The sequence below is a fragment of the Mauremys mutica genome, chromosome 4 (assembly GCF_020497125.1).
Source record: "Mauremys mutica isolate MM-2020 ecotype Southern chromosome 4, ASM2049712v1, whole genome shotgun sequence".
NCBI lineage: Eukaryota > Metazoa > Chordata > Testudines > Geoemydidae > Mauremys > Mauremys mutica.
Genome location: NC_059075.1, coordinates 84053365 through 84175260, shown reverse-complemented (window position 1 = coordinate 84175260; position 121896 = coordinate 84053365). Strand labels below are relative to the sequence as shown.

General features: G+C 42.7%; 1 protein-coding gene and 1 pseudogene across 2 annotated transcripts; both read left to right on the top strand.

Moving 5' to 3' along the window:
• The first annotated feature begins 476 nt into the window (after positions 1-476).
• TPCN2 (two pore segment channel 2) lies at positions 477-58031 on the top strand. 2 transcript variants are annotated; one of them, XM_045015285.1, is made up of 25 exons: positions 477-692; positions 6755-6819; positions 7463-7539; positions 8157-8334; positions 15034-15150; positions 18745-18851; positions 22475-22547; positions 25109-25208; positions 25622-25687; positions 26804-26868; positions 31659-31756; positions 32186-32267; positions 37130-37216; positions 38649-38768; positions 39194-39253; positions 39337-39465; positions 41142-41191; positions 44285-44384; positions 47661-47732; positions 49705-49778; positions 50260-50350; positions 50456-50538; positions 51539-51620; positions 54309-54394; positions 55085-58031. In XM_045015285.1, the coding sequence occupies exons 1-25, from the start codon at positions 560-562 to the stop codon at positions 55161-55163; spliced, it is 2274 nt and encodes a 757-aa protein (XP_044871220.1). In that variant the 5' UTR covers positions 477-559; the 3' UTR covers positions 55164-58031. The 2 variants fall into 2 exon arrangements, with proteins under 2 accessions (XP_044871220.1, XP_044871221.1); XM_045015286.1 differs by lacking the exons at positions 477-692; positions 6755-6819 and having other exon boundaries at positions 7498-7539; positions 8234-8334.
• On the top strand, positions 1102-1201 carry LOC123370563 (annotated as a pseudogene).
• Positions 58032-121896: the final 63865 nt, after the last annotated feature.

Sequence of the window (121896 nt, the reverse complement as noted above, 5' to 3'; positions counted from 1 at the left end):
GCTGTCTTGTGCAGCTGTGACAATAGCGCTTTACCGACAACAATCATGATGCTGTGTTAGCAATGTAGGCTCCAGCCCTTCAGGAGATTTATAGTTCTGCTCAGTGTGAACCAAGGCAGCAGGAGTGACTGTGGGATACTCTCCCGTGGAGAAATGAAAGTGTTTATCACCTATGTCCTGACTCGCTCCCCTGCATACAGCTGAAGGAGCGAGCCTGGTACAGCAGCGATCATGCTGATATAGCTGTGAGTCACCCAGCCAGGAAGAGGGGCAGCCAGCCCGTCGCATATTGAAGCCCCTGGCTCCCCCTGATCCTAGTCCCTGCGAGTCCCCCTCGAGCGCCCGCCGGCAGCACCGCAGTCCCGCAAGGGGCGGCCGGGCCGGGCTCAGGCGGCTCCTCCTCCTCCCGCTGGCTGCCGGGTCACGTGTAGCGGGCGGAGCCGGCTCTCCCGGGGCAGAGCCCCCGGCGGAGTGCGCGCTGCTGCCTTCCTTCTCCCGGGGAGCCGGGCGGCCGCGGCTGGGAACCGCTGCAGGGGAGCGCCTGGCGCCGCCGCTGTCCATGGAGGAGGAAGCCGGCACCGAGAAGGAGCCCCTGCTGCCTGCCCGGACAGCGGGCCCCGGCTACCCGCCCCGGGGAACCTTCGGGGCCGGCGACTGCCCCGAGCCCGCGGCCTCCTGCACCGTCCAGGACGGTGAGTGGGGCCGGGGGAGCCTCGGGCGCGGTGCCACGGGCTGGTGCCTCGCAGAGGGGTCCCGCTGGGGCACGGAGATCCTGGGGCGCTCCGCGGCCTGCCCAGGGACGGGGCTCTGTAAAGTGGCACCTACATAAGCGCCTGCCCCTCTGGGGGAGCTCATAGTAGGTAGGTTTTGTCCCGTAGAGCATAGGCGCTGCAGCCCGTGGGGGGGGGGGGGGGCAGAGCCTCTAGAGCTTAAAAGGCCCCTTGGATCAGCGATCTCAGTGCCCGGGGGTATTGCCTAGACAAGCCCATAGAACAGGGACTTCAGCGCCTGCTGGGCGGTGCCTGTAGCACATGGACTGGTGCCTGCAGAACCTAGGCCTTGGTGACTCTAGGGTGGGTGGCAGCTGCAGAACATATGCAAGTGCTTGCTTCGGCAGCACATATACTAAAATTGGAACGATACAGAGAAGATTAGCATGGCCCCTGCGCAAGGATGACACGCAGCTGCAGAACAGAGATTCAGGGCCAATGGAATGATGCCCCTAATCATTCTAGACCGAGGGCTTGTCTGTAGGGGGAAACTGATGAAGTATTTGATGGTGGAATAAAGTGCACTGGTGTAGCTCCACATCTGGACACTCTGTACTGGAATAAAGGTGATTTTATTCTGGAACAGTTTGCTCTGCCTTGGAAGTGCACTGTTTATTCCAGACTAAAGTGATTGTTTATTCCTAAATAGGATTTCCACACAGGGAGCTACTCCAAATTAGCTGTCCTGGAATAAGATAGTTCTGTCAATTTCCCAGTGTAGACAAGCCCTGGTGTATCAGGTTTAATGCCCATAGACTGATAGTGTATATGCATAGCTGGCATGTGGATTTCAGTTTGATTTGTCACATTGCATTACTTACTGTCACTATGCCACTGATTTATTTACTTACTTGTTTTGGATGAGCCAGCTGACTAGGGATAATGAGTGAAGAAAAACAAGAAGACTTGAGGTTTAACCTTTTATCAACCCTCCACTCCTGCATCATGCTGTTTTCTTTCAGATTTTTTTTATGTTAAGAGCTAAATGCTTTTTTCCCTCTCTCTTACAAGAGATGTAGACGTCTTAAGTGGGTGCTTAAGATGTCTTTATGTTGAAGGGAAGGTCTTGTGGAAAATTGTATAAACTAAACTTCACACTGTCTTTAGGCTGGGATTTTCAAAGGAGCCAAAGAGAGGTATGTGCTTAATTCCTATTTGAAATTCAACAAGAGTTGGGTGGCTAACTCTATAACTCCTATCATATTTCAGTAAGAATCGAGCCCCTAACTCCCTTAGGCTTCTTTTGAAAATCCCAGCCTTAGATTGCAAACTTTTTGTAGCAGGCACTTTACATAATTGTGTCACAGTGGCCCAGTTTTGTGTTGAACTCAGTAGTACTCTTGAACTGAATGCTACTTACTCACCATTGTGTGACTTAGACCTTAGTCCATCCCGTGCTTTGCTGCACATTGTGCTACCCACATTTGCCATTCTTGCCTGTCAACTGCTCTTCTCTCCAAATCTTCCCATTTCATGTTGAGGTGCTTGATGTCCTGCGGAACTGTTTATTTCCATGTTATTCACGGTCTTCCTCTCTTTCTTCTTGCATTTTCTGGCTTCCATTCAAGGGCAGTATTTGGTACGTGTTCTCTTTCCATTCTCAGCACATGTCCCAGCCACTGATGTTTTCTTTTGTAGATTATTTGTGGGAGGGTGCCTTGTCCAGTAACTTTTCTGACTTCTTCCATTGTTTGACTTCTCGTGTTAAATACTGCTCAGTATAAGGGTAGAAGAATTGGGCCCAATCATGTCTACACTACGGGCACTATAACTGCGTTGCTACAGCTATGGCTCTGTAGTGCCGTTGTGTAGATGCTTCCTACATCAACAGAAGGGTTTTTTCTGTCACTGTAGGTAATCCATCTCTCTGAATGGCTGTAACTAGGTTGATAGAAGAATGCTTCCATTGACCTAGCTGTGCCTGAGCTGGGTGTTATGTTGGCATAGCTATGGTGCTATGAGGTGTGATTTTTTTTCACACCCTGGAGTGCTGTAGCTATGTCTACCTGACTTTGAGTGTAGACTAGGTCTTTGAGTAGTGCATTCTTGGTAGTTTTGTGTGATTTATGCACTATCTTTACTAGAACTGCAAACACATTTATTTTAATATAAAACCTAAGCGTGGGATTTTCCAAAGTGCTCAGCATTGCCTTAACACTATTCTTACTGAAATCCATGGGAGCGGAATTAAGTCAATACTTGGTGTTTTTAAAAATCCCATTCTAACCGTTCCCCCCCACTCCCCAGTTCCTGACAATATTCCTGTAATCAACTTTGCCCTTATTGTTCTGTGGTCACACAAATGGGGAATCTAAGATTTAAAAAGATAAGACTAATAAAGGCCTTTTCTGCTGTTTGGAAGCAGCCTCTGTATTTTTTTCAAAGCAATTTAATTTCTGTTGCATTCGTCTTCATGGTTGATGTCAGGGTCTGTTTAAAAAAGATGTGGTTGTTACGCACAAATATGCAGTGAAATTTTTAAATTGTTTTCTGACCTCTTAGGAAATTGAATGCTGTTCAGATCAGTCATTTGGGAATTCATTTCATTGGTGCATATTGCTTAGTAATGCATTATGATTTTGAACCAGGGATGTGGACAAAGCTATACTAGCTATGGGATCAATTTTGTTCTCATAATGTCCCAGTCAGCCTCCTTGACTGCCATGTCCTGCAGGGATAGTTTGGAGGTGCTGTTACTGAACTTCTGTCAGCTATAGGAACATCATGGGGAGCTGGCATTTTCTCTTAAAATTCAGGCACTCTAGAGCCTGTCATTGGCATGTATTATGTGTGTGTGTCTGAGCCCTGTCATCATTTGTTCTCTGAGGGGGACTCTTCTCCTCCTCCCCTACAAGCATGGACTGTCTCTGGTTCCCTTCACTGGGTTAATTACTGGGGCAATCAAAGATTCCTTGATGCCAAAGGCATATAATCAAAATAAAGGTGGAAGTGCTCACTTTTCACTCTTGCTTCAACCTACTACAGACTTTGTTAATGAATTTTGGATTGATAATTTCATAATGGGCTTAAACTGCAGCAAGGGAGATTTAGGTTAGACATCAGGAAAAAACCTCCTAACTGTCAGGGTAGTTAAGCATTAGAATAAATTACCTAGGATGGTTGTGGAATCTCCGTCGTCGGACGTTTTAAGAACAAACCCTGACAAGCATTTGTCTAACCTGTCTAGATAATACTTAGTCCTGCCTTCATGAAGGGTACTGGACTAGATGACCTATCAAGGTCTCTTGCAGTCCTACATTGCTATGATAATATAACTGTTATGTAGTGATGCTTTATTTTACTTCATTACATGCTATCAGCTTTTCCTTTGTTTTGTATCCTGCCCTGGTGGTAGATATAAAAAGAGAGGACCCCATCCTTCTCCCATTTCAATCTGTGGCACCACTCCACTGAGTTCAGTAGGATCAAGATCAGGTGCAGAATTTTGAAGCTATATATCTTTTTTTAAAAAGGTAAAATTGTGTTGGACTATAGATGCTACCAAAAAAGAATTTGGCTGAGACTCTATTAAAGAGAAATTGTTCTGATTTTCTTTATCTCTGACTTTTGCTGACTGGAAATGCAGCCCTTTGTGCCTGTAATAACAACTGGGTAAGAGTCAGTCACTTAGAAATTATTCCAACAGGATTTATTTCATTTTTCCTTTTCTCTGATTAACCTCTCTATGAGCCCTCATAGTGGAAGGGATGTTTTTGTCAGCAAAGTAGTAGGCTTCTGGGAATCAAATACTCAAATCCTGACAAAGAAATCCTGATGCTGAGTGCAGTGTAAGTTACTCAGAGCTTAATGTCTACATGGGGCAACTTACTGGCATGATACAATTATCAACATAATTTAGCAACATCAAACTGAAAAAAGGCTACTATGACACTGAATAAAAGTGTCCACGTGGGGAATTATAACTATAGCAATAAAGCTATACCAGTATGTTCTGTGTTTGTACAGTGCGTAGCACAATGGGGTCCTGGTCCAGACACTCTGGTAATAAAAATAATTAACAATAGTAATGCCAATAAATTTCCCTTTGTAGAGAAGCTTTCAATGTGTGGATGTGTGTGTCTTTTTAATAGACCTTGCAAATAGAAGTCCTGTCTGCTCACATAGACATTAAAGTTTTTCTTAGAAGAGGGGTTATCCTTGTGTTCTTGTCCATAATGTCCTCTCCCACTCCCCATACTGTTGTGCACCATGTGCGTTCAGCTGATGGTGACCTTCATTGCCGACACGTGGTTGATTTTCAGTGAAGCTCTGTGTGTAGTTTGTGATAGACATTGGTGTCCGTCCTTTGTTATGAAAGGTGCTGTGTAAATGTAAGAATCTCATTCTTATACCACATGTGTGTGGGAGTAGGTAATATTAATAGGGACTGAGATTATTCCTGCCGAGTAAGTGAGGGTTCAAATAGCAAGTATATTATACTTTTTTTTGAAGCCATAGCTACCTATTTTTTATGGTTTCCTGCAGACTCTTAACTATGTAAGATAGGGGAGGTAATTGTCCTGCTCTACTCAGCATCTGGTGAGGCCTCAGCTAGAGTACTGTGCCCAGTTCTAGGTGCTTCCCTTTGGGAAAGATGTGGACAAATTGGAGAGTCCAGAGGAGAGCAACAAAAATGATAAAAGGTTTAGAAAACCTGACCTAGGAGGAAAGGTTAAAAAAATTGTCTTGAGAAAAGAAGACTGATGGGGGAACCTGATAAGTTTTCAGATACATTGAGTGTTACAAGGAGGACGGGGATCCGTTGTTCCCCATGTCCACTAAAGGTTGGACAAGAAGTACTTAATGGGTTTAATCTGCAGCAAGGGAGATTTATGTTAGATATTAGGAAAAACTTTCTAACTATAAGGGTAGTTAAGCGCCAAGGGAAGTTGTGGAATCCCCATCAGAACAGATTAGATAAACACTTGTCAGGGATGGTGTCGGTATACTTGGTCCTGCCTCATCTTAAGGGGCTGAACTTAAATGATTTCCCTTCCAGCCCTACATATCTCTGATTTTGAGACTACATTTTGAGGGATATTGTTCATTTTGGCCTCAGGGTTACCAATGGTCCACACAAATTTTATGCCCCCTTGTTGAAAATGTTTACATCAGAAATGATGAAAAGGTTATAGAAAGAGCTATTTACTCTAAAGAACTGTTACACTGACAAAGCATTTTAAGTTTCCTGAATTATTATTTTTTTTATCCCTCACTTTGGCACACTGCCACACATTGCATTCCACATTTAGCCCTTGTTCAGAGGCATGGTTCTTTGCAGGAGACGGGCCATTTTAGGGACACAGTTTGGACAAATTTTGTTCCAAATTTAAGGTTTTGAAAGCTTTCTGTTGGCCTTTGGTTTTGTAAAAGCTTATTTTTATATGACATCTTTTGACATTTTCATGGGGAAAGGTTGCTCTTCTCCCTCCCCCCCCCTCCCCCAAAACAAATGACCTGTAAAGCTTGTAACCCAAACACTTTGCTTTAGAAACAGGCTACAGGAGGACCTGAAAGTGAAACTGATTATATATAGACTAGTCTATATTCACTTCTGAATTTGAGAGTAAACCCAGAGTAAATGGTGAAAAGAAAAGTAGATTTCTTTATTTTGTATTAACTCAGTTAAGGTAGTGTTTATAAGATAGGAAAGAAGCTTCATCTCTTCATAATCCACATTAAAAAACATGATAAAATTTGACCACGGTAAGCAAGTTGGTGTGCTGAGACCTCTGCATATTGGGCTGACTTTTATTATCTGATTGTTTTTGTGCTCCCCTTTCTGTTATTGTCTCTTGTCTTATACCTATATTGTAAACTCTTTGGGGCACAGATTATCTTTTTGTTTTGTGTTTTGTACAGCACCTAACCCACTGGGGTCTTGGACCGTGATGGGGATGCCTCGTTGCTACCATAATTAATAATTGGTGTGGCAGGCTTTGCCCAGGTAACATAAATGACCAATGTTTCTTTTAACCTCGCAGCTGCTGGAGCTGACCATGATCTTTACATAAACCAAGCTGTAGTATTTATTGAAGATGCAATACAGGTAAATAGAATTTGTTTCTTTCTTACTGTGCCTACAGTGGTATGTATTTGTTACCTGTTATAATGAAGGCTATGATTTAGTCATGGAGGTTGCAGAAGTCACAGCTCTTAGGCTAGCTCTTATTTTCAGAATCCGTTTATTCCACATTTACATTTATTTTGAACAACCTTAGATTGAAAGAACGCTAAATAAGTGAGGGTAATAATTAGACTTGGTGAGAGTTTATTGGATAGATCAGGAGGCTACTGTCAGAACTCCTGAATTTTATTTCCTGCTCAGTTACTGGATAATTGCACGGGTTTAGGCAAGTTAGTTAGCCTCTCTGTACCACAGTTAACTGAGTTATATATGGCAATAATTGATGCCTACCTTCTATAGGTGTTGAGGTATAATTTATATGAATAACATGTTTTGAGGTCTTTGGATGAAGAGGTCTTTATAAAAGCAGTTTCTTTCCCATATCACTTTTTCTTCACGTGTGCAAGCTAAGGGGTAGTCATTGGTGGACTTCACTTAATGCGAACAGTAATTTTTCTTTTTTAGTAGCCTCTATGTCTTAGTATAAAGCTGAAAGTGTCTCAAATTAGGTTTTAAATAGCTTGATCTCTGAATTACTTTTCTGTGCTTTGCCTCCTGCCTCCAGTATCGTTCCATAAACCACCGAGTGGACTCCAAATCCCTGTGGCTTTATCGATGGTATTATTCAAAAATTTGCCAGTGGTGAGAACTTGGTATTCTGCTCTTTTTGTCTCTCTAATTTAGCAGTGGGTTTTGAAATGACATCTTGTCTCTGTATTTTGTTAGTTTGAGTAGCTAATATAATAATTGTTGTTTTATTGCAAAACACATTTTTCTAGCAAATCAAAATGAAGAATATATGTGAAAGTGACGAGAATGGACAGTACCAACTATTGTAAACTCTTTCTCATGGAGATAGCTCAGTAGAATTCCATGGGGCTAGTAACATGAGTAAAGACTGTTTGCGGGAATTAAGGGTTTGCAGGATCATACAGTTATTCAAACTTGTGTTTTGTTACTAGCATTTAATTAAGCAGCAGCAACTGTGTGTCTTCTAGTGCATCTATTGTTCTGTGCCATTAAAGGAGCAACATTTTCCAAGCTGTGGTATTTGGTTTGAGGCTGGCCTTTTTATTCTAAATGTAGACAAAAAGTCCTGTACTGCATAGGCATGTGATAGAGTGCTTTCAGATGGTTTCCGCTATATGCATTAAGCTTAATACCATTATGAAATTTGATATCCTTCTGATATCTCACTTAATTTTGTGACCAGTGTCTGTTTCCTTTTATTCCTGTCTTTATGTTCCCCACCCTTCCAGGATTTTGAGTCTCACCATTACTCTAATCCTGGCTCTGGCTTTCATTGAAACCCCTTCTTCGCTCACTGTCACGTCAGATATACGATATCGCGGCACAGCCTGGGAGCCTCCTTGTGGATTGACTGAAAGTATAGAGCTGTTTTGTTTCCTCGTCTTTATAGCTGACGTCTCTGTGAAGGTGAGCAAAGTCATGGTCTCTGCAGTATGTAAGAAGCATGTGTGCTTGTTCAGCAAATTGATGGTAGACACAGTCAAAGTGATCTGTCTGTCCCTTCTTTATATTTTGGGAGATGGTGTGATTTGAAAGAATATTCAGGTTTGCAGGTTTTGAATTTGCGTTGTTTGATTATATCTTAAATTTTGGAAAAAATGCAACTTCACGTTGATGTATAAAAACAGTGCAAAAACGCTTCAAAATTAGGGCGATCCGAGTCATGCATTTCTAAAAAATACAACCATATTTCCTTAAATTCAGACTGCTGTTCACTGACAGTAAATAAAATGATAATTGTGTTGCTAAGGGCCAGATCTGGCTGACCTTATTTGGCCAGGTATTTTTACTATTTTTGTTATGGTTGTAGAATTGGGCCCTAAATGATCCAGCTTGCTCAGATTCAGACTAATTTCTGAAATTTGAACCCTTACATGCTTCCTGTTTTGGAAGGATCAGCATTTTGATCACTACACAGATATTTACCATGTGTTTGTGTGTGTGTGTGTGTGTGTTTGTGAGGAACATCTGCAACTTCTCTTGACTCTTACTTAGCTCCGCTAGTAGAAGAATTCTAGGAGTCAGTGTAAGGTGTTTTTTCCACATTCCATGGGAAATATTTGCAAACAAAGACTGAGACCTTGTCTACACTGGCAAGTTTCTGTGCAGTAAAGCAGCTTTCTGCATTGTAACTCCCAAGGTGTACACACTGCCAAGCCAATTTTCAAGCAGACACTGCGCAGTTGCAGCACTGTAACAAAACCACCCTGATGAGAGGCGTACAGCTTTCTGTGCTGGAGATAGAGCGCTGCAGTGCCAGTGTAGACACCCCGGTCGATTACAGCGCTGCGATTGGCTCCGGGAGGCGTCCCACAATGCCTGTTCTCGTCTCTCTGGTCATCGATTTGAACTCTACTGCCTTGCCCTCAGGTGACCAACCGTCATCCCCACCTCTTAAATTCCTTGGGAATTTTGAAAGTCCTCTTCCTGTTTGCTCAGTGACGCATACAGTGGTCTCAGTACATCTTTCCAGGTGACCATGCCTGCTCCACGCTTGGAGCAATGCCGAGCTGTTAGATCTCATCAGCATTTGGGGAGAGGAGGCTGTCCAGTCCCAGCTGTGCTCCAGCCGTAGGAATTATGATATCTCTGTACTGTGATGAGCTGCCAAAATATTAACAACAGGTTCCCTCCTCCTCACCCCATGAGAGGGTCGTGGCGGCCCCCCCCCCGGGCCTCCTGCCCCATCCACCCCTCTTCCCTGACCCCTGACTACCCTCTGGTGCCCCATCCAACCGCTCCTCTCATTCCTGATTGCCCCCTGAAACCCCTGACCCATCCAACCATCCCTTCTCCCTGTCCCCTGACCACCCCTGGAATACCTATCCCTGACTGCCCCCCGCCACTCCATCCAACTCCTGCTGACTGCCCCCCCAGGACCCTTGCCCCCATTCAATCCCCCTGTTCCCTGCCCTCTGACCGGCCTACCCCTATCCACCCCCCCATGATCCCCAAACTCCCCTGCCCTCTTCCAACACCCCCTCCCTGCCCCCTTACAGCGCTGCCTGGAGCCGCTCTGCCAGGACCAGCACCGGCGCCGTGAGGCCCGAGACAGGCCGGGCTGGAGCCGCAGCGCCAGGACCAGCACCGGCACTGGCGCTGCGGGGCCCGAGCTGGGCCAGAGCCACAACCATGGGGGCCGGGACCAGCACCGACGCCGCGGGGGCCGGATACGCGGTGCCGGGACCAGCACCGGCGCCACGGGGCCCAAGCCGGGCCAGAGCCGCAACCGCGGGGCCAGGCCCAGCACAGGCGCCCGGGACCGGCTGGGCCGGAGCCGGCACCGGCGCCCGGGACCAGCACTGGCACCGGTGCCGTGGGTCCCGAGCCGCAACCACGGGGGCTGGGCTGGAGCCGCGGGGCACGGAGCCAGCACTGGCGCCCAGGACCAGCGCCGGCGCTGCGGGGCCCGAGCCAAGCTAGGCCGCAACCACGGGGGCCGGGCTGGAGCTGCAGGGCATGGGCCCAGCACCGGCGCCCAGGACCGGCCGGAGCCGCGGCGCCGGGACCAGCGCCAGCGCTGCAGGGCCCGAGCCGGGCCGGAGCCGCAACTGCGGGGGCCAGGTTGGAGTTGCAGGGCACGGGCCCAGCACCGGTGCCTGGGACCGGCCGGGCCAGAGCCAGCACCGGAGCCCGAGCCGGGCTAGAGCCACAACCGCGGGGGCCGGGACCAGCACTGGTGCCGCGGGGCCCGGGCCAGGCCGGAGCTGCAACCGCGGGGGCCGGAACCAGCACCGGCGCCGTGAGGGCCGGGCTGGAGCTGCGGGGCTGAAACTGGGGGTGCTCGGCGGGGGCCGGGACCGGGCTGGGGGCGCTCGGCTGCGGGGTGCCAGGCTGGAGGGAGCAGCGCTCCGGGACCAGGAGCTGTGCTGAAGGGAGCCGCTGAGACAGCCGCACCTCCTCTCCCCTCCGCACCCCAGCTTATCTGCCTGCCTGCTGCTTGTTCAGGCTTCCTGCGAACATCTGATTCACGGGAAGCAGGGGAGGGGGAGGAGAAGAGTGGAGAGGAGGGGGAAGTGAGCTTGGGCTGGAGCTTTTGTTAAATAAAGCCCTTATAGAACCTTATAGGCCCTTATAGGCCTTCTAAAAGGCCTGCTAAATTTAACAACCGGTTCCTGTGAACTGGTGTGAACTGGCTCAAGTTCACCACTGCCTATGGACAGATTTCATGATGCATGACAGAAAGGGGCCATGACCAGGACACACTGCAGTGCAGAGTCAAAGTGAAGAAGCTGCGGAACGCCTACCACAATGTGCGGGAGGCAAACTGCTACTCCAGTGCTGCGCCCACGAGCTGCTGGTTCTACAAAGAGCTGGACACGATAGTCGGTGGCGACCCCACCTCCACTGTGAAGGCCACTGTGGATACTTTGGTGGCCCGTGTGCCAGTTGAGAGTGGACCGAGCAGGAGGAGGAAATCTTGGACGAGGATGTGGAGGGGGAGGGGGACCCAGAGGCAGAGGACGACTTGGAGGTCAGAGATGCATGCAGCCTGGAGATCTTCTCTACCCTGCAGGAGGCTAGCCAGTCACAGCTGTCAGATCTTGGCAAAGTGCAAACAGGAGAGGAGGCCCCTGGTAAGTGGCTTTGACTTTGGGAATCGCTAAAGCGCAAACAGGAGGGTTGCAGAAAGTAGGCTTGTTGTCTGTATGATGTGCGTACCAGCACATGTCTAGTCTGAGTGGTGGAACAGGGTGTTGATTGACTCCCTCACTTCATGGGAATCTGCCTCAGAGATCTCCAGGCAACGCTCATGGAGATACTGGCCAACCCACTGCTGCAGGTTCTTTGGCAGAGTTGCTTTGTTTCTTGCTCCATTAAGGGTAACTTTCCTCCACCACTCTCCTGTCACTGGGGAGGTGGGGGGACCACTGCTGCACAAAGGCGAGCCACATAAGGGCCAGGGCGGAAGCCGCAGTCTTGGAGAAAACCCTCCCTTGATTCCCTGCTTACCGAGTTATTCCTTAAACTCTAAAGGCAAGAGGAGTGTGACGTTGATCTCGCCACGCATAGTAGCTATGACATGAGATTGCTTGTGGCATTCACGGAGGTGCTGACTACCGTGGACTGCTGTTTTTGGCTCGGGAAGTAAGCACTGAGTGGTGGGATCACATCGTCATGTATGTCTGGGATGACGAGCAGTGGCTGCAGAACTTTTGGATGAGGAATGCCGCATTCATAGGGCTGTGTGATGAACTCACCCCAGCCCTGTGGTGCAAGGACACAAGAATGAGAGCTGCCCTGCCGTTGGAGAAGCACGTGGCAATTATACTGTGGAAGCTGGCTACTCCAGACTGCTACTGATCGGTCGCTAACCAGTTTGAGTGGCAAAGTTAACCGTTGGACTCGTGTTGACGGAAGCGTGCAGGGTCATTAATCACATCCTGCTCCGAAAGACCGTGACTCTCGGCAACATGCGTGACATTGTGGATGGCTTTGTGCAAAAGGGTTTCCCTGAATGTGGAGGGGCGATAGACGGCACGCACATTCCAGGTTTGGCAATAGACCACCTATCCACCAAGTACATTAATCAGAAGGGGTATTTCTCAGTGGTTCTCCAGGTGCTTGTAGATCACTGTGGGCGTTTCACAGACATTAACACAGTCCAGGAAGGTGCATGAAGCAGGCATCTTTCGGAACACTGGCCTGTTCAGGAAGCTGCAGGCAGGGACTTTCTTCCCGGACCAGAAGATCACCGTGGGGGATGTCGAAATGCCCATTGTGATGCTGGGAGACCGCTTAATGCTGTGGCTTATGAAGCCATACACTGGGCAACTTGACAGAAGCAAGTAGTGGTTCAGCCGGCTGAGCAAGTGCAGAATGGCTGTTGAGTGTGCTTTTGGCTGTTTAAAGACTCGCTGGTGCTGCCTATATGGGAGGCTGGACCTGGTCGATGACAATATTCCTATGCTTAATAATATAATATATGGAGATATACCTATCTCATAGAACTAGAAGGGAAAGGTCATTGAGTCCAGCCCCCTGCCTTTACTAGCAGGACCAATTACTGATTTTGCCCCAGATCCCTAAGTGGCCCTCTCAAGGATTGAACTCACAACACTGGGTTTAGCAGGCCAATGCGCAAACCACTGAGCTATCCCTCCACTGCCGTATGCTATACACTCCATAATATTTGTGAAGGGAAGGGTGAAAGCTTCACTCAGGGCTGGAGTGCTGAGGCTCAGCGCCTGGAGACTGAATTTGAACATCCAGACACCAGGGCTATTAGAGCGGCGCAGTGTGGGGCCATAAGGATCAGAGATGCCTTGAAGCAGCAATTTGAAGCTGAAAGCCACTAATATTTGTTGCTACACTCAGGAGTGCAGTGCTTGTAATGCTAGGAGGCAGGGGAGGGATAGCTCAGTGGTTTGAGCATTGGCCTGCTAAACCCAGGGTTGTGAGTTCAGTCTTTGAGGAGGCCACTTAGGGATCTGGGGCAAAAATTAGTCCTGCTAGTGAAGGCAGGGGGCTGGACTTGATGACCTTTCAAGGTCCCTTCCAGTTCTAGGAGATTGGTATATCTCCAATTATTAAATTTAATTAAATTGTGATTGGTGTAGATGATGCATTATGAAGGTGTAAGAAAATTGCCTGTTGCTTTGCAGGGCTCTGTTTGCTTTCAATTAATGGAATAAAGATTGCTTTCAAACCAAAACAATTCTTTTATTAAAAAACAACAACCAGAAGAGAGAGAGAAACAAAAAAACACATCAGCACTGAAAGGGATGGGGGAAGGGAGGGTCCCAGGAGTAGGCGGGATCCCAGGATGGTTAAAGATTTGTGTATGTCCAGGTATCCTATCCAGCATTCTCCTTTGGAGTACAGTGCAGCGGGTACTGTACTTCAGCAGGGCTAAACTGCAGCGGGATGGGGGTTGAGTGCAGTGGGTACTGGGAGTCCGCAGGGCTGGACTGTGACGGGGCAGGGGTGGAATGCAGCGAGTACAGACTGGAGCTAGGAGGTTGGTAAGAGTGTATTGATGGTGTCTGGGGGGCGCAAGGGAAAGAGTTTTGCAACAGCGGCTGCAGGGGAGGGCGGGTGTGGAGTTGCTCGGTTTGCAGTGCTAGTAGTGCCTGGAGCATGTCTGCTTGGTGCTCCATAACGTTTAAGAGCTGCTCCATGGCTTCATTCTGGTGCGCCACATTCTCCTTTCTGTCCTCCTCGCTGTCCTGCCACTCTTTCAATTCTTGTTTTTCGGCTGTGGAGTGCATCATAACATCATGCAGCATGTTCTCCGTAGTTCTTCATGGCCGCTTTCTAATTCTGCGCAGCCATTCAGCTGCTGATAACAAAGAGGGAGGTTGGGCTCCCAAGGTCGCATCTGTGAAGCCAGAATGCAACTTTTTACAGAAGCAGCATTAGTTGCAATAACACAGACCACTGATTTAACACGGCCACTATTCACAAACCTGTCACTAGCTGGCTGACCCCAGGCAAGCACATGAGCCAAAAGACTCCTAAAATGGTGAGCAACCGCAGGGGCAGGGGAAATCAGTGTTCCAGGACCATTCTGTACATGGGGCACGTGGCTCTTGGGGAGAACCAGCACTGTAGAGGGGGCCTTATCATTATTGTCCCCACAGGTTCCACAGGCTGTGTTCATTATGGAAGATATCTTTGCTGCTGTTAGTGAGAGCGAGCAGCATATTGGTCAACAGTGCAGGATCCATTCCTACAGACTGAAGAGGCAGGGTGCGCAGTACACAAACTGTTGAAAGATGGCGCTAAATGCAGATGGAAGCACAGGGATCGCTGGCATGCATCACAGGGCATTGGGACAGCACCCAAGATGCCGCGCGACCCCCTCTGCCTTCCCACAACTCTTAGTGGCAGAAGAAGAAGAGATGCTCTGTGGGATAGCTGCCCAGAGTGCACAGCTCCAAATACTGCTGCAAGTGCCGCAAATGTGATCATGCTATTGCGCAGGCAGCTGTCAGTGCTCTCTGAGCAGCGCTGTAACTGCCGGTGCTGTAACTCTGCCAGAGTAGACATACCCTTAACAATAACACATCTTTTGCAGTGTATTTGGATCAGTTTCCTTTTCAGTTTAGTGCCCACTCAACTTGTTATGTTTAAACAGTTGTTTAAATTTTGTTTGCCTTCCAGAGTTATTTAATTGGTTGGGAAGAATTTCGGAAAACGAAATGGCTGCTGGCTTATATCCTGACACTGGTTGTTTCCCTGATCGACTGGACTGTGTCACTGAGCTTTTCTTGTACAGAGGTAAGAACTGTTATTCCCTCCATCCCTCCCCAAACTATCAGGAGGCTTGTGGCAGGGAGGGAATTATTGCAGAGAAGGTGTTTAGAAGGACCTTTACTGTGTGGTGCCTAAAAATTACAGTGCTGGGTGGGGTGTCTTGCTTTTATTGTCTTGTGTTTGCTGCTAGAGTGAGCATAATGAGACATTAGGAAACACCTGCTGTAGCAAAGCTAGTCTTTTGCAACTCTTAATTTGCGTTTCTCAATAAAGGATGTAATGCTCTCTGTAAAATTAAATAAAGCTTTGCCAATGTAAGTAGTCTTTGTGATAATTAGAATGGAATAGAAAAGATTGGCCATTAGCAGAAATTTCATTGTGCAGGAGGAAGAGGACAGAATTTTCCACTGGATTTAACTGTGTAGGATTTACTGAAAGTAGCTGCCCACAGCCAACCCTCCCTCTCAAAATGTCAAGATAAATAAGGGTGACCAGATGTCCCGATTTTTATAGGGACAGTCCCGATTTTTGGGTCTTTTTCTTATATAGGCTCCTATTACCCCCACCCCCTGTCCTGATTTTTCACACTTGATGTCTGGTCATCCTAAGACAAATATAGTGCCAAATCTTGCTTTTTCAGAGGGAGTTGCAGTCATTTTGACCATGTGACTTTACAAGAGTAATATGATCAAATATCTTGTGACATGCTTCTAAACACACACATCCTAATCATAGTAACCTAGCTCTTCTCTCATCTTCCTCTACTGTGCAACAGCTCCCTGGCTGTAAGTAACTCACACTGAATCATCATCATCATCATCATCAATCAGTGATTACAAAATATTCAAATGATCTAAATACACAGGAAGAGAATGAGGCTGGAGTTTTGCATTTTGTGTTAATGCAGATACCTGTGCCAAAGCCATTGTCAAACACCACTCATCTGCCCCCCAGCAAAGCATGTAAACCTTGCTTCAGATCATTTGCAGGAGTAGCCAGAGGTTTAATGCAGTTGGTGCTGTTAGTGTTAAATTGTTAGCTTCACAATTTTGTAATGCATATTTTAGTGACCAGGATACTGGTGCAGTGGCAAAGAGAGAATTTTTAATGTTGAATGGACATAACAGCTGAACTTGCATATGAAGCAGTAGTGTTCTGCTGTCCCAGCTAGCTTCTTTTTTTATATTTTACCTGAGAGACAGGGTGGGTGAAGTAAAGTCTTTTATTGGACCAATTTCTCTTAGTGAAAGAGACATGCTTTTGAGCTACACAGAGCTCTTCTTCAGATCTGGGAAAGGTAATCAGAATGTCACAGCTAAATACAAGGTGGAATAGATTGTTTAGCATAAATAGTTTACCCATATTGTAAGAGACCAAGGTGAAGTGCCAGTTAACCTCTCTGCAGTCATAGGATTAAAAAAGAGGGGATTAATGGGTTACAGATTGTTATAGTAAACTATAAATCCAATGTCTTTATTAAGTTTGTGATTTCTAGTGTCTAGCAAAGTTATGAATGAAAGCTCTTCTTTTGAAGATGTTGTGCAAGTTTCCTTTGAGGATGAGGATTGAGAGGTCAGATACAGAGTAATCGTTTTGTGAAGAGTGTTCGCCCATCGGTGATAATGTTCTTTGTCCTTTATCATTTTTTGTGTGGGAGTTCTGTATCTGACTCATCAGACCTCATCTAAAAAGGAAACTTGCACAACACTTCCAAAAGACAAACCTGGGAGCTTAAATTCATAACTTTGCTAGACACTAGAAATCATAGACTTAATAAAGACACTGGATTTATGGCTTATTACAACAATCTGTAACCCGCTAACAGCCCCCTCCTGTGACAAGAGTAGTGTTAACGGGCGACTTCATCTTGAATGGACGCTTGAAATATTTGTTAACAACTTATGCTAACTACTTATGGCACTCAGGCTTTGTATACACTGGCAAGTGAAAGACAAAACTTTTGTCATTCAGAGATATTAAAAAAACACACATCCCACCCATGAAAGACAAACATTTTGTCAAGTCTGCAGGAGAGCGCTCTCCTACTGACAAACAGCGGCTACACTGCTCGCCTTTTAGCGGCACAGCTGTGTCGCTAAAATCTGCATAATGTAGACATAGCCTCAGAATATGTTTCCCAGACCTGAAGAAGAGCTCTGCGTAAGCTCAAAAGCTTGTGTGTCTCACCAACAGAAGTTGGTCCAATAAAAGATAATACCTCACCCACCTTTTCTTGCTAATATCCTGGGACCAATGCTGTGTACTTTTGAGGTAGGTTTAAATACAATAACAACAACAAAAAGGGCATCAGACCAAAACCCTGGTTGAGGGAATGAGGTAAATGTCTTGTTTTGTTGCTGCATCAAGTTAAGTAGTCTCTATATTGGCTAGCGACTGCTTCTGTATCTAGACCGTTGTTGATATTTAGGCCTGGTCTGTACATAGTTTTTGTACATTTTTGCTATTTCAGATAGGAGTGTGATTTTTTTCTACTGAAAATTGTATTATAACCTATTCTCCTTCTTCTATGGGAATGAGCTATACTGGGATAAACTCCTTTATAGCAGTATTGCTGCAGCCAAACTTGGGTGGTGGTGGTGGGCTTGTACTACTTTCACTATACAGGTATAGATAAAATGGTACAGGTTTTGTATACAGAAAAGCTTTTTGGGAAAACCCTATGCACCCTAATGTACAAACCCTGGACCCATCTGTCTATAAACTAAATAAAACCTTGTGTGTCTAAAATGTTACATTTACCTCCATCCGTCATCCTTGTAGTGATCCTGATAATTTTTCAGTGGCCTAAGGAGTCCTTCAGCAAAACCAAAGGAGTAAAGACTTAATGTTTCTAATGTAAAAAAGGTCTGTAAGGGAGAGGGAAAGCAGAAATAAAAGATAAATACAGCATGAAAAGTTTTGGACTATGTTCAAATATAATAAAAAAAATCAAATGAGAAAACTATTTTCCCCTTTGAAGATCACTTTTAAAAAAATTAAAGAATTTGTTTTAAAAAATATTTACATAAAGGCTGATTTAAAAAAAAACACTAGATTTTTGTATGTTCCTTTCCCCTGTTCACAATACAGTTTTTGCCTTTTGTTTGCAGAATAAAACTTTGTAAAATCATATACTTGGCAAGGGATTGACAACTAATGGTTAGAACAAGGGGCTGAGTCAAGAATCCAGGGTTATGGCATGCTCAGCCACTGATTCACTCTGTGTCCTGGAGCAGGTTATGTATTGGGTGATTTGAAAATTACACCCTTAACCCCTGTGTGCCTCAGTTTACCTGGCTGTTAAATGAAACGAATGATGATTAGGTACCTTGCCAGGCGATGGACAACTAATTCATGATTGTTTGTAAAGCACAAGGAGATCCTTGTGTACAAGGAGCTTTAGAAGTACAAAGTGTTCTAATCGCCTTCAGTTATAGTCTGACCTTTGGACCGGGTTTAGCTATTGCATAATAAAATTTCCTTTTATGAAGTGTCATTATTTCTGGGAACCCATAATTTTCGTAATGTTTTCTAACAAAAATGCCAAAAAAATTAGTGGTGTCTGCTGTGTGAAACTTTGTAGGGCTCAATATGAAACCCACTATTCTATTTTCACAGACTGTGAGAATAAGACGAATCCTCCGGCCTTTCTTTCTCCTTCAGAACTCCTCTATGATGAAAAAGACATTAAAATGCATCAACAGAACGCTGCCAGAAATGACAAGGTAAGTAACAGCACAGTAATTTCCCTCAGATCTGTTGCAGCCTGGTACCTGAACATGCCTTTTAGGTAGTCTCATTATTCTGGGAGTGTGGAATCTGGACAGGTTCTATGTTGAGAGAGACCAGCTAGGTAAATGATTAGCGGATGAAAGAAAGTCCCTTACAGGAGCAGGCTGTGGCCTACCTATAGCTGGGAAAATTATCTATGCAGTAACTTGAACGTTACCCTAGTGGTGAGGTGAGCTAATTCTGTTCTGTATAGTTTCTCATACTGCGCTCATCACCATAGTAGCTGAGTGCCTTCCAGTAGTGCATTAAGCTATATGACTAAGGGTTCGTCTACACTACAGAGTTAGGTTGACCTAACTCTGTAAGTGTCTACACTACAATGTTGCTCCCGCTGCTGTAAGTCACCCACTACACCGACCTAATAACTGTACCTCCGCGAGAGGTGTAGTGCTTAGGTTGATGTGGTCAGGCTGATGCAGTGTCTGCGTAGACACTGTGTTACATATATTGCCTGTTGGCTGTCAGCCTTGCACAGGGCTCACAGCTGGATCCCCCCTCCCCCATGGTCGACAGTCCCAGCTATCAGCCCTGCACGGGGCTCATAGTTGGAATCTTCTACCCCAGTGAGCATGTGTGTGCGCACCAGCTTTCAGTGCCCCACACAGTTAAGTTGATGGAAGCGCTTCTGGTGAGGACATGCACCACCAACAGAGGGGGTGTAGTGTGGACATGAACCACCGCAGTAATTACTGCGGTGGCTGTACGTTAACCCATCTTAGGTCAACTTAATTTTGTAGTGTAGATAAGGCCTAAATCTGCACCTGGCATGTGTTGTTTGTTCTCTCATCCTCTTCTTTAGGGAGAGGCGTGTGCGGTGGACAGGGGCGGCTCTAAGAATTTGGCCGCCCCAAGCACGCTGGTCCCACGGCTCCGGGGGACCTCTTGCAGACGTGCCTGTGGAGGGTCCACTGGTCCCACGGCTCCGGTGGAGCAGAGGTCCACCGGAGCCGCGGGACCAGCGGACCCTCCGCAGTCATGCCTGCGGGAAGTCCACCGGAGCCGCGGCAGCAGCGGACCCTCCGCAGGCACGTCTGTGGCAGGTCCACCTGTCCCGCGGCTCTGGTGGACCTCCCGCAGGCATGACTGTGGCAGCTCCGCCGGAGCTGCCTGCCGCCCTGCCGGCAAAATGCCGCCCCAAGCGTGCGCTTGGCGTGCTGGGGTCTGGAGCCGGCCCTGGCGATGGAGTGTTTTGTTTTGGTAGGATTTTAGGGTTCTTCAGGTTGGTTGCTTGTTTTAAATAAGCATGTTACTATGCTTCCCATCACAGTGGCCTAAGGTTCTCAACGTTTCACTTCCTTTCTGGTAGCTTGAGGCCTGGTGATTGTGTACCTTATCCTGAGAGTTGTGGGTATGATCACTTCTCAGTATGAGACCACTTGTCTATTTTAAGTCTTGCCAGAAAGCATGTGGTGCCTCTAAAATGAATAGCAGTACTGATGATTTGTGCATGTGAATGTGTTTGTGTCTCACACTTGTATATAATACTTTGGCACTCTAAAGATTTTTTTATATTGAAAGTACTATTGTGACGGGGGTCCTAGTAGGGAGCCAGCTCTAGTCACTCTAATTGAGTAAACTGCAAAGAATGGGGCAAACAATCCCCATAGAGCTGATGGATATGCAATACTAAGGGGCTTGGCTACACTTACAAATTTGCAGCGCTGCAGCAGGGTGTGAAAACACACCCTCTGCAGCGCTGCAAATTGCGGCGCTACAAAGCGCCAGTGTAGTCAAAGCCCCAGCGCTGGGAGCCGCGCTCCCAGCGCTGTCCGTTATTCCCCACAGGGAAGTGGAGTACGGACAGCGCTGGGAGAGTTTTCTCCCAGCGCTGGTGCTTTGATTACACTTAGCGCTTCAAAGCGCTGCCGCGGCAGCGCTTTGAAATGCAAGTGTAGCCAAAGCCTTAGATTCACCAAGCCAGCATAAAACAGCTTCTTTATTGCCTTATTGGTTACTCAGAAGTCCAAACAACACAGTTCCCTTGGATCCAACCCCAGGCCTCCATCCAGGTACCCACGTCAGATATGAAAATTTCAGTAAATCTTATTTCATCATATAAAAGAAAAGGTTCTGCCAATCCCAAAGGACCGGACACATTGCCTCCCAGGTTAATGAATGTTTCAGATCTTACCCAAATACACACTACAGCCAATTCTTATTAACTAAACTAAAATTTATTAAAAAACAAAAAGAGAGAGAGTATGGTTAAAAGATCAATCTACATACAGACATGAGCTCAATTCATTGAGGTTCAGATTCCAGCAGAGATGGTGAGCTTTGTAGTTGCAAAGAGTTCCTTTATAATTCAGTTCATAGGTCATAGTGTCCAAATCTCATATTCAGGGCATACCAGCATAACTGGAACCTCAGTCGTGCCACTCAAACTTCCCCTGCAGAAGCATAAGCAGATCTGAGATGACAGAATCAGACCCAAGGATCTTTTATACAATTTCATGTCCTCTTTGACAAGTTGGGAGTTCCTCAGGGAACAAAAGGTAATTAGGATGACTTTGAAGGAGGTCCATCAGTGGTACTTAGCTGCACTGCTTAACATAAGGCCAATTGCTTCTTCCTCCACCATTCACAGTACATTTCAAAGAGAGATGAATACCGAGATATCTCATGTTTACAGTTCATTTAAATGATATCAGAATACAGCATAGACAAGGGACTGATTACATTATCGACCCTTCTCATACATATGTAAATACACAAAAACACAAACATTATCATTATCCTTACATGTCTTTTGAGGGTTATTTATTTTGCAGGATGTTTAACCCTTTCTAGCCATGTGTCACGACTATGTACATTAATCCTCATAACCCCCTTGCATGAGGGGAAACAGGCATCAAGTGGTTAAGTGACTTGTCCAGGACCCGAGAGAGAATCTGTTTCAGAGCTGTGAGTAGAACATAAAGAATTCTTGGCTCCCAGTTATGCACTCAAACCATTAGGCTACCTTCTCCCATGATGCATTTATTGCAGGGTGCTTTACTTCAGTATTTTCATTCTCGGGAGAGCGTTAGCAGTACAGATATCGCATTGTATGTTCTTATTAGAAGCCTTTAACTAGAAATCAAAGTAAAGAGTGCAATCACACAGCATGATGCTTTTTTAAAGAGACCTGTTCCTGCGCATGCGTGGGTATGGTATATAGACTTTGCTATATCCTCTCACATCTCTTTGTTTCACACAGGGCATATTAATGCTAGAATCAAACCCACTAAGACTATATATTTTTGCCAGAGAAGGTCATAAGGCCTAATGATATCCTCATAATTAAGTGATAGAAGACTATGACCCTGATTCTGGAAAGCATTTAGATGCATGCTTAAGTTCCATTGACTTCAGTCCTGCAGTCGGTTTTGATTGACGTCAGTGACACATGCTTATGGGTCCTGAATTGGGATGCTTTTCCAAACGAGGCCTGTAAGATTTGTTTAATTACTTTGCTTTAGCTTTTTAAAAAAAAACATTGTTTTTGTTTAGGACTGTGTCCTCTTGTGTTTTAGCAAAAGAACTGATGTCGACATATATATTTTGTCTCTGATAGTGTTGTTCTGCTGCTAGCTGTTCACTTGTGTCTCTTTACCATGTTTGGCATGCTGCTGTTTGCTCGATCAAAGGTAACTAATAACTAACATTTATGCTGTGACAATTCCCAATGTTGTTTTTTCTCGACTGAGTGGCTGTTGCATATGTTGGTTGTCCGATTAAGCCAGAGAAACCCATTCCCCAAGAACAGATAGATTCCCCAACCTTTTTTGTCAGAACTCTTGGGATGGATTTATAATCTCTTACAGGAAGATTGTTTTTAGAAACTGAATTACAAACATACACAATCTGATGATTGCTGTACTATATACACCTCTACCTCAATATAACGCTGTCCTTGGGAACCAAAACATCTTATCGTGTTATAGGTGAAACCGCATTATATCGAACTTGCTTTGATCCGCCGGCGCATGCAGCCCCGCGCCCCTGGAGCGCTGCTTTACCGCGTTATTTCCGAATTCGTGTTATATCGGGTGGCGTTATAATGGGGTAGAGGTGTATTTAAAAATGCATTGGAAGGTCACTTCCAAACCAGTTTTACGGTCTCTTCTTTCTCAGTCTCAAAATGCTATATCTCCAAAACTGAACTGCATCTTCATTTCTGAGCTGTGACTACACTAACTTCCCTACTGCATTTTCTTTTTATATCCCTTTGCCTAGTTCAGTTCATAGCAATCCTGGCTGACATGGTGGTAAAAATGCCAGCAACCTTATCCATGCAGGAGCTTCCAGTGTTGTTAGAGTTGATAAAGTTGTATTGGTATTAGCACAGGTGAGAATTTTAAAGTGGGAACAGAAAGGCTAGTGTAGTAAAGGCCCTAAAATCACATCATGTAAACAGGGCCTTGTGTGTGTGCGTGTGTATATATAAAGACAGAGAGAGCAAGAGAGCACCCACGGAGTTGGCGCCTATGGTCTGACTAGTCATGTCCTGGGTAAATTTGTTCTTGATCTTACTTGAGTTCATTTAGAAATGAAGTACCCAGGTGAGAGAGTGCAAGCAGACCTATTTCTAGCAATGGGAGAAGCTATTTGGCAGAGGACCTGGGAGATGTCAGAGGGTCTCTGTGCAAGACGGTTGGGACTTCCTCCCATATGAAGACTGCGCAAGTGACAACTGTGTTTGATAATAGTTCTCAGGCTGTGGTTTCAGGGTCTTTTTTAAACACAACTGTCACTAACATGGCTTGTTCTTCAGTCTGGTTAGGGCCCGAGGACCTGTGCATGCTGAAAATCTGAGTGTCGGCTGTCCGTAACTAAGACGACCTGTTTCTGCGTTGTATTATAGACATGATCTGTTTTAATTGTATCCACAAATTGTTCTACAGCTTTGCCTATAGAGTGCTAAGTTACTTGTTAATCATTTTACCACACCCTGACAGAGAAACTTTAGAATAAGAGTTTGGAAAAGCTATTATAATTTAGTTTGGAATCATGATTAGTTTCCCATCTGCACTGTAAGATAGAATTGTGTTACACTGTCTACACTGCCACTTTACAGAGCTGAAACCTTCTCTCTTAGGGGTGTGAAAAAACAGCCCCCTGGGTGCTGCAAGTTTCAGCGCTGTAAAGTGGCAGTGTAGACAGTGCACCAGCGCTGGGAGCTACGCCTCTCCTGGTGCTGGGAGAGCTTTACAGCGCTGGGAGAGCTCTCTCCCAGTGCTGGTGCCGCGACTACACAGCCACGTTAAAGCGCTGCTGCTGTGGCAGTGCTTTAACATTGGTAGTGAAGACATACCCTTAGGCCTTGGCTACACTGGCGCTTTACAGGGCTGCAACTTTCTCGCTCAGGGGGGTGAAAAAACACCCCCCTAGCGCAGCAAGTTACAGCGCTGTAAAGCGCCGGTGTAAACAGTGCCCCAGCGCTGGGAGTGTGCGGCTCCCAGTGCTATAAGCTAATCCCCACGGGGAGGTGGAGTCCCTGCAGCGCCGGGAGAGCTCTCTCCCAGCGCTGGCGCCGTGACCACACTCGCACTTCAAAGCGCTGCCGCAGGAGCGCTCCTGCGGCAGCACTGTACAGCTGCAAGTGTAGCCATACCCATAGTGTCTGCGAACTGTGTGGTAATTAGCTTCCCATACAGTGTAGCTTGGGGCCTAAGATGCTACTGTCTGCAGTAAGGTCTCTTATGTTGGTGATTTTATCATACTCAGAATCCCATTCTCTCCGATGCACCGAGCTGCCCTCTCAGCTTGGAGGGGATGCTCTTTTAATCTTTGTGCCATTATCAGAATTGCTTTAAATTGCTACACTCCCTCTTTGTGGCATTATCTTCCCTCCTATGTCCATTGACTTCAGGCAGACCTAAATCCTGTATTAACACATCTACATCTTGCCGTTTTTAACTATGTTCTTTCTTACATTTTAATGATCGTTAATCAGTCAGATGTCTGCCTGAAGGCGCTACAGCAGCATAACTGATTGATTGTATCAGAACCTTGCATGTAAGTTGCCTACATCTTCTACACTACTCTCACAGCTCTCTTCCACCTTGCTTGGTAGACTTGGCTGTCTGTATTGTATCAAGCAGTGAAAAGGGTTCTTGAGTGATTCTTAACTGATTTTCCCTGGCAAGACAGAGGCTTGTTGACATCTCAGTGTTGCTTTGGTAATAATATGGGTCTCTGTGTCTAGGATAAGCAGCAAGACAAGGAATGGGTGGGATATTTTCACAATTTGCCAGATTCACTGACTTCACTGCTGGTGCTGCTGACTACTGCAAATAACCCTGATGGTGAGCAATCCATTCCAAAGTCATTCTCATATCCTCTCTCCTATTAACAATATAAAATAGTTGATGGAATGGATTCCATTGCTACCCTTAATTTACAGTCTGGCCACTATCAAATGATCCTAAATATCCTTACTCTTCTTCCATATAATGGTTTCTTCTGCAATTAGTGAGAAAACGGCAAGGACTGCTCCAAATTTGTGTCCTTTTTAACTCTTTAAAGCCTTTAAAAATTTCTCCAACTTCTGCCTCCATTGAAACAATTTAAACTGTCGTAGTTTCATTGACTTAAGCTATTACAATTACCCCAGCTAATTTGCCCCATGGTCTCCACCTATACCAGATCAGGATTTTAAGTGTTTGTTTCTTTCAGGCACAACATTCCTAACTCTCATTTGTTTAAAAATTTTAAACAGTGATGATTCCTGCATATTCTAAGAATCGAGCCTATTCTGTCTTCTTCATACTCTTCACTGTGTTGGGTAAGTCACCTGTTTTCTTCAGTAACTTCAGGTTTGTACACACTACCACTTATGTCCGTATAACTTATGTTGCTCATGGGTGTGAATAAGCCACCCCCCGGAGTGACATAAGTTACATCAACCTAAGTGCTGGTGTGGACAGTGCTATATCAGTGTGAGAACTTCTCCCACTGATACAGCTAATGCCTCTCGGGGAGGTGGTTTTATTATGCCGATGAGCGAGCTTTCTCCCGTCGGCCAAGAGCATCTTCACCAGACATGCTACAGCAGCACAGCTGCAGCCCTTCTAGTGTAGACTAGCCTGTAGAGTGCTAAGCTACTTGTTAATCATTTTACCACACCCTGACAGAGGAACCTTAGAATTGGAGTCTGGGAAAGCCGTTGTGTTAATTTTTTTCTAGGATTTATAACCACAATAGTCTTCTTTCTTTGTGTTTCTTTTACTTAAACTTTGCAGTTTTATTTAACTCTCTGAAGTATCTTGAAGTATAGTTTTCATGAAAGATGCTTACAGCAATTTTTCTCATTTTTAGATAGGTTAGTCCATGACCTGTTGTTAGTTCAAACTTTTGTAGAGCCATACATGCAAACTATTGGCAAATTGTATTAGTTGGGCTGGCGGAAGGGCAAGAATCAGATATTTGTTGTGAGGAAACTAATTGTGTTGAATTTTAGATTCACTTTACTAGCTTACTGTGCAACATATGCAAATGTTGTAATTTAATTCATCTTTTTTTTCTATCAAAGTTTTCAGATGTAAAGTTCTAGTCAGTTGAAAAGTCTTCATTAGTTTCTGCATTTACAAATACTTGTGTCTTAAAACCTGACTTCCTGTTATAACTCTGCTTATTATTTATGGTGTATACTTAAGTGAGCAATAGAAATGTTGAGTTTGATTTCTCTCTTGGTGGCTATTGTAAAAATGTTGTAATGGTTCCTGTTTTATGAGCTAGCAATATTCAAATCCTATAGGTCTGTTGTTTCACCAAAAAATGACTGTGTGTTTAGGTCCAAATTATTCATTGTGTGGCTTAGACTCAGGCAAACACTATATGATTCAAAGAAACTGAACTAAATGTCCAGCGGATCTCACTATATGTATTTCTTTTCTTAAAGGAAACCTGTTTCTGATGAACTTGCTGACAGCGATAATATACAATCAGTTTCGAGGATACCTTCTGGTGAGTAAAACATGCCTTTTTTTGTGTGCTGATATGTGCTAATCACACTATTGCTGAGCCATAAACGTACAGCTTATCAAGATAGCTCTAAGTCTGAAACGCATGGGAGTGGAGTTTGAAGTGAACTGGTATAGTCAAAGCGGCACAACCTCTTTGATTGGGGACACAGTTACAGTACTATAAAGGTGTGTATACTAGTATAGCTTCTTCCTGTAAGAGAAGAGGAGTAAGCTATACCCCAGTGTAACTGTGTTCTCGCACTAGAATTTGTACCGATTTAACTATTGTAAAAAACCTACACCCCCTAACCAAAATAGCTGTATCAGAACAAAAACTATGTGGCTCAGGTCTATGTGTATTATAAAAAAATCACTGTTATATATTTCTCCTGCATGATTCAGCAAGTGAAATCATCAAGTCAGAAGTGGTGACTGGTCCTCACTAAAGTTGTGTTATTATAACTTTTGCCTGTAAAGAGAACCTTTTCTCTCCATTTTATTTTTATTTAATGCTTAGACTGTATTGTGGCACATGCTGTAATTTAAAGTGCAAACCGCAGAACTTGAGTTCCATGGAAGTGACTAGCCAGTCAATTACAAGGAGACATTAATCTGGCTGGTTGCTGAATCTTCATTCCCCCTTTGCCACTATTTATTCACTGGGTTGGGGGAAGAGTTACTGCCTGAGATGCAGGTATATCCGTGGATACTTAAATTCAGATGAAAGGAGTCTATGATCTATAAAGAATCAGTCGTACACTATATACTCCTTTGCACCATAGTACTGGAGTACCTTTCAGTAGTGCATTAAGCAATGTGGGGATTGTTCTCACTTATCCTCTCCTCTAGGGGAGAGTTGTGTGTTCAGTGTAGTGCTTTGTTTTGGTTTGCTTTAAAATGTATATGCTGCTAAGTGTTTATATTGGAGAAGGAAAGGTCAAAGAAACATGCCTTGCCCCTGGAGCAGGAGATAGTGAGACTTGTAATGGTCCTTAGCTCCTGGGGAAGTTTGTTGCACAGTCTTGGATGGACCACTGAGCATGCTCTGTCTCCTGCACAGACGAGCTTTACCTTGTGTGTGTCAGTGTTGCCCTCCAGGTGAGGTGAAGTTTGGATCGCTTCAGCAGGAGGGGCTGTTAGTGCTAACTCAGAAATGAAAAATCATGAAACGGTGGATACAGGCAGAGGTATTAACATGATACAGGAATGAATCCCATAGCATTTGACATGTTAGCGTCCCTCATTTTTGAGTCTGTTGCATGTTGTACCCATGTGTGGTCCTTGGCAGGCTGAGAGAGCGCTATGGGTAAGAGTGAGTCAGTGAGAGGAATAGGGAAAGGCTCTTTCTTCCTCAAACAGGATTGGACATCAGGTTTTACACTCACGGCCTTTCCAGCTGAATGACTTTCAACAGTAAATGAGGATGCTTGATTTGCAATGTAGGTAGTCTTGGGACTGTTCAAGATTGGTGACATTGAAGAGACAAGCTCTTACCTTACCTTAAAACTAGGGCTGTCAAGCGATTAAAAACATTAATCATGATTAATCGCACTGTTAAACAAGAATAGAATACCATTTATTTAAATATTTTTGGATGTTTTTCTCTGTTTTCAAATATATTGATTTCAGTTACAACACAATACAAAGTGTACGGTGCTCACTTTATATATTTTTTTTTATTATAAGTATTTGCACTGTAAAAAAACAAAAGAAATAGTATTTTTCAATTCACCTCTTACAAGTACTATAGTCCAATCTCTTTATCAGGAAAGTTGAACATACAAATGTAGAATTATGTACAAAAATAAACTGCATTAAAAAACAAAACAATGTAAAACTTCAGAGCCTACAAGTCCACTAAGTCCTACTTCTTATTCAGCCAATTGCTAAGAAAAACAAGTTTGTTTACATTTGCAGGAGATAATGCTGCCCGCTTCTTGTTTACAGTGTCACCTAAAAGTGAGAACAGGCGTTCTCATGGCACTGTTGTAGCCGGCATCACAAGATATTTACGTGTCAGCTGCACTAAAGATTCATATGTCCCTTCATGCTTCAACCATCATTCCAGGGGACATGCGTCTATGCTGATGACAAGTTCTGCTTGATAACAATCCAAAGCAGTGTGGACCGACGGATGTTCATTTTCATTATCTGAGTCAGATGTCACCAGCAGAAGGTTGATTTTCTTTGTTGATAGTTCGGGTTCTGTAGTTTCTGAATTGAAATGTTTTTCTTTTAAGACATCTGAAAGCATTCTCCACACCTCGTCCCTCTCAGATTTTGGAAGGCACTTCAGATTCTTAAACCTTGGGTCAAGTGCTGTAGCTATTTTTAGAAATCTCACATTGGTACCTTCTCTGCATTTTGTGACATATGCAGTGAAAGTGTTCTTAAAATGAACATCATCTGCTGGGTCATCATCTGAGACTGCTATAACATGAATTATATGGCAGAATGTGGGTAAAACAGAGCAGGGGGACAAACAATTCTCCCCCAAGGAGTCAGTCACAAATTTAATTAACGCCTAATTTTTTTAAACGAGTGTCATCAGAATGCAAGTATGTCCTCTGGAATGGTGCTTGAAGCATGAAGGGGCATACGAATATTTAGCATATCTGGCATGTAAATATCTTGCAATGCCAGCTACGGAAGTGCTATGCAAATGCCTGTTCTCACTTTCAGGTGACATTGTAAATAAGAAGAGGGCAGCATTATCCCTTGTAAATATAAATAAACTTGTTTGTCTTAGGGATTGGCTGAATAAGAAGTAGGACTTGTGGACTTGTAGGACTTGAAGTTTTACATTGTTCTGTTTTTGAGTGCAGTTATGTAACAAAAAAAAAATCTATATTTGTAAGTTGCACTTTCACGACAAAAAGATTGCACTACCGTACTCGTATGAGGTGAAATGAAAAATACTATTTCTTTTATTTATCATTTTTACAGTGCAAATATTTGTAATAAAAAATAATATGCACTTTGATTTCAGTTACAACACAGAATACAAAATATATGAAAATGTGGAAAAACATCCAAAATATTTAATACATTTCAATTGGTATTCTCTTATTTAACAGTGCAATTAAAACTGCAATGAATTGCGATTAATTTTTTTGAGTTAATCGCGTGAGTTAACTGTGATTTATCGACAGCCCTACTTAAAACTGCTGCCACCACCTTCTTGAGCATAGATCTTGGAAGATGGCTTTTCCATTGCCTCTGAATTAACCTGGGTCCTTGCTTTTGTTACCATATAAGAGCTTTTCCTGGGACTGATTTATTGTATTTTGATGTATAGTACGCTTTTAGGAGGAAAGAGGCTGCCAATCCTAGGCCATTAATTAAAAATACATCAAGTGGGCACTGTGGGGTTGAGGAGAAGGAAGAATGAATAAGAAATCACAGGCTGGCAGTGACTAAGATCAGTTCTTGGTATCTCTCACAGCATTCACTCTGCTTCCTCTTTCCTCTACCCACCCTCTTAGTTATTTTTCTTTAGAACTGCAGGAGGAGTTCCCATGTAAGGTGAGTGCCTCTTTATACAAGATGGTTGAGCGGGCCTTTGAATTGCCCATGCTTCCTCGATATTCCTTACTCGAATCATGATCTCTCCTCCCATAGGGAACAATCTTACCATTTAGACATAGCCCTGCTGAATTCCTCCTGGTGCTCAGAAGTGCACAGGGGAAATGTTTCTGCTGCTGTGCCCCGCGTGGAGTGCAGCATACTCCCTGCGATACAATACCCAACTCACTCCAGGAACCTGTGCAACGGTTGGGGATGTTGCTCCCAGGCTCCCACACCCCTTTGGAGGCAATGTGCACTCTATGGGGAGCAGTCTTGGGCTTTCCTTGGGGGGAGAGGTCTGTGAATGTGACAGATACAAAAAGTGGGGAAATGCCATGCATATTCCTTTCCTGCTCACCACTCCCCACCTGTCTCAGTTTGACCTACAGAAAGATAGTGGAGAGATGCACATACTGACCATGGCGGTTGCTAGTGTGAAAAAGTCGTATATAAAAAAAGTACAGATAAGACAAAAATGGCCGGGGGCCTGCTTTTGGTGGGATCGTAACTGACGTGTTCTACATGGACGGTGGTGCACGTTTATGCTTCTGGATACTCTAATACCTCTCATCACCTGCACATTCTGGGGTTAGTTCCCTCAAAAGTGTACTCACACCAGTGGAGGCCGGGGCTTGAAAATCAGGCCCTGGATGTTTACGTGAACTCAGATGGTCCCCCATTTTCTCTCCCTTTTTACTGTCCAATCTCAAGGAAGAGGGGGTAGGAAATCTCCCAAACCAGCCATGATTCCCGGGGATGCCAGAAGGCCAGTGTGTTCTCTGGCCAGAAGTCTTGGTCCTGTAGGGAGATTGGACTGTAGCATTCTTCTCCTCTGTCCCCTGTCTCCTTGCTCATGCCTAGCAATTTCAGGACTCGTATGTCTTCTTGCTCTCTCCGAGCAATATGTCTTCTCTTGGACTCCACTGATCTCAGCCTTGAAACTTTTTAAAGTTACTCTTTAAACTGCAGAGCAAATATACAATTGGACTCTGTAGATGGACTGCTGGTGGCTAGTGGTGGGGGAATTGGCAGAGAGTGGGTGACCTGCCCTTGCTGAAACCCACTCTTAACTGAACAGAAATGGCTCATTTTGAGGCTTGCAGTTTGCTTTGGTTTGAGAGATGGGCTGTGACTCAGGGCACTCTTCACTTCAGCTACGCGAGTTGCCTCTGTAATAGCTACTGAAAGGTAACTTCTCTCCTCTGTATTGTTTTCACTGTATAGAAATCAGTTCAGTCCTCGCTCTTGAGGAGACGTTTAGGAATCCGGGCTGCATTCGAAGTGCTGTGCTCCCCGAAGGAGAGTCCTGTCAGTACAAATGCGTAAGTGAAGAATGCCACAGTGTATGTTGCTGTGGGGGAAGAGAGCAATATTTTCCCTCCGGTTGTGTCTGTTACTTCTCCTGAGATTCCCCTTTTTGGGGGGAAGACAGATTATCACCCATCTGTTTATTTAATGGGCTGTTTTTCTGACTGCCTTTCTCCTGCACCCTATTATATTATATCCATATAATTTAAACACAGTTCTGAGGCTGTCATTTGTGTCTGTCTTATAGGTGGGGGAGGATGGAAGCTGGTTTTTGCTTTCACACCTAATCTTCCATGTCTGTTGTAATTGCTTTAACAAATAAGCACAGGGCTGGAGTTAAGAGCAGCAGTTTGATGGTGCCTTCATGAGAGGCAGATTATATTTCAAGACGTCCATCAGAGTTAATAGTTTCTCTTTTTTTTTTTTACTTTAATTTTTAACAGATTGTGTGTCAGTGCTAATACCTTACTACAAGTGCTTCAAAAAGTTGAAATGGATTCTTGCTGCAAGGAAGCCATCTTGAGGGTAGGAATCTGTTTTTGTTTGTTTATGTTCATGTCAGTTCTTGTTAAAGGTTCGGGCCTGATAGCCCTGGAGACTGAAGTCTTCTGTTTAACCACAGAGCAGGTCTGAGAGTGGTCACATCAGCAGAAGCTTCTTCCCACTGCCCTGCCAATATCAGAATCCCCTCTGAGTGTGAGAGAGGTCAGTTCGGGCTGCAAGACCATTTATTTCTTGGCCTTCTTGCTGAGACTCTGAATGGTGGTGTGGAAACGGTGTGTGTCCAGTCTGCTCTCAGCTGGTCTTGGACCACCAAACTCATTTCTCTTATGGGTTAGTGAGCAGCTGTCTGATGAAAACAACTTTTGGTCACTACTGGCAAACTCAGTTTGAACCAGTGACCGAGGGCAGAAGGCTTTATTTCTTATTATAACCCCCCCAGAGCCATTCAGGCACTTCTTAGTGGTGGTCTAGTTTGTTTTCATTAAACATTTTTGTTGCAAATTCTTTTTTAAAACCCGATTTTATAATGGAAAAGGGGCATCTGTGTAAAAATGGTAACTAGATCAGTTGAGCAGATTATTCTCAGTATAGTGTGGCTCTCAAATCTTCTCTGAAGCCATTGACCAGATGTTAGGGTTACTCACTCTTCAGGGTAGTGAGCAGGGAGGGTGGAGTTAGTGTTGTTTCTCCTATGTGAAGGGACAGAGAACGCAACAACGGTCAGTGAAAGATAATGTGTCAGACTTGCTCGTTTGAATGCTTCAATGCACATTTTAGAGCTAGGAGGAGAGCAGACCTAGATGTGCTAAACATGGCTTCCTACAGTATTTTCTTCTATCATTTGAAATGCCCATTTCTAAGGAAAACCAGGGCTAAACTATGGGTGATAGCATGCCCACGGTTAGCTCCTTTTTGGCATTAGTACGGCTTGTGGGAGGCTTAAGTTAAGCAACGAGGTTGAAAATCTACTCCCTAAAGGCCTGACTTCTGTCACAGTTCAAACTCCAATTTTTAAGAGTGGAAGACATAAGTCCATCCCTGGATCAGAGTTTAACAAACCAGCAATGCATGTGTTCTGTCACAGACATTGTCACAACATCTTTAACAATGTGACCTGGTAATGCCTTTGTGACCAGGTGCCTGGATGGGCCATGCTGAGAATGGGCAGACTGCAAGGAATAGGGCAGACAATCCCCCAAACTGGTGGTTTATTCTATAATTAGATTAATGGAATATCAGGGTTGGAAGGGACCTCAGGAGGTCGTCTAGTCCACCCCCCTGCTCAAAGCAGGATCCCCAACTAAATCATCCCAGCCAGAGAGGACCTTAAAAACCTCTAAGGAAGGAGATTCCACCACCTCCCTAGGTAACCCATTCCAGTGCTTCACCCCCCTCCTAGTGGAAAAGTTTTTCCAAATAGCCAACCTAAACCTCTCCTGCTGTAACTTGAGACCATTACTCCTTGTTCTGTCATCTGCTACTGCTGAGAACAGTCTAGATCCATCCTCTTTGGAACCCCCTTTCAGGTAGTTGAAAGCAGCTATTAAATCTGCCCTCATTCTTCTCTTCTGCAGACTAAACAATCCCAGTTCCCTCAGCCTCTCCTCGTAAGTCATTTGCTCCAGCCCCCTAATCATTTTTGTTGCTCTCCGCTGGACTCTTTCCAATTTTTCCCCATCCTTCTTGTAGTGTGGGGCCCAAAACTGGACACAGTACTCTAGATGAGGCCTCACCAATGTCAAATAGAGGGGAATGATCACGTCCCTCGATTTGATGGCAATGCCCCTACTTATACAGCCCAAAATGCCGTTAGCCTTCTTGGCAACAAGGGCACACTGTTGACTCATATCCAGCTTCTCATCCACTGTAACCCCTAGGTCCTTTTCTGCAGAACTGCTTCCTACCCATTCGGTCCCTAGTCTGTAGCAATGCATGGGATTCTTCCTTCCTAAGTGCAGGACTCTGCACTTGTCCTTGTTGAACCTCATCAGATTTCTTTTGGCCGAATCCAAGGAACAAAACAGCTTCTGTAACACCACATTGGTTAACAAGAAGCTATTTACAGTCCCCTTTAAGCAGTCCAGCCCTTGGTCCCCATTTAGATAAGCAAGTCTAATATAGTGAGGGTTTACTGAAAGCCTGATTTGCCATATGTGATGTTCACCAATCGAAAAGGACCAGACACTTATCTCCAGGACAGTATGAGTCTCAGATCTTACCCAGTATTCACGCAGATGCTAACCCTTTAGTGACTAGAAAAATAAAAGGACAAAGAAGAGAGTTGCAGTGGTTAAAAGATCAATATACATACAGATATGTGTAAAGTCCTTAGGTCAATTTTATAGCAGAGATAGTGAGGCTTCTGATTTGTAAAAGTTTTTCTGGAATCAGTTTAAAAGGTTATAGTCCAATAGGCAGTCCAGGAATAGTCTGTTCAAGTTCTTCCATGAGAATTCCAGGGTAAACCTGGAGACCTCAGTCTTATGGCTTGGATCTTACCTTCCATGTTAAAGTTTTAAGCAGACCTGAGATGTGAGGGTCAGGTCTGGGGCTTTCCTTTATAGCTCCCTAGCAAGCTGACAAACCTCGTGTCACAGTAAGACCTCCCCTGAGATAGAATAGGCAGTGGAGATTGTTGCTTTGTAGCTAATCTTCTATTTCCTATGCATACACAGGTAAACTAGTTGCATTCAATTAAGGCAGTTAGCTGGTACTTCCTCATTTGCATAGATAATTAAGTTGAAGACAATATAGATAATATTATTAGTTTCTTACCCTATAGTAAAACCTTAGAACGCCAGAGTTATGAACTGACAGGTCAGCCACAGACCTCATTTGGAACTGGAAGTATGCAATCAGGTAGCAGCAGAGACCAAAAAGAAAAGTAAATACAGTACAGGACTGTGTTAAACGTAAACTACTAAACAAATAAAGGGAACGTTTAAAAAAAAGATTTGATAAGGTACGGAAACTATTTCTGTGCTTCTTTCATTTAAATTAGGATGGTTAAAAGCAGCATTTTTCTTGTGCATAGTTAAGTTTCAAAGCTGTATTAAGTCAACGTTCAGTTGTAAACTTTTGAAAGAACAACTGTAACGGTTTGTTCAGAGTTACAAACAATCTCCATTCCTGAGGGTTCATAACTGAGTTTCTGCTGTATCTTACATTTTTGATCTTAAGGTTAAATGAACTATCTGCATGCATAATATAAAGCAATTAAAACACCAAAGGGAATTAACCTGTACAAGCTAATCTGTTCATTTTGTTAAACTTCTAACAATATATAGATAAACACAGATAAATACACTTAGCATCTACCCTTGATTTCTATTACTACAATTAATGGGTTAATGATTGCTGGTCTAGTACATCTCTTTGAAATTCGCATACAAGTGGATTATCTTGATTACATTTCAACGCCTCTTGTTAAATTGTTATGGGTCATACCAAGTTGGCTTTTCTGCCCATGTCTCAGTCTTTTCTAGGAACACTCTCTTGCAACAGGTATTGCATATGACAGCTTAGGAAAGTACATTATATATAAACATATGTGTATGAAACTCTGCATAAAGCCAAAATAAAGACTCTTGAAGTAGGTTTAGTTAAAGAGCAGCAGGAGCCAGATGGCACAAATATGCTTGAAATGAAATGGAGGCTGGGGTGTGGAGGGGAGTATATATATTTTGTTTCCCTTGGTTGTCAGTTCTAGTCTCAGTTACTCAGAGCAGGATGTATGCGGGGGAATATAGAACAGAAGGTAGATCAGCATCAAAGTCAATCACACTATTGGTTAAGTGTTTTAGGTACCTATGTTTTGAACGTTTAGAGTCGAAGGCACTGGTTCTCAGCCTGTTTACCACTGAAGTCTGCATATGCAGCTCTGTGTGTGTTATGTGGGCTGCATCCACACAATATATACACTACCTGTCTGGCCCTGAGGATGTCACATGGGCTGCACAGCTGTGTGCTGGTTGGGCCGCAAGCAGGCTGCAGGTTGAGAACTACCGGTCTAAGGCAATGCAGCGGCACCACTGTAAGCTCTCTAGTGTAGCCGCTCTGTGCCGAAGGGAGAGCGCCCTCCTGCTGACGTAATTAATCCATCCCCCCAATGGGGGGCCCCTCCCCACCCCTTCTGTCTGCGGCCCCACCCCTGTTCCGCCCCTTCTGCCTGTGCCCCGCCCACAACCCCACCCCTTTCTGCCCCTTCCCCAGGGCCCACCCCTGTTCCAACCAGGGTCTCCCCATCCTTCTGCCCTCCCCACTGCAGTCCCGCAACCCCTTTTTCTCCTTTCTCTCCCCCGCCACTATGGCCCCAAGACCAGAGAAGCTCTATTCCCGCACCACGGCCCTGCGACTGCAGCGAGGAGTGAGAGCTCCTCCAGTCTCAGGGCTGCAGCGGGGGTCTGGGAGCTGGGGCTTCCCCTGCCACCCCCTCTGCCCCCTCCCTCCCTCTCCCGTGCTTCTGCAGGGGACTGGGGTCGGGGCGCTGGGGCTTCTCCTGTCCCGCCTGCGCAGCGCTACTGCCGGAGAGCAGGTTGGGCCCAGGGGCTTCCCAGGGTGGGGAGCTTCCAACATCCTGTGGCTGCTGCCAGGGACCGGGTTGGAGGCTGATGGGGGCAGGGGATGGTTTCCCCTGTCCCTTGGCTGCTGCTGTGGAGCGGGGTTGGGGCGTGGGGGCTTCCCATGCCCCACCTGCCCGGTGGCCAGAGCTCCTTGGAACAGGCCCCAGGGGTCCAGTGGCTAATCCACCACTGGTCCTAATCCAGTGCCTGGCCTACTGGAGCCTGCTGCTTCCCTGAGTACTGATATAGTCTTCAGGCATCTGCCCTCCCTACAGATATATTAAACACAGATGTTGATTTGTGTTTCTCTTGTATGTAAAGACAGTTCGGTCATGCCCTTGTGGCATACTGTCAGCTGCCCTGTTTCAGAAACTCTTTGATGAACTCGACAAAGATCCTGTTAAACAGGTATGTGCATGACAATTATTAATATAGCACTGTTAATCTGTGCAGTTCTGTACAACAGTAAATAGCAAGCTTTGGCTGTGAAGACATGACATTGAGCAGACAGTACATATATATGGAGCGGTGAAGAGTCATCGATTACACGGTGTGTTCACTGTATTATTCCTAAATGGTTTTTATAGTGGCAAATTCCATTGGTTTTCAGTCAGATGGCCACTTTTCAAGTGTTGAGGCTTAAAACATTAAATGCATCTCCCAAAAAACTTATCCAAACAGAAGCCAAACAAAAATGTTTGTAATGCTTCTTATCTTGGAGTTCTTAAGTGATTCGACTAAGCAAAATGGGTGTAAATTTTCCTATATTAGAAGATACGATTAGTAATAAGCAAGTGGAAGATGAGTTGGAGAGAGACTTCACGTTTCCCCAAAAGTTCGTTTGTAAGTTAGCTGTTATAAGTGCAGGAAACTCAAACTACCATGTATAAACTTTGTTTAAGTGACTGGACTGTGCTAGAAGAATTAAACCATTTCACATTAAAAAAAATAATCTGTCAATAGCATTACATCGAAGAGCATTTATTCAGTCTCCTCATCACGTGGTCTCTAGACCAATAAATACACTAGAAAGGATCAATACTGCAAATTTATATGTATTGTTTCCGTGGAGAATTAACAAGAAGATGAGCATATGGTGCATTATTATTTAAACACCATTTTTTATCATTAGAAGTGCATACGGGAATTAACTAAAATCACACATGGTAAATAGGTTTGTGATGAAAAGTGTGAGGCATTTTAAAAGTTTTAGCATCATGAGAAAGTCCCATTTTAAGGTAAATCATTGTCCCCACATGTTTATTTTTTGGAGGACAATGTCAAAGCCTCCCTCAATAGAAGTCTTGCCTCCCAGTCCTTGAATGAAGTCATTTTTGCTTCAGTGAAACATACAATCTTAAAGCTTGTGTGCACACAGCTGCATTGATTTTTTTAACTTAAACTGGCTTTAAAACTTTTTATAAACTGGTGCAAACCCTTGTCTGGACATTCATATTTTGGTTTAAGGTGGGCTTACTTTGATTTAGCTTTAACTGATTCCTAATCAACATAAGCTAGATCAAAATAAACTTGTTCTAAACCAAAATAACAGCATTCATGTGGTTTTTGGCACCAATATCACTGAACTGGTTTAAAAATCACACCTTTAGTTAAACGGATACAACTTTATGTGTAGACCAGGCTTTAGGAACAAATTCAGTCCTGCCATAAATGTATGCAATGTCTCTGAAATTTGAGCTCTGTGGAGTTTTGCTCCCTGCTTGCATTTGGGTTGAGTTTATCCTTTATTCTTCTCTTAAATTGGGTCTTTCTCCCTACTCCTCCTAACAAAGGTTTTAGATTCTGAATCTCAAAAATGTCTGTGTTCTTTTCTTTTCAGCATCCTCCCACACCGGAGTACCAGTCTCCTTTTCTGCAGAAAGTGCAGTTTGCTTTTGGCCATCACTTCTTTGGCTACTTAGGGAACGTTGTAGCACTAGCAAACATAATTTCTATATGTGTAAGTATTGATTTTTGCATCAGAAACAGAACAGGATTTAGTTTTGTACATTACTTGGCATTCCTACCACCACCTTATGGCAGAGGTCTCTATTATGGATTGTTTAATCCAGAATATTTAAAACTAAGGAATAATTTCTCTGTTTAGAAAGGTGTCTGCAGAGTGTAATAATAACTAGCTCTTGCATAGTACTTCTAATTAGTAGATTTCAAAGTGCATTACAAAGGAGATCAGTATCATTGATCTGAGGCACAGAGAGGTGAATAAGGAATCATATATTTTTTTCTTAGTTTTTAAAGTGCCCTACTGTCTCAGAGCTGGGGGGTGGGTGTGGGGAGGAGCCCATCTTAATTTTAGGTGGTGCATTTTTGCTCTAGGGTACAGCAGCCAACTATTGATTCACCAGAGGTTTTTTGTTTTTCCAGGTCATCTTGGTAATGGATGCAGATAAGCAGCTTTCTGAACGGGATGACTATTTCTTGGGGGTAAGAAGTATCAATGTCTTATGTGGTTGCTGTTGCTCCTCAAAGCTTAATTCTAAGGATGTTCTTCACTTTACACCTTCTAGGCTATAAATTGTTTTTTTATCCTGTACTATCTGCTGGAAATGCTGCTGAAAATACTGGCAATGGGGTTTAAAAGATACATATCGTACCCAAGCAATAGATTTGATGGACTTCTGACTGTAATTCTGCTGGTAAGTTCATGGGGCAACTTCCACTAAGTTCTTGAAAGTGAGTTTCTAGGATGACCCAGATCTAATGTCAACATTATTTGCTTGAGTCAGAGAGAACGATTTATACAGTCTTGGCACATGTGAGAAACTGATCAATACATTTTTCATATTGAAATTAAATTTTGTCTTGATCCTTGTATCTCAGAACAATGCAGAACCTTTAGCGGACAACGTTGTGGAAGCATTTTTCACTACTACTGGTTGGCATGTAGCTTGGTCAAAAATTTACCCTTCAGTGATGAGGTCTACTTGTTTATATACACTCCGACTGTATTGATATTCCAGAATATTAATAGATATATTTTACCCCTCATTTTGGAGATAGATATTTGGAGTTGTGAGCGTCTCCATACACAGCCTCCTCAGTGTTAAATCTGAAGAGCTCAAGTCTCTTAAACAAAATAACAATAAGAGAAGCTATTGCATTTTAGGGTGACTCTACACTAGTGTAGCTGTGGTAAATCGATCCCCGATCGCTCTGCCGTCGACTCCTGTACTCCACGGCGGCAAGAGGCAGAAGCAGAGTCGAGGGGGGAGCGGCGGCAATCAACCCCACGCCGTGAGGACGTGAGGTAAGTTGACCTAAGATACCTCAACTTCAGCTATGCTATTCTCATAGCTGAAGTTGCGTATCTTAGGTCGATTTGCCCCCTCCCCCGACCCCAGTGTAGACCAGGCCTTACATAATCTGTAATAACCTTACCATTTGGGTGGGGAGTAGCAGACTAATTATTCAGGTAGTTATTTGGTGACAGCTGCCTGAGACCAGATTCAAGTCTGGTGTAATGGATTTACACTTCCTTAGACCAGATCTAAATTTGGTATTCTGCACCCACTTAAGAGCCAACAGTTGCTTTTTTGCTTTTTGTCCAACTATGTTTGTTTAGATAGTTTTTGCCCAAGAGGCCAACAAGTTGGTGTTTAAACTTCTGGCTTTAAAACAAGAAGCCTTTTCCAGTTTAATGTGGGGGGAGGAGAATTCATTGTTCATGCACACTGGATTTAAATGGAGGACATTCTTCAGTTGCCCTTTGTAATCACCCAGATGGGGGAGCTGAAGGAAGTTAGGGCTTAAATCCCATTTAAATACAATTGAATCTGGGCACCTTTCTTAGGCTCCTCTGAAAACCTCCAATTCTTAATACCCTATAAGATCTCTTAGTAGAACAGTAGTAAAAGCCTTTGTTTTCTTTATATTTTCAAAGTTGTTTCACTAATGATATTCTCAAAGACTAGGTGAAAAATTCTAACTTATTCTAAATTCTAAAACTTGCCATTTTCAACTTGGATTCCATAGAATTAGTTTCTCTGAAACTATTATTGCAGTTCTGAAACTGCTAGTCTGCCTGCTGCGAGGTCTTATACCTAAACAAAACCCTGCATGCACTTTACTTCTTGTGCAGAAATAAGTTAAGGTTTACTTCCCACCACTGGATTTGGGTGGGGAAGCAGGGGTAATTTTGTGATCTGGTAGCTGAAATTGACAATTACCTAGCTTTATAGCAAGTCAAATTAGTGACTAAAACTCTTGTCCCTGTCTGTTTGGAAGAAGTTTGAGGTCAAGTTCTTGAGACTTTAATTCACAAAACAAACATCAGAGTTGCTGCAGTTTTGCCTCTTTTCTTTTGTAATAAAAGGTTTTGGAGGTCTCAACTTTTGCTGTGTATGGATTTCCTCATCCAGGCTGGTATGTATTCTTTGTAAGCATTTCTAGCTCTTCTGAAAATTGTAGCATAAGGAAACTAACTGGTGTTGGGACTTAAAATATCCTGGTCAAAAATTGCATAGCTCACATGTACTCTCATTGGTTCAGTGTCCAGGGACAACTAACTATTTATAAACGTTGGTTGTTCTTATTTTTCAAACATGATACACATTAGCTATTTGTCTACATATGCCTGCTGTAACTTGCCAGACCTACTAAAAAAAACCACCTGCCTACCATAACTTGTCAAACCTGTTAAAAGCTACTTCAGTAATTCACCTCTCCAGTCACTAGAGGTCAGGCAATACAGAGAATTGGGAGAATACTGTTCTATTAGATCTCTGACAGAATTCAAAAAATCTATTCTGCTGTTCTGAGAGAAGGATGAGTATATGTACCGTGAGGGCTGGCTTAGAATGAAAGCAGAGCAGACTTGGAGAAATAGTTTGTGTCCCTATAGTGCAAAGTATATGAAATGAAATTTAATGTATTGCAAACAATAACTGGTGCTACCCTTGTTCTGTTTCTGTAACAGGCTACAGTTAAACCTAACTGTATAGACTCTTATCACAACTTTCACTGTAGCTTTAAGTTTGAGTTTTGTTGTAGAAATAAGTTGTAGATACAGAATTTCTCTCCTCTCTCTCTGTGTATTGAGTAAAGATTTTTAAAATATACGCACACAGTAACCAAGCAGTGGTTTAATTACTGCTCTTTGCTTCTCATGGCTCTTGAGTTAAGACTGTTGAGTGGCTCTTTCCCCTTAAGTAGAAGAACAAGAATCATAGATGCTCCTTTAAAAATGGCACGCTGCTGCAGCTGACTCTTGCTTTAAACAGTCATACAAGTGATCTGCTTCCACTTACTTTTGGAAAAAGAGTCTGTCCTCCATTTTCCTGTGACAGTCATTTGTAATGGACTCCAGCACTTAACTTTCTTCCCTCTGTGTTGAAGGGCCAACTTTTAAAAGAAATTTTCATATGAATTTTATCCCGCTTTAATGTAGGCATTTTCTGAGTCTTATTTCATATAGCAGTCTTTGAGTGCTTTGAGTGCTTTGAGGTAACTGGTAATTAGCTGTCATAGCTAGAAAAACTGTTTCATTCGGAATGCAATTCGAATGACATATCTGAGTTAAATGTGATGGTTGGATAAACTCTGTCAGAAGGATATTAATAGCTGTGAACAAGCTATTTACAGTGGGTTCTCTGAATTTAATTAATTTCCCACGCAAATTCATCTGATAAATTTGGGCTTAACTTTGCCCTTTGATTTGTGAATGCACATCATTATTATTTGATATCATATTTGTATTGCAAGAGCATCCACAGGCACCAGTCAGGGATCTGATGCTCTATTGTGCTAGGCACTAACACCCACCCACCACAGAGTGAAAGGAATGTCCCTGCCAAAAGAACATACAACCAGGTGGATCAGAATTAATCTTGAGATGTCCGTTACAGCGTGTTAGCTGATTGTTGGGTCTGCATGGGTATGTCTACATTGCAATAAAAGACCCATGGCATGGCCCTGGATGGTCTAGGTCAGCTGACTAGGGTAAGAGAATATAAAATTGCAGTGAAGATGTTTGGACTCAGGTTGGAGCCCAGGCTCTGGGACCCTCACGCTCATGGGGTCTCAGACCCCAGGCTCCAGCCTGAGCCTGAACATCTGTTACTGCAAATTTATAGCCCCACAGCCTGAGCCCTGTGAGCCTGAGTCAGCTGACCCAGGCCCTGAGACTTGGTGCTGTGGGTTTTTTATCACAGTGTGGACATAACTGGCAGTGTATTAAAATATTTCCAGAGTATGCCTTCTGTGCTGGGATTTCTTAGTTCTTGCTTTAGGATTTGGATTGAGTATCTTTTGTTACCTGAATCATGGCTTTGGAATTTTCACTTATTTGTTGGAGAGTTTTGCATTTTCTAGTAGCCTTTTTCCCTCCGAGCAACAGAAGCACACAATGTTCCAATGTAAGAGCCGACTATTATTAGCACTGAGTTTTCAAATGTGACCCTGTAATGTGCAGAATGCTGTTTTAGTTAAGCAGTAAGGCATGGCAGGATGTACGATAATTTGTGTGAATTCAGTGTGTCGATTGAAGGCTGAGTGCAGCAAAACCAATTATATTAGTGTATTAGTAGCCAATAATGCACATCCCTTCTGTAACTGCACTACTCTGGGATCTCTTAACTGCAGCGCACTCTTTGTATTTTTTCATTGCTATTCATCGACTGTGAAAGTCAGTTAATACTTGGAAAGATAAAAACAAATCCTTATGAGTAAGGAATTATCACGGAAAATAGTAGAAAAGTTTGAATGTGATCGATGCTTTTCTTTTTCTTGGAATATTTTAATTAAAATATCCTATAAGATCATGAGGTCTGCCTGCTGTCTACACACATTTTTAACATGGACTTTAGAAAAGGAATCTAAATGGGTAGAGCATTCTGCCACTGTATCAGTTATGAGGTGCACTGCCATGACTCTAGCTTCTCTCCTCCCTCGTGAGTTAGTAGTAGCCTGGCTCAGCATGGATGCAGCATACTCCTAGACAGGGTCAGGTTTCCAGAGGGACTTGCATCTAACCTATTTCTTTCACTTCCATTCAGAGAATTCAAACTACACAAAGTCAATCTCCTTTGAGGAGACTGGAGAAGGGCTGTCTGGTAGAAACAAAAATCACTTGACCAGGCATTTCAATACACATTTAAACAGCTAGGGATGCATGTATGTCATGTCTGCATTTAAAATTGTAGCTTAAGTGATGGCAGCTATCTGTGGATCCCTTCCTTGTCAGTCATTAATGTTTCCTGTGGCTGAGACTCCGGTCAGGTAAATTTTCAGCTCTGTAACTGTCAGCATTAGATTTATAAAGAGATTATACATGATGAAATAGAACTTCCTTTTTCTAAAAATTATTAACCCACAAATGCTGAGCAAAATTTGTGAAGAACAAATGAAAAATTATCACCAGTTGCTTCTCCATTGGTTTTTTTTATTTTTTATTTTATTTTTTTTTAATGTCACTAGCTATTTCTCTAATTTGTACCATTACTCATGTGTCTTTCGTAGGAGACCCGAAATGATGGGGTTGCTGTCTCTGTGGGATATGGTGCGCCTGGTGAATATGCTAATTGTATTCAGATTTCTGCGGATTATCCCTAATATGAAGGTGCGTGTGCCTTGCTTTTTCTCACTTCCTGAATTCTCGACTAGTCCAACGATGAAACTTCCTAGAACCTTCTCAGAATAATAACCCTTTCATCGCAGATGGGCTTGAATTGCATTGAAGAGGCATCGGAGTTGGGTTTACAACTTGGAAACTCCTCGCTCTGTCCCCTTCCAGCATGTGGAGTGATGCGGGAGGGGGGAAGGTATATACAATGATCTGGTGGTTTGGATGTGGTCGCCCATCTCCTTTTATGCTGGTGATAGGGGGCCCTGCCTAAGATGGGGGCCTGTGCAAGTGCACTGAGTTGCCCATTGGTTAATCTGGGCCTGAGTGTAGCTGTGGCAGCATGGGCTAGCTACTCAAGTAAAGTCCTGTGAGAGAGCCTAGGCACGTACTCAGGCAGCTGCCCGAGCTGCAACCAAGTTGCGGTGGCCACACTGCTATTTCTAGCCCACTAGTTGGGTGAAAGCTAGCGCACCCGTGTCTAAGGTGGAAATTTCCGAGGTGGAAATTCCAGCTGCAGTGTATACATACCCTATAAGTGACCTTTTGTCTTATGTTGCCCCTCTTGAATACCTGAGTGGATACAACTAAAATGAGGAATTTACAATAGTTTCTAGGTGCTACGCTGGCTCCTCCACCTAATTTCTTTAACAAACCCTGTGTTTGAGGGCCTTGTATTGGGATTTTGTTGTTCATGTAAATAGCAACCTAGGATGAGACAACTACTTTATTTTAACTTGCAGTCTAGGTCAGGATTTGAACACAGATTCACAAAGGTGACATGCCTGTGCACTTATCCTTGTAATTGAAATTACTTCCCACATCCTCGTATCCTACCCTACCTACTTACAATCCACGCCCAATTTCACCTCAGGTTCAAAGAGCCGATGCAGTATATGGAAATTTTCCTCTTAAAAGTGCAAATCTTACTTATTTCTGGCTTGCAGTGTGTCTGTAGCTGTATCAGTCCCAGGTTATTAGAAAGACAAGGTGGGTGAGGTAATTTCTTTTGTTAGACCAACTTCTGTTAGTGACGGAGACTAGCTTTTGAGCCACACAGAGCTCTTCAGGTCTGGGAAAGGTACTCCGAGCTGAAGAAGAGCTCTGTGTAAGGTCGAAAGCTTGTCTCTCTCCAACAGAAGTTTAAAAGATACTACCTCACCCACCTTGTCTCTGTGGTCTGTGATGGGATGTTAGATGGGTTGGGATCTGAGTTACTACAGAGAATTCTTTCCTGGGTGCTGGCTGGTGAGTCTTGCCCACATGCTCAGGGTTTAACTGATTGCCATATTTGGGGTTGGGAAGGAATTTTCCTCCAGGGCAGATTGGCAGAGGCCCTGGAGGTTTTTCGCCTTCCTCTGCAGCATGGGGCCCGGGTCATTTGCTGGAGGATTCTCTGCAGCTTGAGGTCTTCAAACCGCAATTTGAGGACTTCAGTAACTCAGTCATAGGTTAGGGGTTTGTTACAGGAGTGGGTGGGTGGGTGACATTCTGTGGCCTGCATTATGCAGGAGATCAGACTAGATGATCATAATGGTCCCTTCTGACCTTAAAGTCTATGAGTCTCTCTTGTTTCAGATTTGTATCAAGTGATGCCAGTATTAACCATTGATGCCAGTATTAACCATTGAGGATAATATAGTGTTGCTCTGAGATTGAGTCCTTCTAATTCTCTTATCACTCTGGTCAGTTGAAAGCTTTGGTCCTAGACAACAGAGGCTAGTGCATAGCAAGTGAGCCTGCTGTAGAAAGGCAAAAACAGCCAACATTTGGAGCTGTACACCTGGAAATATTGAAGCTGCTTATAGCAGTGGTGAACCCATATGAGGGACAGATCAGCCAGGAACAATCTGGCTCAGCCTTGTTGCATGTCATATTCATATGTTATGCTCAGCTAGTACCAGACTGTAGACTGCACCTGGGAAGAAAGCAGGCTTGGGTAGTTCCAAGAGACACATTACCCTATTCAGAATTGGGTGAGGTCTCTCAGGCTGCCTAGGCTGGGAGATCCCGGGAGCCTTTGCATCCCAGTTCAGTAGAACAAATGTTTAGCTAATGTCAGGGTGAAGTGCAAACTGGAAAGTGAGGGAGTGTGGTCTAATGATTCAGACACGGGATCAAGAGTCAGGAGTTGTGGACTCCATTCCTGGCTCACCTATGGTCACCGTCTGACTTTGGGCAAGTCACTTATGGTGTTTGCCTCAGTTTCCCAGTCTGTAATTGTGACAGAAATGACAATTTCCTGCAGTATCCTTGACTATTAAATTTATGTAGTATTCTGGGCTGAGATTGTATATAACTCTTTGGGTGGGGAAAGAGGTAAGCTATGTAACTACTGGGAGTACAAAAGACTACTGAAAATGTGCCATACAAGTGTGGACTTTTGGGACAATAAGTGTTAAGTGGATTTTCTGGGGATTCGCTAGGGAGAGGTTAATGCAAATTCCCCAACTCTGGTTATGCAAAACCCCAGCTTTTTGAAGTTTTGCCCTGAATGGGTGTTTGTCTGCTGATTTACCTGTCCAAGCCAGTTAAATGTCCAAGCCAGTTAAAGAAACGGCTGTTCTGCCCAGTCCAAGAGGGTGGGGGACCCAGTTGTGGCTGCCCTTGGCTGGAGCTGGGGTGACCTATGGTAAGCTTTTTAGCATGTGTGTAGGTTTTTTTTTATTGATTCAATATGTTTTCTCTGTAGTCTGTTTACCTTAAGAATAGATGTGTTTACTTAGATGGAGCCGTGTGGTAACATAACTGGCAGTACACTTCAGAGAAAAAGCAAAGTGCAGATACTGGCCTGTTAAGGCAATCTGGTTTGCTGGGGATATCACAGTGTAACCCAAGGAACTCTGAAACCCCCAATCAGGAGGGAGAAAGACAAGGGTCTCAGCTGAAGACAGGTGATGGCTGGGAGCCTGAAAGCTTGAAGTGGATGCCCTAAAAGGACTACAGAGGGGGAATACAGTTACTGCGAAACTGTGACAGTACTATTGTAATAGCATCCACCTCAGAAGAGTATACGGCTTCATTCATTAACTGTACTCAGTATGTGGCGATCCATGGATGAAAATCACTGCTATTGTTTGTATTGTCAAAGCAGCTAGGAGTCCCAGGCATGAGTCAGGACCTCACTGTGCTAGATGCTGTATTAGAAGTGCAAAGTATTTAGCTGCACTTCGTTTTCCCAGCCTGCCATCATTTTGTATCATTTTAGTTACAATAGATCAGTGGGGCTTAAAAATGTATAATAAAATATAAGAATTCTGTGTTTTGTTTTAGTTCATGGCTTTGGTTGCCAGTACATTGCTGGATCTGGTGAAAAACTTAAGAGCCTTTGCAGGGCTGCTGGTGGTGAGTTACAATTTGAGATTGTCAGTCTTTCTATAATATGCTGCAATATAGGGTACGCTTTCAACAGAGTAAACCAGGGAGAGGTACATACATTGTCCCCAGTAACAATAGCAGAAGCTACATGACTAATTTCCATCAAACAGCACATCAGATATTTGCTTCCAAGTGTTCATCCTGCCCCTTAGCAGTGCAACCCTTCCTAAGGAATCAACAAACTAGTTGATTATTATATGTGGAGCTGGTAGCAACTTTCCATTCGAAGACCCTCTATTCAGTTGCTTAAAACTTTACAAAACTTTAAGCATTCAGGATGAAATTTCCGGTTTCTGCCTCAGGCCTTTTTAAGTTTCAGCTGAAACAGTTCAGCCATGTCCAAGAAGAAGGTTAAGGAAATATATGTTGCCCACATTAAAATCCACTCAAACAACTAGAGCCCTGCGCAGATACAGAATTTATATCTGCGGATATAAAGCGGATATCCGCGGAGCTGCAGGGCTCTACCAGGAACCGCAGTGGTGAAAGTAGCAGCATGTCGGGCCTCGGCTCACAGGAGCCAGGATCCAGGCCAGGCAGCTCCTCCAGTGTGGCTGTAGCGTCCCCAGCCCTGCCCATGGGGGCAGGCACTGGGTTTACCAGCAGCTGTCCTCGGTTGTGCTAGAGTGTGCAAGCAGCTTTCATGCTCCCAGACAGGAGATGCACCACAGTCTCTGCCCCAAGGAGCTTACAGTCTAAGAGATCGATCTTGTGATAGGCTGAGCACCCTCAGTTACCATTAATTTCAAATATTTTTGTTTAAGTTAGAGTTGAGGATGCTCAGTTGATCTCTTTGCATGATGAGGCCTTATTACATTTATTGTTGATTTGAGACTTATTTTTTCCAACGTTAGTCTGCAACATACACTGTTCGTATCATGTTCGTTATTTATTGGCCAGTTTCTCTTTTGACTGTTTACTGTGTATATTTGACTTCATTTCATAGCTGGTGTTACAGGACATAAAACTGGTTTATCATTGCTAAGCCAGATGCCCCACCTACTGGCAGACTGTGGAGGTGTAGCATCAACTGGATCCAACATGTTTAAAATCCTCTTTTATGTAGCTCAGAATATAATACCCTTTTCCTTCCTGGGACTTTTTTAATAACAATATAGAAACATGAGAACTGAAATTATCCTGGCATTTTCACTAGAAAGCTCATGTTGTTTCAAGACAGCCTAGTAGTAACTCTTCTTCAGTAAGAGTTATAAAGCATTGACAACTCTCTGAAGGTTATTTCTAAGGCAACTTCTGACATAAGGTAAAATTTTCAAAAGTACCTGAGTGATTTCAAAACAAGTCCCATTTTCGAAAGGCACTTAGTACTCATTGATAATCAGTGGGAGTTGGTCCTTTTTCAAAATGGGAATTATGCTCAAAAGTCACTGAAGCACTTTTGAAAATTTAACTTTAGCATGATTACAGCTGTGCTTCTACAAAGGTTTCTGATTAAATATAAATAGCTGATTTAAATTTGGCCTTAGCTTAGGTTTGGTAGAAGCTTGCTTTTAGGAAATCCAAGTCCAACAGCAATCTTCCCATAACTTTTTTAAAATCCCAATAGAAATAGTTTTTAACAGCCACATCTCTGTAGTGTTTTCAGTTCAGCCATCACAGCACAGAGAACCAGAAGGTGAAACTTATCATAAAGAAAAGTGACTTCATCATTTTTTTTTAACAATTCCCCGCTGACTAGACTATAGAAAGAAAGCATACAGCATAGAGTGAAAAATAAGTGGGCTTTAAAAAGTTCTTTCAGTTCTAATAACCCATGGTAATTAAACAAATTTCCTTGCCTCTGTTACTCCATGAGTTTTAAGTTGATTGTGTTCCTTTTTAACATGGAATGGTCTCTGAGGAGCTTATCTTACAACTCCCTAATTTATTTAGTTTTTGAGTATTTTAGTGACTAATGCTAATGTGTATTCCTTTCCAGGTGGTTTTCTATGCGTTTGCTATAACTGGCATAGTGCTATTTAAAGGTGCTGTTGTTCCTATGGGAAATATCAGGTAAGGCTTTATTCTAAATGTCCAGTATTTGGAAAGATACTCTTGGTTTTTGAATCCCACTTTATACCTCTGTTCTTATCTTCCTGGACTCTTTGATAAGTACCTCCATCCACAGTCTTCTCTTCTGTACACTTCTCACTATTATAGTATACTTTTTAATTTGTGGTGGGCCAAGAATCTTGGACTCGTTTACTCTGAGCCTCTTATTTGTCGCTTCCTTTCTCTCCAGTCTGTCACTAATCTCTTAAATCTTGCAGGTTTTCCTCCCCTGCTCACTATTCTATCGTTCCAATGTCCCATCACTGTTTTGAGTCTCCAGAATGCTCATCACCATCTTGGAAATTTCAGACCCTTTTCTGCTTTCTCTCTAACTAGTGCTCTCTTTCTGCCTGTGTGGAGGTACTCAACTCAAGGCAAGCGTTCTACCTATAGAACAGGTTATAGCATATTATAATAACATTACACTCTAATTTCATTGTAGTGTTGTCAATACAACATCTGGTAACAGGACTTTGCAGTGTGGGACCTATGAGCAGTTGGAGTATTGGCCAAACAACTTTGATGACTTTGCTGTGAGTGTGGTTGCTAGTGGATTATGTTCTGTGTTTTCTGAAGATGTCTAAATAGTGACAGTTAGTGCAATAACCACTCAACCTCTGTTTCATCTTGTTCCTTAGGCTGCAGTAGTAACTCTCTGGGATGTCATGGTGGTGAACAATTGGCAAGTTTTCCTGGATGCATTTTCAAGATATTCAAGTCCGTAAGTAATAAAACTGGTACCTAAGAAGACCCTCCATTGGGGTATTATCCTGTGTTCTAATCAACATAGTTCTTCAAAGTAAATGGGCAGAAACTATAGACAGATCTCACATATTATGATCTGGGAACAGGAATTGCGTATGAAACTTCTGCCTGCCTGCTGCTATGGAGCTGCCTCTCTTCAAATCCACCTAAGTATCTAGTAACCAAAACTTGCCACTTAATGGACAGCTGTTTATTGGTCTATGCAAAATTGGTAGTCTCAGTCCAGTGCCCAGTGGGCATCGCATTTAGCAATAATTTGGAGTCTTTGTTGGCAGTTGACTTGACCCAGAATTGAATTGACCCTGGAGATTGGACTCCATATGAGTTTGCTTCACCCGCCTGTGCTCCTTCAAGGCCAACCTTGAGATGTGTTGGTAGATCACTGTGGGGAAGCTTGTGTTGTTGCTGTATCAGTTCTGTGGATAAACGGAGGTGTTCAGTCTCCTGTGTTGTCAGTCTAGCATCTTTCATTCGCATTAAGTAAACATGGATAGTTTAAGAATCTTGATTTTCTTTAAGTTAATTTTTCCTTCCTTTGGTGTCTCAGTTGGTTAAAGCACAATGCACTATACCGTGGCAGTTTTGCCATTGACTTTGGTGGAGCCAAGATTTCACTTCATATTTCTTTTTCAGAATTCAGACTCGGAAATTGATGTGATATGAGTGTGTGTTTGTGTGACGGGTGGTTGGGGATGGGTTCTGATGGGGGGCAGTATATTTATCTCTCAACTGATTGAGATCCAAACTTAACAAATGGTTTCTCCCAGACTACTGTTTTATTTTATGAAAACGTTGAAGCTTTTCACGGGGAAAAATGTAAGTCCATAGCTTTGAACTCTCATGGCTTTTTAAGGGATGAAGGCAGGGGAGAAACATTTTCATTATAAGGTGGAATTGTTAGTCTCATAATATTGTACACATCTTTATTTTTTTTCTTTAATATCCTCCTTCTCCAGGTGGTCAAAGGTCTATTTTGTAGCCTGGTGGCTAACTTCCTCTGTCATCTGGGTCAATTTGTTCGTAGCCTTACTTCTGGAGGTAAGGGAATGAGTTTTAGCTGTAGATTCTTGAAGGGTGTGAGAATTTGTATGCAGATCTATTGGAAGTAGAGTTTTGCCATTATGTGAAGTTGAGCACTCAGTGATGGAATAAATCCAAAGCTTGTCCAGGCTTAAGAGGACATCTAGTGATAAGAGTAATTATGGACATAATAATTAAATTAACTTTAGAGAATATTGTCCATCCAATATCCTCTAATGGGAATGAAAAGAGAACAGTTATTATTAGCATGAACTGACCCAACTATTCTTGTGTGTGTCTGGTCACCCCTTGGCACACGAGAACTGTATTAAGCTGGAGGGTGTATTTTCTGGATGAGGTCATACAAACCAAGGTCCTGCTTGCTTTGTGTAGACATTAAAGACTCCAGAGCACTCATTGCAATAGTAAGTATTTTTTCCAGGGTCTTTTGGACCGCATTTTTCCTGCTCCCTTGTTGTATGTTATACTATTTGCTGGTTGGCCATCACTATCTGCCCCAGAGCTGGTTTGCATTTTATTGGTGCTGAATGATTATAGTTTGTAAACAGCTTTGAAAGGTATAAATGTAAGGTGTTCTCAGGGGCGGCTCTAGACATTTCACTGCCCCAAGCACGATGTCATGCTGTGGGGGGCGCTCTGCCGCTCGCCGGTCCCGCGGCTCCGGTAGACCTCCCGCAGGCGTGCCTGCAAGCCGCGGGACCAGCGGACCCTCCGCAGGCATGCCGCCGAAAGCATCCTGCCTGCCGCCCTCCCGGCGACTGGCAGAGCGCCCCCCACGGCATGCCGCCCCAAGCACGCGCTTGGAGTGCTGGGGCCTGGAGCCGCCCCTGGGTGTTCTTATTTGCTATAAGACTTGCCTGTGCGCTGTACTTACCTGTGTATCTCCAGTACTAGTCACCTAGGCTGCAGGTTTGTGGTTGCCATGCCCATTACAGAGAGAGCTGGCTCTATAGGATTCCAGAAAAAGCCATTCCCATTTGCAGAGACTGTGCCATGGCTTTTCACTCCTGCAAAGGCACTGAGGCCAAGTCCAGAGAGGCTGGCCTGATTTAATGAGGTTGCCCTGTAGAGCAGGGGTCTCAAACACAGGGCCTACGGGGTTATTTTCTGCGGCCCGCGAGCTCCTCGCGGCCCTCCCGCCCTCCCCCAGTGTTTACCTAGAGCGGCTCCAGCCCGACGCACACCGGGGGAAGGGCAGGCTCCCTGCCTGCCTGCCCCCGCGCCGCCCTGGGAAGTGGCCAGAACGTGGGGAAGGGTGGGCACAGGGGTCTGTGTGTTGCTCTTGCTTCAGGTAGCACTCCCAGCAGCTCCCATTAGCCGCGGTTCCCCATTCCCAGCCAATGGGAGCTCCTAGGAGCGGTGCCTGAAACAACAGCAACATACAGACCCCTGTGCCCCTTCTCCCCCAGGTTCCGGCTGCTTCCTGGAGCAGTGCGGTGCGCATCGGGCCAGAGCCCACCCCCCGAGCCCCTCCTGCAGCTGAGCCCCCTGCCACACCCTGCACCCCGACCCCGCCGAACCCCGCACCCCTCCTGCACCCTGATCCCCTGCCCCGAGCCCCCTGCCGCACCCCGCACCCCTCCTGTACCCAACACACTGCCCTGAACCCCCTGCCCCACCCCTCCCGCACCCGAACTCCCTCCTGTACCCCGACCCCCTGCCCTGAGCCCCCTGCTGCATCCCTCCTGCACCCAGACCCCCTGCCCCGAGCCCCCTGCCACACCCCACACTCCTCTTGTAGCCCACCCCCTGCCCTGAGTCCCCTGCCTCACCCCTCCTGCACCCCTGGAGGCAGGGATGGGGTGGAGTTGGGGTGGGGATTTTGGGGAAGGGGTTGGAATGGGGGCAGGGAAGGGGTGGGAAGAGGCGGGGCAGGGGCAGGGCCTCATGGAAGGGGTGGGTTGGGGGCGGGGCCGAGGGCAGCAGTGGAGAGATGTCAGTAATGCGGCCCTTGGGCCAATGTACTAGTCCTCATGTGGCCCTCGTGGTCATTTGAGTTTGAGACCCCTGCTCTAGAGCATGGTGAGGATTAAGCAGGTTTTAAAGGTGGTGCTGAAATTAGTATATAAAAATATTGTCATGACAAGCCTGCAGCTTTACCAGTCATTTGCCTCTGCATCCTTTCTGGGAGTCTAAATAGCTACAAAATAGACTCTGGACTGCCAACATCATGTCTGAGCCTTATCTATGAGCATATTGGAAGATGTTCTACCCTTGGGGACAGCCATGCAGAGAGATCCATTGACTTCTTCGGCAGATTTGGGGCATAGATCTGGTGTAATGGCTTGGATGTGGCACTGTGTGGCAGGAAACTGTTTCTGCACAAGTTGTCCATCCGCCTCTTGTCATTGTGTAAATCAAAGCAAGCGAAGAGACAAGCCAGAAAATATATTCCTTCTTTGATAAAGCTGTGACATTTTAACTTGAAGTATGTCAAAGAAATTGCTTTTCAGCTGGGGGGAACTTAAGCAGGTGAATGCTAGCAGGGACATTTTAAAAATGTGACATTTAAATTAGGGAATGCAGTTTGTACACTCTATAGGACCCAGGAGTCCTTCAATCCCTTTCCTCTATTTTTACCTCCACCATCTCACTGTGTGACCATGAGCAAGGTACTCATCCCCGTCTGAGGCACAGAAACGTAACCAGTGATTTACCTCAAAGTGATTCACCTTCCAATTCCAGAACTTTATTCACAAGTGGGACCGTCACTCCCATCGGCAGTCTCTCTCAGAAATTGAATACCAGACAACAGTGGAATTAATGTTCAGGTGAGTCACATTAGGACTAGGTGGATAACAGCCTATTTTTAAGGATGCTAATCTCCTTTTCAAAGACAGTGTTCCAGGTGGGAACAGGGTTTGCTTCAAGCCTGGTGAGTAAGAGTACAAATCTTTTAGCTATTAGCCTGGAGCAGTCCTAAAAGTGCTTTACCTATGCCTGCCCTGACCTGGCTTAATACCTAACCTTTAGGAACATTCCACTCATATGATGCGAGGAGAACAGGTGCTAATAATGAAGGACTGCTCTGGGTGGGAAGGGTAAAACAATCCACATTTTTGGCTTTGTGTTAGACTGTGGGTGGAGAGTTGATCGTGTTGCATAAATAGAACTTGTGGTACAGATTTAATGTGCAATGGCTGCACTGGGAGCATGTTCTCATTTGACAAGTTTTTTCAGGAAAACACATCCATTAACCTCAGTTATGTTGTACTGTGTGCAGGAAATTGCTTCCCTTCTCCTTATGGGAAAACAGCTGCTGGTTTCTATGACACATCTGTAGTGTAGAAGGATGGATCACTCGCACCTGGATGCATCATTAGGAAGCATCAGCCTGTTGTAATTGAGATTATTTGCTTCAGTCTTGAAATAGGGATATTATATCTCAGTATGTACGTTGCAAAAAAATGTTGAAAAATCTCCTTTGCTGCCCTATGCAACTTATGCTTTTTTCTTTGTAGGGATGTTTTGGAAGAACCTACAGAGGAAGAGCTGATGGAAAAACTGCACCAGCATCCACACCTGCAACTGTGTAGATGACAGATTGGTGGGAGGACCAATTTATTCACGCCTTTTTTGCAATAATGTTGTCAGCTGGAGGACTGACATTGCAGTGAAATGGAATGGATTTTCTGTAAAGTGCTATTAACCTGAAACCTTACAGGAAAGCATGTAACATTTTAGTTGGCATTTTGGTTTGACTCTTGAACTCCACCTACAATGCAGAGAACTCTGCAGGGAGAACTTTTTTAATTTTTTTTTAATCGGCTCCTTTTAAAAAAAATATATTTAAATTCTTCTAATTTGACTTGATTTTAGAGTCATTTGATGGGAATATGCAGCTGTTATTTTTATTAAGTGTCAGGACAAGGAGTTGTAGACTATTTTATTTTGATTTTTTTTTAAGAAGGAAGAGAGTATTAACATGACAGTGCACTTTAATGCAAACACTTATAACCACTATGCTTGCTGCTTTTTTGCACCATAAATAATGGAACTGCCTATTCTGGCATTCAGTGTGTGCCAAGGACAGTGCCTTGAAATTCTTGACTGAATTAGGCAGTTATGCTCTAGCTTCTCAGCCTTTTTGTAATAAGGGAAACTGAAACACTATTTTTATTGAAATATGATGCCAGCATTCTTTTGTTTACTAAATGTTCATAATTATACAATCCTGTTCAAAAGTTCAGGTCGAAGGTGGAGATAGTCTGTATCAGTTTCCTTTTTTTGACCAGTGTTAAGAGTTGTGCCCATGTTGTGGTTGCATTATATTGATAACATTATCAAGATCAGTATAATTTTGGATGGAACAATCATGGCCTTGGTTTACAATCTGGAATAATTAAGCTCTACTTTGGAGAAAATATCCTCATGTTGCTTTGAAAATGAGCTCTTCCTTTTTGCATTCTGACAAGTCTTGTTTTCCCCGGGTTCATACTTAGCCAGAGTTTATTTACCTCTGCAAGAATTTTAGTGGAAACTCTGTGTAAAATATAGTCATGTATCCATCTTGGGTGGATGGGGAGCAAGCAATCATGTTCAGGCTTCCCCTTATAAACTATACCTGTATATAATACATTGATTTTTAATTCAGGGGAGTGGTACCAAAATCATTGGGGGTCATCTTATTGTTGGGTTTTTTTTTAGCTGGATAGGACCAATTCTGCAAGGTGCTGGGCCCCCCTCAGTTCTCACTGTAGTCCATGGAAGCTTTTGTGTGCTTAGTATCATGCAAGATCATATCCTTTGTGCTCTTTCCATTTGTCGTGGTCACATACGATACCACTAGCTTTAGTCACCCATCTAGCCTTTGGTGATCCATCTAGCTGTTGGGTAAATAACTTTTTGATAATACGTACATACATCCTAAAATATGTCGTAAGTGGTAACGATATGTCCCGTTTATATCGTAGTATCACTCCTAACAAGGCATTTCACCTTGACTCTTCAGGTCAGGTAACCATTAAATTACCCAATGCATTTGTGATTGATCCTATAAATAACATTTGTTAACAGTTCTCAAGTCCCTTACTCGAGATATTTACAACTAAAATAGACAAATCAACTTCAAATACACGGTTGTGACCAAGCCTGCAGTGACAAAAGGGCATGGATCAGATGACTAGATACAGTAAGTCGCTTCTGTTTCTAATTTCTCTGATCCATTTAGTCACCAAAGGATTTTAAGTGGCTCTGCAGTTGTCATCCCCATTTCTTTTCCTTTCCCAGCCATTCCCTTTCCCAAATTAGTCGTCTTTCTTTCCTATTTTCTCTCTAATGCTGGTAGCTGAAGTAAATTTTGGCTGGGATTATGGGGCATTTGATCTCAATAGCACACTTCTGTACCATCCATTTTCCAGCAGTGTCTAGAACATTCTTTGGGAACATAGGGTTTCCTCACCCACTGTGTAGTTGTACTTATGAAACAAATATGAGTTGAACTTTAAGTCACTCAGGAAATCATTATTTGCCTGTGGGGTCACATGTTAAGCCATCCTCCCATGTAGTCACCTCTGCGTTTTCTACTAGCCCCCTTCTTAATTCACTCACTCTGCGGCATCAGAAGCTTTCTTTTATTTTCACGCAGTCTCAACCTACTGTCTGTCCCCATTTCTAGCCTCCCTTCCTTTCTATTTCCAGCTCCGTCCTACCATGGAGTATCCTCTCTGTGGTGTACTAGCTGTTTTCCCCAGTTCTGGTTACATGTTTATTGTATCACAGATGTCAGAGATTGGGGAAAAAAGGCCTATTAGGTCATCTAGTCCTTGGAATCAACACAGGATTGTTCCCTATTTTCTAGCTTTTTTTCCCAGTACAGTTCGGCAGCAAGACACTCACACAGTTGAATAGGTTCCCCTATGTGATGCATCTCATCAGTAGGAAGCTGGCCTAATTTTTTCTTAGTTTAGTGTAAGCCAGTTACTCCTGGTTATTACTCTTTAACCACATTAAACAGTTCCTTTCTCTCCTTGTTGTTTCTATCCTCTATATACTTGGTGAATTAGGTATGTCCACCCTGCCAAGTGGGGCTGTCAGTTCCTGTATGCCTGGGATGCTCACCTTTCTATTTTGGCTCTTCTTTTATTTGGCCATTATGTTCCATTGTCTACCAAGGTAGCATAATTTGATATTCATATAATCTTCATAACTCATGTCTCCTGTATGCAATCCTTGCACGTGGACAGATGTGCAGAGAACAGTCTATTTTAGTGCTTGTTTGTTTGTTGTTTCTATATTGGATTGGGAATGTAATGCAGAACTACATACAGGAAATAGCGTGTCTAATATAAATTGTACTGTAAGAGGTAAATGACTGTGATATAACTCATGCTTTAAATGCACAGAGACACGAACAGGAGTGTATGTAACTATGAACAGGAGTAAATCAGAAAGATTAATTGATAAAAATGTCTCTTTTATTCCTTTCTTCCATTTACGTGTTCTAAATGTTGAAGGACCTCATATGTAGTTTGATCATCTGAAGTGCTGAGCTCTTCCCATGACATGTTGAGCACCTTCCACTCCCATTGATTTCAGTAAGAGTTGAGTGCCCGGCACTTCTTTGGCTCAAACCTACATAGAATTACATGTATGCTGTGTTGCATAATCTGGACATAGGCTTGTTGAGGGTGGGTAGATGAGAGACAGACAGACAGACACACACACTTGGAAGAAATGACCATTTGAAAGCTTTGGAAAAATGTATTAAAACCATAGTTTGGATTCTCATATGTAGATAGAAAACTTTTTGTTGCTGTATCCTCAGAGGATCTTTTTTCTTCTGGTTTGCTTTCAAAGCTGTTCTGTGGAAATGGCAAAAAAAAAAAATTAAAAAAATCGTCAACTCCATTTTAACAAATCCATGACCCAGGGAGAACTTTTCAGTGTGATTACTTTGCTTACTGTTGCCATCCAAAACTTATTAGTGACAGCAGGACTGTATCTTAGATCTTCCCATTTCAAAATCACTAGCCTCTCCCCACCCCTTCAGCTAAAGGAGAAGCGTATATACAGCTATTGCAGTATCAGAGTTTAGGGGACAAAAGCTGAGGAGTTCTGACTCTATTCAGTAGGAGACAGTACAAGCACACTGCTCTATCGAGAAATGTATAGAAGAGATTCTGTTCAGAGCTGCAAATGAAACAAGTGGTATAATCCCGTTACTATGCACGTTACAATGCATAGAGAACAGCCTACCATTAGCAGGTAAAGTATAAGAGCTTGATTGAGATGGGGGAAACAGACCATAGTTTCTCTACATTTTTTTTAATATCTGTACGGTGTTGCTGTGTGTAAATCTTTTCAGCTGCACAGTTTGCTGCTTTTGGCGAGCATTTATTTTCTAGGTTTTTGGAGCAATAGAAAAAATGATTCCCAGTATTCATTAGTTATCCCCAAACTGCAAGGTCAGGTCGGCTTAAACACTTAAGTATGTGCTATCTTTTATCCTGTGGAAGTTACAGGGTTTATCTTTTCACTTGCTGGTAGACCACATGTGCTGGCAGCTGTGCATACTGTTATGGTCTTAGAAGCTGATACCGCTGCTTAATGTTCCTTTATCCAAATAGAGCAGAGGTTTTCAAACTGTGGCGCATACCTCGTGAGGGGGTGTGGAAGAATGTTTGGGGGGCGAGTGGAGCAGGACCTGGGCCAGGCCCTGTGGGGGAGGGAGTGCCACCTCCACCCCAACTCACCTCAGTGGGGCCGCTCAGCTGTGGGTCAGTGGCAACATCCACCACGGCTGCTGATTTCCGCTTCCGGCAGCCTTTGCACCCAACACTGGCTCCACCCCCAGAAACAGTCACACAGGCCTTCCCGAACCCTGAAAACACGAGGTGGCGGGGCAGAGGGGCAAATATTGCCCTACCCTAGCAGTGGAGTCTGGCTGCAAGGTAACAGTAGCCCAACTGCTGAGAGAGCCTTAGCTGTGCCACTGGTAAGTATCTGTGTATTTGAAACTTGCAGGTGTAGATAATGTAATTAAAGCTGTGCTAAGGTCTCTGTTAGGTTTATGAGTAGGCCATCAAGCATACCTTTGCATGTGTCTGTTTTGTCTGCGTTGGGGGGAGACAACCAAAAATTGAAACTCAAAGTGGGGCTCAGCTTTGAAAACTGCTGAAATAGAGACTGTTTCAGTATTCCACCTGTCTCACCTGCATCTTTACTTTTTATGAAAACCAACCGACCAAAATAAAAGTAGAATGTGTCAATCTGCTCTTCTACTTTTCATAGGGTTTTACCATCTTAACTTGATTGTATATGGGCCCAATTCAAAGCCTGTTGAAATTGGTGGGGGGCGTTCCCATTGCTTTAAAGGGCATTGGCTCAGGTCCTATATCGGCACTCCTGGCAAACACTTTCAAGCTTTCAGTGTGAACCTGTAAACTCTGAGGAGGAGGATTTGGGGTCTACGTGAACGAGACGATGTGTGTGTGTGTGTGTGTGTGTATGGAGGGGGAGTAGATGGGGCTTTGTGCATATTTCCACTCTGAGCATCTTAATTCAACATTTCATTTTCCTGATTATTGCTGAACTAAATCCTAACTGCTATAAACAAATAAGCATTAATTGGTAAGTCATTTACTTTTGTTTCTATCTCATATTTCACAAAGTTACACATAAACATTTGGTCATTTTCTCACATCCTTCCTTAATCCTGTTGTGTATAGTTGGCTTATTCTGAAAATTTGTTATTAATAGTTTTTCTGTTTTGTCTTCTCCTCCCCTGACCCAGTCTCCCAATTGTTCGTTGGCTCACCAATTTATTTATGTTTGTTTTTCTAAGATGAAATGTGCATATTTGTACACAATGAAACCCTGCAAAAATCAAAAGGGATTTGATAATGATAACCAAATTAAGATTTAGGATAAAACTTTGTTTCCTAAACCGGAAATGAGAACTAAACACTTAAGAACCTGAGACACTCCTGAAAATAGTCACATATGCATTTTTTTAAATTTTACCCTTAAAGCTTTTTTTATGTGCAAATTTTCTGTTTTTTTTTGGTTAATACATATGAAAAAAGATACATAAATCATTAACAGTAATGTAACATATGGTGTTTTGGATCATTACTGTAAAATATTATAGTATTTTTTTTAATAAGAGTTTAAATAAAACACTTTCCACCTGCTGATCTCAACAGCGAAGATTTAAGAGTGACTAACAATTTTGGAGGCCCGGCTTGAGATACCTTAGACTGGGGACCCGATTTTCAGTAACTGCTGTGCATACAGCCTCTGAAAATCACTCCCCTTTTATAAAAACAACAAGGAGTCCGGTGGCACCTTAAAGACTAACAGATTAATTTGGGTATAAGCTTAGAAGGGGGTTCTTTACCCACAAAAGCTTATGCCCAAATAAATCTGTTAGTCTTTAAGGTGCCACTGGACTCCTTGTTTTTGTGGATACAGACTAACACGGCTACCCCCCGATACTTGTCCCCTTTTATAGTCTCTCAAGTTGAGCGTCCAAAAGTTGAGGCACTCAAAATCATTAGTCATTTGTGAATATCTAGACTAACAAGCTTCACAATCTGTAAGCTATTTCCCCCATGTTACAGATAAAGTGAGGCATGAGAGATTAAGGGCTTGTCTACACTGGCACTTTACAGCACTGCAACTTTCTCACTTGGGTGTGAAAAAAAACCCACCTGAGCGCAGCAGTTTCAGCGCTGTAAAACACCAGTGTAGACAGTGCACAAGTGCTGGTAGCCACACTCCCAGTGCTGGTAGCTACGCCCCTCGTGGAGGTGGGCTTTTTTAGAGTGCTGGGAGAGCTCTCTCCCAGTGCTCTGCCGCGACTACATAAGCCATGGCAGCACTTTAACGTTGCCAGTGTAGACAAGCCCTAAGTAATTAGCCCAAGGTCACATGGGAAGTCTGTGGCTGAGGTGGGAATAGATCCCAGATCTCCTGACATCCTTAACCACAAACCTAGCCTTTCTCCCTGTAGATTGGAGTGTATGTGCCAGAATTATTCTCTCTATCTGCAGAGTTGTTGTTTTCCCAACATGAAACTAGGGAAAATGTTCAGAAAACACAAGTCTAAGAGACTTTATTTGTTTTTAAGACTAAATACATAGTGATGTATGTAGCAAACTTTAAACGGCCACCTATAATTATCTCCTTTGCAAAGTATGTGAAGAATTTCAAGACTGAGTATAAAATGTAGTTGCTAGGTATAAGAAGTGTGTGTGGCTTTTTTTAAAAAGTGCCTTAGTGGGCTAACAAACTATTGCATTCCTGGGGGAAAATGATGGTGTGCAGTTGCCACCACTAGGCATGCATGTGGCTGCCAAAGATGGAACTTATGCTATGTCATGAATTACCCATGTTACTTATTACGGGGGGAAACCAAAATGTCTGCTATTGCTCACAATTATGATTCCAACCAACAAAAATATTTACTTGGAAGTACAAATGAAACACACAGGCTCTAAAACATTCCAGAGCCATTTCGATTTCAGTTCTGTGGTTTCAGTGAGACAGACAATACAGTATCCTGAAGTCACATTAATGCAAATGCTAGAAGAAACAGGCTGGCAAGAAATCAGGATTGTCAGTGGTTCTATTAAATTGGACTTGTCAGAATCTCAGGTTTTCATGAAGTTTATCAGCACGGACTCTTGTATCCAATTTTAAACTTTGAATTTTCATACTAAGCATATTAAAAAGTTTGCTCTGAATTCAAAATATGAATTTTTGTAACTTAAAACCGCGATTGCACAAAGACAGATCCCAGGCTGTCCTGTTACTTTTTTTTTTTTAAAAAGCTCAATATTAAAAATTTTCTTAAAAACTACTGGGTCATCTGTATTGCAATAAGCTGGCAGAGCAGGTGTCTTGGCTTTGTTCTGTGTGGATACTTGGATGCCCCCCTTCACACTCGAAGCACCTCCCAGCTACTATGGATTTTCCTCAAAACATCCCAGTGAGGTAGGAATGTATTACTGTCCCTCTTTTGCAGAGGATCATCCAACATATTTGGTGGCCTGCCCAGGGTAACATTGGAAATCCACGGGAGAGCTAGGAATCGAACGCAGAGTCCCAGTTCTCAGCCTTAACTGTGAGAGAAGCTTTGTTCTTTCTTTACAATACAGTAGCTGTGAATTTCAGGTGTATGTTGTAAAAAGATGTTGACATTACCATCTTAACTGGTTCGTAATTTTGCCACTGTGCATTAAGTCTTCCATGTTACTCTTGTTTGTTTTTGTGTAGCATTTTGTTATTCTATTTTAAGTCCTTCCCAAGATGAAGCTCAGTTTTTGGACAATAGAAGGAAATCTGGCAGAAATATCTTGGAACCTCCAAACTTGAAGAACTAGTTGTGTCTGTTCTATCAAATGGAGAATTTTAAAGATTTGCCATCTGATTTACAAGCATTTAGGCTTTTGACTGCAGATGGGCTGGGACTGGCACGCCAGATCCCCATTCCCATCTCTTAGAACTTAGCGCATATCCAGGATTCACTCAGTTGTGCAAATACTGTATTAAGAATATACAAAAACTGAAGGATGAATACTACCCAACACAAATACTTGTCAGTCTACTCTCATCCCTGGCCTGCACACTCGCTTTAGGAACATTTAGATCCACTTCTATAGCATCTGCACTTCACACAGTTGATATTCTGTTACCTTTTTTAAATATAGCTTTCATATTCTAACAGATGGGACATAAATGATCAGATTTTTTCAGAAGTGCTGAGCACCTACAACTGCAAATTGAAGTTGATCAATGGAAACTGGCTCTGTGCCTGTGTGTGCTCTGTGCTCGCATCCAAATTGTTGAATTCTTCTGCAGAATCTAGCAGACATAAACATAACAAGATCCCATGGCTGTAAGTTGAAATCAGCAAAGTTCAAACTAGAAATAAGATGCAATACACCAGATTGGATATCCTTCTAAAATATATGCTCCAATTCAGCTGCATTTATGTTGGGCTGGATGCAGGAACTGCTGAGTGAAATTCTAAGGCCTGTGTAATGCAGAATGTCACACTACATGATCATAATAATCACTTCTGGTCTTACCACAGGCTTATGGTCAACAGAGTGGGTTCTGTTACCCTCCTGAAGAGGAGTCTGATTTTGTTCTATCGAGAATTGTGATGCAAATCTGTAATGCTCTGACATCGAACTGCTGCAGAGTTGGGCCATATCAGTATGGCAGGGTTCTCTATAATAAAGATTCTATTGAGGTGAGCAGGAGAGCCAGTCTAACCTGCATTATTTTGCTTAAGTTTCTTTTCTGCATTTTGGGTTGAATTGGTTCCAAATCTAATGTGCTGAGCTGTTGCCAGTGCTCATTTTATTAAGTAATGGTCTTAGAAAGTAAAACCTGAGTCTTTAATGTGGCCTCTCCTACCTGTTTTAATACCGGTGAGAATAATCTTATATTTCACCAAAACTACATGTATTTAGTTTCCAGCATCCTGGATAATTGATGGTTCCTATTAAAAGACTTGAACAATCAGCTGCTATAGAAAAACAACTCTAAAGAACTTCAATTTTAATTTTACAGAGAAGGTGTTAAACCCAGACAATAAAACTCAGATCAAAGTAGCCAACAGAAGGGACCATAAGAAGAGCAGATTGTCCTTTAAACTTCACCATGTTGTGCAAGGTGCCACCTCTCTCTCTTTCTTTAATCAAATTTCATGAAAACGCAAAGCTATTCTTTCCTAATGTAATTCAATCGGCGCCCCTGGCTGGATCAGCAGGAAAAGCACCTGCCTTGCTTGCTTTAGGTTTGGAGGACAGACCCTGGTTGTCTGATAGCAGTTGGTTAATCCATAACCCAGGCATGTGGCCCCAACAACACCTGTCATCCAGGTGAGTGTTTAACCGTATTAATACCAAATATAATACATCTTCTTGACTTTTTTATATTAAACACACAGTGCGCCCAATGATGATCATGAGTAGGAGTATTTAATAAAATGAGATCATAAATGTCTAACGTGCTCACATGCTGTAACTGAGGTCTAAAGTTAACTTGCTTTCTGGGGCTTCTCTTAGGTAGATTATATAGGCTAACAGAGAACACTTTAAAAAAATTTCAAAGGATTCCCCCCCCCCCGTGTTTATCCTTCCTTTGTCCACTGGCCCTTCCTCCTGCCTCCATTATTGTTGTAATATCTACTGCCATCAAGCACTGCAATGGGTTCTTGTAATATCTTCTGCCGTCAAGCACTGCACTGTTAACTTAGGCTCACATTTGAAATAGCTGCATGTTTGAGACCCTCCATGGTGCCTGTTAAACCTTTGTCTGAGACATTTTCCAAAATCCCTGCTTCTTGTCTAGTCTCTTGAGTGCCTTTAATATAGTCCTCCTGGGACCTGTAAAATAGGCTCCTGTACTACCTAACTGTGTAGTGAAGTTGGAAAGTAAAGTGTAGCTGAGAGTTTAGATCCAGAATCAAATTTTCTAAAGCTTTCAGCATGATTTGGTTGGCCTCGTATCATAGTAGGACACTGCTGTGAAATTAAGCTTTGAACTTCTCCAAAGTTTAGAGGTCTTCAGTGTCAGGAACTCAGCTGGCTCCGGGCACAGTCGCCTGGCAACCCAATGCTGGGCCCAACAAGCGCTCGCTAAGTGGCTGTGCTTCCTGATTGGACAGAAGAGCCAGCAGATCATCATTTAAGCCTCATAGCAACAGCAGCATAGCAGCTGCTCAAGGCATTCTAGGCCGGCAGCTGCACCAGACCTGCTTCCTGTTTCCTGCACCAGTCCTTGCTCCAAGCCCTCACTCCCCCCATCCCCCCATTCCTGCTCCAGCCCTAGTCTCTACGTTCCTCTGAACACCTGACTCCTGGCTTCAACCACTGGCTTGTCTCCTGACCATGACTCCAGTTCTGGTCTGACTCCTGAATCCGAACATTGGCTTGTCTCCTGACCACAACTCCAATTCCTCCTGGCTCTGCTCTGACCTGTAGGCCTGACTCCTGTTCCAAACCCTAGATTGCACTGACTAAAACCTGGTGTGTGACAATTTGAGCAGCCCATTAAAAGATAAGAAGGGACATCACCTTGTGGCATGGAAATCCCCTCTGGAAGGGTCCTGGTAGGAACCCAACTCATCCTCTCAGAAGCTGTTGGGATCATGCAGGAATTGCGGGCTCAGATTGCCATGCTGTGTGACCGGAATGCAGTCCTTCCCATGCAGGTACAAGCCCAGGCAGCTGTTCCTGTTCCCCGAACTTTTGCATCCACATCCCGTGAGCCCAACATGCCCTTACCCGGTAAGTCCAATGGGGACTGTGTCAAGTGTCATGGGTTCCTTAATCAGTTCTGTTTCCAGTTTATGTTGTGGCCATAGGTGTACCACATGGATCAGTCCTGAGTGGGATTAATAATGAGTCTGCTCAGTGGAGAGACCTTGAAATGGTCCTGCTGCTGGAGATGTCCAATTCTTTCCTTGAACATTTTGAGAACTTTGTACAGGCAGTGGTGGGTATCTGTCTTGACCCTAATTGGGAATGTACTGCAGAAGCTGCTCTCCATGCTCTCTGACAGGGTCCCTAGTCCATTGCTAATTATGCAGCTGAATTTCCATATCTGGCCACAGACAGCTACTGGATTGAGCTACAGTGACACCACTTTGGGCAGGGCTCAATGACTCAAAAATGAACTAGAACAGGTGGGACATCTGCCTAACCTGGGAGCGTTAATTGGTCTTTGCACTAGGATTGATGTCTGGCTAACAAAGTGGACCCAAAAAAAGGTGTGTTCCCCAACTTGTCAATCTGAACTCCATCTCCCAGAGCTCCAGCTGCCTTACTAGATCTTGAACTGATGCCAGTCGACGGAGTCTGGCCCCATCTCTCCAATGAAAAAAGCCATTGCCAGACGTTAGGGTTGTGCCTGTATTGTGGAATGTATTGTGGAATGCCCAGGCACGTTGCAGCAGGATGCCCAGCCCAGAGCTGGCCAATCCCTGGGTTGGGAAATGCCAGGAGGGTTGGGTTGGGCCCACTCCTCCCCATAGTGAAGCATGTTACTGCCTATCCACCAGAATCTTGGCAACATCTTTTCTGAACACTACCGCTCTTCGTCTCCTTCATCTCTGGCATTCTACCCTACCCAATATTCACTTAGAAGCCTTGGTCAATTCGAGTGCCTCCAGCAATTTCACTGACCAGAACTTTAAGAGGCATCTCTGCAAGGACTTTCCCTAGCTCATTGGGGCTATTGACAGTCCTTTCTCTAGGTCCCATCACGCATCAGACAGGACCCTTGGAGGTCATGACACTTGGTGGTTGCGAAGAGATCATGGGGTTATCCATGCTCCGCATTTACAGGTTGTCTTTGGTGTCCCCTGGCTTGTCACATGACCCTTGAATCCACTGACAATCATGGTCTATGCTCTTCTCTTCCCTGTGGTGCCCACGAGCATGGCTTGCCAGCCAAGACTGATCAAGCTTTGTGAGGTGCTCGCTCCAGCCTCTGCGGGATACAGAGCTGCAAAGCATGGGTTCATCAGCAGTGCCTGAAATTCTTGCCAAATATAGGGAATATCTCCAGGTATTTGACAAACAAACAGTGCACATTCTTCTACCTCACTGTTATGATTACCCCATTGATCTCCAACCAGGAATGGAGGTTTCTTTTGGACACACACCCTATCTGAACCAAAGTGCTAGTCCTCTGGGAATATCTGGTGGAAAATCTGCAGAAGGGGTTCATCCACCCTTCAACTTCTCCAGTGGGGACACCTATCTTCTTCATGGGTAATAAAGAGGCTCCCTCTGACCTTGAGTCTATTATTAAGCCCCCAACAAGATCACTGTCCACAGTGAATACCCCTTCCACTCACAAGCAAACTCATGGAAAGACTCTGTTCGGTTAGGTCTTCACAAAGGTAGACCTGCATCGAGTATACAATCTGTTCAGAATCCAGCAGGGGGAAGAATAGAAGACAGCATTTTAAACCAGATATGGCTATTTCAAATACCTGTTGAGATTGACCCCTTGGACTTTACAGTAGGCATTGTCCTTTCACAATTCAGAGGTCCTTACCAGCTGCTCTGTCCCTGTGCTGCCTTCTTTTGGAAACTGACTCCTGCAGAGGAAAATTAGGACTTATGGGACAGGGAGCTCCTGGCCATCAGGGCTGCCTTTTGAGGAATGGCATCATCTCCTTGAAGGGGCTGAATTCCCTGTCTGAGTTCGGACACATCACAAGAATTTGGAACATCTATAGACAATATGACAAAACCAATGTCAGATTCAATGGGCCTTTTTCCTCTTTTTCCAGTTATGTCCAGGGTCTAAGAATGGGAAAGCAGATGCCTTGTCCTGCAAGGACAAGTACTTTGAAGTGGAGCAGGAAAACTGCCATGTTTAAACCTTCCCACTTTGTCTGTGGGATCATCAGTGGTCATCTGACAATTACTATCCATTCTCTTCTCCCAGGTGGTCCATTTGCAGCCCCAATCTCATGGGCTGTAAGAACCACCAATGTTTCTCCAGATGCAAGGTTCTGCCTGCAACAAGATTTCCTATATTGTGGGGATCACCTCTACATTCTAGAGGGCAGCTCTGGGCTCCAGGTGCTAAGGTAGTGCCATGATTCCCTCATGGTGGGACATTTTGACCAATTTAAAAACTGGAATCTGATTACTAGGTACTTCTGGTGGCCAACACTACGAATTGTTCTTAAAAACAATGTTAGGTTGTGCATCCTCTGCACCTGCATGAAGAAACCATGAGCAAGGACAGTGTGCCTCCTTCAGCACCTCCATACCCATGGTTCACCTTCTGTGTGCACTTCATTGGGGAGTTATCATGCTCCCAAAGATACTCAGTTATCCTGACTGTGGTGGACCTCCTGACAAAGATGGCCCATATTATTCTCTACTGTGTCATTCTGTCTGCCCATAAAACTGAGCATGTCTTCCTGGTGCCATCTTCCGGTATCACGGCATGCACACATGCATAATTTCAGATTGAGGGCCCCAATTCATTTCTCAGTTCTGGCAGGAATTTCTCTATATTCTTTGTACCAAGCGCCTCATCTCTACAGCCTACCATCTGCAGACAGGTAGCCAACCTGAAAGAGTCAGTCAGACCTTGAAGCAGAACCTCTGCTGTTTTCTGAATTTTCATCAGGATGATTGGCTTCCATTTGGTTGCGTTTGCATACAACAATTCACCCCAAGCTTCAACTCAACATATTCCATTCTTTGCAAATTTTGGTTTTCACCTCTGCTTTTATGTGGACCTACCAGAAGGCCTCTACCATCTTGGCAGCCATGGACTTGGTCCTCCATCTTCAATAAATACATCAGGTGCTCAAAGAGCATTTGCTTATAAGACTCTCTAGCAGTAAATATTACATGGATCAAAAGCTACAATCTGCTCATAGCCTTGCCGTAGGGGATAAAGTTTGGCTCTCGACCCAGAACTTGAGAACAGGCCACCCTTCTGCCAAGATCGATCATCAATCAATATGTGGGTTCTTTTGGATCATTGAGCAAGTAAACCCAGTGGCCTTCAAACTTCAACTTCCAGAATCCCTCAGGATTCACCCTGTCTTTCATGTTTCCTTCCTCAAGCTGTTCAGAGACCACCCTTTCACTGACTGGGTAGACACATCTCTACCCCCCCCCAGTAATAGTCCAGGGGTACGAGGAATATGAAGTCCATTAGGTCTTTGATTTCTGACAGGTCAAGGGAAAATATCTCATAGACTGAAGGGGCACAGGCCAGAAAAGCGATCATGGTCTTGATCTCCTATGGGAATTTCACCACAGATACCCTGAGAAGCCAGGGCCCCTAGGAGCAGTCTTTGGGATGGGTGCAAAGGAGTGGCACTGTCAGGAATTCAGCTGGCTCCAGAGTCTGGGTGCTGTCACCTGGAATCCCGATGATCTTGGCTAGGTCCAGTGAGCTCTCACTAAATGACTGTGCTCCCTGACTGGACAGAAGAGCCAGCAGATCATCATTTAAGCCTAATTGCAACAGCAGCACAGTAGCTGTTTGATGCATTCTATACCCGCAGCTGCTTCCCGTTTCCTGTACCAGTCCTTGCTCAATCCTCAATCTGTTCTTGCTCCAGCTATAGTCTCTATCACCCTCTGAATCCTCTGACTACTGGCTTTGGCTGCTGGCTTGTCTCCCAACCACAACTCTTTCTGCTTTCTGGTTCATTTCTGACCACTATGTCATACCGCCTACCCTGGTGTGTGACATTCAGTTCTGTCCATTTGTTCAGTTCCATCTCTCTATTTCATACATGGGATTTCTGCTTTATGCACTATGGTGTTTTACATGGGTTCTCACCCAGGAGTCATGAACAGATGTTGGGGTGGAGTTCGGAGGGCCATCACCAACTTGCTAAATGGGAGGGAGGTCCTGGTTAAGTCGTGGCTACATGGAAAAGGTTAAGAACCACTGATGTATGTCTGAGGGGACTTTTGCATACTTTCCCCCTACCTATATAACATTACTATCTTAGCTCTGTTTTGAGAGGTTACTGTAATGTTAGTAAAAATATAGTTGTCAGGAAAGAGCCCATTTTATAGAAGAAACTCTTGATATAGTACTTGCAGAGTTGTACACTAGCACCTAGTTCATGCCAATTATCTCCAGCTTTATGACTGCAATGGGTATCTCCATCATCATTGTGCAGTTAGGGGGGAGGGATAGCTCAGTGGTTTGAGCATTGGTCTCCTAAACCCTGGCTTGTGAGTTCAATTCCTGAGGGGGCCACTTAGGGATCTGGGGCAAAAATCAGTACTTGGTTCTGCTAGTAAAGGCGGGGTGCTGGACTCAATGACCTTTCAAAGTCCATTCCAGCTCTATGAGATAGGTATACCTCCATACAATTTTTTAAATTTTTTTTTAAGTTGTCCCCGGTACTGGTGCCATCATGTAAGAGTCAGAAAGGGTGTGATTGTGTCCCGTGAGGATGGAAAGTGTGTAGTGGCAACATGGAGAGGCCATTTACTCCAATAAGAGCACCTGTTCTCGGTATGTCTTAATCTCACTGTTCTAATTTCCTTATTTAGAGTCGACTGCTTCTTTTAAGAGCTCAAAACTGGGAGCCATGCACTCAAGCATTTCAACCCCGCTCTGCCACTGATTTTCTATGGCCTTTGGCAAATCAATTCCACAGTATCCCCACCTGTAAAATAGGGATAAATGGCTGCCCTCGTTAGGGATATTGTGAGGATTATTTTGTTCCTGGGCCCGATTCTCATCTGCCTTGCACCATGTGTTGTCACTTACGCCTGTGCCAGGTATGTGTAAAATGATGCTGGTCTAAATAGACCAAACATGGTAGAAAGGGAAGGACTATTATTCCCATTTTATAGATAGGTAATTGAAGCACAAGGAAACTAGTTGATTTACCCAAGGTCACACAGGAAGTCTGTGGCTGAATTGGGCATTGAACCCAGATAGCCTGAGTCTCATAAAACTGCTTGAGAAGAGATGAGTCCAAGCTTGTGATGTGAGGTCTCCACCAAACATGTCCTAATTGTCTGTGAGTTCTGTGCTGGTGTATTTATTTATTTCCGACTTCACTCATGCTTCTTCCCTTAAAGCTGTGTTCAATGCATGACTGACAGTCTGACCAAGGAGAGCCGGGCATGCTGACCTTTGGGGCCCATCAGCGAATGGGTGGAGGAGGCTGCTCATGAGGGACTGACCCATTTCCAGTGTTGAGCAATTTCAGGCCTTTTTAGAGAGCATGGGAGGTTTTTGCAAGAATTCAGGAGGCTCAGGAATGTTTCCCTTTTTGGCCACTAGAGGATGCTGTGCTGCAGACAGATGAAGCTGCTGGAAGGGCCTGCCAGAGGAGTAGGTGGATGCAGCAGACTGCTGGGGGGAACGGGGTTGTGTGAGTCAGGATCAGCATTTGTGTGTGTGAACATTTTTGTGTGCATTTCAAGGCTGAATTTTCAACCCTAGCTGTCCCACACATGCTGGAGATAGGCAAGGAGAAATGAGAAATTGGAAGACAAAGAAAAAAAATGGCCAAAAAATCATGATTTTTTTATTTTTTATGTTTTTAAATCTTAGGATTTTTTGGATTTTGGCTCATGATTTTATACTCTTGGGGTAGTCAAGACTTCACTTCCCTGTGCATGTTGTCAGTAGAGGGAGTTTTGGACCCCAGCTTAGACCCTCCACAAGCAATGTATTCGGCTGCTATTAGGCTGTTCGATCAGTCCATATGAATACGCTTAACAGAATCAGGGGACGGCTCTAGGTATTTTGCTGCCCCAAGCATGGCAGGCAGGCTGCCTTTGGCGGCTTGCCTGCGGGAGGTCCCAGGTCCCGCGGATTTGGTGGCACGCCTGCGGGAGGTCCGCCAAAGTCGTGGGACCAGCGGACCCTCCGCAGGCATGCCACTGAAGGCAGCCTGCCTGCCACCCTTGCGGTGACAGGCAGAGCGCCCCCCGTGGCTTGCCGCCCCAGGCACGCGCTTGGCGTGCTGGTGCCTGGAGCCGCCCCTGAACGGAATGCTGTCAACACTGTTAGGTGCTGAGGTCTATAACTGAAGTTCAGTGTAACACAAGATTTAAAGTTTTACAAAGCCAAAACTTAACAGAAATGTTTTCACAGTTCAAAAAATATCAGTACAAAGTGTCTGTTTCTGCTGAAGCATTTCTAGCCCAAATACTGCATTTGTGCTTGCAGCATAAAAACCAAAAGAGGAACCCCACAATCAACAGCCCAGTATAGTTTCACTATTTTAGGGGCATGGCTACACTAGAGAGCGTTCAGCAATGCAGCTGCACTGACACAGTCGCACCACGGTAAGCTCTCTAATGTAGCCATTCTCCTGCCAACATAGTGCTTGCCACACTGTCGCTTGTGTTGGTGTAACTTATTCGGGGGGTGATCTATTCACCTCCCCCTAGCAACATAAATTATGCTGACATAAGCTATAGCCCTAGCTGAGTAAAATGTAAACAAACAGTATAAACTGTGAAAAGTAAATGAGACTTTAAAACAATCTTCACTTTCAAGAATCTAAGGTATTATCACAGATAAAAGAGTAAACATTCTTCCCACCTTTTGTGGATAGTTTTAGAGAAATGAGCAATTTCATTTTATTTGTTTCTTATGGGTATAGATTTTAATTCACGCTTTTGGGAAAAACACAGCGAGCACTCTAGGGAACCATGCTCTTTTTTACATTGGGAAATTTCCAGCATGTTTTAGGTGCTACTGAAAACAACAGTAATGAAAAATCTGCTTAAAGATGAACTAAGCACTTTTAAGCTATATTTAAATTTACTGGCCTAAACATTCCAAAATGACACATTTTTGTTGCCTCCGTTTTTGGATACTCAGCTTAAGTCTGTTGGAGATTCAACTTGAGGCTACTTAACTGTTGAGCACCGACCCTCTGAAAATCAAACCCCTTCAAAAAGTCTCAAACTGAGCAGCCAAAAACTGAGACCCTGAAAATCATAATTCACTTTTGAAAATTGACTGTTTTCTACAAATTCAGTATATAATCTTGTACCTTTTCAAAGCCTACTAATTTGAGCAGATATACGTCAGCATTATTAAAACATGCCACAAACCTTGTAAAAAAGAAAATGACTTCAAATTGGAATAACTTGTTGGTTCACTTTCTCTATGTGTATACCTATGTATTATGATAGCATTTCTTTGCCATTTACTTAGCTTCCTTTAAAATATATCTTTCATCAGTACTCTAATTTTCTATGTGATTTTTATCATTAACAAAGCTGAACTGTTAAACTGTTTCACAACAACTTTTGAAGACTACCCTTAAAAATGGTTTGAGGTGGGGTTAATCCCAAGATTCAACCAGTGGTGGTTTCCTTTTGTCTCTTAGATCTGATGGGATACTACATGTATTCATATAACATTGCCAACTTAATTTAGGTGCAGTAATAAGGACTCAAACAAGTTGTTCTTTGTAAAGAAACCAAAGAAAGAAACTGAACAGGGCCTAAGTGAAAACAGTGAGGGAATCAGTGTGTCTGGCATTGACATAATGCTGCGAAATCAATGCTTTGATCAACTATAAAGCATAACAGCTGTGTGCAAGGTTTGCTGTGGTTAGCTGGCATTATCTCTTGTGTAAAGTAAGTACATTATAAACCAGTAAAAATTAACTGCCAGAGTACAATGCTGTTTTTGTGACGGGGAATTCAGATGAAGTTTTTGCTTCTGTTGGCAGATTGATAGAAAGAACAGAGGTATTTGCATACAGGTGAAGAGAGGCTGCAATGTACCATGCAGTCCAAGTCACTGCAAGTATGCAAAGTGCCTCCAGCTGTGAGCACTGTCTGTTAATTAACTTGAGAGAACGTCTTACCTGGCCAGTTACGGAAGTGGGGGAGGCTTAAGAAATGGGCAATACCAAGAAAAGTCATTGGATGGCAGCAAAGCATTTATCAGTTGGTGTTGCGAATATTAAAGCTCCTACAGGGTTAAGCCAAAAGAATTGTAACTTAGCATAATTTTAATGCAGGTAGCTGGGAACAGTGTCGTATTCTAGGACAAGATTTCAGCATGGCCTATGTGCTGAGAGAAGCCTGAGGAAGAGTAAGAACCTCTCCTTCCCCCCCACTCCCATATGTGCACACACCTTGTTCCTAAGTGGCCTCAGCGCTTTAGGTTCCTGGGGCAGCGGGGTAAGCAGGTGCTGTGTCCCCACTGCGGCTCCCACTCCTGAGCAAGAGGGCAGGGAGAGGGGAAGGGAATCAGCCAATCAGGGATTTGATTTGCATAAACTTTTATTGCATAATTTCAAATGGACAAGTTATTAAAAAGGAAAGGACTACTAAGGCCTTGTCTACACAGGGAAAATGTCTGGCATAGCTGTTGTGGAATCAGCTTTGGGAGTGGAGTAATAATTCTGGAATAAAGTGATTTTTATTCTGGAATAGGGTCTGTATATGTTAAGATAATCTGGAATAGCTATTGTGGAATAGTTTATAGTTTTTTCTTCACACATGAAGAGCGCTGTGTAAACTCAAAAGCTTGTCTTTCTCACTGACAAATTTGGTCCAATAAAAGACATGACCTCACCCACCTTGTCTCTAATGTCCTGGGACTGACATAGTGACAACTACATTGATTATTACAGAATAAAATATTCCAGATAATTTTCCTCTGGTAGATTAGGCTTTAGAGGGAGGTCTAGGCAAAGCATGTGTAACTAGTGTTAGTTGAACTTGTTTAAATTTCCCTAGCTTCTGAGCTAGCTTGCAAGTGCACTTAATCCTGTTTGTTGCCCCAGGTGTTACGGTCCTGGATTGTGTCTCCATTAGAGAGACCCAAGTTTTGAGGTGGATTTGTGATTATGACCATCATTTGTTAGTTTCAGTTCCCAACTCCTACTAATATTTTGAACTGAGTCCAGTCTGAAGTTTTCTACTTTACAGAGCTGAGTCTTTTGAGAAGCAAGAACATTTGTGCCCTTTGCTCCTTTAGGAAGTAGAAAGACAACATCAGCACTTGCTCTGCATTATAAATATCAGGTCTCTCTTTTTGCTGGAGGACTTTGCCAATGTTTGGCGGTCTTGGATAATGAGATCCTTCATCTTGTAGCTGGAAGTTAGGAGCTTATATGTCTAACTTGCGTGTCTACTGGATTTATTTTAAAAAGCAAATAAAACTTTTAGGACGCATTTATATACAATACCCAAAAAAAAAAAAAAAAGAAAAAGAAGAAGAAGGCAGGAAAGAATCTCCCTTTCCCCTTTTTTTCTTTGTGTTCACCTTTAAAACCTTTCTATTTGTACATACTGAAGAATGCAGATACTGTACCCATCAGTGAAGCTCATAGAAAGGTAATGTATTACAGGATTAAGGAAAACACAAAAATATAGCTCTACAGTGTACAAGATACAGAAGTGCATTTCTCTTTCATCACATCACAAAGATGTGGCTGCCCAGGTTGTCCACCCACCGTTTTTACTCTGAGGAAATGTTATTAGAGGAGTACTTTATATGCACTACCATTGTAGGTGTTGAAGCTGCCTTTTTAATGGCTGGAAACTCAGTGACTGAATGGATTTAATTTAATTTAGCTTCTCTTCTGCTGTCTTACTGGCCCAAAAGCTACAGCAATGCGATAGAGGAGATGCAGCTTGCTAGAAGGTTTTGGATTTTGCTCTGGTTGGGAGACCTAACTTAACATTCATACAATAAGAAAAACAGTTCTCTCTGGAAACTATTTTAAAAAGGTGTCTATAAAATGATACCATTGTGTTATCTCCATGTATTATTGTAGAAGAGTATTATAATAATGCTGTAAATGAACACCACAATTTATAAACAAAGCAGTAAGACGTTCCCTGCCCTGAAGAGCTTACAAACTAAGTCAGACAAGACAGGACACAGCAGAATACGTCAGATAAGGCATGGTATGGTATTTTTTGTTTTCTTAGATGTATGCACGCAACCCAAACAAGTATGAGCTCATCCTGTATAAATACTTAAATTAAAACAACCATTCAGTAAAACTCTATGAACAATAGTAAGCTCTTCATATTCCACAAATTCTCAGCACCCCACCCAACAACCTAATCTTTCTTTCTCATCCAGAAAAAGCCCTGGAGAACAAATGGGGCCTTGCAGTGTAAATCGAAGGTCATCAGATTCAGACTCCAGAAAACCTAGGCAGGAAGGAAATTCCCCCCACCAACTACGCGTTGCCCTGCTCCTTTGTGATTTAAATTGTGTGGAGGAGGTGTCAGCTCAAGTGTCTGAGAGGATTGCAGCTGTCATGGTAATATATGGAAAAAGGCAATCTCTGAGGCATCAAGGACCAAAGCTATTTAAGGTGTTAATGATCAATGCCAGTGCAGCTCTTGGAGCAATGGTGTAATATGCTTCCTCCATGAAACATCGGCTGTCACACTGAGAATGAAGTTAGGAGATGGAGGGGATGCTAGTTGGATGTTCCAGTCAAAGGGGCTGCAGGATAGAAGGCACAAAGCTAGGGTGACCAAATGTCCCGATTTTATAGGGACCATCCTGATTTTTGGGTCTTTTTCTTATAGGCTCCAATTACTCCCCTTCCCCCCCCATCACGATTTTTCACATTTGTTGTCTGGTCACCCTACACAAGGCAGAGAGTGGGAGAAGGAGACAAAGGCAGAATAAAAGCAGCCATAAATTTATCATGTCACTTGTATTACTCAGTGCACTTATGCACAGTGTACAGAGCTGGTGCATCCGACACCTTTGGATTTCTTAGGGTACGTCTACACTGCAAAGTAAAACCCGTGGAGCTGACTCTCAGAGCTGGGTCAGTTGACTTGAGCTTGCAAGGTTGGATTGCGGGGCTAAAAATAGCAGTGTAGACATTCCCGCCCAGGCTCTGAAACCAAGCAAGTGGGGAGGGTCTTGAAACCCAGGCTCCAGCCCGAACAGGAACGTCTACACTGCAATTTTGAGCCTAGCAGCCTGCGAGCCCGAGTCAATTGACCTGGGGTCTGAGACTTGCTGCTGGGGGCTTTTAGTTATTCTACAGATCATGGACAGATTTGGTCCCTGATTGTAAGTCCATTAAAGCCAATAGAAAGACTCCCTCTAACTTCAGTGGGCTTTAGATCAGACCATTGATGAAATGTGAAAATAGTAGTGGACTTCACGGGTTCAAACTTCATGGAAGAATAAAACAAGTTGGCAATGTACCCATCAGATAGCTCTTTACAATCGCAAATGACTGCAAACAAAATTAATGTTCATAGTAAAAATGATTTAAAGATTTTAAAAATTATACAAAACGTTTTAAATTGGATTTTCAAATTTGTCTTCCAGTCATCCTAAAAACAGCTAGTTTGGCTGAATCTTTTGGATTCTTGGAATTCTATTATGTCCAAATATGACATATCACATTAGGAACTAACAATTTTGGAGGAGTGGAATGCTTTCCCACTTTAAAACCCTTCTTCATTTTGAAGTTTATCCAGACATCTCTATGTGGCGAATGGGTGAATGTTGGAAGGTGTAAATCAGTGTTCAGTGGGAGCTACACTGATGTATAGTCGTTGACCCAATACCTATGGTTCCCTGAGCTAATAAAAATGAGCAAGGCTTTAATAAAAACACATATGCCACCAAGACTTGATATTGAAACTGTATAATTAATGAAAATATAAATATATTGACTAGTTTTCCTTAGAAAAGCGTCTATCCTTTTTTATCATAAACATTTTCAAGGCAGTGGTAGTATATTTCATATTATACTGTGCATGTATATAATGCATTTATTTTAAGGATTTCATTGGTAAAGTGGTTAAGTTGGTTCAAAGTAGGATTATCCCCATTTTAGAGAGAGTTTAACTGCAGCAAAGGTAGGTTAATTAATTCGTTACTTCTTGTGAATTGTGTGTCACTATTTTCCTGATATCTAGGTGAACATGTCTGTGAAGCTCTGTACCTCAGGGGAACACCCTACACCCCCATGTTCATCTTTATAAAATGATTATGTGGTATCCAATGCAAAGCTTGTCATGTTGCATGTCTTCGGAAGGCTCATGATGCATTGAGCATGATTGTTATAGTAATTGTTACAGTAATGTTATAGTAAGGTTATAGGTTATAATTTCATGTATATAGTTATGAGGCTGAAAATGTATCCTCATGGCTTAAAGCAAGCCCATGCAGAAACTCTCCAAGAACAGAGAGACAGTTCACACCTCCTCAGGGCATGGATGGGACAAACCCAGCCCACCCTCACAGAAACAATGGACGCTGGCTTAGGCAGCAACAAAAGAATCTGTTAGACCCTCCAGGGAGTCACCCCCCTTTCTTTGGTCAGTTTGGAACTGTGATGAGGTAATGCTCACCTGACTCTACAGACATCACCACCAAGCAACTGAAGTGCTGAACAAAGGGGAGAGCTTGGCTGAAGGGCAGCCAGCCAGCCTGTGGTGAGAAGCATCTATGTTTGTAAAGGCACTGAAAGTGTTAAGATCAGCTGAGAATGCATTTTGCTTTTATTTCATTTGACCAAATCTGACTTGTTATGCTTTGACTTATAATCACTTAAAATCTATCTTTATAGTTAATAAATCTGTTTATTCTACCTGAAGCAGTGTGTTTGGTCTGAAGTGTGTCAGACACTCCCCTTGGGATAACAAGCCTGGTACATATCAATTTCTTTTTTAAATTGATGAACTTATATAAGCTTGCAGCGTCCAGCGGGCATAACTGGACACTGCAAGGCAGAGGTGCCTAGGGTTGTGTCTGGGACTGGAGATATTGGCTAGTGTCATTCGCTTGCAAGTAGCTGGGAGTAGCTTACATGCCTGAGGCTGTGCGTGAACAGCCCAGGAGTGAGGGTTCTCACAGCAGAGCAGGGTAAGGTTGGCTCCCAGAGTCAAGGATTGGTGTGACCTAGCAGATCACCGGTCCGGATACCATCAGAGAGGAACATCACAATGTCATTTTTCTAGCTGTTGATTGTGCCATGCATCATTGTAGCATGGGTATTAAATCTTTAATATCTTCACCCTGTAAAACTGGCAAAGACAGAATAAATAATATCTGAGAGGTCCAACGCATTTAATCATAGTTGTCAAAAGTGCACCCCTTCCTCAGCACACTCATTCCCTGCTGGTCAAGGTGAAATTTTGTCCCAGCAAAATCAATGGCAAAAGTCCCTACAGTCAAGGTGTCAATGGCAAATCACCCCATAGTCTTGGGGTGAAATCCTGGTTTTATTGAAGCTAATGGGAGTTTTCCTAGTGACTTCACTAGGGCAAGGATTTCACCTTAAGATTATTAAACTAACCCAGATTTCCTGAGTTTAGCAGCAACTTGAGCCCAATTTTTGTGTGTGTGTTATCATATGATGTCCACCTATAACTCTTAATTTCCTGGATATTTTTCTCCATTTAGGAACAGTTTGAAGATGTACAAGGTTAATGTTTTCAATATCTCCTCAGTGGTATTGTCCGACTGTGTCACAACTGCTTTTAATTGCTTTTTCCTTCATTTGAAAGAAAACCCAGGTAATTCAGGAATTTTCTTGAGTTTCAGAAACCAAAACTCACAAGGGCCTATTCTCTTCTCAGTAAATATCTCCTATCCAGCACTCAGAAAAAACATGAAGGCATGAAATACTGGATTTGTTCTGCAGATTGGGGATGGGGAGATGGGTTTGGCATTTTTTTCATCCAGCCAGCAAAGTTGATTATCTTTAATAATGCAACCTCTAATGTTTCATTGTAATCTCATTTTAAGGAAATGTTTGAGCATTAAGCATTTTCCCACAGCACTGAAACAATGTGCCTTTCCCTGCCAAAGATCACATTCATGTATATCCTCCTCATTCCTGTAGCTTAAAGGTAAAGTTTGGAATTTTTCCAGAAGACTAGCTGCCAACTTACCATCATTGATTATTATCAGTATTCATTTGACTGAATTATCTGATGTATAGCAAGGCATGTTCTTGACTGTATGTAATATTTTAGCTGTTGCACAGTTTGGGACCAAATTCTGCTTTTGTGTATTTTGTTTCCCTTAAGGCTTTTCTTCATGATATATTTTTCTGAAAGAGAATAACTCCTATAATGCAATTACAGTACAGCATTGTGATCAGTAGAGAGGTAAGTTTCTGCACCCATACTATAAAGAAAATACTTATCCTGTTTCTTGAAATTAAAGAGCCTTCAATGGGAGCAAGAGAATGCCTGAGTACTCTTGTGCCTTCTTATAATTCATTGATTTTTTTTTAACTCTGCAGATATTTTGGACACACATTTTGTTGCATTAACTTTTGATCACTTGACTGGAAGATACTGTCAAAAGCAAAGCCAACCTCCTTGCCAACCAGAATCCCCTAAGATTAGTGCTATTTGAGGAAAAACAATCATTATAATATAATGATGTCTCAGAGCACTGAGGAATCCACACAGTAGATAGGCTGCTGAAGGGAGATCATAACTTATCATATAGTGTTAATGAAGAAGGTACTGCAAAGGTTCTGAAGATTAATTTGGGTCAATTAATAAGATACGAAAACAATGATTAGCAATAATTATTCCATAGCAATTTAGCAATCAAAATTAAAAGGTCACTGTCATCTTAAATCATGTGTTGTAAAAATGCTTTGTTTTACCTAGTTACTAATAATACTATAGGATATTAAACAGAAAAATTTAAAAGTACAATTTCCTTCTTGCTACTTTATGCTCTCTATTATTTATGTATTTTTATTTTTCTCTGCCTGGATGGTAAAACTTAGTGATGTCCATTTCACTGTGGGGGTCTCAGTTCTGCAAACACTGTAGGGAAACTTTTTAAACAGTTTTGGTTGGAATTAAAAAAAACCAACAAACCCACAGAGAAATATTTGTTATTCTTAGGTTTTACAACAAACTTGTTTTTCCAAAATCTAAATCTGAGGCCAAATCCGAGTTGTCCTTTAAAGCAATAATGACTTCTGGGGAGTTTGCTAACTGTTAATGAATGGCTGGAGGAGTTGTCAGCCCTCAGACAAATGGGCTTGAAAAGACTTGATTTGTCCTTCATTATCTTCCCACCCATGGGGTTATGGGTCTAGAATTTTAGGTCCTACATCCAACCTCATAGATGTTTTAATAGGTTAATCGATAGTCTAACAAGTCGATAGATTGCTAATATTCATGGCTTATATCCATCCATAACAAATACTATTAATGTATTTCAGCATCTATTAATAACTTATTAACCCTTTATAAACCATTTATAAATGTACCCTTAATAAAAAAAAAAGTGACCATTTAATTTTTCCTTCAAGGTTAATATTAAAGACAAGTCCAAGGTCAAGATGGGCACAGGCAGGCTTTAGAGTAGCTTATATTTTGGCAAGTCAGCTGAAGAACCACGTGGAACTAAAATTAGTAAAGTGAATGCAGTGAAGAAAGTTCACACGGTGTAATGTCCTGTGGGCAGTATTAATGTTGATTTACCCAATCTGTTAATGGTGTGGTCCATCTAGACCTTTGGAACATTCCTTAGCTCCTTATTTAATGTAGGAAGACTCATTTCTGAAATTAGCATATAAATTGGCCAGAGTCAGCAGCCCTTTTAAACAGTATTTTACCCTTGCGTCATGGCACGATAACTATTGCTGTTTAAAAAACAACAACAAACCCTATAACAATCAAAATATAACGAGGGGGTAATCAACTTTCACAGTCACTTACCCTTTAAATGATTATTGAAATGAGAACATAAAATCAGTGAAGTTCATTAACTTTCAGAGTTGGGATCTTAAGGAGTTTGGGTAAATTTAATGTATTTAGTAACGAGAAATGCATTATGATACGCTAACAACTGGCAGGGCTGTATTAGGATTCAAAGGTTTGTGTATGCATAATTATAAGTGGAGGTTTTTCTCTTTCACACCTTCAATTTCTCTTTCTCTATTCTGTGATGTTGCACACAGTTCAGACCATATCACTTTCCCTGTCCATTACATTCCTTCAGGGATCCAATCGGAATGAGGCTTTTACGGGAGTTGGGCCTGATTGTAGGAGGTGCTGAGTATCAAATCCTTGAGGAAAGAAGGAGCCAGGCACCTTTCAGAAACAGGTCCTTAGTCCCAGCCATTAATTTTTGTCAGCCTGAAATTCAGTACTTGATTGTTCCAAATTTATTTGCCCAGAGTAGCATCCAATGCCCTGTTCTCAGGATATCTTGTTAAAGGAAAACTAATTTAACAGATTCAGCTCATGCATTTGTTAAATAATTAGGAATTTGCCTCTGCATGTGTGTACAGGGAGAGAAAATAAATAATGGGATGGTGTGGTAAAAAGGTTTTCTTGGCATGAGTCTGAGATGATCCCATTATGTGTGATGAAGCCACAGTAAGTTATATGGGCCAATAAAATCTTTATGCCGAGCCCCCGTGTTCTGTACATGTCACATATGCTACAGAAATACTGTATTAGGAATACTGCTGGAGAGTGTTATAAATTTGCATGGGACTGTTTTCCATCTCCCTTTGAAAGGCAGGTGCTTCAGTAGCAATAAGTCCTACTGTCCAAAATCATGATTGTAAGGTTGGATACCTTTCAAGGCTTAGATGCTGTGTGACCTACTGAAAGATTGGGAATATCTCCTTCCAGTGCTATAAAGCTCCAATTTCTAGCCGTGATGGGTTACAAGATATTGGACCTTAAACATGTCATGGTCCGTTTCCCTGTCCTGTACTTCAGACCAGTGTAATTTTGGGGGTTGAAGCGGAAAGGAAGTCCTTCTTTAGTAGTTTGCTTGAAAACAAGTCTCTTTGTGACATTAGAATAAGTCTCTGGGAGGAGCAATTTCAACCCTGTACAATTGACTTTAATATTCCTTTTAACTTGGACAGTCAGTGTCCCCAGGCAAATTCTGATAGTTGTCATTTTTGTACTTCTATCACCTGGCATCCGAAGATCTCAAAGTACTTTTTCAAACCTTCATTAAAGACTCCCAACCCAGATGGGGAAACTGAGGAATAGGCACTTGTTCAAGGTCAATGTGAAGGGACCCTATTTGAGATATCTTTGTATAGCTTCTGGCACAATGGGGCCTGGATCCATGATTGGATCATGACAAGAGGGCAGTGCTGCTGGGACTCAGAAATCCTGGCTCTCTCTCGTATAATCTGCAATGGGCCAGGTGGGTATGCTAGTCCTTCCAATTTGAGCAAACAATAGCAGTTCTTTTGTGATTCTGAACTTGTGCTGGTAACTGAACTGCATTCATTTCACAGGCTTTAAAGATTATCTGATCCAAAGATAATTTTTGACACTTTGAGACTAGTCACCGGATGAATCAGTGGATGTTGTTTATGCAAGTGAAAGACTGATTATATTGCTTTTGGACAGGCACAGTTTCAGATAGCTGCTATGCAAGTTTCCCAGAACACCTCAGCCCAGACCTACCATATTTCTACTATTGCAGTTCTTGGTCTTTGTTTAGAACACAGTGCTATCTCTGCCAGATTTGCAATGATAGTTATGATTTGGACCAAGTACCTTTTAGGGACCAGATTGAGATTTTTGCGTATTGCATTCATGGCCGAAGTCTAATTTGAGCCTATGACATGAAAAGCTAATGCATTTACCGAGGGCGTGCATAGTGTGAAGAGGGTGAAGTGTGGTTATGTATTCATAGTCTGCATCCCCTTATAATAACTGGAGTTTAAACCTGCTCCCAGAGGAGAAAGGCCTTTCAATTTTCTTATCTACCTATTTTGGTGATGTTTTGTGCCATATGGTAAGTGAAGTATGTTTGATTTTATTTTTTCTTTTGAAACTTTTCTTGCTTGAATGGCATCTTAAATGTTTAGGTTTTTTGTCCCTTATTCCTCAGTTTAATTGGAATTATGGTGCCCATCAAAAAGCATTACTGCATGGTGACCTGGAAATAATCATTTCCTTTCATCTGTACCAAACATTTGTAAGTAGTTAAAATGTCACAAACCAGAAAGGCCTGAGTCACAAAGAAATGGCTTTATGTGAGCACAGTAAAATGTGAGATTTCATTAGGCAAAAAAAAGGCTATGGATTTTATTCCTGGTCCACAAAGCAAACGTCCAACACATGTATAATGTATAGCAGGATGTGGGTCCCTTTAAGGATTGTATACAGATCTGTGAAGAAAAGCATTTGTGGGTCTGAGGGAATAACCTCTTTCAGCAACAAATGGAGCATCTGCTCTGGGCCTCTGGAAGGATTTGTGTTGAGATCTTACTCTCCAAGTGCACACATTCCTCTGAGGCAGACAGGTGTTAAAGTGAAATGGTGCCCAGAGGATGAAGGCTCCTGATATGCTATCAGCAGCCTAACCACATGACGGATGCAAAAGCTGCCAGCACAACTGCTGAGGAGTTTGCCAGGAGTTTAGATGCCAAATGCTGGGAGAAGATCTTTGCCAGCTTGGCACCTCTAGGACATGTGACTGCTGCCTGGGAAGGAGTTGTCTTTATAATATGCTAGGGAGAATGGAACAGGATGTCTTGATATTGCAAATATAAAATAGTAAGCATTTTACAAGTATATGTGTTTGGCACCTGTGCTGGATTTACAGAGGCAGTGCCATGGCATTACATTCCTGGTAGTGGAATTAGTTGGCACCTTCACATTACACTCCTGGTAGTGGATAAGGGGTCTGAGTCAAGTCCACTGAGTGGAGACTTCCACTGAGTGCAGTGCTGGGGGTTTGGATCAGACCCTTAGCTGTGGTTATGGAATTGCACTCCTGGCAGTGGATTTAGAAGGTGCCATAACTTTTTGACCATGGTGCATTTCTTGGCAGTGGCACAGTGATGCACTGTGCAGCATTATGACTGAAGCAGACAACATAGGGCTAGTGGCCATCCCCATAGACAACCAATCATCCCATATTCCTGTTCTGTTGACTTTCTTCCCACTTTCTCTCCTTCCTTCCTCTTATTCAGTGGTGGTTGTTATATGTGAACATTGATCAACAGCTCCAGTGAAAACAAATGAAGAGGCAAGGCACAAAGAGAGAAGGGAACAGATTGCCAGATTTTAACTAATTTTTGTAATTGATCACAAGTTCTTCATCTCATGCTGAATTCTAAGAATTGCAGTAAATTAAGGGCTGCTGGCAAAATGATACACATGCAGGCACAGGAGTGGCAATCAGAGGAGGATATTTGTATTTCGTTTTGGAATGACCTTTTAAAAATCCATTTTGCAAGCAAGGAACTCAGTGTGACCATTACTGAAAAGATCTGCCTATATGTTCCTTTACTGGTTGTATCCCTGGGTTATGGTCCCAATCTGGCAAAGCACTTAAGCATTGTAAGCCTGTGAGTAATTGCGCAATGGTGATATTCACATGTATAAAGTTAAGCACGTGCTTACATGCTTTGCTGGTTAGGATCTAAATGGCTAGTTTCATTTCCACTTGTGCTCACTGTTCAGCTGAGGGGATCACAGAGCACAGCCAGTCCACCAAAATCATTTTGTTCCTGATCTGCCTATGGAATTGGGGTTGGCTGGAAGTACCCCCAATACCCTTCTCCATTCCTCTTGAATTTTGAAGGACAGTTCCAGTTCTCATGGATCCAAGCCACGCCCAGCAAGGCATCATGATATATCAAAATGGAATGATGGACATTATTAATAAGGTGGTGAGAGGCTTAGATTTTAGGTGGGGAGGGGGGTACAGCAGCCTTGATGGTGATTCCTGAAAGCCTAACATACTCCTTGAGATTCCACATTCCACTGATGTTAGGGCTCTCTTATGCAACCTGTGTTCATGTCATATGAGTAGTTTTATTGACTCGTAGAAGAATAATTATGTAAGTGCATACCAATATGAGCAATGCCTGCCCAGTTGAGCCTTTACAGTGCAATTATTAGAGCTCTTTGATGTTGGACCTAGAGGATCTACCAAATTGTGAGTATGATCCCATGGTCATAGTGTAACAGATCAAATCTGACACTAAGTAACTTCAGTGGTCTGACAACAGCATACCATGCAAAAGGAGAATACAGAGGGATGGGAAAAATTCCATCAGTAACAAACAACTATATTCATAGATAAAGTCCAAGTGAATGAGCCCTGCAAGATATTCTAGCATGTGCTGTTCAGAGTCCACACAGATATTTTCGAAACTACCATCCGCATCGGAAAGCTGCTGGTCAAATGACTCTGATTCTCTCCAGTAGTTTCCTGGTATGCCTGGGGTGGGGTTCCAAAAAAGGAGTGACTGGCTGTTGTTTTCTTCGTAAAAGCCTGTTTGTCTGATTAGGATCAGAATGCATCCCTGGGCTTGGATACTTTTATTTATTTATTTTTTTAAAAAAGTCATCTCTTTACTAGCCAGAGCACAAAAGGTATAGGTGGGAAAAAATGCTTCTCTGAAAAAACTCTCATCTTGCACATTTAACTACTTTAAAAATGGCTTATGAAACAGACCAAAGAAATACACTTGTGGACTGAGATAATCTGGCCCCAAAGGCCATTTAAAGGGAGGGGGGAAAGGTAAATGTCAGAAAATGTAAGTTTAGAAATAAAGAAAGATAGTTTAAATATATCTAGAGGAAGAGAGAGAGATGGAAAGTAACACACGTGACAGATAGTCGTCATGATATTTAATGCATTACTGAAAGATGCTCAGATACCATTCTGATAGTATAAGAGTTGTTTAAACATGAAAATTAATCCAGAATAAGGTAGTGTGTGAATTTGAAAGATTAACTATTCCTGATTAGCTACATGTATGGATGTTTTCATTCCAGAATAAGAATGAATTATTCAGAATATCATCATTCAGAGGTGATTACACTAAATTGGAATAAGGCACTCTTATTCCAGAATAAGAGCGTCCACACATGAAATTAATCAAGAATATTTATTCCAGAATAAATCCCTGTGTAGACAAGATCCTGAACAGAATAGATCATCTGCAACCTTCACTATAACCTTGCTACGTTCATACTATGTAATGAATTTGTAGATGGGTCAGCAAATTGCTCCCCTATACGCTAAGCTTTTGGAGCTAACTTCCCTGGCTCTTTGAATACTGCAATTCATCATCGCTACCACAGGATCATAATTGCAGGGGAGTAGAGAGAGAGGCAATATACATTCACATCACTTTGAAACCAAATTAAACCTTTGACTACCCACTTCTATACCAGCTCCACACAAGCATTTCTACTGGCTCAGTTAAAGCCAACCTAGAGGCCATGGAAAAGGTCTTACAAAAGACTAGCCAGGAAGCCAGTCGCAGACCCAGATCCTGCTGCTACAAAATACAGTCTGCCTCTTGGCACCTAGGTCTTGCAGCTGCCAGGCACTCTCCTTATGTGGTCACTGGTATTGGCTCTGGGGCTGGAGCAGATAGAGGAGGAGGGCTAAGGGGAACACATTCATCATTGCCAACAGCGAGTGCAGGCAGTGCCAAGTCACTATGTAACTAGGCACTTTGTGCCAATTTGCTCGGTAATTGGATTGCTATTTGAAAAATTGAAGTGGTGTCTAGAAAATTCTAACCTTTGCATTAATGTATGAAGTTTGCAGTTGAGTAGGCTGAGCATGCAGAATGTAGGTGACCAATCAGGCTGTTTGCACAGGAGTTTGGAACAGTGACTTTCGGAAGTAATTTGATTCCTTTCAAGAAGATTACACTGGTTTCAGAACCGGCTCCCCTGCGCTGGAGAAGGAAGAGACAAAGAACAAGACACAGTACGATGAAAAGCTGAAATGCCATAGGCAAAATGTAACCCACTGCTCACTCAAGGAAATTAATGCAAAGTTGCCATCTGAGAGTGAACTTTTGAATTGAAAATAAATATTAGAGGAAAAAGCTAGATATTTTTGTTGTCGTATTTTCTCCCAAAAAAGAATAACATAATGGCATAATATCAATATTCTGCACTGTCAAACTGTTTTTCCATATCAGTACAGTGCATATGGCACTCAAATGCATTGGACTCTGCTAGTATTTATTGAATAAATTACATATGCTAATACTAAATAGGAATATTGCATTATGTTGGACTATCCAAGTCCACAAAGCCCTTCCTGTCCAAAAATATGCCTAGGCCATGAATCCAATACTGCTCCCTTTGAAGTCCGATTCAAACCACCTTTTGACTGCAGCAGCAGCAGGGTTGAGCCCAGTAATGTAGTTACCTAAATCGTCCATCATGCTTGTCATTATTCTTTGCAGTTGAACTAGCCCGTATACATATACACAAGATGGCTTTTTAATCCCCAAGGATAACTTTTGTAGTTTAAAATACAATCCATTTGTTGGTAGACATAAAAGTGTTATCTGCCATCTTCCTAAATTAGAAGAAACCCTCTATGGCTTTCTTTGTACCTACACTGAGAACTACGTATTTAAAAAACCAAAACAAAACGCTACTATGGGCTTGTACTGAAGAAGAATTTTTTGGAACCTCTGTGAAATGTCTGATTATTTCTCATGCACTCAGTCCTGCTAGAATGAGGTTAACACATGTCAAAGCAAAGGTTAAGGAAACTTTGGATGAAATTTCTGCCCCTAGATGGAGTATTCTGCACACTGGTATTTTTGACATTTTGGGAGAATGGAGCTGTGTGTTAGAAGCCTTGAAATGTCTCTTGTTCTGAATTCCCCTTACTGTTTACCAAGCACTGTCTGTTGGGGCTGGAATAACTGGCTCCCTCAAACCTTTGAGAAGAGGAAATCCAGAATAGGGCTTGTATGAATAATACATTTGGGGACTGTGAACTAAAGGGCACTGCAATCTTAGTGACTCTTATTATTTGGAATGTAATATTGTTAAATACTGTATGCAAAAAATATAGACGCCTATAATGTAGTACATGTATTGGTGATTGCCATGAAAAAGCTGACATTTACTACATGCATATATTTAATGCTGCTGTGGTATTTATGGTATTCTCAGTGCACTGTGAATATTGTGGCAACATTAACTATTTGCAAAACATTTTAATAGCGACCACTGTAATATAGTGGGTGGCTCAGCAGTGTCTGTTGCTTTTTGTCTTCAGAGTGATCAGAATAAAATGTCAGTTTTCAAGAATCTAGCTGTAAATGTCCCATGTAGGAGGCAGAAAGACGGTTTTGCCATCTAACAGTTTCTGTGCTTCACAACCTCTAGCATTTTCACCTCTCTTGACAATAGAAGCCCTATGGCAGAGATAGGTGCCTATACTGCACTCACAAATTAAGTGGACAAGAGCTCCAGGAAGCAGAGTTGCATAGGCAACATGGGTGCTTTTGAAAATCTGGTCTTCGTCTGTTGTGCTTTGATGGATGAATAATACAGAATTCAGCTCTGAACTTTCTCAAAGCCCAGGATGTTCACATTATAACAGGAGGGACCAGCTGCAAAGCTTTTATCAGGAGTAGGAGCCAAATGCCCCTTCCTGAAGCTAAGGTTTTGGTTTGGGCCCATCTTTTATATGATGTAAACACCAGCAGGGTTTAGGGTAGGAAAGAGACCAAACCATTGTGTCTTGGGAGCAGTTGCACAAGCTTTTTTCTTAGGATGGAAGAAAGAAAAGAAGGCGGGGGGGGGAGGGGAAGAGCACTAAACCATCTGACTAGAGTCCTGGAAAATACTTTCCAACTTTCAAAGAAAGAAAAGGGGGGTCTTAATTCAGATTTGCCGGAATCGTCTAATTAGTCCCTTTAGGGCCGTGCACCTTATAGTCTGTGCCACCGGATTCGTCCTATAAATGAGACGATGGGCTAATTTATCTTGGCAGCGGTAAAAGGCCTTGTGGTTCCCCTCCTTACAAATACCGGCCTGATTTTAGGAAAACACTATGACCGAGTCTGTTCCCTTCCCCCGCCCCCCCTTTTCTGAGCACGGCCTGTGCTTCTTGCCCTACTTCCTTGCCACCAACCCAACCCGCCCCGTCTCGCACACAGTGACATACCTCACACATTTGCCACTGCTAACAACAACCTGTCAACTCTTTCTTTGCACCGTGCTAGGCGCCCTTTGTTTTTGCAGCCCGGCAAGCCTTGCAGCTGTTGTCCGGGGCCTGCTCCGACAGCCTGTGATCAGTCAGCTGCAAAATCCTCCCTGAACAACTCTGTATTCACCGCTCTAATCGGGCCCGCGGACTGTTTCCTCCTCTCTCGCAGTAAATCTTTATCACTTGCGCTCTGCTCGTCAGTTAGTGGCGCCAGCTCTTTGGGCTGCTCTATGCCTTTCCCATACTCTGCTGCACTGTGTGCTCTGAATGCTAACTCCAGCCTTGTTTAGACTCACGGCTGTCTCAGTGCCGCACTCCACATCTCGGGAAGGTCCAAATTCCTGCTCTCTCCCTCCCCATCCTTACAGCTGCATGTATAGCAAATTTATCTCTCTCCCAACTTAAGGGCTCCCTCTGCCTATTTCATATTTTACCCATATAAGTTAATTACTTGATTATCTTTCCATTTCTCCCAGGCACTCTGTCATGCGTCTATTGCATAGCTGTCTTTGATAAAAGGATGAGGATGAGCCATCTAGTTCAGGGTGACAGCAAAGCAACCCCTGGGGGGAACTGGCACAAAACTGAATTTGAGTGCATGCTCAAAGTGATTAACCTACCTCTCAACAGTTACTCATGCAGGGAAGGACATTTCCCTCCATCTCCCCATAACTTGTTGCCATCCCACTCCTTTAAACAATCTATATAAAAAATGTTGAATCATGAAACAGATTCTTTAGATAAAGGATCAAATTCTGCTCTCTCAGGGCCGCCACTGAAGGCTGTGGGAGTTGGTGGTGCCCAGTTACTTATTGATTGGGATTTGTGTAAAATTGGAGTGGTTCTATTGAAGACATTGGAGTCACGCAGCATTCGCAACAGTGTAACTCAGAGCACAGTTTGGCCTGTTTCTGTTTACACTACAGAATGAAAACCTCTTCGGCCCACTTTACCTTTACCGCTCATTGTGAGTCTTTGTCCCCTCATGTATTTAGGCTGTTTCAGGATTCTGGAAATGGGACCCTTTCTGGTGAAGGAGGATGATTAATACAATTAAACAGCAAGTTTCTTACCATGGACTGAACTAGCTTTGGGCTAGAGCTCACGTGGGATTAATTTTAGAAACAAGCGAATGTGAAACGTAGATGAATGTCTTCAGTTCATAAATAAATTGCAAGAGGACTGGACTGAGCACTGGATTGAGAGCCAGGAACTACTGAGTTATAATCCTGGCTCTGATGTGGACTCCCTCTTTGGCCTTGGAAAGTTCACTTAACCTCTTTTCCTCAGGCCTGCGTTCCCCCCACCCCTCAACTTAGGGATGATAATACCTCAGATATTTGTATAGTGCTTTGGTGAGAAAATGCTAATTATTATTAAGGAGTGTTTGTTTGTAATTGGTCATTGTTAGAGACAGTTGTGACATAGGCACAGGTTATGGGGGAAGGATGGTCTTGTGGTTAAGACACTGGACTGGGAATCAGCGAATCTGGGTTTAATTCACATGTCTGCTACAGACTTCCTGTTTCATCTTTGGTAAGTCATTTAAACCCCTGTGCTTCAGTTCTCCATTTGTAAAGTGGGGACTGCGTGTGCCTATCACCCAGGAGTGTTGTGAGGATAAATTCATTAATATATGAGAGAAGTGAAGATACTGTGGTGATGGGGGTCATATAAGAGCTGAGAGAGAGATTCATGGTAAACATAATGACTGTATCAGTCAATTTGACACACAGAGTAAAAATATAGTCAAATGTAGCGCACAGAGTTGCTCTGCAGTAGTGCCAGTGCTCATTAATTTAGCTCATAAAGCAATGCTGGCAGCTTAGGAATATACCTACATATATTCCCTGTGTAATTCCATTTGGATGCAGTCATCTCCTTCACTTCCTATCCTTAACTGTCATGTGTAGTATTGGAGTGCCTTGTTAAACAGCTGTTGGATGCTACCCCAGATGGGATGCATTCAGGGGTGGCTCCAGGCCCCAGCACGCCAAGCGCGTGCTTGGGGTGGCATGCTGTGGGGACGCTCTTCTGGTCGCCGGGAGGGCAGCAGGCAGGTTGCCTTTGGCGGCATGCCTGCAGAGGGTCCGCTGGTCCCGCGGCTTTGGTGGCAAGCCTGCGGGATGTCCACCGGAGCCGCCATGCTTGGGGTGGCAAAATGTCTAGAGCCGCCCCTGGATGCATTCCGCTAGTGTGTCATAGGATCTATATATACATTTTGGGCTTGATTTAAGAAGCTACATCACACCCTCCTGATTTTTGCCATAGAGGCATCTAACTGTGGACTTCTGTGGAGTTGTGCCTGCATACAAGATTTGAATTTGGACCTTTATTTTCTGTAGGCCAACCATAGGGGAGGCAGTGGTATATATATGAGCCAGGACAATATATGTTTCCCACAAACTGGCTGATTATGTCATTTTTTGGAGAAAAGTTTACTGCAGAGGCTGCCATGGTGATCATGAGAGTTGTTCCAGTCTGGAATTCCAGCAACATAAGAAAAAGGGGTAGGATAATATCTCAATAAGTTCCCAAGCATACATCTTAGAAGTAACTCTTTCACTTCAGCTGATCTACCATCATTTGATTTCCTTTAGTAGATGCCCTCCTTCCCTCAAAATCTGTTTTAGCTACAGAGGAGCGCAGGTTGGGCAGCTTTGAAGAGGCTGTGTTCTGCTGGTGAGACTCTCCCAGAGCTGTCTATGAAGTCCCACCAGCCACCCTGGGAATGATGGGGTCGGTAGACGTGGAAGGCACTGTTGGCTGTTTCCCCTTGTCCTTGGCAGCAGTGGATGTGAAAGCAGATTCTGGCCCATTGCTTTCAATTAAGGGGTATGTTGTACCCAGATATTTTGGAAAATATGTATGCTAAAAACAGTATGCTTAAAAAAAGTCCTCCAACTTTCTCGCTACAAAAATCAACTGCTCTTAACGACCTCAGCAAAAAACTGGATGTCTTATGAAGACTCTCTATTTGTATTATATAATGGTTGTTTATAGGAAACTTATGGGAAAAAAGAGTTTACCTGTAGCTCAAGATAGTGTAAGTGACTGTCCTACCTTTTACATTTGTGGGTGAGTAGATGAGAGAGTCATTTCTGACTACTTTTTTGCTAAAGTATGCATAAGGACAGCTAGTGCCCATAGTGCTCAAAGGAGGGCAGGATGCTTCTCAGGAGTTCAGGTCGGGCGGCTCCAGGCCCCAGCACACCAAGCGCGTGCTTGGGGCGGCAAGCCACAGGGGGGCGCTCTGCCAGTGCCCTGAGGGCGGCAGGCAGGCTGCCCTCGGCAGTTTGCCTGCGGAGGGTCCGCTGGTCCCGTGGGACCAGCAGACCGTCCGCAGGCAAGCCGTGGAAGGCAGCCTGCCTGCCGTGCTTGGGGCGGCAAAATTCCTAGAGCTGCCCCTGTTTCAGGTGTTGACAAAAACAAACAAAAATCCAAATTTTATACCAGTTAATAAAAATCACTTCCCCCCCTTAGTTGCTCAGTAAGCTTGCAGTATCTTGGTACTGGGAACTCAGTCCTACTGGTTCTGCAGACTTCTATAGTGTTTTCCAGTACGGATTAGGTCTGCATTAGTAATGGCTAAAAAAAAGCAGGGCCCCTCCCCTAAAAAAAAATCTTCGCTTTAAAACAAACCAAATCACAACACACTATTCTGGCCTCCCTAATGCATCAGAAAGAAACAAAATAGGACCGAACGCAATTTATTCTTCCTTTTGTAGGTTACAAGTAACCACAAGATCATTCTCTTCCTTTTCTGTGTCTACTCTAGTCATTGATGTTGAATGGAGTGAATATTGGAGGTTAGACTCTGACAGAGTAGGTGGCATAGGTGTAAGAGGTGGGTGCTGCATACATATGTATGATGAGTATGGGACAGTGTTAGGGAGTGTTATGGCTCATTTTGTCAATGTTGCATAATGTTTGAGTGCAACTCCTTAGCAACACAGAGCACATCAGACTTGTCTTCCACTTGCTACGCTGGATTCCCAGAGAATGTTGAGTCAAGTCCAAGGTCTCAGTCTTTATCTTCATGGTGATCCAATTGTCAGAGTGCTGCTGGAAGGCACTCAGGTGCTATAGTGAGGAGGATGGTTAAGAACTTGAGTAGAATAGGCTGGTGAATGTAGTCGGTGTGGGTAGACATGTGGGGAAGACAATGTTGTTTTATGTATTTTACCTTTGCATTTCTATTTTATCCAAAGGCTAACCTTAAAATAATTCTTCCTAGTTTTCAACCATCTGTTTTTTTTAAAACAACGTTCTATTAAGTTCTTTTCCTCCTTCGTTATTGATAATGTATTTACAATCGTAATTCCACCTTAATGGAGTCTTTAGACTAGGAATTTCCATGTCATATTTGCCTCAAACTTTACAGAAAAATTCCACCCTGGCATAAGTTCACACCTATACAAAATGAGGTGGCATGTTGCCAGAATTAGGCTTAAAATGGAAAGTTAATTTGAATATAGGGAGACTCTAGTTTCTCCATAATTATTACATATTAACTTATAATCAGACCCAGAAAGAACTTTTACAAGTCGATTGATTTTGTTTTGCTCATGAAACTGCATTCATCTTGCTTTTTTTCTGACTATCCAAGGGGGAACACTTGATGTTAGCTCTCCTAGTTTAGTTTAGCGAGGCACTTTATTTGCAAATTTCCTGTTCATCTTTAACAAAAACATGTAAAAGATTAATAAAGAATGAAGAGAAAAAATTATAAATGGATCCATGTGACTGCCTCTTCTCCAGACATGAATCTTTTTTTCTCACTGAAGAAGTTGAGAGGGAATGCAGGCCATGCAGTGCTTGTTAAAACTGATGCAATATCTTTCCCCCTCAGGGTATTTCTTTAATCAATGTTTCTTTATACCATTAGGTCATCTCCTCTTTTTTTTTCCTGAAGAATCCTCGTTTTGTATATTTCTTGAGCATCCTGACATTTATTCTCAGAATTATGGCCTGATCACTTCCTTTCCTTTCCTCTCAACATTCCTGCTGTTTTATCTATTTCAAATGCCTCAACACAAAGATAACTCCATCCTATTCCGCACCACCACCACAGCAGTCCTCCCCCCTCATTGAAATATAAAAGGTCCCATGGTCTTACAGATTTTCTTTATGCTTATTTTGGCCTATTTGCAACCCAAATACATCATCATGCTATAAGACGCCTCTCTAAGGCTCTTGGATCAATTAAAGGTAGCCCTATTCATTGCCAGTACAAATCTTTGCCTATTAACTCTTTCAAAGGGCATTTGTCACAGCAGAAAGCTGTGAATGCCGTCTGGGTTCATTGATTAAAAAATGGTATTGTTTTTAGGCCACTGAGTATCTTAATTAGTTGTAATCAGAGGGTAGCTTGTGTCTGTAAAGTGATACAGTTACCTTTCACCTACTTGTATTTTGTGTTTTCTTTTTTAAAAAGCCAAAAACAATTGAAAAGTAATTCAAGTATATTCTTTTTTTCAGAGACCTAACAGAAGAGCCTTGCTGGTCAAAGTATGATTTATGACACCATTTCATAAGTTGTTTCAGTGATGTTTCTAATATTTTAATGAAAGGGTCTCACAAAATTCTCCCCCCTTAGCCTCTGGGTAGGGGAGGCACATACTTACAGAGAAGAGAGGTTAGAGACCAAAGACTCTCTTCATTTGTTCTCCCATTTATACAAACATTTTCTCATAGGGAGGCAAAAGTACTTGGCAAAGAATCTTAGATCAAGGTGCAGTTTGCTGGAAACATTTAAACTTTGTTCCTGAGGAATATACTGGTATATTGATTGGACAGCATTTAATGTGTTGGTTTTTAGAACAGAGAGGAAGGGGAGCGCTGGGAGTGAGTTCTAGGACAAAACCCGGATGCTCTGAACATGCCAAAGGTAAGAAAAGGTATGAAAAAGTTGATCATAAGAAATAAGCCATCTTGGGCAGTGTCCACAGAATGAATGAGTCCAGAAGAGGCAGGGAAATCACCCCAGTGCTCCTTTCAGTTTCGTGATTGAATGTTATCAAGGGGAGCTTTCTTCAGCACATGGTTTTCAGGTCCTATTGAACAGACATAGAAATGCCTGCAGTATTGCTTTCAGTTTAAGTTCCAGTGCATTTTAGATAGTAAACTTTGTATGTGCTCTCTCAGGGCTATGGAGGGACACTTTATGAAACACATCAAAATAAATAAGTAAAATGAGCTGGAGTTATAGTATCTTTGTGAATACAGAGGAATTTTCTGTAGTCAAATCAGCTTTTGTCTTTCACTGTGCACAGATAGATTCTGGTTAATGTGGCCTTCTGAATACTTATATAGCCTCCATTACTGTAGTATCAGAGCATCTCGCAAATACTGATCATTTGCTGTTTAACACCTTGTTAGGTAGGATGGTATTATGATCTCCATTTTACAGATGGGGAACTGAGTCTCAGAGAGATTAAGGTCACAGAGAGATTAAGGGACTGGTCATGTGCTAAAATTTAAGCACACGTGCAAGAGTTTCCATGATTATGGCACAAGTGACTTGTCCAAGGTTACACTGGAAAACTGTGTCAGAGTTGAGAATGGAACAGAGATAATTTGAGTCCTAATCCAGTGGTTCAACCACAAATTTGTTCTCATTCAATTTATGTGTGGAGATGCATGGAAACATCACATTTTCTCCTCTTCTTCACTATATGTGGGAAATATGGGGTGGTGAGATATAAGACTTATTTTAAGGTTGATTGTTTAACTGGGTGAGATATATTCTGCTATTTGGGCTTGGTTTGGATGGGCAAGTCGTTGCAGTTAGTTTTTTTCTTTTAGGTTTGTCAATTTTTGTCGAAGTGCCTTAAAATAAATATACAAAGCTCCACAGTAGTTGGATTCACTAATAACTGTCTAATGTGTATGTGTACATGTTTGTTTATGTACATACACATATAATCGTTGTGTGTTTGTGTGTGTGTGTGTGTGTATGTAGCTCTCTATAGTAGTTTTAAAAGACAAATATGATTTATGAAGTGTTACCCATTTGTTTCTTTCTCTGAACTATTCCAGTGGAAGATCTCTGACTAAGATGAGAAAACGTAATAGACATTATTAAGAATTCTGATAAAGTAGGCTGAATAAATTTGTTTTCTTTGTAAGCCTTAATCCTGTGTTGTATTGGCTTCTCGGACATGGCTAATTTATTTGGAATTCCATTCTGTTCCTGACAGCATTCCTGATTAGCAGTTTGATCACCCGGAGCAAAGTTACATACCAGCTTTCAACTCTTGTAATCCAGCAGTGTAATTTTTTCAAATGGTTTCTTTCTTTCTTTCTTTTTCTTTCTTGTGCAGAGAGACGTTAAAAATAATCAGGATTGTCTGTTAGGAGAATGAAAAATCTATTCAAAGAAAACCATATCGTATGTTGAATTTTCCTTACCAAAACGTTTTTGTTCTATTGGGTGTTGTCTTCCTTTGTAATAAGGAAATGAATTAAATTCATCTTGATTTGGGTGTCTGGGGTACAGTGAAGTGAACTGTAGATTATAATGCAGTATTAATAAAGATATAATGAATCATAATAACCATTCAATTCTTTCTCCAGTAGTGGGTTGTCTGAAACAGATGATAAGATTTTTGGTAAATCCCAGTGTAAATCAACATGCCACGAAAGCCATTATGTACAATCAGAGGAAAGGGAGATGGATGTATAGAACAAAAATTAGAAATATAGTCAAGCTTCAAAATTTCAGAACTGTTCATTAGTCTGATTGTCTGAATCTGTAAATCTTCTTCAGCCTCTCATAGAGAAATGGGACTGGTTCAAAATTTGGGTCTAAAACATGGAGCACCCCAAAGTTCATGGATGTTCAGATCTGTATATAAATATTTTTGTTCACCAATCTGTTAAAAAAATAGCAATATGAAATATTCCAATAAGGATTGAGGGTGAGATTTTCAGAAATACCTAAGGGACCTAGGCACGAAAGTTCCCTTGAAATGAGACTTGTGTCCCTAAGTCACTTAGCTGCTTTTGGGGATCCCACCTCCAGTCCAAATTAGTTTGTGATTCACTGAGTTATGGTAAATTTGATAATAATTTATTTATCATTTATGTGGGTATTATGTCCTATTGACATCAGTGGGGTTATGCATATACTTAACATTGCTTGAAGTGATTAATAAGCACTTTGCTGAACTGGGCCACATTTTTGATCCTCTACCTTTAAAATTTCAGAGACCCTTACAAAATTTCCAAGTAAACTTTATGGAAGAAATCTTTTAATTACACCTTGAAACCAATGACATTTTATTTTGAAATAGGGAAACAAAATTGAGAGCTGTTCCATTGCAATGTGGAAAATTTCAGAGTCTTTCCCCCATTCTAACAGAATATAGCCAACTTGCTCAGTGATGACATTTTACCGTGTGTGTGTGTGTGTGTGTGTGTTTGTGTGTGTGTGTGAAATTGGATCCCATTTTCCCCAAACATTCTGGTTTACTGTGAACATTTTGGCAAAGCAAAATTCAGTATTTTTGCTCACAACGTGTTTTATGACCTTTCCTTACCACATGCAAACTTTATAACAGCAATTTTTGCAGCATTCTAGAAACACTGTGGAATCTGCAGTTGTTCCATGCTTATCTCCTCCTGGTAGACGTAACTTCAGACTTATGCTGTCAAAGTTTTCTAAGGTGGGACAAAGACAAAGTGATAAATTGGAAATTGAAATTTAATGGTGAACCAGAGTTAGATTTTGACCAGATATCATTTTGGAAAAAAAAAAAGCATTCTTTAGGATTAGACTAGATGCAATGTAGCATGTAGTAGCCCATTCCTTACATGTTCTAATCTCCCAAGGGCGTGCAACAAAATGAATTCACTAGGGAAAAAGTGTTGTCTAGTGATGAAAGCACAGGACTGGGAAATGACAGACTTAGGGCCTCATCCAAAGCCACTTTATTTGGATGAGGCCCAAAAGGACTGCAGAGTCTATACAGTCCAATAACCTTAAAAGGTCTCCTATCCACTTTAATGGGCTTTGTATCAGACCCTTAAAGCCTGAGTCTTACACTTACATTGGTGTAAATCCTGAGTAACTATTAACACCAATAGAATTACACAAGAGTAAAACTGGTGTAAGTGAGAAAAAAATGCATACTTGGTTTATAATTAAATTACTGTGTAAACGTGGGCAAGTTACTTAACTTCTCTGACCCTTAAGAAAAATGGACATAACGTCCCATGAGGTAGGAGTTATTATAATGCTTAATAAATTGCTTGTACAGTACTGTATGATCATGACAGTAGAGCTGCTATATGGGTCCTACTCTATTAGTATTTACCTGAGGCTTGTTTTCCTCAAGTTGCCTAAATATTTTTGTATTTTCATCTCATTCATCACTAGAGCTTCTTTGTATAGACTCTGCAGTCCTTTTCATTTATTAATGTTATTAAATATCATTGCACATGCCTGATATGTTCTGATTCTGGCTTAGAAGTCCAATTGGTTGCTTATGGATTGCATTTCAGCCACACTTAAGCCTGGTCTACACTACGCGTTTAAACCGGTTTTAGGAGCGTAAAACCGATTTAACGCCACACACGTCCACACTAAGAGGCCCTTTATATCGGTATAAAGGGCTCTTTAAACCGGTTTCTGTACTCCTCCCTAACGAGAGGAGTAGCGCTAATATCGATATTACCATATCGGATTGGGGTTAGTGTGGCCGCAGATCGACGGTATTGGCCTCCGGGCGGTATCCCACAGTGCACCACTGACCGCTCTGGACAGCAATCTGAACTCGGATGCAGTGGCCAGGTAGACAGGAAAAGCCCCGCGAACTTTTGAATATTTCCTGTTTGCCCATCAGCACGGGTGGTGATGCAGTTAAAAATCAAAATAAAGAAAGAGCTCCCGCATGGACGATGCGGACGTGATCGCTGTAAGGGCAGGCAAATCTGTTCTATCAGCGCTCCATTACAGAAGACGAAATTCAAAATCATTTTTTAAATATCTCCAGACAGATGCCATAGCAGGGACTCAGCGCACTGCTGCGTGACAAGCGTAACGGAAAGCCAAAGAATCAAATGGACGCTCATGGACTGGAGGACTCAAGCTATCCCACAGTTCCTGCAGTCTCTGAAAAGCATTTGCATTCTTGGCTGAGCTCCAAATGCTTCTAGGGTCAAAAACAGTGTCCGCGGTGGGTCAGGGCATAGCTAGGCAATTTACGCACCCCCCCACCCACCCCCAGAAGTGAAAGGGAAAACAATCCTCTCTTGACTCTTTTACATGTCACCCTATCTTTACTGAATGCTGCAGATAGATGCGATGGTGCAGCACTCAACACCAACATCCTTGCTCCCCCCACGCTATGGATGGCTGATGGTACAAAATGACTGGTACCCGTCCTCATCATCAGCCTATTGGCACATGGGGCAGTGCAAAAGGACTGGTAACCATGCCGACTAGCATCTGTTAGGTCGATCAAGGGCGCCTGGTCCTAATTTTTCCTGGTAGATGGTACAGTATGGCGGATAACCATCGTCATCATAGCAACAGGGGGCTGAGCTCCATCAGCCCCCACCCTTCATGTGTAAAGAAAAGAGTCAATTGCCCCTGAACTAGCAGAGGGATGCTGGGCTCCTCTCCTATACACTCCTTATTGTCCTGTTTGGACTATCATAGCAGCTGGAGGTTGCCTTCCACTCATATCTCACTAACAAGTCACTGTGTCTTTCCTGCATTCTTTATTACTTCATCACACAAGTGGGGGGACAATGCTACGGTAGCCCAGGAAGGCTGAGGGAAGAACGGAATCAACAGGTGGGGTTGTTGCAGGAGCACCCCCTGTGAATAGAATACAGCTCATAATTTCTGCAGGATCTGACACAGAGCAGCTGTGCTCTCTGGTTCTCTAATACAGTGGTTCTCTAGTACACTTGCCCATATTCTAGGCAGGACTGATTCTATCTTTAGATACCAAAAAGGAGGGATTGACTCAGGGAGTCATTCCCAATTTTGGCTTTTGCGCCCCTGGCTAAGAGCAGCCAGGGGCACTTATGACAGCAGCAAATGGAACAGTGCAAAAGGACTGGTAGCCACGATCATCTTATTACCAATTTATGGTATGGTAGATGGTACAATATGGCTGATAACCATCTCTGCTATCATGCAAAAGCAAAAGCATGCTGCTGTGTAGCGCTGCTGAATCGCCTCTGTGAGTGGCATCTAGTACACATACGGTGACAGTCACAAAAGGCGAAACAGGCTCCATGATTGCCATGCTATGGCATCTTCCAGGGCAATCCAGGGAAAAAAGGCATGAAATGCTTGTCTGCCGTTGCTTTCCCAGCGGAAGGAGTGACTGACGACATTTACCCAGAACCACCCGCGACAATGATTTTTGCCACATCAGGCACTGGGATCTCAACCCGGAAATTCAAAGGGGCGGGGGAGGCTGCGGGAACTATGGGATAGCTACGGAATAGCTACCCACAGTGCAATGCTCCAGAAATCGACGCTAGCCTCGGACCGTGGACGCACACCACCAATTTAATGTGTTTAGAGTGGCCGCGCACACTCGATTTTATACAATCTGTTTTGTTAAACCGGTTTATGTAAATTCGGAATAATCCCGTAGTGTAGACGTACCCTTAGAAAAAAGCAAATTCTACAACAAACTCCAAGGAATAATAGACAGCATAATACCATGTAGCAACAGGCAGATGTGAAAATACAATCCAAGTTTCGAAGGTATCCCCAAATCCTTGTGAAACTGCCAATTGCTTCAGAAAATCTCTTTTTAAGGTAGATTTCTCAGTTTAGTCCCTTCAGTTCCTCCTAGTCCCTTCTCCCTATTTTGTTTGCTATTGTTCTTCCTACACTGTCCGTGTCTGTTGTTCTTTCTTGTATCTTTGACTTACCTTAAGACAGGGACCTTGTTTTTAAATTCACCAGTAACATTCCAAGAATACTGGTGGCACTGTCAAAATAATAAATAGTATACTAATGTAAGGACTGTAACCGTTTCCCCACTCTTCCCTCTAATCATCTGATTTAGACATGGGAAAAATTAATGCACCTAATTTGGCTCCTGACGATGTTGATATATTGTTCCTTACCATGTATTTTCTAGGAGATTCATTACAGTGGAAAAGCAATAGGAAAGGTGTTGTGACCCTGTGCAACACTGAAAGAACTTGGTATGTACATATAATCACAAGATTTTTGAACTAGTTGACTTTGCATGTCAGATTTTGTCCTCTAAAGATAAATACCTTGAGCTAGTCTTTAATGTTGCTTTTCTAAAAGGTCACATTGTTTTCAATCTGACGTAGAGGACTTTGTGCAAGAGACTTTAGGTAAGTAAACTGAAATGAGATGCCTTTACCTTTCCACTGTGATAACTGCAGCAGACATGCCACGCTAAGTAGTAAGTGTTGGTCCTGTGGCTTTTTCTTACAATGAAATGTGTTAGCCATGCTGGATCATGCAGGTTTCCCTTTGCAGTATCACCATTCTCGAATGTGTGATATATCAAGTAAGTCAAATATCCTATTTTCTAATCATAATTCATTTCATGTCTCTGCATATTTCATAGAAATGACTACAGCAGCCACCAGCTGTTATATCAGTTATTACCCGATGTAATACCCGCTTATTGCTTATGTAACCTCACTGAGTATTTTAAATAGTTCTATCATTTTTGCAGTGTGGTGATACTCTGCTTAGGAAGTAGTAGTGTAGTTGGATTCAGAAAAGTAATACAGGAAATATGCATTTTTACCATTGCATTTTGAAAGTCACTCATGATGCATAATTTATAGGTTTGGAACTTTATTGCTTTCACAGGTACCATCAATTATCAAGACACTCAGTTACTGAATGATAGTTTTAAGCTAAATGCTGTCTGAAATAGTCAATGCTGAATTTATCTTGGTAAATAGTTTGGAGTTAGAAGATTTGCACTAAATATCTGTGGCAAGAAAATGGTGGTGATGTCAGTCATGTGAAGATGGACAAATAAATATTACAAAAAAAAAGCCCGTAAATAGATGGGTACTATTTAATCTCAAGAATGATTTAACAAATCGGCCACGGCCAGAGAGAATGACTGAATACATTTTCATGTATGATACAGAGCAGACTATTTGAAAAGGCAAGTTATTGAAAATGATGCCAGCACTAGGAAAAAATTGTCCTATCAGAGATACATGGAAAATTTCAAATAAAATAATACCTAGCACTTATCTAGTGCTTTTCATCAGTACATCTGAAAGCACTTTACAAAGGAAGAGGAATCATCATCCATGTTAAACTGTATTTTATGCAGTTTGCTCACATAAAGTTTTCATTTGGAATATGGAATTATCTTGCTTATGCCATACCATTAATCTTTTTGTTGTGTAACCATACTCTGGGGGCCTATATGTCTATAAGGAAAGACTTTTTTTTTTCCTCTTCAGCAATTAAAACGTAGAATTTCTTTGTGTGAATAAACATAGAATGAAGGAAAGGTGCCAACAGCTCTGGCATACAGACTCTTCTGTTTATGCGCAGAACAGGTATACAGCAATAGTGCACACTTACCCAGCACTATGCTTCAGCCTCTCCTGCTCCAGGCAGAAGTAGTTGTGCAGTCTCTCTGTCTGTTTTGTCGTTGACATCTCTGCTGAGGAGACAGCAAGGCATAGATTAGAACCAATTGTGTTTGTGTGCATGTTGAGGGGACACCTGTTCACTAGGGGCTGGAATGAGATCAACAATTCATTTTGCATAATTCTTAAATGTTCATCAAAAGAGAGTGATTCTTGGTCATTGGCAACTTGAGATGGGTCTGATGACCTAGAAATGGAAAATGCAGTCCCATGAGCTATCCAGGCTCGAACTCAGTGAATAAAATCCTGCAGTTCATTCTCAAGAAATCTGTCTGAGTAAGGACTTCAGGATTAGCTCACAGTTAATGAAAAGTAATTGACACAAAGGATTCACTTATGTGGATTGCTGGGAAGTGCATCCAAAGGAAGCAGAGGTGCAGATTTACACCTTTCTAAAGGAGGGTAAGTATCATTAGCCTCATTTTGCAGGTAGAGTGAGTGAGGCCCAGGCAAGCATTACTTGAATGAGGCAGTGGCACAGCTGGGGTTAGACCCAAGGTCTTCTGACACCGAGGGCTGTATTGCAGCAGATACAGTTACTAACAACTATTTTTCAGCTATTTTTTAGCCATCACTCTACAATGATATATTGTAAATAAATAAAATATCACCTGTATGGAAGTGAGTTATGCAGCACTAGCCAAAATATTTTTGTTCTCTGCAGGTCCTTGCATTTTTTAAAGAAAAATCTACTTTGTGTCATATGAACTACCTGCAAGAACAAGCCCCTTTAAAGTCAGTTCCCTTTGAAGTTTGTATATATAAGAAGATACGCCTTATTCTATGCATCTCTACAAATATTCCTCCTTAATCTTGATTATTCTTTTTCATCCTTTGGTTGAGAATTTCCATGCATAGGAATTTCGATTGGTTCACATTCCTATATAAATGCACACAAGAGTAATTCATCAGGGTTTCTTTGTTTTAAGCGATCTGATCAGTTCCTATACCTTCTCACTCCCTTTAAAAATCCCCCAGGGTAGGTAAGGGAACATTTTTCTTATCCCCCGCTACCAAGAATGAACTCCTGGACCCTCTTAGAGCACTAATATCACTGAGCCTGAAGCTTTGCTCTTGCTGTACAGTAGGTATAAGAGTGACTGGACTGAGATTTCTGTCTGCAAAATGATTGCATGTCTACATGTGTGTACAGTTATGCCATGTCTGTGGTTACCTGCTGCTGTTCACTGTCCTTGTGGAAACATAATGTGCTGGATCTCACAAGGTTCTCTCGGTCAGAACAATTTTGAACCACATTTGGACTGGTAATTTTGGGGTGCAACAACGTTTAATGCATGGCGTACTGGGCTGAGAGTTGGCAGTTGTGCATGCTGTTCTTGACCTGCCATCAGGAGCGGCGCCAGGGTTTCTGGCGCCCTAGGCAGAATTTGGGGGGAGGGCGGCATTTTGTGCACACCCCATGGGGCACGCGGGAGCTTCCAGTTCTGCTCCCGTCACGCCGCCGAAGAAGGACTCTCCGCTGAAATGCCACAGGCGACAGCGGCAGTCATTGCTGAAACGTCGGCGGTAGCTCAATTGCCTGCCACTGTTTCCCTCGGCACATCGGCAGAAGGTCCTTCTTTGACACCGCGACGGGAGCGGAACCCGAAGCTCCCGTGCGCCCCGTGGGGAGCGTGCAAAATGCCGCCCCCCGAATGCTGGCACCCTAGGTGATCATCTAGGGTCGCCTAATGGAAGCACCGGCCCTGCCTGCCATTGCACTGGTGTGTGACCTTGGCCAAGTCACTTTGCTTGTCTTTACCTCCCTCCCCCTCTGCCCCCGCCCCTTGCCACCATGTGTCTGTCTAGTCTATTGGCCTCAATTCAGGAAAGCACTTAAGTGCAGTTGCTTAAGTTCATCCCTATTCAGGACAGCACTTAAGCACATGCTCAAGTACTCTTTCTGAACAGAGATACTTTCCTGAATTGGGCCTTAGATGGTAAACTCGTGAGGGCAGGCACTGGCTCTTACTATGTGTTTGCACACTGCCTAGTCAAATGGGGTCCTGGTCTCAGTCAGGACCTCTACACACTATTGTAATATAAATAATACATAATAATAAGGTTCTGGTTCAGGCCTGTTCTCTAATTTAAAAGAAAAAGAACTGAAGTTCTAAGTTTCCCACAACTTTAAGGCTCTGAATCAGACCTTAATCTCCCTTTTACATGGAAAGCACAACTTCTGGGGAAAGAATCCTGCTAATTGTGCCTGGTTCAAACAAGATTCTAGCAGTTCCAGTAATTACACATTTTGTCAATCCATCTATGTTTAAAGTGAGCAAAACCCAGTTCCTTCCTATCACGTTGGCTACAAACAATGCTGCTTTCCATTTTGAGATCTGAAAAGGGAGACATAACATAATCTTCCAGGAGTTTCTTTCCCTTTAGTTCTTTAGAACTCAGAGACTTACTATAACAAGAGTCCTTTCTGTGAAACCTGCTTAACATACTGGACTAAGCAAACTATCTCCTAAAGAGAGTGTGAGCATTTTTTTTGTGTGTGCGCGCGCCTTGCTCTGGGCTTGGTCTTGAGGACGCTTTGCATTTGTCCATGTACTAATTGAGCAATGCATTTTGGACAGCTTCTATGCTCTGATTTGTTGTGGTTTTTTTCTCATTCTTCCTTCTTCCCCTTTTAATTTGTCTAGGCAAAAAATTCCCTTCCAGTGTTGTTTCCTGCAAAGACCATTCTTAAGAGCCTGTTGGACAGCGCGGGGCTCTTGAAGTGATAGCTAATTGCTGAAAGAAAGGCCCTGATTGTCTTGAGGGAACTGGAAAGTGCTGCGTGTGCTGCTGAAAGAGCCTAGGGAGAAGGTGCCCGGTTTCGCTGAGCAGCTGCTGCTGGAGATGTTTGGAGATTACATCAGCATTGGAAAAAAGGAGCAAAAAAAAAAAAAAAAAGTCCAACTTCACAGAGATGGAGTTTATGGAGATTTTTTTCCTTCCAAAGGTCTTCTGACAATACTGTCATTGTCAATATAAGAGTTGTTAATTCTTTATGAATAGCACATGGGGCCTCTTGACTAAATAGTACGTTACATGTCCCAAATCTGTCAGCTGGACTCTTCTCTCACATGCTAGTGAGATCACTTTGATTGGAATGTAACAGGAATTGCTGGGCTGGCCACACAGCACTGAATACTGCATTATATAATTAGATCTCCCAGAGTATTTTTTTCACATTACCTCATTATTTTAGTTTAAATATGGAATCCAGCCTTTTGATGATTTTAGTGGTTATAATTATATTAATACGATTCATTTTATGGTCCTGTCTCAGTGCTTATTTAGATTATAAACTGTCCCGAAGATTTCCTGACAAGACAGACAAGGAATAGGGCTCTCGAAAGGGCTTGAATACATTTGAATTGACAACGGAGAGGACTGGACAGTTTAACAGAACGGAGCTAGATTTTACCTTTAGGATCAGAGGTGGCTCTTTCCCTGGCTGGAATGACCGTGTCTAGACAAGAGTTCAGTGAAGATTTTTCAGGAGGTCTCACACTTACAGAGGGAAAAACTAACTCAGCTGACTTCTTATCAATGTAGGTCATGAAGTTGCATCTGGAACAGGCTTGTGGACGTTTGCCAATTAAATGATCTGGATGGGCTGAAAGAAATCCTATTGTTGAGCAGCCCAGGGCAGCCAATGCCGTATATTAAAAAGTGAAATGTAATGGCTTGCTGCCTGCTGGCTGAGCTGCTGATCTGCTCTTAAAAATGCCAGCTGCAATTATTGCCTGCATGCAACAACTGACCAGTGTCTGGATGAATATGAAGACTAGCTTCCCACCTCAGCATCTATGTGTATGTGACTGAACTGCAGAAGTAACAGGTTTACTTGCCTAGCTCACTCATTGCTGAGTTCCTTTTCTAGCTCCTCCGATTCAACTGTGCCCAGAGCTGGTTGAATGACAATGTTATTTGATGAATGTTGCCATTAGTCATCATATGACTTGTCTGAATAATAAAGCGAGCTGAATACCACCACCAAGTTAGTAACTTGAATAACCTATTCAGTGGAAATCATCACTACACATCCAACAGTTGTAGGCCAGCTCCAGCAAGTGTAGCCAGGCAGGTAACTGGGCATTTAATATGTGACACTACATATCTTCAAAGCACAGTGCACAGAGTTTATTAATCTCCATGACACTTCCATGGGATAGGCTAGTTTTCCAATATTTAAAATGCAGATAACAGACACAGAGAAATTAAATTACTTGACTAAGATCATGTGGTAAATCAGTGGCCCAGTCAGGATTGAAACCCCAGAATTTCCTGGGTTATGCTTGGCTCAATATGAAAAGTGAGACGGGAGACTGGATTTTATTTTCAACCTCCAATTGGATTTTGCACTTGGTCAGGACATCTAGGATTTTGAAAGAGACAAGGTGGATGGACAAACATCTGGACCAACTTCTATTGGACCAGCTTCTGTTGGTGAAAGAGAAACTTTCAAGCCACACAGCGTTCTTCTTCAAGTCTTGGCTTCTCAGTTTCTCTGAAGTCCATCTGCAGAGCTGTTTAGTATACTTGGAATTATATGGAGTGGTTAGAGGCTTATAGGTGGTGAGACCTCTGGGGATGATGTTTTATTTATTGCTTATGCTCCAGAAGTACATGTTGCTGTTAAGTTTTGCTTCCTTTTTCTTCATGTTGTGGAGTTTCCATTTCAGATGGCAAAATTTGATCTCTTCCATTGTAGTATGCAGTGTTGTAGTACCTGTGTTGGTCCCAGGATATTAGTAAATCAGTGGCCCAGCCAGGACTGAAACCCCAGATTTTCCTGGTTATGATTGTTAAAGGCAGTTTAGCCTTTCTTTGGGAGAGAGGATATAACATATGTGTATCAAAACTTAATCCATATCAACATATCTATATTTTATCTACAGTAAAATTAGGAAAACAATATTTTCTCGTGTGAGAACCTAAAATGCAGGTTGTCCTTGGCAAAGTCACCTTAATAAAAAAAAAATAAATCCTGGGTTGGTTCATTATGGTAAATAAAAGTGGAAAAGTGGATGCTGCCACTTCATAGACTGACTTCCATATCTCTTGATGGCTCTTATGATATCAGAGTTCAGCCTAGGTAAAACCATAGCACACCCATAAAGAATGTCTTTCACCCTTGTATAACTCATATTACCATCACAGGCTGTGTCATCAGTAACCACTAATCAGCAACTTTCATTTGCTATCTTTTGAGACCTCCTATAATGCAGACCTAGGAGACAGTCCTCCCCCTACAATGTGATAGAAAAAGGAAATGCCAGGTCAATTGGCTTCATAGTTCATGCTCACGTTCTGTTCTATTGCTGGTGACCAGTCTGAGAAATAGAGTCCCTGCTATTTAAAGACACATTGTCAACTTGAAATCTAGTCAGTGAAAAGCAAATTAAAAGTAGTTTCTACACCTAGCCAAGTCCCTGGGCTCATTTTTGTGGTTCCTATTTTTTGAAATGTTTCTCTTTTCTTGTTGTGTGAAGAATCTACACTAGTAACTAGGGAAACCTACTGACTGACCATAAAGAGAAACAGTGAAACCGACTATACACAATATGCTGATGTACAGACAAAGAAAGTAAATGGAAGAAAATACATAAATCCATATTATTATTTTTATTTCAGCTACAGTGATCTCAGGTGTTATCTGTAACAAAAGGAGGTTAAAAATGTTTTGATAGAAGTGTGACTTTTTTTTTTTTGAAGTGAGGGTATCTGTTTTAAAAATGAGGCTTCATCTAATTTCATTTCCTATACTTTTTCAGTTATTTTAAGTATTGAATTTATCTTTTAGGACTGTGGTTACATATCATCTTTTAAAATCAATCACTTAAACTATCAATTTAATGGGAGGTTTTGTGATGGAGCTTTTAGATTAATGCCTGTGATATTTGTTAATACGGGAAAGAGGTCAGCTTGTGGGATTGACATTATGGGGACAGATTCTGATATCTTTACTGCCGTTGGATGGTACCTTACTCCACAAATAATCAATTGACTTGAGTGAGTCTAGTTTTGGTGTATGGGACTATATCACATGAATAGGACTCAGTTTGTTTATGGACTTTATGCCAACACAGGCAAAACTCTCTCTGACTTCTGTGGACTGGTGTAAACAGCAGGATGTTGTTAGATTACAGTGTTATAATGCATAATCATTCTCTTCAATGACCTTTGATGAAAGAGTTGTGGGTGAATTTATTGATTGGAAGAAGATGTGGATGGTGGGTTTCCACATTCTATAGGACTATTGTCCCCAAATTGTTCAGCCCAGTGTAATGTAGCCAATAGCAGTGTAATGTGGCCTCGCTGCAGAGGTGCTCCTCTGCTAAATCCTTTTATTTGGGCTTTGCATGGGTGATGTGAATTTTGCTTCCATTAAAAACATGCTGAAGCCAGTGTTTGGCACTATCCTGCTCTGCATTCTTCTATGCTGAACCTGCCTATTGACTTTATGCAACATTCCTACAGAGCTTAGTAGAGACTGATCACCTTGTTATAGTTTTGGGGCCTCCCAAAGAATTGGATAAAGAATTATACACAACTACAGAATTCTACAAGATGTTTCAAAAATACTATAGAAAGGGTCTCATTCTCTATTAAATTCTCTAGGTGTTTGGAGTAATTTAAATAGAATCCTATTTGGTTTCTGTGGAACCTTATTGGTTTCATCCCTGGAGAGTTCTATAGGACCTTTCTATAGGGACAGACATCTCATTTATACAGTCACTGTGAAACTGTGACTACCACCACACTATGGGTGTTCAAAGTGATCAGGGAACACATTCACTCTCTTTGTGCACCAAGATAAGCGGTAATCACAGTCTAGGTCTTTGGACTTCTGTTTTGATAGGACTGAAGTTGTCCAGTGCTGTCAGTCATGCTGACCAACCCAAAGGAGGTGACATGGGTCAGGGCAATGGTCTTGACTGCTGTACCACATTGGTCAAGGGAGCAGAGCTGGTGCATTTGGGAGCACTCTTTTTAAAAGGCTGTTTCATCTCCCATTCTGGTATATGCTCCCCTGGTTGGCTCATCCAGGGTGCCTCATGGAACTTGCACTAGTACACAGCCCCTCCGCATCCGCCTATCTCAAAAGCGGGCTCTGCTGTAGAAGCCAGAATAAATTGTTCAATTAATTTTGGAGGGGCTTTTTCTATGTATTGTTAAGTGTTATTCTGTTAAGGGCCAGATTCTGATGCCCATACTCATGTTTGGTAGCATCTTCAATAGGATTACTTGAGAGGAAGTCAACAAGACTATTCAAGGCAGAAGCTAACACCAGTGTGTAGCAGCATCTGGCCCTATATTAATTTTTGCTCTCTTTGAGATATGGAGAAAGGACCTAGTCCTTTGAACTGCTGAGTGGCATCGGGTGCTGTTAAAGTTGGTGGGAACTGATGATGCTCAACACCTTGCCGAATCATGCCAAAAAGTATCTGAAATTCTGATTTACTCAGTGAGAAGAATTTTATAAAAAGCTTAAGTGATTCATCTTATGGAAAATATTCAATAAACATTATATTTTAAAAACATAGCTAGTAAATGGCTGTGCCTGGCAAGTTATTTTCTAATTACCAGCATATTTAATGATATTGGCTTGAAAGATGCAGAGAATACTTGAAACCTGGCAGTTAGTGGTACTCTGTTTAAAACACATCCCTGTAGTCCTTATTTCAATTAGAATGTAATAGCCTTGACTGGAAAGCACTTCAGCACATATTCAAGTTAATCCCTATTCAGCACAGCATTTAAGAAGGTGCTTAAATTCCATTGATTTCAGTGGGATTTAAGCATGTGCTTAAAGTTAATCACTGGGTCCACAGTACTTAGTCTTCAAGATAAGAAAACAGAAATGGGTGGAAAGAAACAAAAATACTAATGAAGTATTTGCTAACATTTTGTATTGCAAAGTGACAACTGTGATAACCATATACTAAACCATGCCTGAAATTATGCATGGATGTAGAATTACTCCTACACTTTCCACCACATAACTTTCTATTTTGTTGCAATTATAAGGTTATCCTTTGTTGTTTTAATCAGTGATTGGAGCAAGGAATGGGAGTCAGTGTGCCTGAGTTCTTTTTCTTAGGCCAGGTCTCATAAATCAGTAACAGAGTAAATCATTGTACCTTTCCATGCCTGAGTTTCCCCATCTGTAAAAGGGGTATAATCCTCTCTCATGGCCGGGAGAGGGGCATTAGGGCAATTAGTGAGAGTTTATAAAGTGTTTTGAGATCCTTGGTTAAGAGTTCACATTTAAATACAAAGTATGTTGTTAATATTTTTACATCTTAAGGCAACCAGTCCTGCCCCTCTGTTGCATATAATGCCACACATAGTTATGCAAAAAAAGATTACTAGGATTTGTTCAGGTGGTGGACGTTATAGATGAGGGGCCAAGTTCTGCTTTCATTTATGTTGATGTAAATCAGAAGTAAGTTCATTTACAATAAAGAACTTTTTTTGTCTGGATTTGCAGTTGTGTAATTTCAAACAAATTTGGTCTAACTTGGGCAGCTGCTTTAAACTTCCATTACAAATATTGTGGAATATTTTTCCAGGGTTCTAAAATTTTCTGAACTGTAAAACTGAATTCATTCTAAGTATTCAGTCTGCTGCAAATGTAATTTCTGTCCAACATTCTGCAATGTGCACAAAGTTGGCATTATGGGCTAAATTATGGTATGGAAAACTAATTACAGATAAGCTCGTACTCATGCTCTGATGAGCATGTAATTATATTTATTGATTAAAATAAATCTACAGTTTAATTTTGCAATGTCATTACAATGGCATCCACTTACACAATTACTGTCAAACCATGTAAACCAAACTGCAGCAGGGCTCCCTTAAATGAATCTGGCGATGCAACAGGTGGTCTAATTACTTTAGGTGGGTCCATTACAACAAACAACAGAGAGGAGAAGCTGAAGATACAAGCAGGGATACAATTATGTTGACTCTCACAGAAGGAATCTGAACAGCTGGGGGCCCAGTGGTCTGTCCGCCAACTGCTTACAATGAACTGCCACATCATGAACTATGGCTCAGGAGAAACTGGGCAACTGACTAGGGTTGTTGGCCTAGTTCATATATTAAGGCACATTACTAGGGAACTGGAAAATATCACTAGGATTTATCTAGGTTCCCTTAGTAATCAAACTGTAGGACAATTAAAGGGCCAAATTCTGGTCTCGGTTATGCTGGTGGAAACCTGGAGTAACTCCATAGACTTCAGTTGTTCTGGATTTACACCAAAGTAAACTGAGATCAGAATATGGCCTTTTGTCTCTAAATACAGATGGTACTAGCAGTACCATCTCTTATTAAGGTTGCCTGACAGTACCCATTACGAGACTATGCTTTCCGTTGCTTATAGGTTTGGCAAACTTTAACTGGGTTGAAATTTTCTTTTATGGGTGTCTGCTTTTTATGAAAATTTCAGCCAGAATGGGTCATAGAAAATACCTGGGGAAAAATACATTGTTATGTCCATGTAAAAATAAAAGCTGGCAAACTTTATGTTAAAAGTTTTAGTGATCCAATGCTTTGCAGCAGGGAATTAAACTTTGGTAGGGGAGCGGCTTGTGTGTCAGTGATGTGTCTTTTGCTGTTTCTGTGAAAATCTGCCCAAATTTGGCCAGAGCAGGGCTTGAATAGAATACAGCAAATAAGATATAGGGCTGCACATTGAACGAGAGGAGGAAACAAACTTCTGAATAGCTGCTCACTAAGTGAGCACCATACATCCTGTGTACTGAATGAGGTAGAAGAAGAATAATCATAGAAGAAGATTAGGGTTGGAAGAGACCTCAGGAGGTCATCTAGTCCAACCTCCTTCTCAAAGCAGGACCAAACCCAACTAAATCATCCCAGCCAGGGCTTTGTCAAGCTGGGCCTTAAAAACCTCTAAGGATGGAGATTCCAACACCTCCCTAGGTAACCCATTCCAGTGCTTCATCACCCTCCTAGTGAAATAGTTTTTCCTAATATCCAACCTAGACCTCTCCCACTGCAACTTGAGACCATTGCTCCTTGTTCTGTCATCTGCCACCACTGAGAACAGACCTCTATTCACTTTGGATCCTCCCTTCAGGTAGTTGAAGGCTGTTATCAAATCCCCCTCACTCTTCTCTTCTGCAGACTAAATAAGCCCAGTTTCCTCAGCTTCTCCTCATAAGTCATATGCCCCAGCCTCCTAATCATTTTTGTTGCCCTCTGCTGGACTCTCTCCAATTTGTCCACATCCCTTCTGTAGTGGGGGTCCCAAAACTGGACTCAATAGTCCAGATGTGGCCTCACTAGTGCCGAATAGAGGGGAATAATCACTTCTCCTGATCTGCGGGCAATGCTCCTACTAATCAGTCCAATATGCCGTTAGGCTTCTTGGCAACAAGGGCACACTGTTGAATCATATCCAACTTCTCATCTACTGTAAACCTCATGTCCTTTTCTGCAGAACTGCAACTTAGCCAGTCGGTTCCCAGCTTGTAGCAGTGCATGGGATTCTTCCATCCTAAGAGCAGGACTCTGAACTTGTCTTTATTGAACCTCATCAGATTTCTTTTGGCCCAAATCCTCCAATTTGTCTAGGTCACTCTGGACCCTATCCCTATCCTCCAGCTTATCTACCTCTCCCCCCAGCTTAGTGTCATCTGTGAACTTGCTGAGGGTGCAATCCATCCCATCATCCAGATCATTAATGAACATGTTGAACAAAACCAGCCCCAGGACCAATCCCCGGGGCACTCCGCTTGATACTGGCTGCCAACTAGACATTGAGCCATTTATCACTACCCATTGAGCCCGACAATCTAGCCATTCATCCAATCCATACTTCTTTAACTTGCAGGCAAGAATACTGTGGGAGACCATATCAAAAGCTCTGCTAAAGTCAAGGTATATCACGAAGACCACTTTCCCCTTATCCACAGAGCCAGTTATCTCATCATAGAAGGCAATCAGGTTGGTCAGGCATGACTTGCCCTTGGTGAATCTATGTTGACTGTTCCTGATCACCTTCCTCTCCTCCAAGTGCTTCAAAATGGGCTCCTTGAGGACCTGCTCCATGATTTTTCTGGGGACAGAGGTGAAGCTGACTGGTATGTAGTTCTCCAGATTCTGCTCCTTCCCTTTTCTAAAGATGGGCACTATATTTGCATTTTTCCAATCATCTGGAACCTCCCCTGATCGCCATGGGTTTTCAAAGTTAATGGCCAATGGCTCTGCAATCAGCCAACTCCCTCAGCATACTCAGACGCATTGCATCCGGCTCCATGGACTTGTGCATGTCCAGCTTTTCTAAATAGTCCTTAACTTGTTCTTTCACCACTGAGGGCTGCTCACCTCCTCCCCGTACTGTGCTGCCCAGTGCATCAGTCTGGGAGCTGACCTTGTCTGTGAAGACCGAGGCAAAAAAAAGCATTGAGTACTTCAGCTTTTTCCACATCATCTGTCACTAGGTTGCCTCCCCCATTCAGTAAGGGTCCCACACTTTCCCTGATCATCTTCTTGTTGCTAACATACCTGTAGAAACCCTTCTTGTTATCTTTCACATCCCTTGCTAGCTGCAACTCCAGTTGTGCTTTGCCCTTCCTGATTACGTCCCTGCATGCTCAAGCAATATTTTTTATACTGCTCCCTAGTCATCTGTCCAAGTTTCCACTTCTTGTAAGCTTCCTTTTTGTGTTTAAGCTCACAGAAGATTTCACTGTTAAGCCAAGCTAGTCACCTGCCATATTTGCTATTCTTTCTGCACATCAGGATGGTTTGTTCCTGTGCCCTCAATAAGGCTTCTTTAAAATACAGCCAGCTCTCCTGGACTCCTTTCCCCCTCATATTAGCCTCCCAGGGCATTCGGCCCATCAGTTCCTTGGGGGAGTCAAAGTCTGCTTTTCTGAAGTCCAGGGTCTGTATTCTGCTGCTCTCCTTTCTTCCTTTTGTCAGGATCCTGAATGCGACCATCTCATGATCATTGCTGCCCAGGTTGCCACCCACTTCTACTCCCCTATGAATTCTTCCCTGTTTGTGAGCAGCAGGTCAAGAGGAGCATGGTCCCTAGTTGGTTCCTCCAGCACTTGCACCAGGAAGTTGACCCCAACTCTCCCCCAAAACTTCCTGGATTGTCTCTGCACTGCTGTATTGATCTCCCAGCAGATGTCAGGGTGATTGACGTCCCCCATGAGAACCAGGGCCTGTGATCTGGAAACTTCTATTAGTTGTCTGAAGAAAGCCTTGTCTACCTCATCTTTCTGGTCTGGTGGTCTATAGAAGACACCCACCATGACACCACTTTTGTTGCTTTTACCTCTAAACTTAACCCAAAGACTCTCAACAGGCTTTTCTCCAGTTTCACTGGAGCTCTGAGCAATCATACTGCTCTCTCATATACAGTGCGACTCCTCCACCTTTTCTCCCCTGCCTGTCCTTCCTGAACAGTTTATACCCATCCATTACAGTGCTGCAGTTATGTGAGTTACCCCATCACGTCTCTATTATTCCAATCATGTCATAGTTCCTTGACTGTGCCAGGACTTCCAATTCTTCCAGCTTGTTTCCCTGGCCTCTTGTGTTCATGTTCAGGCACCTAAGATAACTAGACAATTTCTCTACATTCTCAATATGACTCAGAGGCCTCCCCTGTTGCACCCTCCTCCTTATGTTTCCTCCTGTTATCCCACTTCCCCACTTACCTCAGGGCTTAGGTCTCCATCCCCTGGACAACCTAGTTTAAAGCCCTCCTAACTAGGTTAATAAGCCTGCCTGTGAGGATGCTCTTCCCTCTCTTCATTAGGTGTATCCCATCTCTTCCTAGCAATTCTTCTTCCTGGAACAATATCCCATGGTCAAAGAATCCAAAGTCCTCTCTCTGACACCACCTGTGTAACCATGCATTTACTTCCACAATTCGATGGTCTCTACTTGGGCCTTTTCCTTCAAGGGAGGATGGACAAGAACACAACTTGTGGCTCAAACTCCTTTATCCTTCTTCCCAGAGCCACATAGTCTGCAGTGACCCACTCAAGGTCATTCTTGGCAGTATTATTAGTGCCACGTGGAGAAGTAGGAAGGGATAGCAGTCCGAGGACTTGATCAGTCTTAGCAGACACTCTGTCACATCCTGAATTCTAGCTCCAGGCAAGCTGCCCACTTCTCGAGTTTCCCAGTCTGGAAGACAGATGGATGACTCCTTCCCCCTTAGGAAGGAGTCCCCAACCACCACCACCCGTCTCCTCCTCTTGGGAGTGGTGGTCGTGGAACCCTCATCCCTAGGACAATGCATCCCATGCCTTCCGGTCAGTGGGGTTTCCTTCTGATCTCTTTCCTCAGATGACTCTTCCAAACCTCTTTCTTCTTCTGGAGGTCACATGCTGCCAATTTTCTTCCCCATTCTGCCCTGCCCTCTCTGATTCTTCAGCATGCTGTGTCTGCAGTACCAAATGCTGACTTCTATCCAGAAAGCCTTCATTTTGTCTGCTGCAATGCTTGGGTCTCTAGTCCTTTAACCTTCTCTTCCAATATGGAGACCAGCTTGCACTTCGTACAAACAAAGTTGCTTCTATTCTCTGGGAGAAAGACAAACATGGCACATCCTGTGCGGATCACAACAGCTGCACAGGTAGGGGTCCTGTGGAAAAATTAATATGTGATCATGTAATTAAAGACTCTACAAAACAGATAAGCACAAGAGGGGTGAATTAACGTTATATAGATTACCTTAATTTTCACATTTCCTAAATTTGGAGTGCTTGACTTTACATTCTTAATAGTGTTCTCTGAGCATTGTGTGTGTGTGTGTGTGTGTACGCACATATGTCTATATATATTTGTCTAGATAAGGGTCATTGCTATCAGCTATGAAAAGGGGGAATTATCTTTCAGGAAATAGTGGCATTCCTGATGAGTCTTTTTGACCCATGGACAAATGAGGTCAAGAATGAGGTGAAGAACACAAAAATTTGTCTTTGTTTCATCAGCCCCTTCAAACCCTTTTGCTGTCTGACTGATGGAGATGCAATGGCTCTTGCCCAGTGGAAAAAAGCTGCTTCAGAAGTAGTTGAGGAGTGCTTGATTTAGGGCTGTCATTCTTTTCCCCCCTCCTTTCCACATCTTACTGCTGCCCATTGAAAAAGGTTGTGCACACTTGACGTAAACAATCATCATCCATTCACTTCCCATTTTGACCACTGTGAATGTGTACTGGAAATGGTGACTGAAGGGAGCTAGTATGGTATATCTGGGAAGATGCAAAATATATTGTAAATTCTCTGAAGCAGGATACTGTCACTGGGGTTCCCCCATTGTACAGGTCCTTGTATATTTGTGACAATATGAAAATAAATGTAGCTAAAGAGTAGTGAGTAAAGACTTAATGTACTGAGCCAGCAAATTGGACTGAAAATCAACCGCAATAAGACAGATATCATGACCTCACCATCACCAGCACAGATAGAGGATTATGTTCTCACCAGCACAGAAACATTCACATACTTGGGCAGCACCATCAGCTAGGACGGTGGAACAAGCCAGGACATCCGGAACAAAATCAATAGAGCCAGGAACACTTTCAAGAGCTTAAATACAGTCTGGAAATCATCAAAATACAATGCAAAAACCAAACTTAAGATTTATCAGAGCTGTGTACTTTCAACACTACTTTATAGTGCAGAAGGCTGGGGGATGAGAAAGTATGACATGTCCAAACTGTCTTCATTCCATACAACCTGCCTCAGAAAAATCCTCCGTACCTTTTGGCCCAGAACAGTCTCAAACCAAGATCTATTGACACAGTGCAGCCAAAAGGATCTGAGCACCATCATTGCCAGGAGATGTTGGAGATGGATTGGTCATGTGCTTCGGATGGAAACTGATTCCATCATCAGAGTAGCAATAAGATGGACACCTGAAGGCAAGCGAAAACGAAGCCTCCCGAAAACAACATGGCAAAGAGCTGTGGAAGCCGAATTGAAAAACCTGATGTACAGCTCGGGAACCATTGAAAGACTTGCCAGAAACAGACAGGAGTGGAGGAGCTTCGTCACTGCCCTAAATGCCAGAGGCATAAAAGGAACATAATGCTGCTGATGAAAAAGTAGTGTGGTCTGCCAGAAGGGAATGATACAAAAAAGGTCAAGGGTAAAAATTTCAAAAGTGCTTTAGTGACTTAGGAGTCTAAATTCCATTTTCAAATGTGACTTGGGCTCTTAAATCTATTGATTCTCAATGATTCCTAAGTGTCTTTTGAAAATGAGACTTAGGCCCTTTTGCAAATCCTACCCAGCATCTCAAATTAGTCATAATACATGAAACCCTATCTCTTTCTTCTGTTAACTCCGAGAACCCCTGAATAATTGACATTTTTTTCTAGGTCATCATAATAAAAAATAAATAAGTATATCATTATTTGGTGGGTAATATAAATCCCTCCTTCTTGTAGTCATTCCACAACTTAGTCAGATTTTCCTCCATCTCTTACTAATGGGTGTTGCTCGTTCTTTGCTTTTTTTTCTTGTGAATAATCTCCCCAAATCAACAATTAGCAAAATGCAGGGTCCAGCTAGGACTGCTTTGTATGGCTCTGGCAACTAAACATCTCTCCAGCAAAATGTTTCCATGTTATTTTAGCAGCAATTATTTAGTGTATAGCTGGCCTATGAGAATGGTGCTTTCGAAAGGTGGAAAGAACTGGATTCTATCTGCTGTTTTTTTCACTAAAATGATGTCTTCGCTGAAGTGAAAGAAGAAACCAAGATGGTAATTAGAATGATGAGAATTTATGGGTTGATATCTTTTCCCCTGATATGGCTTTAAATGAATGTTTTATATACCAAAGCCAGATCCAGGAATCCCCATTTTCCAGTGGCATCTCTTTCTGGCTCTGGTGGTTCATGAGATATCTGATCTTACGCCTATGCTCACGCGGTCTCTCTCTCTAGACGTGCTTTTTTTGACACCCATATAGGATTGAATATAGCAAGTTCCAGATTTTCTGGCCCTGCAAAATGCCTCCTACCACGCCTATGTTTAAAAAGGCAAAGGATCCAGTTAGTTAATTCGTTCTTAGCCAGTTAAACTACTTTATACATTCTCCAGATCACAAAGTAGATTTAACACATTATTTTAAGGACATGAAAACTGCATAGGGGGACATATTTGTCTCTGCCTCAGAGTTATTATCCCCCTTTGGGTAACCCTGCTAACATTTTAGGTTATTTTGGGAACCCTGTGGCCCAAGTACTATGGAATGTAGTCAGGAAAAACTGTTTTTTTCTCAAATATTTCAGATGTGGAATATTTATTCTGAAGCCAGAGAAACTTGTTTTGTTGCCAAGCAACTGACCATGAGCAGTATCAACTGCCAACTGTGCTTGAAAAGAGGGGGAAAAAAATCCCTGGAGTTACCGCTCATCAGTCTGCATGTGCCCAGACTTGAAGAAGAGCTCTGTGTAGCTCAAAAGCTTGTCTCTCTCACCAACAGAAGTTGGTCCAATAAAAGATATTACCTCATCCACCTTTGCTCATACAGGCATTGACAATGCTGTGAACAGTGACTTTCAAAATAAAGTCTGTGCTACAGATATAGTTTTTAAGTGGCTGGAGGCCTCTGACACCAGAATCATAGAACTGGAAGGGACCTCGAGAGGTCATCTAGTCCAGTCCCCGGCACTCGTGGCAGAACTAAGTATTATCTAGACCATTCCTGACAGGTGTTTGTCTAACCTGCTCTTAAAAATCTCCAATGATGGAGATTCCACAACCTCCCAAGGCAATTTATTCCAGTGCTTAACCATCCTGACAGGAAGTTTTTCCTAATGTCCAACCTAAACCTCCCTTGCTGCAATTTAAGCCCATTGCTTCTTGTTCTATCCTCAGAGGTTAAGAAAAACAATTTTTTGTTCCTCCTTCTTGTAACAACCTTTCATGTACTTGAAAACTGTTTTCATGTCCCTTCTCAGTCTTCTCTTTTCCAGACTAAACAAACCTAACTTTTTCAATCTTCCCTCATAGGTCATGTTTTCTAGACCTTTAATCATTTTTGTTGCTCATCTCTGGACTCTCTTCAATTTGTTCATACCCTTCCAGAACTGGACACAATACTCTAGTTGACGCCTAATCAGCGTGGAGTAGAGCAGAAGAATTACTTCTCGTATTTTGCTTACAACATTCTTGCTAATACATTCCAGAAGGATGTTCACTATTTTGCAATGGTGTTACACTGTTGACTCATATTTAGCTTGTGGTCCACTGTGACTCCCAGATCCCTTCCTAGTACTCCTTCCTAGGCAGTCATTTCCCATTTTGTATGTGTGCAACTGATTGTTCCTTCCTTCCTAAATGGAGTACTTTGCATTTGTCCTTATTGAATGCCATCCTATTTACTTCCTCTTTCCCATTTTTCCATTCACTTCCCCAGTCATAGTTGGGAACCACCACTGAGTCTCCTTGTGCAGGAGATCACACCACTGTTTTGCAATTTTTGAGCTATGATTGTCTCTTTAAAGAACACTTGGTGAGGTAATGTTGTCTCTGGTTTGAGCTAGGCTTCTTGGGTTCAGGATACTGTGTTACTGATTACAGTCAGGTCCTTAGCTGAAGTCAGGATTCCTTGATTCTGTTCCGTGCTATGCTGTTGACATGCTGTGTGAACTGGACCAAGTCATGTGGGTCCAAATTTCCAAAGGTGCTTCCCTCAGATTTTGTGTGTCCAGGCTAATGCCTGGTTTTCAGGGGTGCTGAGTATCTCAGCTCACTCATGAAAAGAAGGCCAAAAGCAAGCAATGAATCATTTACAGGGAAACTTGAAGGGATATAAATTGAATTACATCAACATACACAACATTTGTAATAATCTCCACCACACAATTCAGCAATTCCATTCCAAATAATTCACAAAGCTCCCTCCCCCAGCCTCCATTAAATGTAGGAAAACATATGGTCAGCATGAAGCATGTGGGCTTCAGGTAAATTGAAGCATATTGGGCCTGATCCAAAGCCCACTGAAGTAAATGGGAATCTTTCCATTGACTTAACTGGGCTTTGGATCAGGCCTTAATGAAGGACAGTCGAGAGATGTTTGTGTCTACTACACTCTTGAACCAACTGAGAAGTGCTGCTTTAAGAGGGAGCTGGCGGTCTATCTGAACAGTATGGGCCAAATTTTTCTCTCTTATACCTGGAGTAATTTTGCTGAAGTCAATGGAGTTACTCTGGACTAACCCTG

Bases quoted from the DNA above. Each gene is read 5' to 3' on its own strand.
- TPCN2 (XM_045015285.1), top strand. From the start codon at position 560: ATGGAGGAGGAAGCCGGCACCGAGAAGGAGCCCCTGCTGCCTGCCCGG. The intron at 37,217-38,648 runs GTATGTGCATGA...TTTTCTTTTCAG, and splicing joins ACAAAGATCCTGTTAAACAG to CATCCTCCCACACCGGAGTA. The intron at 38,769-39,193 runs GTAAGTATTGAT...TTGTTTTTCCAG, and splicing joins CAAACATAATTTCTATATGT to GTCATCTTGGTAATGGATGC.